A 144,179-nucleotide genomic window follows, 5' to 3' on the forward strand; every position below is an offset into this window, starting at 1 on the left:
GCCCCGGGGGACCCTGGGTGAACCCCACCCAGACCCCACCTAGCGACACCTACCCAAACCGTGAGGCTTTTGTATGTCCACCCACCACTCACTAGCTCTTTCGTTCATTGCTGCCGCGACAAGTCCTGAGAGAGGACACCCATGGAGCACCCACAGCTCTCATTACTGCTGAGTGATGCTGAGGGTCTGCACTTAGCAGCCATTCGTGATTATACCAATGCCCCAGACTGAAACGAGCCCCACTCAGGGAGGGAGGCTGCTGTGCAGAAACTCACCATCCTCGCCTGGCGAGGGTGGAGCCGCCCACTGCAGGGGGTCTGCGCCTCCCAGCAGTGAAAAATCCTCTTCCTTCTGGGGGTCCACAGCCACTCCTATACCATAACGCAGATTTTTCTCTGGGAAAAAGAAAAAGCCCAGTTGTTGGTGCTGGTGTGTGAAATGGAGACGTTGAGGAGGGTTAAGAAATTGATAGTCCAGAAACAAGTCCTAAGTGGTTTTATGAATCACTTTCATCTTGAATGCATTCATTATGGATCTGATGGCGCCACTCAAATGCTTGCCTGAGCCGTATTTTGTGGGATGGAATGAACTGTACGCTGTATGATTACGCATATAATTAAATGCAAATTTGGGGCTTTGGAAAAGTACCAGGACGCAAGCTCTTTGAACGCCGAGGGTCTAATGCGCTTAACTTCTTATGTATGTGAATCTTCTCTCTGCCAGGACTGACTGTGGGTCCCTTGACCTGAGGGATTACTGTCTGCATCTCTTCATGCCCACATGCTGCCTGACTTGGTGCTGAGTATTTAGTAGGCGTTTAATAAATGTTTGTGATTAATTCAGAAGCTACATAAGCCTTGATGCTTGCTCTGCCCTCGGTGGTCCAATGGTGTGTCAGGAGAGACAAAATGTACCCCCCAAAGATGATCTAGGAGCACCTGGAAAACACCATGATAATCACTTGAAAGACACCATGTTTCCCCAAAGGATGACCTGTCCCCAGTCATCAGATTTTCTTCCCACCCACTGGCCCTAGTTCCTCCCAACCCTTCTCCCCTGGAGCCCCTAGTTCCCCCAAGGCTGGTGCACATGTTGGGACGTGTGGGATGGAGACAGAGCCAAGTTTTGGTGTCCCTGGTCCCTTTGGTCTGTCCTCCCAGGCCCTGTCTCTGGGTGGGTATTGAGGTCTCCACTAGACACAGTCCCTTCTTCCGCTGGTGCAGCCCTGTCCTGTGGACACTGGTCAATTTGACCATACTACCACCTCTGGCTGGAGACCTGGAGGAGTCAGAATGGTTCTACCATCTCTGGAGTCCCCAAGGTGCCCCAGCCAAGCTGCTTTTCTAGGAGAAGTGGGGTGATGCCTCTTCTTCGACTGTGGTACCTATGCTTCATCAATCAATGGCTGACTGGTGACCCACGGGGTGTGGTGAACAGGCCAGAGGCAGGAGGTAAGGCTTGAGGTGCGGGCGGCACAGAGGCAGGCGGGAGGAGAGCGAGGGGACCTGCGTGGAGAGAACGTGTCCTGGAACTGCAGAGGGAGCCAGGCTGAACAACTGTTTTAGGAGTTTCCTGGGAGTTCTGACTGCTCTGTTTTGAGCAATTCGGAGAGACACAGCAGTGAACGTTTCCGCTGCTTCCAGTGATGTCTGGACAGCTGAGGCATTTCTTTGGAGGCGACTGTGTGTGGAACGGGGCGCACGAGTCTCCTGATCTCGTTTCAGAGCCAGAAGGGAGACGACTGACTGCTCAGGGTGAAGCCAAGAGCAGGGTCAAGAGGAGGGAGGGAGGAAGCAACGAGAAGAGAGAAAAATTTGTAAGCGTCACCTCCGCAGCTTTAGAAATATAAATAATATGACTTGTTTATTTCCAGACCAAGATTTGAGATGACTTCTGATAACCGTGCTTGAAGCATGCTAGTTCAAGGCTTCCAGCTCCAGATGGTGGAAACCATGCGTCCTTGTCCCCTCTCCAGCCTGCAGCCCCATTGAAAGACAGTAAAGGGATTGCTAAAAGTTACAGCTCACAAAAATAAAGGAATAGGAGGGGACCCTTCAGAGGATGAGAGATTTCAACAAATTTGGAGGGTTGTGGAGGAGCCTTGTGTGGACCTTGCAGAGGGGCAGCACCGAGGTAGAGTGTCAGCCGTGTGGAGCCTAGAGCCATCAGGGTGCCCAGTGTGGAGAAGGCTGTGGACCTGAAATGGGGTGGGTAAGTGGAAGTGCACCAGCCAAGTCTCCCCTCCCTGGAATACCTGGCGTTTAAACATTGCTCCTCTTCCCAGACCATCCTACCTCCTCCTGCGAATTCAACCAACCAACCAACCAAAGGTTCTGCTCTAAAGAAATTCAGTGAGTTGTTTTGGGAGGGCTGAAGCTGCCATGGCCTTGGCTGGATACCCCAGAACCAAGCCCTGGCAGTTTGACATTTATTGACCACTCCCCTGAACCTTGTTCCTGGGGTCCCGACTTACTGTTTGCTCCAGCCTGATCACGTAAGGTGAGGTCCACCAGCGTTCAGCCCCTTCCCCAAGCAGATTCTATTGCCCTGCTCCAATGAATGAGCACACAACAAGGAACTGCCAGACATTTGAGAAAAGCTGGCAATGTGAAGGAGAAGAGCAAAGAAAGACGCCCAAAAATAAAATGCAGAAAAAGAGAGCATTCAGAGATGAATGTGGCAGCCATGGAGGCCATCCCCTCGGATCTCCCTCCCAGAAATTCTGCAGCTTGCTGTCAGCTCTGCTTGGGGAGCCCTCAGGCTCTACCCTGCCTTCAAGCTGAGGCCATGTGCTTCACTGGCATCCCCCAGCCAAGGACTGAGAATGGCTGTGGTACAAGGCTTACAGTTTCTGGCCAGTGTGGGACTCCTCTAAAGGTGTTCTCTGCAGCAGAGCCTCCTGATGGCCTGTGAGACACATGGCAGTCTTGGGCTTCTCCTGCCCAGTCCTCCTTCCTTCCTCATGTCTTTTCACAGGAGCCAGAGCTGCATCACTGTATGAATGCTCTTCCCGCCTCCTTCTGTCCCTTTTCCCCTTTATTTTTCACAGGTGTGATGCCCAATAAATCTCTTGCATGTCTGTCTTTGCTTTTGCTTAGCAGAGGACCCAAGAAGTGAGTTTAGGGACTGGATTGCCCACAGCCTGGCTGGCAAGGAGGACCCCATCCCAAGTGGTATGTGGGCTGTGGGTAGTCCCTGGCACAAGATGGTGGCCCAGATGCCAACAATATTAATGGTGGTGACTTGGAACAATGTCCCAGTGAAGGGGATGCCTGACTAATGTGATTATACAGTCTATTGAAAATATGGAGGCAACAGTGCACTAGGAGGACCACAGAAATGACTGGTTGTTACTGCACTGCATTCGGTACTGCATGCAGTTCCTGAATATACCATTGGGATCGATGTATTTGGCAGTGGTGTAACCCCCGTGGTGGATCTTTGGAGTAAGAGCTATTGTAATGGGAAGACTGAGTGGAGACTTCAGAAACTCCTCCTCCCTTCTCCAGCCAAGACAGTGAATCAAAAACATCACGTTCTGGAAGGGTGGTGGCTTGGCACCATCAGTACCACCCTTGAAGATTTTAAGAATGCAAGGTTGGTGGTCCCTCGTGTATCTCTGTTTAGGACTCACCAAGTCATATAGCTGGGTGTGCCCAGGGCTGTCCATTCTAACATGGGATGGATCCTGAGCAGAACCAGGGGACACGAGTAAGATGCATTAGCAAATGGTCCAGACCCCCATGTCACTCACCACAGTAGGACCAGTGCCTCCCCCAGCTGGCATCTCATCTGCTATGAACTGCTGAAGCACGAGGAAGAAGCCAAGCTTTACAGATGAGTGAGCTTGGCATTAGAGGCAAGCTGGAAACGCTCCTGCTCCCTTTGGTTTCAATCGTCATAGGCTTTATTGCTGGCAACTCTCATTCACTTCTAACTCCGTCTTCACGCCTGCTTTGCAGATGACCCAACTGACACAATAAAAGAAGAAGATGAACAAAACAAAACAGCACGAACAAGAAAACGTAAAAAGAAATAAAATAAAAACCCAAACCCAAACCCAGATTCATCAGCGTCTCCAATGAATTTTTTTAAAAAAGATAATTCATTCATGAAACTTGAACAGAAGCTATGAGAACAGAATAGTCTCAGCAAGAAGGTCCTGTGAGGTTAAAATTACAGGAAAAAATTCAATACAAGTGTTACAAGTAGAAGAAATCTGTGAGAAAATAGTATAAAATATGAAGAAACAGAGATTACGAGAGAAAAGCCGCAGAGGATCAGCCCAAGAGCTCCGATGGCTGACCAGTAGTAGTTTCAGGAACTACTGTTGGGGACAGTGCCTTCTGCCCCCAATGGACTCCGCTGGTGTGACCTCCTGCTTCTCACTGCCTCTCTCCTCACTCTATTCCTGGGATGTGCAGTGACTTTCCTGATTGGTATATCTGGGAAGGTTTCTGGGCTGGACAGCTCCATCTTTCTTCTTCTGGGAGGGTGAATTGCCCACAGGGCACACATTTTCTGCTCTGTCTCAATGTCAGGAGGTCTGTGGTGGTCCCACATCACTGTGACTGGGTGGGCAAGTTGGCCAAGTTCTGTAGCTGTCACATTCGGTTTCTGCCATGAGACACATCTTTCAGCTTGGCCTCCACCAGCAACACAGGAGACGTTGTTGACCTTCCTTCTGGCACTCCTGCATCTCATTTCCCAGTTTATTCCTAGTTCATCCTCCTCTGGTTCAAGAAGCCAACAGGTAAGAACAGGTGCAATGGCGAAAAGACATTCTCAAAGAGAAAAAGGGGGAAAAAAGATGTGCCACAAAGAAAGGACTATCAGACTGGCAGCAGACTTCTCAGCAGCAGTATAGGATGCTGGAAGACAATGGAGCAAAGTCTTCAAAGTTCCACAGGAAAATGATTTTCATCCCAGGATTCTACACCCAGTTCAGTTACTGCTGAAGCATGAGGGAATCACAAAGGCATCGTCACACATCGAAGACCTCAGGACGTTTACCTCCCACTCACCTTTCCCAGGGAAGTTATTGGAGGACAAACTCCCAAAGGAGGAGAGACTAAAGAAGGAGGCAGACCCGGATTCTAGGAGACAGTGCATTCAATTGCAAGGGAGTGTCGTCTTTGCGAAGGATGATGCCGGTGGAGAAGCAGCAGCTCTGGGCTCAGGCTGGAGGAAGAGGCTCTGAGAGGTCTATGAGAAAGGAGGAGATGGTAGGGGAGGGAACGATCGAGATTCTGGAGAGTCTCAAAGAGATAGTAAAGCAATTGGTAGAGCGTGGAAAGGACCCACGTGCAGAATTTCTTTTCAGTGGGATCGTTGGCCTTCTAGAGGGAGCAAAGTAATCCTGGCACATTACTCAGCTGTGTAGTGAAAAATATTTACATTTATGTGTGGGTTTAACTTGTTAGCTCAGGGCCGATCTTCCTCACCAAAAAACAAGCATACTTTAAATCTCACAATGCTGGTGGGAGTTCCCTGTGTGGGGTGACTGTGGGCCCCACTACAGAGTGACCTGGAGGTAAGTAGCTTGTGCCTGCGGGACCCCTACCGTCAGTCTCTGCGGCTGACCTTCTATCCCCTCGTGAGCTCATGTCCTCACTGGGTAAGGGGCCTGTGAGACCCCTTCTAATGGCAGCTCCCTCTATTAGTTTCCCGTGGCTGCTCTAATAAATCGCCACAAACCTGGGGGCTTAAAACAACAGGAATTTATTTCCACACAGTTCTGGAGGCCGGAAGTCTGAAATCAAGGAGTCAGCAGGCTCTGCTCCTTCCAGAGGCCCCAGGGCAGGGTTCTTCCTTGCCTCTTCCAGCTTCTGGTGGCTCCAGCTCTTCCTTGGTTTGTGGCTGCATCCCTCCGCTCTCTGCCTCCGTTTTTCTCTCCTTCTCCCCGTGTCTTCTCTCTTGGATCTCTTATAAGGGCACTGTTCACTGCCTTTAGGGCCCACCCAGGTCATCCAGGATGTTCTCATCTCAAAATCCTTAACTTAATTACATCTTAAATTACATTTAGAAAAGATCCTCTTCTAAATAAGGTCATATTTTGAGGTTCCAGGCGTAAGAACATGAACGAAGTTTTAGGGAGGCGCCATTCCACCCACTACATTTCCTAAAATCCTGACAGGTCCTCTTTTCCAACCCAAATCCCTATCGAATGAGTTCTCTGCAGAGTCTTGCAGAAGGAGACCAGGAACGCAGCCACCTGCTTGGATCTCCAGGGGGCCACTCGCTGTGCAACACTGAAAGGAGGGGTAATAAACTGTGCGAAGGGCAGGCGTCTCGTAATTATGATTCATTTAGCAGATGTTCATATTCCGCATGGCGCAGAGAGTACAGAGGCAGACCGGCTTCTCCTGGGGGTACATCTATGGCTTCCTTTAGATGATGCTGGTGCCTGCATCCTTCTCTAGGCTCAAAGACCCTGGGCTGGACCTTGACATTGGCCTTGCTCCCTCCAGGGCTGGCCTTCCTCGGGGGTTGACCAGTTGTCTGGCCATCAAGCAATGCTTTGATATCCCCGTGAACTACTCCTTAAACACCCAGATCCTGGAGATGAAGCGTGAATTCATTGCCCTTCCAAGGTGGGCATTCCAACAGAGCAGAGCCTTGCTCTGGAGAAGGGGCCGGCATGATAATTTTAGGCAGCGTGGCAAGTCAGAAAAGGTCATTTTAGGGAAGTAAGGACTCCTTAAATTATAGTAATAAAAATACACATGAACGCTTAAAAAGGATGATAAAAATAAAAGAGCAGAAACAGGATAAAGAAAGGCGGGGGGAAGTGTACCAGAAACACGGCATTATTCCTCAGAAGTGCTGACATTTTCTGTTTGGGGCCTGTTGCCTAGTGAAATTCCACAACTGGAGCGTCATTCCTGCTGCATCTAGGATTTCCAGAAACCTCATGAGAGCAAAGGCTTCTACTATTTTAATATATGGGTCAATGGAAAACAGTTGGAAATCTGGTAGTTGGTTCAAACTTTACTGGCCAGGCCCCTGTTTGAATAGACACATTTATAATTTAGTTAATGCTTTATTAAATTATCCCGAGAGGCGGTTAGAAAATTTGTCAGGATTTTTTTGGGCGTGGGAGGAGTGGAGGAATCAGAAATGGGGAGCTGGGAGGGAGCTGGGAGACCGCTGGCCCACGCCCTCCACTGCTGGTGAGGAGCCGAGGCCAGGGGCTCAGTGGCAGAACTGAGATCTGTCCTCAGGTCTTCCGACTCCAGCCATCCCCTATCTGACACAGAGGTCCCGACTGGAGGCCTGGGGGACGTGTTTTCTTTCAAGGAAATTTGATCTAACATTTGAAAATTCAGATTTCACACAAAAAGTGTGAAAGCTTCTCTTGAAACACCAGAAGCTCTGGCTGCTCCGGGCTGGCATCCCTGCTGGACAGGAAGATGTTCTCTTTAGGCCCCACGGTTTCCACCTCACCTTAGCCACTAGGAACTGTAGAAGCGGGGTGGGAGAAGGTTCTGGAGAGGGGCGGGGCCAGAGAGAGGGAGGCCAGCATCTAGGAGCCCCAAACCTGTCTCTGGAAGGTATGTTCATGCTTATATACATACACACACACACACATATACCTATATATAACTATATATGTGTGTGTGTATGAATGTGTGTGTTAATCTCTCTCTCTCTATCATCTCTCTTGCTGTCTAGCCATCTATCTATTATCTATCTAGCCATCTTTCTAGTTGTCTATATATCAACTCTCTCTTTCTATCACCTATCTAGCTGTTTGTCATCTATCTAGCTAGCTATCTAGCTGTCTAGCCATCCATCTATCATCTATCTAGCTATCTTTCTAGTTGTCTGTCTATCTATCTATCTATCTATCTATCTATCTATCTATCTATCTGTCATCTATCTATCAGGCAGGTATAACTGGTATAACTGGAGCTGTCCTGGGAGGCTGGGCTCTGACATATGGACCCCCTTAGGGGTGACAAAAGCAGAAGCTGATCTCTTTAACCCGCCTCCAACGTGTCACATAGAACCCACGAGGAAGGAAGGACATGGCCAGCCCCGTGCAGCTAGGCCTCAGCCTGAATCCTTCAGGCTTCCTGAAAGCTATAGATACTTCAGTCAGCATTCCTAGAGAGGAAACGTGCCGGTAAAGACTGTTTAGAACTGGTTTCTGAGACACTATAGACTATATTTAATTAAATGATAAATTAATATAGTAACATAGAATAGTGTATATAATTATATAATAGAATATCACAATTGATCATTTATATCCTGAATTTTTTTCCTAAGGCAATCGAGATTCCTTACTATACACACACACATCCCTTTATAGAAGGTAATTAAAATAAAAGAAAAGGAGAGATCAGCTAGAAAAAGCGTTACAAGATCAAGCTCGAGAGAGATAAATATATTTTTGAAAATTAGTTATAGAAGGAACAAATCACGTGGCTGCTTCTGAGACAAAATTCTTGTCTTGAAGAGCCAGTCTGTAGGAAATGGTCTCAGTGGTACCTTTTTGCAGGTTGGCCCCGAGGATGCTGAGAACGTGGTAAAGAAGGCATTTCACTGGCCAGGCTAATGGAGTTGAAGGAGGCGGCTTTCTGCCCGTTCAATTCGAGGTGAAGACGGGCTTAGAGACTGGAGAGCCAGAGCCATCCCTCACCCCAGAAGGTGCCTCCGGGATCACGTGACCGCAGAAGGCTTGAAGAGTCAGAAGAGCGTATAGCTTCTCATGTAGATTCCTCTTATCAGTCTGGGATAGTGAAAGAGATTTTTAAAAACTGTACGTTTCATCACGTCACGCCACGATCACGGCAGCGTTCATGGAATAACAGATGTTAACGTTTCGCCGTCGACCTCGTTTGGTTTTGGTTCCATCCCTCTTTCTGATGCGTTTTGGCAAAATGACTTATAAAAAAACATTCCTTCTCCTATAATAGGATTGTCAGGAGGATGGATTGTTCCTTAAAGGAAGAGGTGTGAGCTTCCCTGGAGGAAAGCACTCTACATCGCGGAGACTGTGATCAGACGGAAATCTGAAATCACCAGAACTGCCCACGTGGAAAGGGATTTGTGAAGTCGGGAAGTTCTTTCTCTTCTGCTGATCTCTCTGACCACGGGCAGGGGCAGCCCTGGTCTGAGGGCGCAGAAGAGCTCTCCCCGAATAAGAAGAGCTCCCCGTCCCTTCCTCTCTTCTCTCTCCTTTCCTCCCTCTCTCCCCTAAGTCTGCTGTAGTATTTTTATTTAAATAACATCACGACAAGCCCATAGCATACTGTTCCAATCATTGTAGACATTACTAACTTAAAAAAGATGTATGACAAGAATAATCCAAGTTATAGACTCACTTTTTACAAAATCTTTTCCTGTTTTACTGTAAGTTCTGCTGGGGCTGGAGCCATGTTTGCTCTGTCGTGTCATCAGCTTCCAGCCTATGCTGGCAGATAGCAAATGCCCCGTATACACTTAAGGATTAGTGATGTATCATTCTGATGCACCCCCGTGAAGCCTCCTCTCTAGGATCCCTTTTGGGAATGATCTCATCAGCTGTGTTCCCCGAGGACGCCAGCTCTCATCACTCCTTCCGGGGGCCTACGAAAGGAGGGAGTGCAGCATGCCAGCGGGACACCACCCTCCTTGGGATGTCAGTCCTGGGATCTTGGGGGGGAAAGCAGTTCCTGCCTTTGTCCAGCTCCTTCTCACCCAGCAAAGACAGCCTCGGAGGGTCCTAACAGGATGAGGGAGGGCACAGAGGGAAGCTTCTAGAAGACACTCTGAAGTCTTTGGAATCATTGTTAGGTTCTAATGGCCTGATAGAGACAACTTTTGAGGCCTGGTCCCATGTGTAGGGCATCATTTATTATCTTCTTGAGTGATGTGTGAAGGCAGAAGGCATGAGGATGGAGAGCCAGCAGGCCCGGGAGCATCCACAGGGGCTGTGAGAAGCTCCAAGTGTGGCCGGTGCAGCAGCATTGACCATTATGGGCATCATGAGCCACTTTGGCCAGTTCCAGCTCGTCACCCACTGCGACTGTCACCTCCCTTCATGTTCTAGCCACACAGAAACGCTTGCACATCTCTGCACCCGCTGTGCAGTTCCAGGGCCCACCCCTCTGTTCTCACTGTCCCCTCTGCTTGCGATGCCCTTCTCCCCCACTGCCTCCCCATTTGGAAAACTCCTATACACCCTTCCACACCCAGTTCGGGCCTCTTCTCCTGGAAGGCTTTCATGACCCCACCATCCTGGGTGCTTGTCAAGGATGCACGTCCCCAGAAGTGACTGAATTAGACACCCAAGGGTGGGGGGTGGTGTTGCAGGCCAGTCAGCATTTTTAATAAGCTCCCAGGTGATTTTTGCCATGCAGCCAGGTTTAGAATTTCTGCTCTGCTAAAAGGCCACGCCCATTGATATATTTATTTTTGGGGTAAGCTTCATCAGTTCTTCAAACTTTTTCCCTGGAAATGAACTTTCTAAATCAACCTCAGATGCTGGATAAGACACCCCAAATGAATATGCCCAACATGAAAACCAGGTCCTTGGCTGGTTTGACTACGATGGTCTGTAGGAGGATGAATGGATGGGCCTCGGGCATCTGACATGTGGCTCAGAGAAGGCCACCTGCACACTGCAGAGTGAAAAACAACTGACATCTCAAACCTGGCTTTCTGTAGGCCAGGGCTTGTCCCAACCCCTCATGTGTGTTAAGGCACATACATGATCCACACAGCACCCGTATGGGCAAGTATTCCCATTATCTCTACTTGACAGAGGAGGAAACGGAGACTGGCACAGGTTAAGGACCTGGTCTCAGGTGACTTGGGGCAGTGGGATTTGATGCAGACATTCTGGCTCACACCTGTTTTAGGTCTGGCTCCCTGGGAGAAGAGCCGAGATGATTCTCCTGCAAATGACTGATCAGGGGGTGCCCCAGGAGACACGTGATGGGAGGGAGGGCGGGAGGGAAGCGGGAGAGGACAGGGGACGAAGAGAAGCCGCAGTGGGTTCAGTGACATGCAGCTCTGCCAGCTCTCACGGTCGCTCCAGAGCATGCGTTGAACCTGTAGCACTTTGCACCTCTGCCTTCATCAGTCGTGGGCTTTGGGCCTCCCCTCGGGAGGGGGGCACAACTTTCCGGCACTTCTGGGAAGGTGGCTCCCATTGATCAAAGACAATCTTGCAGAGAAAGCTGCAGGTGAGAGCTTTTATCAGCTGCACCAGCAGCCACTGGGCGAAGGGATCCCCTGACTGGAAAAAGGGGTCCCAGGGGCTGGGTGGGGAGCCCACCAGTGTGGCTGTAACAGCCTGTATCCCTAAGCACTACACAGAAGTGTAAACCATCCTGACAGGTCTAAGGCTGGCCAGGGCAGTTCTTGAAAGGGCAGTGCTTCTGGAGTTTCTCCTGGGTTCCAGCATCTTGACGATGGCAGCCACCCATAGGTCTGATCACCAGGCATCTTCCTACAGCTATCTGGAGGGGATCCTTTCCTTGGGAATTAGGTGACAGAAGGATGTCCGGAGAATATGCAAGTCCTTCCTGTGTGCTGAGAGCCACATACATCTGTCTGGGTTTTGTATCTCTAGCCCCTGGCGGGTCCTGGCAGGTGAAAGCGCTGAGGGACGGCTTGGTTGTATGAATGAACGAAGGAGGGAAGGACGCAATGATGCCACCCGCTTTGTTGCCACCAGGTTCCTGGCCATCCACTACAGGGAAGACCAAGGCTTCGATTCCGCTCCTTCACAGGCTTGCAGCCCACCCACCACCTCTCCCAGAATTTGGCTGGCAGATTGGCTGTACGTGCTGTGTGTCGCTTCGAGTGTTCAGTGTGTTTCCTCAGGACGCAGCTGCTGCTGTGTGGAGGAGAAGCGACAGGGCAGTTCTGGCCTCCCCAGCCACTGCTCAGGGCTGGAGAGGTGAGCCGAGGAGAGGGTGCGGTGGGGGCCCACTGGCATCGTCACGGTTACTGTTTACAGCATCTTGGCCGTTGCAGCCAGTGGAAAAAGGACTTCATCGTTGCTTATAAACCATGAATCAGTGGCCGCCCTTGCTAACGGCTTCCTCGGTGAATATCCCATTCACTTTGACCCTGGAGGGAGGGCTGAGGTGGCAGCTGAAACGGGTGTGCCTGTGCCAGTCCCTATGAATGGCTGCCTGGCAGTCGTCTGCTCCTCTCTGGATGCCTCATCGACCCCAACTCAGCGTTCAGCCCCTCCCGGTCTGGGGCTGCGGTGGGCGGGCAGGAGGTGAGCTGGCTCTCCTTTGCTTGCTTCCATCCTTACTCACTGCCAAGTCATCTTCCGGGGGTGCGTCCCCACCCACCTGCCAACGTCTCCCAGTCCTGGGCGGCCCACCTTCCTCCCTGCCTCTCCCAGCTCTATCCACCCTCCTTCCCTGGGCTGTTTGTTCATCTTCCCCTGCAGGCCCGTTTGTCAGCAGGGTGCTGGCTGTGGCGAGGGGAAAGCCAACATCAGATGCACAGAAATGACAACACGGGAGTTGAGCACAAACCCACTGGCAGCCCCTTGGCAGGTGGGGTTCACCGTGTTGAATGTGAAGGATGGCTGTACAGAGGAAGTGATTGTCAAAGGTGTTCTGGGCAGAGAAGAAGGGAGAGGGCGTTCCAAGCAGAGAGAACGGTACCAGTGGCTGTGAAATGCCAAGGCCCTTCCCCTGTTCGACCTGCCAGAACGTCCTGTGTCCTTCAGAACTCTCCCACTTTTACACCTTTCACCAACCCCGGTGACAACCCCGTGAGACCAGAAAGATGGGAGAATGATTTGATTCCCATTTTACCAGAGAGATAACTGGAGCTCGGATGGGGTCACTGGCTCAGAGTCCCATAGCTGGGCAGTGGGGAGCCGTGTCTACACTCCGAGCCCTCTCGTTCAAGCCAGAGGTGGTGCTATCACCCTGTGCACCCCCGCTCACCTATTAACTGCTTGGTCGACACACAGGATCTGTGCTCTGTTCTGTTCCATTCTCCTCCTCCATTGCCCTCGGCTCTAAGTAACCCCTTCTAAGTTCTTTTTGTTTCTATAGATTTGTGTATTCAGACATTGCATATCAATGGAATCATACAATATGTGGTCTTTTCTGATTGGCTTCTTTCACTTAGCATAGTATTTTTAAGGTTCATAAATGCTGTAGCATTTCGTTCATTTCTAACGCTGAATAAATATTCCATTGTATCTCCATGCCACATTTTATTTATTCACTCATCAGTTGGTAGACAATTGAGTTGTTTCCACTTTTGGGGTATTATGAATAATGCCACTATGAACATTTTGTGCAAGTTTTTGTGTGGATGTATGTTTTTATTTCTCTTTGGAGTAGACCCAGGAGTGGAATCGCTGGCTCATATGATAACTCTATGCATAACCTTTTGAGGAACTGCCAGACAGTTTTCCAAAGTATTCACCAAAATGGAGATTTTCCGTTCTCACTAGTAGTATATGAGGGTTCCACTTTCTCCACATTCTCACCAGTATCTCTTATCATCTAAGGTATCCTAGTGCATGTGAAGCGGTATCTCATTGTGGTTTTCATTTGCATTTCCCTGCTGGCTGACGCTGTTGAGCATCATTTCAGACACTTATTGGCCATTTGTTTATCTTCTTTGGAGAAATACTTGTTCAGATACGTGGCCCACTTTGAAAATATTGGATTGTCTTTTTTATTATTGAATTGTGAGAGTTCATTTTGTGTTCTAGACACAAATCCACTATCAGATATGTGATTTGAAAATATTTCCTGCCATTCTGTGGGTTGTTTTTTTCACCTTCTTAAAGGTGCCTTTTGAAGCACAATAATTTTAAAATTTGATGAAGTCTTATTTATCTATTTTTTCTTTTGTTGCTGGTTTTGTTGGAGTCATATCTAAGAAACCATTACCTAATCCAAGATTGTGAAGATTTACACCTAGTTTTTTTCCAAGACTTTTTTTTTTAGCTCTTATATTTAGGTCTTTGATTCATTTTGAGTTAATTTTTGTATATGATAGATATGATGTGAGATAGGGGTCAATTTAATTCTTTTGGATGTGGATATCCAGTCGTCCCAACACCAATGATAGAAAAGACTGTCCTTTTCCCTTGGAATTGTTATGGCATCTTTGTTGAAAATCAGCTGAATATAAATGTAGGAGTGTATTTCTGGACCCTGTTCTATTCCACCAATCTATATTTCCATCCTTATGCAAGTTCCATACCATCTTGATTTCTGGTGCTTTGTAGTAAGTTTTGAGATCAGGAAGAGTGAGTCCTCCAGCTTTGCACTACTTTTTCAAGATTATTTCGGCTCTTCTTGGTCCGTTGCAAATCTGTATGCATTTTGGAATCAGCTGCAGAAGTCAGCCAAGATTCTGATAGCGATTGCACTGAATCTGTAGGTCAGTTTGGGGGGTAGTGCCACCTTAACAATATTGTCTTCCAATCCATGAACATGGGATGTCTACCCATTTACTTAATTCTTTTTTCTTTCAATAATGTTTTGTAGTTTTCAGAGTATAAATTTTGCACTGCTTTTGTTAAATTTATTTCTAAGCATTTTATTCTTTTGATGCTATTGTTGATTGGGATTTTCTACTTAGATAATGTCATCTGTGAACAAAGTTTTATTTCTTCCATCTCAATCTATCTTTCATTTCCCTTTCTTGTCTTATTAGACTAGCTATGACTTCCAGTGTGATGTTGAATAAGAATGGTGAGAGAGGACATCCTTACATTGTTCTGATCTCAGTGGCAGTGTCCAGTTTCTCACCACTAATTGTGATGTTAGCAGTAGATTTTTTTGTAGTTTCCCTCTATTCTTAGTTTGCTGAGACTTTTTATCATAAGTGGATGTTGGATTCTGTTGCATATTTTCTCTGCATCAATTTATATGATCATATGATTTTTCTTCTTTGGTCTATCAATTTTCAAATGTTGAACAAGCTTGCATTTCTGAAATAAATTGCACTTGATTATAGTGTATAATTCTTTTTATGTGTCATTGGATTCAATCCACTAATATTTTGCTGGGGATTTTTGCATCTGTGTTCATGAGAGATATTGGTCTCTAGTTTACCTTTCTTGTAATGTCTAGTTTTGGTATTAGGGTCAAGCTGGCCTAATAGAATGAGTTCCAAAGTATTCCCTCTGCTTCTATATTCTGGAAAAGATTATGGAGAATTGGCATCATTTCTTCCTCAAATGTTTGGTAGCATTCACCAGTAAAACTATCTGGGATTGGTTCTTTCTTTTTTGGAGAGATGTTCACTATTGAATCCATTTCCTTAATAGATGCAGGCCTATCAGGTGACTTGTTCTTCCTTTTATCAGTTTCGGTAGTTTGTGTTTTTCAAGGAATTGGTCCATTTCATCTAAGGTATCAAATTGTGGACATGGAGTTGTTCACAGCATTCCTTCATTATTCTTTTAACATCCATAGGATCAGTACTGATGACACCTCTTTCACTTCTGATAGTGATAATTTGTGTATTCTCTCTCTCTCTTTCCTGGTTAGCTCAGCTATAAGTTTATCAATTTTATTGATCTTTTCAAAGATTCAGCTTTTGGTTTGATTTCCTGTATTGCTTTCTTTTTTCAATTTCATCAATTTCTGCTCTAATTTTTATTATTTGTTTTCTTCTGTACATAAGGAGAAAATTAAGTTGCTCTTTCTCTAGTTTTCCAAAGTAGAAACAGATTATTAATTTTAGATTTTTCTTCTTTTCTAATACATGCATTTAGTGCTATAAATTTCCCTCTAAGTGCTGTTTTTCGTTGCATCACACAAGTTTTTATAAATTTTATTTTCATTTAACTCAAAATATTTTAAATTTCTCTTGATACTTCTTTCATTCATCTGTTATTTAGAAGTGTGTTTAATCTCTAAATATTTGGAGATTTTGTAGCTATTTTTCTGTTATGTATTTACAGTTAAATTCTGCAGTTTGGATGATTTCTATTCTTTTAAATTCACTAAGGTGTGTTTTATGGCCCAATGTGTGGTCTATCTTTGTGAATATTCCATGTGAGTTTGAGAAAAATATTTATTCTGCTGTTGTTTGATGGAGCATTTTATAAATGTCAATTAGATCAAGTTTATTGATAATGATGTTCAGGTTACCTATATCTTTACTGATTATCTGTTTGACTGATTTATCAATTACTGAAAGAGGGAGGTTGAAGTCTCTAACTACAGTAGAGGATTTGTCTATTTCTTCTTAGAGTTCTATCCGTTTTTGCTTAATGTATTTTGATGTACTTGTTGTTAAGTGCATATATGTTAAGGATTGTTATCTCTTCTTGGAGAACTGACTCCTTCATCCTTATGTAATGCTCTCTGTATTTCTGATAATTTTACTTCTTCAAAAGTCTTCTTTGTCTGAAATCAATGTAGCTACTCCAACTTTCTTTTGATAAATATTAGCACGGTATATCTTTCTCTATCCTATTATCATCAATCTATCTGAGTCTTTATATTTAAATGGGGGATCCTATAGAAAATCTATAGTTGGGTCTTTTTTTTAATCCACTCTGACAATCTTTATCTTTACTTGGTACACTTAGACTATTCCCATTTTAAGTGATATTCATATAGTTGGATTAATACCTACCATGTTTGTAGCTGTTTTCTATTTATTTCACTTGTTCTTTGTTTCTTTCTCCCTCTCTTTTTATGCCTTCTCTGATTTTAATTGAGCATTTATATGATTGTATTTTCTTTCTTCCCTCAAGATGTCAATTATGCATCTTTTAAAAAAACTGAGTGGTTGTTCTAGAGTTTGCCACACACATTTACAAATCATCTGAGTCCACTTTCAAATAACACTATACTGTTTCACAGACAGTGCAGGTATCTTAGAACAGAGTATTCCCAATTCTTCCCACCTGTCTCTTATAATACTGCTGCCATTTATTTCACCTCCATATGCTATAACCAATGAACATATCGTTGCTATTATTACTTTGAGCAGCTATCTATTATATCCATTAAGAATAAGAAAAATAAGAGTTTTGTTTTATCTTCATTTATTTCTTCTCTGATGCTCTTCCTTTCTTTATGTGGATCCAAATTTCTGAAATCTTGGCCTTCTTAAGCCCAAGGGATGAGCTCAGGCTGGCTCTGGGAGAGTGCTAAGAAAGTCAGGTGCTATGGAGACAGAGGAATGGGGAGCAAGGTGAAAAGTGAAGGAGTGGAGCAGTCCAAAGTGATGGACTCCAACGGGACCCTGGGGCCAATCTTGCTTTCGTTGGGTGCCATCCTCTGGGGACACTGACAACCCCAAGAATCCAATGGACCTGTTTGGTAGCTTTTGCTAAAGTTCTCACCAAGTTTGGGACAAACTCATGCTTCTTTTGGGACTAATGGGAGAAGATAATTTTGACCCCAACGCCGAGCTTATTCTGCCTTTAATTTTTTGTACATCAAACTTGGGTTACATACATGTTCATTATCTTGGAGTCTTGTGACCCCAAACAATTTTCTTAAAAGCTGTATTGAAACTTCAAATGTTCTAATCTTAGATGTGAACCCAGGGCTGGAAAGCCAGAAAGGAAGGGCAAAGGAAACTTGTTTCTTCCCCATGAGGGTTGCAGGAATGTGACTCAGAGCCACTTAGGTGGTGTGGATGACACGAGGGAAAAAACATTTATGTGGAAGAAAAATCTCACTACAGTGTATCTTCCAATGAAGATTGAAATAGTGAAAAGTTTTCTACATTTTGAGGTTGGAAATAGGCAGAATAGAGAAAAACTCAATGTTCTTTTCAGGAAGTTTGTGGTTAAGGGCGAGAGAGTGTAGCAGCCCACAGGGAGAACTGCAGGAAAATGAGAAGGTCATCAAGAGGGACCCTGTGACTCACAGGGCTGGGGAACTGGGAGGCTGAGTTCTGGTGCTGAATCTGATGCTCAATCTTCTTGTGGCCTGGCAAGTTATGATCTTTTCCTGTCTTGGTTTCCTCATCTGCAAAATGAAGAATCTGTACTAGATGTCCTCTCAGGAGGCCTTCAATTCTCAAATCCTCGAATTCGATGGATTGACACATTTTGACACAATGTGAGGTTCTCCTTTTTCTGTGACATCAGTGATCTGAACAGACTCATGGGATTAGACTGAAGAGCAAGTTGAGAGCTAGCATTTGTCTCCTTTGCCAATCAACAGCATCCAATTAAATTATGAGAAGTGGTTTATGTTGGCGACACATTTGTTCGCATGCTAGGAATTGAGGAAGCTTGATTTGCTTCCAGCTCTCATACTGAATTAATCTCGGCAGACATCATGATATTTTAAGAGCAAGGAGAAGCAAGGAGTGCTGAGAAAGAGTTATGAATGGAGGAAGAATGCAAGATGAGGGGCTGGGTTGTGGGACTCTGTCCGAGCCCATCTGACTCCCAGCATCCTTAAGGCTGAACTCTGGGTCCAGTTGATGTCTGTCTTCATCTTCCCACTTTGAGAAGACACTCAGGGTTCAAGCGTCTGGGTTCAAATCTCAGCTCTACCACTTATGAGATGGATGAACTTGGGCAAATGTCTTCACTGCTCCAAGCCTTAGTTTCTGCATCTGTAGATGCCAATGATGACAGTGGTATCTCATGGGGTTGTCCTGAAGTTAGATGAGGCAAAGCATATGATGTGTTTGGCATTGGGACTGCACTCCATCCTTGTCATTGTCACTTGATGGGGACGGCAAAAGTCCTTACAGAGTGCTCAGAGGCCATGGCAGATGAAGTTTCCTGACCTGAACCCCACCCTCCAGAGACCTGCCCTCCCCACAGACACTCAGAGAGCTGAGAACGTGCCGATGACCCAGGGAGACACCTGATGGCCAAGAAGTAGTTGGCATTATTGGGTGGTGAAAAAGACCAAAGTTAAAATCAAACGTCAACCAGAAACGAGAGCTGAAGCTCAGCCTACCTTGTGTCCCGCCCTTAACAGAGCAGAACCAGTAGGACTGTGTCTTTGCAGGAGCCCCCTAGCCATGCTGAGGGCCCAGTAGAAGCTTCTGGAACTGGGAGGGCCAGCCACTTTGGGAGGAGGTGAGGGAGGGGCTTCAAGTCAAAGGGAAGGCCAGGAAGGACCACCGTGACTAAGTGCTGCAGAACCTTTAACAGCCGAAGTGCACGTGTCTCTAGAACCAAGCAGGAGGGCAGGTGAGAGGGTCTGGTCAGCACAACCTCACTGACATCTGGAAGTGCAGGTGTGGGCACCGGCATTGGAAAGTGTTGAGCTGTGAGCTGGTGGTTTTCAACCGCTATGTCCTAACTCCCTGGGAGATGAGCGATGTCCACGTCTGTGGAGTGGCCGTGCCTGACAGAATGATTCCTTGACCTACCTGCTCTTCAGGACTCTTAAAAGCCATCCCAAATGTCCATCCTCAGGAGAAGTGTCAGCCAGTGAGATGCAACCCTGGCCTCACATCTCTGAAGGGTAATTCTGGGGCTCTGCTCTTCTCCTTTTCCACAGGGATGGTTGTGATATTTATATACTTTATTCTATTTCTGTACCGAACTTGTTTAAATTAATCAACAACTATAGAAGATTTGTTCATTATAACTTTTCTTGGTCACCATATATTTTTTTTAAATGACAAATTAAATTAAAAGAGGGCCTGAGCTATATTGTGATATGTCGATTCTCTGGAAAGATGCTATGAAATAGTGATGGGGATATCATGTGAGATACCAGGAAGAATCATTTCTTTTAGTAAATAAGTGATTTTAATAGACATTTTCAAAGAGCTCATGCAGAACCTGGGGTACAGATAAAAGTGAAGGGTTTGACCCCAAGGAACACAAAGCTGGACATATTTAAGAAACAGAGGGCACAGACAGATAAGACACTTATATCTTAGGGAACCATCTTCCATCCTGTTTGCAGTATGTAACCATTGCAGTTACTACGAACCTAGTCTCTTAGTCAGCTCTGTTGCAATAACAACTAATCCCCAGATCTCAGTGGCTTTCAACATTGAATGTTTATGTCTTTGTCACGGACATCAAAGTGGCAATGGGCTGGCTGTGGGAGCTCTGCTCCATGCATCCTGCAGTCTGGAGAAGCCTAACCTGGAGAAACAGCCTCTGCTTTGGACACACTGATTTGTAGCAGTCGAAGAAGTTAGAATGTTGCAGAAATCTGTGTTGCATTTCTTATATAGCATGTCTTTTCACATTCCATTTGCTCAAGCAATGGTGAAGCCTGCCGGTGGGGTGGGAATTATAACCTGTGTGAAGGTAGGCGCTGTAAATCAATGGGAAATGGGGGTGGGGGTGGGGTGGGGAATGTGTGCCCTTCTGCTGGGGAAGAGAAACGAATTAGGAGGACAATAATATACTCTACCACATCTGACATGTTTTCCTCTCTTCCTTATAAACAAGGGAAAAGCAGAGAATGCTGGAACTTTCACAATGACTTGGCATGATGAGATGAGCGGATCTTTAGGTGGAATTCCTATATTTAATGAGTGCCTACTGCTTAATAAGTGTTTGTCAAGAGACTGACAAATGTAGACATATTGAAATAATCATGTGTCACGTTTTTTAGTAGCTGTTTCACGTGTGTTTTCTCAGCTATCTTGAAACACAAAAGCTGCAGTGAATTTCATTGACAAAACAAGGTGTATTTGGGGAGCAGCTCTCAAAATTATCTTTTGACCTTCTTTTCTAAGTAGGAAAAATTCCTTGGAACACAGAAATGGCAGTTCATTTAGAATTAATGAAAACCAGATATTTACAGAGATGTTTAGAAGTGTTTGGAACCCTTCCCTAAATAAGCCCTCTGTCTTAGAATGATTAAAAACACTTTTTGAAGGCATAGCGGCATGGCATGGCTCAAACTTCGCAGTCCATGTAAATATCAGGCACAGTTTGTAAACATCGTCGCACTCTCTGGCGAGCACCGTGCTGGACATGCAGAATCTCAGGCCACCCCTCAAACATCCGCTTCAGATAAACCAAGGGTGAAACTTACTTATCAGTTTGTGATAAGGTTGGAATTCATTTCAAGGCTGTTTTGCAAAGGCTATTTAGAAGGATATTGTAGATTTCAAGAAAGCGCATCGACATTTCTCTTTTTTAATGACGGAAATGTGTATATAAATTTATGCTTGGAATTTTTCAACTTTAAGCCAAAAAAATCCATTTCTCCAAATTGAAAGCTAGTGCTTTGAGACCTATAAACTTGATGTGGTTGTTAGGGACCCCTCTTTTAATATTCTACCCTTTAATCATCTTCAGAAATTTTGGAAACTAAATATTAAACCCAGAGCTAAGTCATGTGATTTTCTTCCTCATTTTGTTTTGCTTTCTCTTTAAAAAAGGGATGTATTTTTTTCATAAACAAAATCCCAGCACCCTCTGTCCCATCCTCCTTGAAACCATTTTAACTCTTTTCATTCTTTCTTCTGTTATTTGCCTCCATCTGTCTATGTGAAATGCTTCTGTTCTAAGCTTTCTCAGTTGCAAATATCTTCTGACTTCCTTCTCTGGAAAAGATTGAGCAGCTTTCTTATGTCCATCATTCTCCTCTTCCTATCCATAGTTGTGTTACATGTTGAGGTTAAATGATTCTTCTGTGTTTACATTATTATGAGAGTCACTAGTGACCTCTTCTTTGGTTTGCTTGTCTGTGCATATTTCTTTCCCAAACTCCTTTCACTAATCATCAAACACAGTGCTCATCTCTCTGTTGTCTAAGTTCCTGGGGACCTCCCTTTTGGAACCCCCTTCCTCCTGTTCTGGTCCCAGCTGCACAAGTTGTGGTCCTCTATCATGTCCCTGGAAATGCTGTTTTCCTGCATCTTCTGTTCGATTCCTGTCTGCCAAAGCCCTTGCTTCTCTCTTTCTTAATTTTCTTTCCCAGTTTGGTGGAGCACATCCTTTAGTGGACTCCTAAGGAAAAGTACTAGGAAATTATTTTTTGATGTTGTATCTAATGATGTCTTTATTCTACCCTTAAATTTGATTAGTAGGTGGTTGGTTGTAGCACCCTAGGATCGTAGGATCCTAGCACCCTAGGAAGGAAATATATTTTTTTTCCCAGACTTTGGAAGGCATTGCTCCATTGTTTCCTGGTTTCTAGTATTGCTTTTGAGAATGTGCGATGGGTCTTCTGATTTCTAATCCTTTGTATAAACCCCCCAATCTTTTTTCTTTTTAACGTCTGGTAGGGTTTTAAGATCTTCTCTTTACTGTCAGTGTTTTGTGAAATGTCACAGCCGTGTGCCTTGGCACGGATCCTTCTTCAGGCATTGTTTCACTGTTCAATCTGAAATTCATACCCTTCAGTTCTGGGATTTTTTTCATGTTATTTATCTGATAATTTCCTTCCTATTGCTTTCCATTCTTTCATTCCAATACTTCTATTTCTCAGATGATGGACTTCCTGGATTGGCCTATCATTTTCTTGTCTTTCCTGTTGTATTTTCTCTCTCTTTGACTTTTTGTTATGCTTTCTGAGGGATTTCCTCTAGTTAATCTTCTATTGAAATTTTTAGTTTTGCTATGGTATTTTTTTCCAGATTTATTGGAGTATAACTGACAAATAAAAATTGTCTGTATTGAAGGTGTAATAGTTTGATATACATGTACATTGTGAAATGATTACCACAATCAAGCTAATTAACTCTCCCATCACCTCATATAGTTATCTTTTGTGTGTGTATGGGGTGAGGTCACTTAAGATCTACTCTCTCAGCAAAATTTCAGTATACAATACTATTTTATTGACTTTTGTCACCACGTTGTACATTAGATGCCAAGAACTTATTCAACTTTTAACTGAGTTTGTGCCAGCATCTCCCCAACATCTTTGACCAACGTCTCCCCATTTCCCCCAACCCCCAACCCCTGGCAACCACCATTCTATTCTCTGCTCTTGTAAGTTCGACTTTTTTAGAATTCACATATAAGTGAGATTTGCTGTGACATTTTTAACATCTAAAAGACTTCTTATTTTTACAGTAAGTATTTACATTTTGCTTATTTACAGTATTTACTTATTTAATAAGTATTTACTTATTTACAGTAAGTATTCTCATTTTAAAAATGGCATCCTTTTCTTGCTTCATGGATACAATATTTTTTCTTTGTTTTCTATGATATTCATTATTACTCCATAGAAAACTTTTCTCTGCTTCCTGCATTGTCTCTGTTTTCTCTAAGTTCCTTAATTAATTAACTAATAAATTAATTGCTGTTTGTTGCTTAAGTCTATTTCTTATTTGGGAGTTTTTCTAGAAGGCTTGACTAATTGTTCATATTTAAAGATGAGACATGAAAATCTAGTTGGAAGTTCTATGTTCTTGTTGAATAACGAGTTTCACAGTAGGGTGAAGACCTCCTCATTTTTCTGTGGGACCTCCTACAGATCAGCATCCGAAGATGTTTTCTTTTGGTCCCAGGAGTTTCTCCATTGAGAAACTTTCCAGCTTTCTGCTGGGAGAGTGTCGTGGGTTGAATTGTGTCTCCCAAAAGGGGAATATCCAAGCCCTAGTCCCCTGTACCTCTGAGTGGGACCTTATTTGGAAAGAAGATTGTTGCAGATGTAAATAGTTAAGATGAGGTCACATAGGAGTAAGGAGGACCCCTAACCCTGTAAGACTGGCATCCTCATAAAAAGAAGAGAGAATGCCATGTGATGACAGAGACAGGGATTGGACCAAGGAATGCCTGGGTCCACCAGAAGCTGGAAGAAGGAAGGAAGGATCATCTCCTAGAAGGTTTGGAGGGTGTGTGGCCCTGCTGACACCTCGATGATGGACTTCCAGCCTCTAGAACTGGGAGAGAATACATTTCTGTTGCTTCAAACCTCCTGTTTGTGACACTTGTTACAGCAGTTCTAGGAAGCTACTCCAGAGGGTTTGTGCCCGCTGCTGCCTGCTATGGAGGCTGAGGGGGCAAGGGGCTCTGAGGGGATGCGTCCTCTTCAGTACAGAGACTACCTAATCCCCCCAGGTTGACTTCCATTGATGGTTTAGGGTCTCACCTTTGCCCTATTCTGCGCCCCATGTCCCCCAGCCTGGAGCATCTTTGGTTTCATTGCTCTTGAAACGAACCTCCCAATTGATCCCTCTTGGGGTGAGGAAGGATCAGCACGGGGCAAGGCTCTGGGGACCTGCATCCTCCTTATTCAGACTCACAGCTAATTCTTATGCTTTCATCCTAAGCTCACTCTTGAAAAATAACTGGAACCTCTATCATCGCAAAAGATCTGTGTGCATGTCAGATTCCTAGTTTTCAGGTCCCTCAGCCAAAGGCCACAGCTTCTGGGAATCCCTGAATTCTCCCAGATGGAAGTGAGGGCGCCCTCTTCTGGCTTCCCTAAGCATTACTCAGTGCTTCCCCCAGGCCTCTTCCTTCAGCCTGGAATATAGGATCCTGGAGGGAAGTCTCCCTGTCTGATTCATCTGGGCATCACCTCCGCTTCCTAGCACAGCCCTTTTCTGCACAATAGCCCCTCAGTACACATTTGCTGAATAAATGAAGGAATTGAGATGAAACTGAAGCTAAAATTAGTAGACATTGGACTTTATGCCTAAGAGAAAAATCAATTCTAAGGATAAAATTCTTAAAGAAAGAACCAATCCACCCATTCTTCACAAATGGAAATTCACATTTCAAAATTAAAAAACAAAAATGAGTCAAAATTGGAACTTTGGTGTCGTCCGATGATTATAAAACCAAACATCTCTTTGCTAAAATTTTTGAATTCGCATCAACTACGAAAAGTTTTTTGGCTCCTCTCACATTTGGGTTTGACATCCTCAAAATTAATCGACTGAGCATGGTTTCTAGCTCACAAAATTCTAGGAAGATGCTATATTTTTAACTGGGCAACTTTACACAAATTTTCCTAGAGCCAGTTCAGGGCTGGTGTATTACTTCTGCTCAATGTGAGCTTCTCATTCCCCCAGAGGGAGGGGGGAACGTATTCCCACCAAGCTACTTATTCAAGATAGATAGAAAAGTCCCCTGGTTAGGCATTTCTTTGCAAGAATGTATATTGTTACAAGTTGTTTCTCAGGCACTTAAAGTCAAAGACCAGGACTCAAATTCTTCCCCCATGTCTTGCTGGGTCGACGCGTCGAATGTCTGATTGCCACTGCAGACTTTTGAGCTCACGTGCCGCTCGGTGACAAAGGCTTCACTTCCTGTCTGTTTGATTAGAAAAATCAAGGAAAAGTCAAGGAAAACCAAGATGGGGCACATTTGTACTACAGCAGAAGTAGTCATGGAATTGCAGTGATTATAGCAAAGGCCTGACTGACCTGCTAGCCCAGGACTCACGTTAGAAAGTTGCCCTGTGAACAATTTTTATTAGTCCATTGGGCAGACTGCTTTGGTTGCCAGTGTCAGAAACCTAACTCTAATTAGTGCAAAAAAGGAATAATTTTTGGCTCCCATAAACAAAGGGAGAGTTGAGATGGGTAGGGTGGGACCACACTATGGGACAGGCTTGGTCTTAGGATGTCTGGAACCAGGGAGCTGTTGGTACACCCTCTCCTTGTTTCCTCTGCTTCCATCTCTCTGGCCATCTTTCTCCCAGTGGCAGCAAATATGGCAGCTCCTGGGATCAAGTCACAGAGAGCCCAAAGCGGCTGGTTCTAGGCACAAGCTAGCAACCCTGGGAAGGGCTGTTTGGACCGCTTGTGTCACATGCCCATCCCTGGATCAAGCAGTAGAGGGGCTGCTGGAAGGTTCTGCAGGAAGATGGCAGCTCCCTGTTGAAGGACATGATGAAAGTAGAGGAAAGGTATTTCCCAAGAGAATGAAAGTGCTGGACTAGACAAATGACCCAGTGGATGCCCGTCTGCTTCCGGCACTGTGCTTTCCTTCATTGCCTGCTATGCTTTAGTAATTGGAGGTGAAATATCATTTATCTTTAGACTCTCAGAAAATGCTGCAACAGCATTATTCGAACAATGGGCTGGAGCAGAGGGAGGATTGCCTCAATGTGCATGCACCAAGTCCATAGGAGGCTGGGGGAAGGGGCAGCTAGCCCACCACACGTTTTCTGTTCTTGTTCCTGAGACTGGGTTGGGTGGGGCTGGGGCTAGAGGTCGAGAGTCAGAGCTTGCAGCCTGGGGCAGGGAAAGCAGTAGAGGCTAGAAATCAGGCACAGCCAAACATCACGGATACAGTCCTGGCTCCCGGGAGGTCAATGCTGGACCTGTCTCAACGTTATGGTGCACAGCTACCGCTCATTCTGAGGGTGAGGAAGCTGAGCTGCAGAAAGCTTAGCTGACCTGCCCGAGACCAGCAGTTCGTTAGTGGCAGAGAAGGGCCTCACTCCCAGACAGGCAGCTCACTTTCCACTAAGCCACTTGAGGAAGCTTAAAACAGGCGCAGGGACGGAATGAGGAATCCCAGCTGCCCTCCAGCTGTGGGGTCAGTGGAAACCTCAAATCCTCCTCGTTGGTTGGGCTCACGCTCCTTCTTTTCTTGAAATGCTCTTGAGAGCATTTCACTTTAAGCTGACTTTGGGATCTCACAAACTGTCTCTCCAATAAGATGAAACTCCGGCCTCACAATCACAAGCAAATCTATGAACATCATCGTAGACACAGAGGCTTGCTATGAGCGCGGAACGCAGCGAACCCTGCAGGCAAGCAGAAAAAGCTTGAAACTCTCCCCTCCACTCTTTTTAGAAATTTGATTTTTATCTTAAAGGTGGAAATGCCCACTGACTTTGTTTTCTTCCTTGCTCAGCGTTTCCTAAGCATCAGCAAGTGCAGGATTTGATGCACAGCGTTGTCTGTGGGAACTCAGGAATATTACACTTTGTTGGCACTTGCAGGGGCACTCAGGATAATTTTGATGGAACGTGCTCTTCGACTGTGTGCCCTGACCTTAGAACCAGCCCTCCTCACTCTCACCCAAGGAAGATGCCACTATTTGCCCTGTTAGTTAATTCACGGGCAGCTGATGTCGGTGAGCTTTTCCTGTTATCTTAGGTGTATCACCATCTTTCAAGATGCGGGCATAATTATGTGGAGCTGGATTTCTTCTTTACCCATAATGCTGTAGTCTTCACGTCTGCTTGTTAGTTGCTGAATCTGTTGATGCCTGTTTTGGTGTTGAGCGGTATCCTTGGGGCTGAGAAGTTGGGGGTGCTGCCTGTGATCCAGAAAAGGCCTTCAAAGTGTGAAAGTCAGTAGGGCACCTCCTGACTCATCAAGGAATTGTGAGCTCAGAGGGCTGAGACCCCAGGTCACACATCTTTGAACTGGGAACAAAAGTCTCAATAGTGGGCTTCTGGTTTCCATCAACTCTGTTGGTGCTACCAATGCTTATTATGGGATGCTGGTTGTTATGGCAATGGGGATGGGGGTGGTGGTAGGGAACTGATCTGGGGGAGGATTATTAAAGATGTAAAATGGAAAAAGACTGAGCTCATGTGGACTTCCAGAAGCTTACCCCTGTGAGCTGGTCGTGAATCATCCAATTGCCTATTCCCAAGGCGTCTGCCAGTAACATTTCTTAAGATTCCCACAAACTCAATGGGTCTCCATCTCAGCTGAGATGCTGCTTACAGTGGAAACGTGAGTCACTGAAATGGGTCACTGAGTTGTTCTGTCTACATTCTCTCCTCCAACGGTATGGACTTACTATGGTGAATTAAAAGGAAGAGATGGCATTTGAGGAGAAATCATTTCACGTTTCTTCTAAAAAGGAATTCAAATTCCATTGAAGTGTCTTCTCCCACATGATATTATAACATAGACGAGATGGTGCAATCCCTTGGAATGGTCCGTCTCTGTGTAGGTTGACTCTCCGTGTGAGCTGGTTTAATGAAGATTGCAAATGGCAGACGGAATTTATCGGAGGAAACGCCAGGAGAGATGTACAAGGAGAGCAACAATAGAGGCTGTCTTTTCAAGAGAAGGGACTCAAAGGCAGAGAGGCAGCCAGGTACAGAAAATCTGAGTATGATCCAGCTAGAGACTAATTAAATGTAGTATTGAGCCTGCAATCCCATGTAGGCCTAGTATTATTTCTCTCTTTTTTTTTCTTTTTAAAATTAAGCGGAAAGTACAGAGTTCCCACATAACTCCTTCTCCCCACACAGTTTCCCCTATTATTTTTTTATACGCTTTTTTTTTTTTTTTTTTTTTTGGTGAGGAGGACTGGCTCTGAGCTAACGTCTGTTGCCAATCTTCTTTTTTTTTTTCTCCCCAAAGCCCCAGTACACAGTTGTATATCCTAGTTGCAAGTCATTCTAGTTCTTCTGTGAGGGATGCTGCCACAGCATGCCTAGATAAGCAGTGTGTAGGTGTGTGCCCAGGATCTGAACCGACGAACCCCAGGCTGCTGAAGCGGAGCGCGTGAACTTAACCACTCAGCCACAGGGCTGGCCTCTATTTCTTTCTCTGTCTGTCATATGAAACATATAAGCACCGGCTGTTAGAGCTGAAGGAAACCTTAGAGCTGATGTAATACGCCTGTATCAGTCGGGGTTCCATGCCGGAAAGAGAAACCGCTCTAGGTTTCACAATAGTGAGCAGAAAGGGCTTCCTCATCGGGAACTGTTAGGGAGGGCGGGAGGAGTGGGCTGGAGGCTGGGCCTCCAGGAAGGCCTCCCAGGACATCTTGCATGACCCTCCAGCCCTTTCTGGAAGGTGGGGAAACAGGGGGCTGCACTGGAGAGCCCAAATTTAGGAATATACGGCACAGCTGCGATCCAGGGCTCCTCAGCACTGCCTGGATGCTAGAATGTGGGGTCTGGCTGGTGCTACCTGCTTCCCGACTTCGCTCCAACTCCCCGGAGCCAGCGATGGGGCTCTGGGCTGCCGAGCCAGCTACTCCATCCCGTACTGCCCCTCGGCACCTGGGGAGCTGGAGTCGCTCTTAGGATTCCGCCTACCACGCACTCCCCAACATCTCCAGAAGAGGCGGCTCCCGGCAGCCAAGGGCAATCCTCCAGAAAGGGTGCAGACGTGAACCAATAGTGGCCGATGCCCACAGTGGCTGGGGGTGGGTGCCCCCAGCCCACGAATGGGTCTGGGAGAGGCTCCCCAGCACCTCCACACTGTGCTTGCCAGCAGAGAAAAGATGAGCCAAAGTAGCCGGAAAATGAATCAGTGCCTCATGTCCACCTTCTGTGTGTCCCAGCGGGGCCTCTAAGGGAAACCTAATCCCCACCCACGGCCCTAACCACAACGGAGCCTGGGAAATGGGGTCTGGAACTTTCTAACTTGTGCAGAAGGAAATGAAAAGAGGTGCCAGGTGGCCAGCTACTCAACATTTAGGGGGGAACTGAATTGAAAGATCCTGTGGCCTCTCAGGTTCCTCAGGTAGGCCAGGTCCAGACCCAAGACACTCAAGGTTTAGGCCAGCACCGACGTTTGAGACGGTTTCCTCCTGGAACCACGTGGCAGAGAGGAACTGGACGTTTCGGTGAGAATCCCAAATCCCAGTGATTAAGTGAGAAAATCATGGGAGCCAAAATGCTCTCTCTAGTGAGCAGAAGGGAGGATGTGGGAGGTTTGCCACCAACTGCCACCAGCTTCTAGAGGTTTCTGGAGACCCAGGCAGTGTCGGAGAAGGTCTAGCTCATCAATGCTTAGTTACGGTTAAATATTATAGGGTATAGTTCCTGATTCAACAGGGTTTCTTGTTCCTTTAAATCTTGTTCTAAATGACATATCAACTTTGTCGTCTAAATAATAGTAATCCCTAATACCAAGGAAGGTATATTCTCAGCTATTTCGTAAGGAAATAGATATATTTGTTCTGTGAAAGGGAACACACAGTTCAGATGCCCTCTGACAGCAGAGCTGCTTGGAACAGGAAGTTGTAATCAAAGGTTGCCTTCTTGGCAGTGGGTGACGTGCCTCCGAGAAATGGGTTTCCCCAGTGCTGCACTTGCAGACGCCAACCAATGAGATGGCAGCAAATGTCCCAGCTCCGAGGGACCCAAGTCCCGGCCTGCCCTGTGGAGTGGGGACGCAGGCGGGAGAACAGGACCCCCCTGCATGGGAATGAATGTCTTCTTCCCGCGCATACCACATGGGCAATGTGGTTCCTACTCAGAGCTTCTGCTCATCTCTTCTTCGTCTACAGGTGATGGGCAGGGAAGAGCCGCAACCTGGGGCCCCATCCCTGTTCCCTAACCAGACATCCTGAAGGGGCAGAGAAGGGGTGGGTCCTCTTACGTACGAGGAAGGAGACCTTGGAGCTGCTGGAGGGGAGCCGGCATCGTCACTCGTGTACTGTCTCCCCTTCTTCCCTAAACTGGAAGGAAATAATCCACGGAAGGGGATGAATGATGTCTTTACTCTCCAAACTTGCCTTTGGAAGGATCTCCAAGTCAAAACTACCCTTCAGATGTCTCAATATTTTGCGTTAACCTACTTTTCATAGCAGCTATGTGACGGGAGAGCAGAGAGAAATTTGGGGGGGTTCCAAGGCCAGGGTTCCAATCTGAGCCCTGCCATTGACCCAAGTTTTCCTCATCTGTAAACTGGGAGCATAATCTCACCTAACAAAAAAGCGAATATATTTATTTAAAAGGCCTTGGGCTGGAGATGTTCGCGGTCAAAGAGATAATGTATATCACAGTGCCGTGAAACGTGCAAAGCCGTGGAGAAACACAGCTTCCTTCTCAAGAATTTTCTTGAAACTCTGAGCCAGATAACCATACTCATTCCCCTTGTATGTGTCCTAGAATGGGACCATTAGCCTCACAATCAGAATCATTATATGCAGAACCTAAAAAAAAAAGAAATATAATCTCTTTTTCTTGTCTTTACACCAGCAAACGGATCTTTGGCTAGCGGAAATTTGAGGCGATTTTAATGGCTGGTTTTTCTATTTGAAAGGGGAGGTTATTAGGAGAAGTTTCAATTCAGAAACCTCCAGAAGAAATGGAAGGGTGTGGAGAGGGTGGAGAGGGGGAGATCGCATTTCCTGTTTTCCTTTCAGATGGTGTTGGAAAACACTGCAGAAAACCATGGATACCCATGACAAAATTCCAAAATTCATTCTCTTTGCTGCCGGGGGCCCAGCCCTAAAGGTGGCCAGTAGAAGCGGTGGATTTTCTTTTTCCAAGAGTTGGGGTTTGCAGGAGTCCAGCTAAATGCTTGTAGGGTAAAGACAGCATGCAGAGGGTGACATCAGCCTGCAGCGGGGGCCAGAAGCAACAGAGCACAGAGAGTCTGGTTTTCATTTACAGTTTGGGTCAGTCCCGCGGTGGGGAGGGGGAGAGGAGGGGTCTGGAGGAGGGGAGGAGGAGGAGGAGGAGCTGGAGGAAGCCCTGACTGTATCCCTGGACCCATTCCAGATTGGAGCTCAATCCTCCAGCAAAGACGGCTCAGTTCTCCTGGGCTCCAGCCTTCCGCGAGCACCACAAGGGGAGCTTTCGTCCCCCACGCACCGGGTCCCCTCTCCTGCAGAAAGAAAAAGAGACACAGCGAGTGGGAAAAACATGCATCAGGTTCCAACATAATTGGACATAGAAGCCCAGGGACATACACTTCTTCAGGCTTGCTCAGGGTAAGTGCGGTTTCCCCTCTGTTTTCTCCAGTCTGTGGTCAAGAAGGAAATGCTTTCAACCCGGGGATCATTTCTAGGTGGCTCTCACGTTCGCTCCTTTAGAATCAGCTTTCTGTACATGTTTCAGGACTCCGGGAAGATTCAGTTCATTTTCCTTTCTCCGTTTGGGCAACTGGGTTACTTAACTCGGTTAAAGCCACGGACAGGACGGCCCAAGGATGACAGGGGTGCCGTGGTGGGGCGTCACGGGCTTTCTCTGCTCACCCTACGCTGTCCTGACTGCAGCGTTTCTGGGCTCGTGACTTATTGGACGTTGCCTCCTCCTTCTCAAACGCGGTTGGAATCTGCTTTGTTAGCAGAAGTGTCTCTTCGGAGGATTCTGAGAGCTACCTGTTGAGCGGCTGCTTGGGGTGAGTCTCCGCGCTCTCCCAGGTCAGCCTGGGCCTCACGTGGGCAGGGGCTGGTGGAGCACATCTGTTGCCTTCTGGGGATTGGGTGACTTTGGTCCCCAGGCTCAGGGCCAAGTCAAGAGTTGCTCAGCCATGACCATCAGGGTTTCATCTTTTCAAGACCCTGAAGTCCCTGCTGAAGTCTTTGTCCTCTGGGGTTGCTTAGAGGAGCTGAGGAGTCAGAGGTGGCAAAGAAAGTTGGTGTCTGGGCAGCAGGCCCAGTGGATAAGGCAGGGCTCCTGGGGCCACGGGCTGGCCTGTATTGCCCAGATGTGGCGGGGGTGCCAAGCTGGGAGGCCCAAGGCCTGTTCCCTGGCCAGGAGGGTGGGGCTTGGGTCCTCTCTCGCCCAGGATGGAAAGTACTCCCTGACAGTTGCCAGCCTGCTTTGGGGACCTGTTTCAAGGGACTACTGTGTTAGAAAATGGACTGGGGTTGAAGCAGGATGGGGTCATCGGGAGGGCCCTGTGGGGCATTGGGGAGTATGAAAGAAAAATAAGCATTTCACAGCAAGCCCAGGGAACTTACTGGCCTGGACCCCAAGAACAAACTGCTCTTAGCCTATGGGAGTGTCCTGTGCCCAGTGGGAACATGGGGGTGTTGACCCACGCCAGCCAGCTTTTCTCCCTACGCACGGTTCTCTCCACATGAGCACTGTAGGATCTTAGAGCCGCGAGGGTGCTCAGAGCTCCTGTGGATAGATCATTCTTAGCCTGGGGTCCCACAGCTTCCCAGGGGACCCATTCTTAGCCCTCAAAACACTGAGCAGAAATGGCTTTGAAATCAAGTGTTCTTTGTCCTAACCAAAATCATATTGAAGACTAGCTGGCTGTTGGACATGACTGGAACTTCTGAGTTCCTTGCTGGGCTAAAGATAAGGGAAATGATGTTTGGTTGGAAGCCGCTCAGGCACAGTTCCTGGGTTTTCAAGATGAAGCATCCAGGGCTCTGAGATGCGAAATTACTTGCCAAGGCCACAGAACTAGTAGGTGGCTGAGATGGCAGGTAAATCTTTACCACCGCAGGAAAGCGGACGACGGAGCAGTGGAAGACCCCAAACTAACTGACATCTAGATTTGGAATGTGCTATTTGATTCATTCTTCCAAAGGATATTGTCGTCCTGTCACATTCTATTAAAAGTAATGGGAAAATTGGTTTATGCTCCCTAAGAGTCTATCCACTAAATGGGGAAAGAAGTGCGGGACAGGTGAGCCGGTCCTCAGGGACAGACCCTGGCTCTGCGACGAGAGCACCTGAGCAGCCTTCCCTCCTCGGGGCACCTCTGGGGATGGGGGCTCAGGGGATGGAGGCCTGCATCTTGCTTCACTCTTGTGCGGGCTCGTTACGAGGGTGAAGGCATGGGGGTGGGGAGGTGAGGGGCTTTGCAGAAATTCAAGATATAGGAATGGTCACGTGGTCTTGATACCTTCTTTGATGAGTCAAGTATTTTTGGTTCCCACAAGATTTATTTTTCTCTTACCTCGCTCACGGCAGTGAGAAAACCATGAAGACCTTTGTTGGAGATGAGGACTTGGGAAAGTGTTCCACAGCAGGGTGGTGGAGTGCGGCCTCCTGCCTCTCTCCTGTGGCAGAGGGGAGGGCGTGGCCACTGCACTGTCCTGGGAAGTGGCCGGGGAAGCCTCTAGAACATTAGTCCTTGGCCCTGGCTCTTTTCCTACTTGGGAGAGTACGTGCTCCACCTCAACATGCTTGTGGTCCTCAGGTGATGGGGTATGTGATGCATGTCCAAACCTGGGCTTTTAAGATACAAGATAAGCATCTTTCTGAACAGGAATTGTCTTCATTTCTGCACCTCCCTTTGTTACGGTAGGATTCACTACATCTCGTTCTGACATCGAAAGTGCTTTCGTGGTCTCAGAGCTTAGGATTTAATACATCACTGATAATAAGTAAGCTGATGAGCCATGATGGATTTGTTTCTTAGGTGAGGCTCCTCCCCGCCCCCACCTTAGTTTTGGGTTGGCAGGGTCCAGAGGCTTCAAGCCAGCTTGAGATTAGCCCTCCCACCCCTTTGAAAGTTGGTAGAGTTTATGCCCTGAGGCTCCCTTTGTCTGCTTGCTGGGAGCATTTAGACCACAGGATCAGGCACAGTCTTTCTCACCACCCGCCTTTAGGTGAAGTTCCACATTTAAGATTTAAAATTCACCGGCAGGTCCCGAATCCTGCCGCATGAAGCTTTCTTGCAGGCATGCTAACAGCTTTAGCCAAAACTTTTGCTTGAGACTTAGTTTTGTCGCTGTTTTTGTTGGGGATTTGCTGTCTCTTTGGGGGTGAATCCCAGGCAGTTCTCCCCCAGCGACCTCCAGGAGCAAAGCTTTCAAGGGGCCTGAGCAAAGAACACACCACGGCTGCATAGACAGTTGAGGATCCGAGGAGCGACCTGACATTTAAAAAAGTCCTATTAGTAGCTCTAGCTAAGGAAATGAAAGCTCAAAGGATTCAAATTTTAAAGCAGGGGAGCTTCAAAAATCTCCTGCTAATTCAGAGGCTCGTGAACTAGACAAGGATTGTTGCCTTCATCCCCGCGTTTCTAGAGATGGTTTTTCTCTTTTCGTTGTAAAATTCTGGGAGGTGATCCTACCCTTTAAAGAAACGCTGCTCGTCCCCTCCCAACCATGGATAATGACTGTCTCAAGTTCAGGGGGCGCACATGGCGTCCTGGTTTACAGAGAGGGGTTCTCTTCAGGAATTCATTATGTTAACTTTTGAAAACATAATTTGAATTCCCTCTGGTCTCCTAGGTCTATTTTGGGAAGGAGATGAAATTTTGGGTTAACATGTTCATCCTGATAGTATAGCCTTTTCTGAAAAGGCAGCCCGTTTTCCTTCCTCTAGAGGGCAGTGTCTCCCTCTGAGCTCCGGAAAAATCTCAAAGTGGTTTCTGGGGTGTTTCTCAGGGTGTGGTTTAGGGTTCATAGGCGGTTGGTTGATGGACATCCCAGCGGAGCTCCTGGGGAACTTTAGGACTGACCTGGAGACTGTTTCAATACATCAAAAAACTATGACTGCTTCTAATACTTGAAGTAGATGTAAATTTAGAGTTTTATTTTTTTTTCCATGCTCAGGTATGAATGTACTGAGGCGAAATTATGCCTTGAAATGAGGTGAAATTATGCCTTGAAGTGAAGCATTCTGTGCTCTAAAATAATCGCATTACAAGGGCATTAAGCAAATTAGAACTTTTAAAGGAAAGATTATGCCCATCTCTAATAAGAAAAGTTTAAATTAACATGTAATTAATCTGGGGTTTCGAACCAAAGCAAGTTTGCACGTCCATACCACACTGTATCTGTGTAGAATTTTGGAATTTCAGAACTGGAATGGACGTGACAACGAACTGATCCAGAACTCCCAGACTTTTCATTACCTGCCCTTGGCTGTTTTCTCCTAATAGGCAACTTGTTTGAACATATTTTTAAAAATCCACACAAACTATAACTATGAATGTCCCATTTTAGATATGTGTTAGTAAAAAATTAAAAAAAAATCCCACTGTTAGGATCCTGAGTTACAGAATTCCAGCTGAGAGCAAAGAAACCTGACCATCTGCTTCATCTGGGAGTTGTCCTATTTATTTAAGCTTAATAAGCCCCATTGCGCTCCATGGCATGGCGCTTTGGGGCCTTGGGAGGGGACAAAAATGACTAAGACATAGCCTCTGCCCCCTGGTTGGCAAATATGTGACTTCCATTTGGCTATTTGAAATACCAAAAAATTACTGCCTTAGTGGATGCCTTCTCCACACCCTTTACACTTCGGATGGAGGAGGAGGGCCCAGAGAGGGGAATTACTGGTCTGAGGTCGCAGTGCTAGTGGGAGAAGAAAAACCAAGATTTCCTGGGCTCTTCCCCACATGTCAAGACGTTCCCACAGGCAGATATGCGGGACCTGGTATATGGAGAGCGCACAGTCTTTAAGAGTGCATTGTAGAGGGTCAGGTGAAGAAAGCACTTCTTTTCATTGACGGGTCTTCTATGGAGTAGCGTAGTTTAAGTTTATTTAGCAGATAGGTAATTGTTGTTAAAAAAAAATCTGCAAAAAACAAGGAGAGAAGCAAAATAAGGCAAATACAAGAACTTCTGCCAAACCCTCTCCCGAAGGCAGACTGTTCATCCTTTGTAGGGGGCTGGCCACGTTCAGCATAGCGTAATCCTGCTGTTCTCCTGAATTTTAGGAGGAACTACAGAGAAACATTTGTGGGTTTGGAGTGGCCAGGGGAAAGCACACTGGGAAATATTTCTGTAAAATCTCCCTGATTTGTGCTATACATTCAGCTTTCATGGACCCGGGGCATGGAGAATTGGCCACTGGAAGAAAGAACTCGTGGTTGGCTTAATTTCAAAATCAAAAATTGAACAGCAGCTGGAGATGACTCAGGTCTCGGGGGAAGCCATTCCAGGAAACTGGGTTTTCTCTTCTGGAATGTTCATTAGTTGTTTCAGCAGCCCAGTGTCGGTACCTGGAGCTGGAACCAGCTCAGCTAAGCCTACAGATTGCCCTGACCCCACCGGGCGACTCTGTTTCTCATGGGGGCAGCAGGAAACCCACCACTGGTCAGATCCTTGGATAACACATGGAAGAAAGTCACAGGCCCACTGCCTGTTAAATTATCAGGCAATTAGTCTTATTTTACGCATAAAATAAGTCAGGCTGGGAGAGATTAACTGACCATTACTGGTAGAGACAGTAACGAAGTAGAATTGTTCCAGGCTGTTACACTAAATTCAATGTTGATGATATTTTATCAGATGTCTCAACTTAATTTTTTAAAAAGTCTCTATTTAAAAAAATTTTCTCTTCTAGACTTGATCAGGAATCAAACTAGAAAACAAACAAATGTTTAATTTTTCCTTGCAATATGAGAACATTTTAGCTGCTTTGTCTGAGTAAGTCAGCAATGGAACACCGTGGTTCGGGAGAGGTGGTAGCCCCAAAGACCGTGGCCAGGAAAGAAAGCAAAGAGGACAGAGTATGCCAAGGACCAACCTGGGGCCAACAGCGCGATGTGTCATGGGGCTGGAATGGAATGGGTGTTTGTGCAATTTCTTTTGAAGCATTTTCTAAGGCACTCTCTTCCTTCACGTTAAATCTGAACTAGTCCCTGCCTGATGTTCGCAATTAGCAGTATAAATGGAGAAAAAGCCTTGTCTGCCTGCTTTATACTTAAGAGGGTCAAATGTTTTTTACATTTGTATGGTGGTGTCTAGTTTTCCAACTAGAGCAGTTATGGAACTTTCTGCTTCATGATTATTGTTTTGGACCCTAAGAATATGCCTTTAAATAAATTTCCAAGTATCTGGGCAGTGAATTTGGAGGTTCCTCAAGTTGCCTTTATGGAGGAAGGAGGCCAGCTCCCAACAGTGCTCAGCACGTCTTCGCACGTGACCTGATTCAAGGAGGAGGCTGCATGCGAGGGGACACCCCAACCGTCCCTTTCTGTATTGATCTTTTCGAATCATGAGCTACTGAAAGGGAATTTGTTTTACTTGATTTTAGTAGGAAGAGAGAAGACCTTGGGTCAGCTACTCAGTGTCAAACAAGGATGCCAGCAGAGAGTGAGGCCAAGTCAACACAGACCATCAGAGGAGTTAAAATTTTGCTATCACAGGAAACATGTTCAGGGCGGAGGTCAAACAGATAATTGTTTACAGATACGTATGCATGGATGATGTTTTCTTCCCTAGTGCGTTTTCATAGAGTGGAAATGCGAGATTTAATTTGTCAAGTAAAAGTAAAACACCAGCTTCCCGTGTATTTCTTTGGAGGGATTTTCTTAGGGTTGTTCCAAATCATTTGCTTGTGAGGGTTCCCCTGAAGCTCTTTCAGACAGCCGTATGTGTAAAATTCCATTCTCCTCTTTCCTTGACCAGAGGACTTCATAAACCCTCTCTGAGCTTCCTCTCTGGACACAAGAACGGGGACTCCTTTCCCAGGATTCAAGCAACAAAGGGGAGAAGAGAAAGAAACAGAGAAGGAACTAGGGCAGCAGCGAGCTCGAGACCCCTGAGGTTTACTGAAATGGGACTTTTCATTCCACAGAGTCCCAGCTCTCCCCACGTGGTCCTCCGCCGTTCTTGCAGCTCCCATTTCGAACGGGACAGTGAAGAGTTAACTGAAAACCTCGAACTTGATAGGAGAACCAGCCTGATTTTAAAAGGCACTGCTAGGAGAAGACCAAATAAATAGCTTCAAAATGGGAGCTCTGGATGCATTTAAGCCTTTGTTTTAAAATGATTTCCTTGTGTGCATGTGTGTGTCTCTTTCTTAAAAAAGATTTCCAGACGTGGAAAATGAAAAAGCTTTTGAGTAGACTTATTGAAAACTAATTTCACAGAATTGCAGAATCTCTTGGGAAAGTCTTCGGACTACGACTGAATACAATTTGAAGTCCAAGGGCCATGTAAAGCCACCTTTATGCAAAGAGGTATCTTTTTAAGTTTCAAGTGGACAGCTACTAAAAGGAAAAAGGCACCTTTTTAGAATGAGGCAGAATAAAAAACAGAAATTCCTAATACCAAATAGAAAGATAGGAATGAAAGTTTCGTGAGGGTCTGTTACTGAGTCTGTTGCCTTCAGGGCACAGAGGCTGCGACACAAAGCAGCAGCCCACCCCACCCCACCCAAGATTCTCAAGAAGGCAGTGCTGACATTTTTTTCATATTTGAAAGGACAGCAGCAGACAAATGGATTCTGTTGACACAGAGTCTGTGGTTTGTCACCACCAAATAAGTCTATTTTTTTCCCCAAAAAACATGGGGAGTTTCCTTGAGATCTGGGCCAAATCCGGTTCAGAATCCTGGGGTTCTTCCTCTGGGCTTTGGAAATACAGACTTTTGTTAGTGCCCTGGTTAGTATTCTGGTTCAGTCTTGTTTTATCTAAGTGGCCTTGGGCAAATCACTTGGCCTCACCTGGTTTCAGTTTCCCAGTCATAAAATGGAGGGAAAAGCAGCCATTGGGTTGTTGGGTGGAGGGTATGAAATCTACCTCCGAGATAGGAGCCCAGTAAATATCATTTGTGCTCTCTCATTTCTCTTTCCTTAGGGAGGGAGGAAGAGAGGGTTGGTTGGAGGGTGATGACGGGTGTTGTCGCCTCCTTCCCCCTTATTAAAATGGGTGAGCAGGGTGACCATTTGGGGCGACGATGTTTGACATCTTTTGATAATCGAAATGAAAAAATTCTCCAAGATTCGCTGCCAGGAACTTCAGTTTTAAAAATTGGGATTCCAAGGCAGGATAAACAATAGAACAGATTTAATCACAAACAAAAACATTAACAAATATTCAACAGCTGGGCTAGGGATCTTTGGGCCACATGACTGGCTCCTAAGCCTGATGGCAGGAAAAGTGTGTGGAGCTGAAGACGTTTTTCCCGCCTGGGAATTCAGCTCCACTAAACCACGTGTGTTCATTAGTCATCAGTGGAGCCTGGAGAACTCATTATTCCACAGGCATCATCTCCTGTCCTTCCTTTACAGAGCTGGAAGACCTCCTCTCCTCTCCCCCGCCCCCATCCCTTCTCCTCTCCTCCCCTTCCTCCTCCTCTCCACACTTTCTTGATAGATTTTGGAAAAGATAACTCCTGTTCACTTTATATTTGTTTGATCACTTTATGTCCCAATGGGAAGCACTTCGTTTAGCGAGTTACTTTTTAAAAGATGAATATCTTTAAATGTCATCTTTTTCAAAGATGATTATCTTGGAAATAAAAATCTTGACGTGATTTTCAACCAACTTAAAATTCATTTTCTCTCTAGAGAATAGTTGAAGCAAGTCATGGCTCAGAAAAACATTACAGATTTCATCCTATTATGATTTAGATTTTATTGAGCTCTATCAAAGACTAGAAAATTACTTTGGAATTTCTCCGTACAGAGTCCATTCCATGTTTAATATATGACAGAAGTGGTGGATCCGATGCTGTGTGAGATATAGGGATGGTTAAAAACCCTTAGCAAAAACTGCTCAATGTACAATTCACCCACATTCTCTGTCAAGGTTCTCTGCGGAGGCATCTCCAGCTCTTCCCATCCCACCCTCAGCAGTGGTCAGACAGGTCTCACATCATGTCCCATGTTTTTCCACATGGATTACATAGTCCAATGCTTTGCGGTGAGCTTCTGTAATATTCTGTTCTAATTCTCAAACAGAAATACCGCTTAAAATCCTGCATAGATCAAATATTTAAAACAATTGAACTGGATCCCCCAGAAGATTTGCATTAAAACTTTTTGATTGAAGCAGTGGTTCTTAAACTTTTTTGGGCCATTTACATGTACACAGATGCCTTTTAGAATCACATATGGGAACATGGATCCTATCCCCAGAAAAATCCACATACACAGATACAAGTTTGGACACATTTTTGTGAGGTTCACAGATCCTTTGAAATCTTTGGATCCCATATTAAAAGATTATTCTCAACCAATTATAACATTTCAGATTTGGAAAGGACAGCCTAGAATTCTGGAAAAAATCCAGCAAATTTAAATAACGTGGACAATTTTCCCATCAAGTAGTTTTCTAGTAGGATGCTTATTGCTGATAAAAAACGTTCTATGTTTAATTTCATTTTCTTATTTTTAAAATTTTATTTATTTATTTATTTATTTTGGTAAGGAAGATTGGTACTAAGCTAACATCTGTGCCAATCTTCCTCTATTTCATATGTGGGACACTGCCACAGCATGGCTTGATGAGCAGTGTGTAGGTCTGCACCTGGGATCCGAACCCATGAACCTTGGCCTGTGGAAGCAGAGAGCATGAACTTAATCGCTATGCCACCAGGCCGGCATTCGATGTTTAATTTTAATAGTAAGAATCGAGAATAGCACATGTACAATGTACTTTTGCATTGTTCTAAGGTGTATATCACCAGTTAACGGAGAATACACACACAAAAATCACAGACATTGCAATTGATTTTGTTTGTTTTAAAGAAAAACTCAGGAATAGATCTAGCCAAGTGTGAGGGAGGAAGGTATGGCTGGATGGAAAGATCTGGAAGATTACCAGGGTAGACCATGGGCTTGAGGGATTTCTAGAGAGCAAATGGGAGAATGCTGGGGTTATGGGTGTGGGAGGTCATCCTCAGTGGAGAAAGTAGACCAACCAGCCAACCAGTGGGTTTCTACCCTGCCTGTGGAGTGCCCCAGACACTGACCAGGACTTGACTAGGATTGAGGACAATGTGGAGCCAAAGTCGTGAGTGTTGGAGGCTGCTTTTCTGTATTATGTAGATCTGTGTCTAACACGCATTGACCATTTCAAGCCAAGAAGATTGGACTGTGCTTTTGGAATGTTGCCATTATCATCACTAGCAACTACTCCATTGCAGCAAGAAATACGTCCTCTTGATGACTTGGCTCCTGATCACCATCAGGACAGCATTTCCTTCTCACTGTTGATGCATTTCCAAGAGAAAGTTGTATTGACAGGTGGTTCTGTTTTAGCTGCTGAGATTGTGTCTTCTAGCTCTCAGAATTTGAATCATGGGGTAAATTTTTTCATCATAGGTGATACTTTTTGTTGACTTTCCTTGGAAATCTGAAGCCACAGTGGGTCTTGGAATCTTTTCTCTAGTTTATGGTTTTATTTTTCTCTAGCCCACTAATTTATGGCAGGCCAACCTAGGGCCCACCTCTGCCCTGCTCTTCCTCACAGCTGGGCTGCAGGATTTGGACTCCAGCTCCTCCTTCTGCACCTGAGCTTAAGCAGGAAGTGTTTAACAGTAGAGCCATGGGACTGAGCTGCAGGTTTTCTTTGTGTCCATTTTACCCATGTCCTTGTGTGGTGGCCTCAATAATGAGCTGCTCCTTTGTTCTCCTTGGCCCTCCACGCCATCTTGCTAAGTAGTCTATCTGGATACTAGTCCCCTGCCTCATTCATGACAAATCCACATCTCTGATTAGCCAGACAGACTTTCTTCTGCTATCAATCTCTAGATGGAAGGTTGAGAATATTAGACCACTAGAACATTGGCTTTATTAGCAATATGGGGAAAACGGAATTCCTACATTGTACAATGGGCAACCATGAATAAAATCCCCAGGCCCTTGGGGCATCTATGGGAAGCAAGATCAAGTGAGTACAAAAGCTTAGTCTTTAGGTGGAGTCGATTTCACGGCTCAGATGATCCTAGTTAGGGCAGAGGTAACTTTTGACCAGATCTTAATGTTTACCTCAGATTCTTTTTCACTTTCATGAAACTCAAGTCTTCTTCCCCAAACCTTGACATTTTGCTGCCATATACTTCCTTTCTCTTTCCTTTCCAAATATTACTTAGGAGAAAGGACAAATGTTGTGCTATTTAATTTTAGGGGCACATACACATGCTTTAAGAAGATGGTTAGTTGTGTTGTTTTCCCATTTTAGCTCTTAAATGCTATTAAACCCCAAAAAAGAGATGCCACATTTATATCATTCCTGTTAAATCAATGGCTGCATTTTAGGGGTACATAGTTACCCATACTTTAAAAACCACAGGTGACTTTTCCTCTCTCTCTCTTTTTTTTTTTACTGTGGTAAAACACATATAACATACAATTTACCATCTTAGCCATTTTTAAGTGAACAGCACTGTAGTGTTAATTATATACAACTTGAGCGCAACACATCTCTAGAACTTTTTCATCTTGGAAAACTGAAGCTCTCTACCCATTGAGCAACAGTCCCCCGTTTCTTCCTCTCCCTGCCCCCTGGCAACCACCATCCCATTTCTAATAGTTTGGCTATTTCAGATCCCTCATAGAAGTGGAATCATGCAGCATGTGTCTTTTGCAACTGGCTTATTTCACTGATCATAATGTCCTCAAAGTTCATCCATGTTGTAGCCTATGAGAGAATTTCCTTCCTTTTTAAGGCTGAATAATATTCCATTGTATGGATACACCACATTTTCTTTATTCATTCATCTACTGATGGACATTTAGGTTGTTTCCACCTCTTAGCTATTGTGAATAATGTTGCGGTAAACTTGGGTGTGTATATATTTCTTTGAAATCTTATTTTCAATTATTTTGGATACATATCCAGAAGTGGGATTGCTGGGTTATATGGTAATTCTATTTTTAACTTTTTGAGGAATATCTATAATGTTTTACTGTTTTCTATAGTGGCTGTACCGTTTTACATTCCCACCAACAGTACACAAGGGTTCTGATTTCTCTGCATCCTCATCAACACTTTTTTTTTTCCCCCGCAGATAGTGGCCATCCTAATGGGTATGGGTTGATATCTCATTGTGGTTTTGATTTGCATTTCTCTGATGATTAGTGATGTTGAGCATCTTTTCATATGCTTATTTCCATTTGCATATCTTCTTTGGAAAAGTGTCTATTCAAATCCTTTACCCATTTATAATCAGATCACTTGTTTCTTTGTTGTTGAGTTGTGGGGGTTGTTTATATATTCTGGTTATTAACCCCTTATCAGATATATAGTTTGTAAATATTTTCTCCCATTTTGTAGGTTGCCTTTTCACTCTGTTGATTGTTTCTTTTGCTGCACAGAAGTTTTTGAGTTTGGTGTAGTCTCATTTCCCTATTCTGGCTTTTGTTGCCTGTGCTTTTGGTGTCATATCCAAGAAATCATTGCCAAGGACAATATCATGAAGTTTTGCCCCTATATTTTCTTTCAGGGGTTTGATAGTTTCAGATCTTATGTTTAGAACTTTAATCCATTTTTAGCGTTTGAGTTAGTTTTTGTAAATACGTCAGGTAAGGGTGCAGCTTCATTCTTTTGCATGTGGATAGAGAGTTTTCCCAGCACCACTTGTTGAAGAGAATATCCTTTCTCCATTATATAGCCTTGGCACTTTTCTCAAAGAACATTTGACCACATATGAGGGTTTATTTCTGAGATCAGTATTTTATTCCATTGTCTACATATCTGTTTGTATTTCAGCACCATACAGTTTTGATTACTATAGCTTTGTAATATGTTTTGAAATCAGGAAATATATGGTCTCCAGCTTTGTTTTTCTTTCTCAAGATTGCTTTGGCTTTTCTGGGTCCTTTGCAATTCCATAAGAATTTAGAATTTTCTCTCTATTTCTGCAAAAAATGCCATTGGAATTTGAATAGGGATTGCATTGAACCTTTAGATTGCTTGTATAGTATGCATATTTTAATAATAGTCTTCCAATCCATGAATATGGGATGTCTTTCCATTTATTTGTGTCTTCTTTAATATCTTTCAGCAGCGTTTTGTAGTTTTCAATGTACAAGTCTTTCACCTCCTTGGTATTTATTCCTAAGTATTTTGCTATTTTTGATGCTATTATAAATACAATTTGTTTTCTTAATTTCCTTTTCAGATTGCCCATTGTTAGTGTAAAGAAATGCAACTGGTTTTTGTGTGTTGATTTTGTATCCTACAACCTTGTCGAAGTTGTTTATTAGTCCTAACATTTTTTTAGTGGAATCTTTAGAGTTTTCTACGTATAGGATTGTGTCATCTCCAAACAGAGATAATCTAACTTCTTTCTTTCTAATTTGTATGCCTTTTATTTTTCTTGCCTAATTGCTCTGTATAGGACTTCCAATGCTATATTGAATAGATATGGCGAGAGAGGACATCCTTGCCTTGTTCCTGATCTTAAAATGAAAGCCTTCAATTTTTTCCCCATTGAGTATGATGTTAGCTGTGAGCTTTTCATATATGGCCTTTATTATGTTGAGGTAATTTCTTTCTATTCCTACTTCTTTAAGTGTTTTTTATCATGAAAGTATATTGAATTTTGTAAAATGCTTTTTTTCTGCATCAATTGACCTGATCATGTGGGTTTTGTCTTTCATTCTGTTAGTGTGGTGTATGACATTGATTGATTTTGTGTGTTGAACTGTCCTTGATTTCCAGGAATAAATCCCACTTGATCATTTACTACCTTTTGAATGTGATGTTAAATTTGGTTTGCTAGTATTTAGTTGAGAATTTTTGCATCAATATTTTTCAGATATATTGGTCTGTAGTTTTCTTTTCTTGTAGTATCTTTGTCTAATTTTGGTATCAGGGTAATGCTGGCCTTATAAAATGAAAGTTTGAAAGTGTTCCCTTTACTTCAATTTTTTGTAAGTGTTTGAGAAGGATTAGTGTTAATTCTTCTTTAAACGTTTACTGAAATTCTCCAGTGAAGCCATCTGGTCTTGGGCATTTTTGGGGGGTTTTTGACTACTGATTCAATCTCCTCACTCATTATAGGTCTATTCAGATTTTTAATTCCTTCATGATTCAGTCTTGGTAAGTTGTATGTTTCTAGAAATTTATCCATTTCTTCTAGGTTATCCAATTTGTTGACGGATTCCTGTTCTCACTTTTTCCAAGTTTCAGGGAGTGTTATTGATGTTCTCAATCTCTCAACAGTGATATATTTTGCAAGTCATTTCACATGCCCAACTTGCTCTCATTTCCCCTTGCCTCTCTCAGGGAAGAGTCAAACCTTTCCTGAGGTGGAGATTATAAAACCAATTCAGAACCATTTGGACTTTTAGGATTATAAGACAGAAAAAAAATCTCATTTGAAAATGTGCCATTTACTTGAAAACCAGAGATAGCTGTTTTTGATTTTCATTCACACTGATGATGGATGTCTTTTCATGTCATAATTCACTACAAGTTCTTATTTTTAACCTCCAACCCCTAACCAGGAGATATAAATGAGGATATAAATAAGGTAACCTAATCTCTGTAGATTAAACATATTTAGGTTTCTTAAACCAAACGGGATTTCCCACATAACTATAGTCTATACTATATCACTTCCAATATAAAATAGTACTTCCTGAAACTGAGTACAAGAAAAAATAACCAATGATATTAATTAGCACCCTGAACGTTTATGTTAATGTCGGGATTGGCTCTGGGCCCTCCCTAGACCCTCTTTGGAGAAAGTTTGATCATCTACATGTTCCAATCGTCTCACTTGGTCACAGGGAGGTGCTGAACCCATCCATCAAAGGCTTTCCACTTGCAGTTAAAGGAGTCCAAGGAAACAGACATCCACAAACCCTCTGGCCTGAGTCAGGTAGAGACCTGGGCAGGTGGCGATGCCTTTAGCTAGTGCTTTAGAGGAACAAGGACTTAACAAAATCAGACATGGGAATGAATAGCTCACTGCTCCTGAAGTGTGCATGTGAATAGCTGTCATTGAAGAAAGACTTCATGAAACATATATTTGGGGAGTTCTGGGTTAAATAAGGTGCGACAGGTTTCTTTGCTTTGTACTCTACTTCTCAAAGCTATTATATGTTAATGTATATTGTAACTCTTCCAGAAGGGACTTGTTATTCAATGCTCCTTAAACTCTGTTGCTCATGGAACCTCCTTGTCTTTCCCTAGAACTTTTCATGGAATGAATGTTCCATGAAATACACTTTGGGACTTGCTACAAAAACCTACCTTGGAAGAGAATGTAAGGAATGGTGGTTAGAATTCACTTAGTATCCATTCTGTGTCTGACCTTTAACAAGCAGACTGCTCCACAGTCCTCACAATTATTATTATTGCTCTGAAGTTATAGATGAAGAAACTGAGGCTGCAAGCAATTAAATGACCTGCCTAAGGTAGGGCTTGGTGGATCCAGGATCCAGGTTTATCTGCCTCCAAGCACCTTGTCTTTCCCCAACATAACTAGCTCCTCATTTGATTTCTAAAAAGCCCCAAATTCAGGCTATTGAGCTTGATTGATAAGTCATCACGGAGTATAAAAAATGTTTTTCTTCATATCCTTTCCTCTTATTAGCCTTCAGAGTGGCCAGTGCCTTTTGAATGCCAAGGTATCCCTTAATATCTATGTGACTTGGGCCAATTACTGTTTGAGCCGTAATTTCTTTATTGAAAGCATGAAGGTTAGCATCTACCTAGAGGGATGATGCAAAGATAAATGAGATAATTATGAAAAATGGCTCTTGACACATAGCAGGTGCTGAATAACTTTTGATGACATGACGGCAAAACCAGTGCTTTGATGACATTCTAGCTGACTCCTGCTGCCAACGTTCCTCTCCTCTAGCACTGTCACCCAAGCCCCTGGCCAGGAAGCCCCTGACCAGTCTGGGTGAGGGTAAGAGAAGTCACTGGTACATAAGCACAGCTGCAGCCAGGACCAGTTCCATGATTTGTGGACCCAGTGCAAAAGGCCATAATCTGAAAGTTATTGGAAATTTTGATAGCTCCAGGAATGCATTAAACCAACCAACTGCACAGATCACGTACCCATGACCTAAGAAAAATTCTGGGGAACCAGAGCCTTGGGTCAAGGGGAGGAGAAAAGAAGGGCTGTTCTGGGAAAGGGACTTCAGCCCAGACCGAGAAGACCTAGGCCAGCTCTCTGAGGAGTTTTAAGGAGGCCCCAGGCCCCAGCTTATCCCATTGGATTGAGGATTGAAGGGTGAAGAGACTGACATGAAGGTTTCATGGGGGTGGGTCTGTTTTCTGGTTTGGGGTGGGGAGAGGGTGCTTTTCAGGGAAAAGATCTCGTGACACAGACTTCTGAGCCCGTCTGAACATGATCTTGGCTGGTGGAAGTCCTGTTTGCAGCCACCAGCTGGTGTGTGGATACAGGAGACCATGCTGCAAGGTGGTCAGCCCTCAAGTCCAGTGTCACAGCCTTGTTAATTCAACATCCCTGGGCTTTTTCCATTCTTAGACTGGAGATTGGCACACGGCAAGTTTTTGTTGGAGGAAAAGAGCTAAATATTAATACAGAAGAAGAGCAAGATGTGCAATGGTCCAGATGCTGTGGTTGTATTTACACATGCTGTGATTTGGGCAAAGCCCCTTCTGTCCCTGAGCTGAAGCTTTCCTGTGGGATTCCTCCAAACGTGACACATAAAAGGAAGCTGGGCGTCACAAACCTGCCACTTTTTGTGCTTCTGGGCACCTTTACTCCTGACCCCCTCCTGTTCTGCCATTGGTTTAGTGACATGCTATCATTACCTGCCTCCATTTGAGAGGAAAAAGGTTCACTTGCATGGTTTTTAGCAATGGCTAAAGAAATACAGACACCAGATTCAAAGATTCTCGTTTCGTCAAAACAATTTTTCATAGGAGAGAGAAATTCCTGATTCACCGATTAGGAATCTGAGGGTCAAAACTCGATCATCCTCTTCGGCCCTGTTTTCTCTTGCAGGTGCTCTCTTGGTGCTTAGACAAATCCAAAATGAGGAAACATCGACATTTGCCCTTAGTGGCCATCTTTTACCTCTTTCTCTCAAGCTTTTCCTTCACTCGAGCCCAACAACAAGCAGGTAAGACCCAGCAACGTCTCTTAAAGTTATTAAAAGGAATAGCGTTCTCTGATTTTAGATCTTAGACATCGTGAGTTTGACAGGGAGCTTAGATATGCTTTTAAGAGTCAGCCGAGCCATTTATTACAGGATGTTCACGTTGTTTGCAGATCTTTTCAGATTCTTTTTACCCAGTGAGAGGTGGTTTATTTTTTACTAAAACTTGGGTTTGATGTCTTGGACTTGGTTTGCGAGTGGTTTGTTTTCACATTGGGTGGGAACAGAAAGTTCGTATCACAAATATGTTACCATCTGAAGAGCTCTTCCACATTTCTGGCACTGGTTGGTCTCTGAACTCACAAAATCAGGAGAAGGCAACTATTGAGAGTAAAAGTTATTTTCTCTGAAAAAGAAAACAAACAAAGATCACCCTCTTTCTCTCTAACTCTGGACACAGAAAGATATTTTTCATCTAGAATCGTCAAAACATCGGTTTCCCAAAACTATTTAAAAAAATCGATCCTAATTAACCCTATTAAGAATCTGCCTCCAGAGTTTTAGAAAAGTGAGAGACGCTGCATGCATTATGAGCTCAGAAGGGTCCCTCTCCTTCCCTGGGGAGCTGGGCCTCTGATAGATTCTCCCACCATGCTTGGTAGTTCTCAGATGGCGGGGAGCTGAGTGCCACCTCAATGGAAGGGGGTGTTGGTTGGGGTATTGGGTGAACCTGAGGTAAGTAGAGTCTGGGAGCCTGCTGTGTAGAGCCAGCCTGGCCCACAGCTGCAGAAGGGCCTTCCCCAGCCACCGACAGCCTGGCACCTGAGTCACCTGCTTCTCCTTTTGAGGGAGAACTAGATTCCTCTTTGAAAGAGAGAAATAATGTTTCACGTCTATGAAGGCTTTCCTGGCTCTGAAAAATATGTAGTAACGACTCAGGGTCCCTTTCTTCATGCTTAAATGTCAGAAAAATGAGACTTTGTCCTTCTTTACGTTTACACAAGTCTTCCTCACTTAAAGAAGACGTATTTATTACATTTATTTTTTTCTTGCAAATTACCTGAAACATTGGAGGTTAGTTAAAGTAAAACAGTAGTAGTTTCACTATTCCTTCTTGTCAAGGCCCAGTTTCAGACATAAAACTGAAGAACGAATTCATAAGATGATGGTTGGTTATCTGGGATAGGATGTCCTTCCGGTCTGATCAGGTGGGTCTTGGGGCTCAAACTGCCACAAAGAATCAGGCTTGAATTAAAGGACACCCCAGGGGATGCTTTTTCCCATCTGGAGCCTGCTTCTGGCTCATGTATGCTGGTCATTGCATACAGAACTGGGGTCAATGATGGGCGCCCACAGCTCTTGAGTCCTCGTGTCCAGGTCCCTTCTTGTGAGGTAAGTCAGCTACGTGCCTGTGTGGCTAGTGAGGTATGCGTTATTTAGGAACAGCAGAGTGTAAACTGAATTAGCCTAGGCAGGCTTTACACTGATAGGAAGAAATTGCTTGAACAGGAGAAAAATCTAAACCAATGTCTTTTTTTAAAGATGTCAAAAATGGTGCCGCTGCCGATATAATATTTCTAGTGGATTCCTCTTGGAGCATTGGAAAGGAACATTTCCAACTTGTTCGAGAGTTTCTGTATGATGTTATAAAATCTTTAGCTGTGGGAGAAAATGATTTCCATTTTGCTCTGGTCCAGTTCAACGGCAACCCACATACTGAGTTCCTGTTAAATACGTATCGTACTAAGCAAGAAGTCCTCTCTCATATTTCCAACATGTCTTATATTGGGGGAAGCAATCAGACTGGAAAAGGATTAGAATACGTAATGCAAACTCACCTCACTCAGGCTGCTGGAAGCCGGGCCAGTGATGGAGTCCCTCAGGTTATCGTAGTATTAACCGATGGACACTCGGAGGACGGCCTTGCTCTGCCCACAGCGGAACTTAAGTCTGCTGATGTTAACGTGTTTGCAATTGGAGTTGAGGATGCAGATGAAGGAGCGTTAAAAGAAATAGCAAGTGAACCGCTCAATATGCATGTGTTCAACCTAGAGAATTTTACCTCACTTCATGACATAGTAGGAAACTTAGTGTCCTGTGTGCATTCATCCGTGACTCCAGGAAGGGCTGGAGACACAGGGACCCTTAAAGACATCACAGGTAATGGCGACCTCGCCAAGCTGCTGCCTGCCTTGCTATTCTTTGGAGATGAGCTTGGCAACTGCTGGCATTAAAGCTACATTATGGCTGAAAGAGGGTGGGTGGATTAGGGAAGAGATGACCATTCACAGGTTTAAAAACAAAGGTTTGAATAATCTCTGTAGTCCCCTTCTAAAACAGAGCATTCACCTACAGCTGAGAGGAGTTCTTTGTTTTTGAAGCAATTCATAATCTAACTCTAAAAAACCAAACTCGATATTATGATCCCACAAGAGGTATTTCTACCTTCCTTGGAAAGGAAAGCCCTGGCGTGGCTAAGTAGGCATCTGACAAAAATCCCTCCATTTGTTATTGGGACAAAGGGCCCGAGTCCTTTACAGAAAACTTCATGTCTGAGGGAGCATGAGCTGAGGCAGAGAGCGTGTCCACTTTTGTGTCCAATGGGATAACATACAGAGCTCCTCTTTTCCACTCTATAGAATTTATTTCAGAGAATTGATGGAATTAGAATGGTAAGAAACCTTTGATATGATCCAGTCCAAATCTATTTTGAAGAAATTGAGTCCTGGAGGGTAAGTGACACACAGAAGGTGGAAGAACCAGAACTGGGGGCCCTTATGTTTCAGCTTTAGGTCTGTTCTTACTTCTCCTCCATGCTATGACCATGGCTGTGCCTGTAGAGACTCTTATGATTCCAATGACCATCATCATTGCACCCTGGAAGCCATTGATAACGCATAGATGTTATATTGACGTGTCATTGCACAGTGACATGTGTGGAACTAATTGGCTGGCAAGTTATTTAACCAGTCAAACCCATTAGCTCTCTTTCTAGTGCTAGGTGCCTAAAAGACTGAGAGGGAAGGAATTTGATATGGAAAACATCAAATGTATTGTACCGCAGCATTTTGACAAATGCCCAGGGTTAGGCTTACTCATTAGCGATGGGCAGGGCAGAGACACCTCCTTTTGTCGAGAAATGAGTCCATGTAGCCATTTGAAAGTTGATAGCAGAGAATTCTAGGAGAATGGGCAGGGAGTTATGGTGGAACCAAGAACCTCAGGGCAAAGATGAGCTCCTGAAGGAGAGAATCATGTCCTCTGGAATGGAGTGAAGGGAAGAGAAAGGGGCTGTGTTTCTAAGATTTTGAGGTGGATAGGAGGGAAGCTGAGAAAGTTCAGGTAGGGTTAGCATCAATCATCTCAAAAAGAGAAGATGCCAGAGGGAGAGAGGCCGTGGTGTTTGGGAGCTTGGAGACATTGGAGTTATTTTGAACAGCTGCTGCAGGGCTGTGAGGAAGGGACCACAAATTGCGCAGGAAGCAACTGCTGCCTTGTAGTGATGATCAGTTATGGGCAGAGATTATGAGACTGTGGTCTTCTCCATTAGCATGGCACCTGACCTTCTGCAGGTATCTCAGGCACTCTTGGAATAAAAGGAGTTACCAGGTTTGGAGCTTGCAAAGAGAGAATAATAGAGAGGCAAATCCAGTATGAGAAGGAAATCCAGTATGGTGGCATGTAAATTCCTGAAATAGCCCGCCCTGGCTGGGCAGGGAAGCAGATGAGAGCTGCATGCGTTGGGAGACTTCTGAAGAGCCAGAGGATGAGAAGCTAGGATGAGGGGGAAGAGTCCTAGAGGCAGCTGAGTGTGTAAATAGGAGGACACTGCCATGTGTATGGAGGGAGACTTGGAAGGCAGATCATGGGAGTGGAGGAGTTTCAAGTGATGCTTGCAGAGTGGGTGTCATGTGCTTAGGATGCAACAGGCAGAGGACCATTGGGGATAGGGCAGTTGGGGTCTTGAGAGTCTGGTGCTCAGGAGAGCTGTCCATATAGACGTTAAAGTCTCTGGAGATGACCAGAAGGTATGTGGCGTGGACGCAAGCTGAGCATAATGTAACTGAAATCATTTAGGAAGACTGGAGAATCCCTTCAGTGTATGACAAAGAAGTGGATAATTTTCTGAATGAACGTAGAGTGAATGGACAATCAGGGCCCAATAGACAGGCATAGCACAGAGGAAGTGATCATAGGGAGCAAGGTTTACGGTCCACTTTTCTCCTAAGCTTTTGCAAGTGGTTCCCACCAAGAGGGTTTCAGAGACAGGAGGCAGGAGGTGAGGTGAGTGGCAGAAAGTCAGTCCCTTTTTAGTTCAAGATGGTAGATGAAACGAGAAGGAGAAAGAGTTGAGATTTTGAGGCATAAATCAGCTATCTAAAGGGCCACATGGGAGAGACATCTAGAAGGACAGAAGGGACAGGAGGAGTCTACAGGAAGGTAGAACTTTCTGTATTGTGATCAGAACAATTGGGAAATTGTAGGTAAACAGTACTAGACTTCAGTTTTTCATGACAGAGGTTCAGAAAGCAAGGGATGGGGAACGAGATGACTAGATGTTGGGAGAAAGGAACCAGCAGTCTTAGGCACACAGAGCTTGGTTCAGAGAAGGGTTTCAGAACCAACCAATCCCAAGGTGTTTCAGGATATTGTTTATAAAATGGTTTCCCCAATGGTTACTCATGGTTTCAGCTTTGATAAGGGTGGGAGTGCTAATGCCCCTACCAGAGGGTCTACTTCTAATAGAGAGGAGCAAGTGACAGTCCGTATTACTTATATTTCACACCAAAAAGTGCTCCCTACTTCAAATGACATACTTCACCTCTGTATTATGACACAAGTGTTGATCCTGCCTGTGGGACCCTTGAGGGCATCCCAAACCAAACACTCCAGGTTACAAGGAAATGCCAAGAGGGTATCTATAATGACCTACTCTGTTCGCTACAATATTCTTGGTGTCAATAATTCACTAAACATCACATTTCTGAATACGGGGATAATAACGAATCCATGTCAAAAACAGTGAAGGGGATCAGTGAAGAAATGGGACATCTTTTCTTTATTGATGTTTCGGCCAACTCAGGAAAAGGAGTGGATGAGTTGGCCTTTATATTTAACCACTATATGAATGACAATCAGATTGCCGTATGAATGCTAAATGAGCCTATCGATATAGCGTGTTTCCACACAGATGATAAAACCTTTGTTTTTATGCCAAGAAAGCATCTCTGTCTTCTAGTGTCCAAGCCACTAGCAGCACCGGTGTGGAATATTAATCCGTTTATGTTGTCTTTTCTAATTAACTTCACTGTGCAATTCCTCTAGTATCATGTCCCCCTGCATGTTCCACAGGGAGAAAAGAATAATTCTCTGCTTATAGTCTTTGGCAAAGGGAGTTAGGAGGGCGTTACAGAGATTGCTAGTAAGTTAGGGCCATTTCTTCCCATTGCCTGTCCACTAGGTAACTTTTCTCCATGAATATACACAGTCATGCACTGCATAATGGCGTTTCGGTCAATGACAGACTGTATATATGACAGTGGTCCCACAAGATTAGTACCACACAGCTGAGGTGTGTAGCAGGCTATACCGTCTAGGTGTGTGGAAGTGTAAGTGTGGAAGTGCACTCTATGATGTTTGCACAACAATGAAATCACCGAACGATATACTTCTTATAACATATCCCCATCGTTAAGCGATGCATGACTGCACATGTATACAATGTGAAGGATTGCCGCTGTCCTAAATGAACTCCACTCAAATAATCAACTGCTAAAAGTTGTGTTTTTAAAACTATCTTTTATAAATGGATATAAGATACAAAATCTTTATACCGAAGCGAAAGCTAAGGGTGATCTACGAGTAGGGCAGATTTCAACATGAGCTCTCTTTTCTCTGCAAAATATAAAGATTTCAAAAACTCATAAAACCTGTCTACAATTTTGTGTTTGTATAGGAAATACAGAAAAAGGAATCATCCCGTGAGCTAAGGAAGGCAGTGTGCCCACACTAATGTGCTCAGGAAAATAGCATTTCCAACGGTGTTAAGGGAGCCTATGATTTTTCCAAGGACACTGCGAAATTTTTCCATAGAAAATGCCACAGAAGGTGTGATAATAAGCCATAAAAGCAGAAAACCAGACAACTTCACGTTTTTAATTTTAGACAGATCTGATTACTCTTAGAGATAATATTGATCATTGGTGTGCCTTGCTGTACGCAAGAACCTGGGGTTCTTGTATCTATTTGAGGCTTCGGCTCTCCTGGGTAACACAGCATGCCCTTGTGTGTCCCATCATTGTGTGCGTAAGAAGACAATGTTGTTTTTTCAGTGATGACAAATTATCCAACATTTTTCTATGACTCGCTGCTGTTCAGCTTTTTAGAAGAGAAATAATCAAGGGTTTTCCCTCAAGGTTCATTTATCTTATTTATACGATTGTAAATTACAATCAGAAAGTAAGTAATAAATGAATAAGGAATGTGTCATTCTGAGATTTAGGTATCATTTTTCTATTATTGACCCTGGGATCATTGTTAATCCTCCTTTTAAATGTCTCGCTATGTTGAGTAAGTGACAGATCTTCCTTTGTCCCTTGGGGTTACTGGTTTAGGTTTGGGAAATGTTGCAGGACTTTGTGGTATGGACTGCAGGGCCTCTAGCTTGTGTGATGACCTGAGCATTTCTACGGCCTGTTATGTGGTTCACACTGCTAGTATGGCAACTTCCAAAATCCTTCAGGAATCAGGTTTTAGCTAAAGAGAGGCAAATACTTTGGAATTCTTAGCAAAGGCCCAGTCTGATGTAACACTTGTGTGTGACAATTTTTAAAAACACAAGATCTTAATTACTGTAGTAAAAATTACCCTTCTCATAAGACCTTATAAGATATTTCCAAGTTAACATTACAAGATATTTCCAAGTTAATATTACAAGATATATTCCAGTTAATGTCTCTCTGTATGCAAGGAATTCATCAGCAAAAGTGTTGTCAGGGATTTTGTGTCTGTAAAGGAAGGAAGAGCAGTTCTGATGCTAACAATCCCTGGGTCAGCTCTCACAATGAGAGAGCTTGGGTTAGAACGTGATTTCACTACAGCAAAATTCTTCAATTTTGCGAGACAAGATTTGTATTCTGTTTCCATAGTAAAAATGAAAGCAATTTTGTTGGAACAAGGAAAAATTAGTTTTAAGTACAAAATTTTCAGCCTCATGAAAAAGATCAGCATGAATGATCTTACCTGTAATATTGCAATTACACCCCAAATATAGCTTCTTGAAATCCTAGGATATAAATATTACATATGCTCACGTGAAATCTCTTCCTGTTCCTCACACACACTTAAGTTATTAAAAACATTTACTAGAATAATTTTGCTTTCCCTGTAGTTTAAATCAGTCTGATTTAAACGTTCTAGCTAGGCCTTTGAAATATTCTACTCAGGTTTGTAGATTTACTGATGGCTATTTCTCGCTCAGTGCTTCTGTGAAGCCCCCATTCTCAGTAATGGAATGGAAATTTCATGTTTGACATTGTGGGGAGAAAAGAGATCTTGGTCATCCATTTTTATGTCCATTTGTATAAGCCCAGAGCTAATTCTGATTAAGGGTTTGTTAGACGCTCCCAGTCTTGCTAGGCTATCAGTTTAGGACGTCATAAAAATAAGGTTGGATAATTATGTCATGACTGGTTTCATATCATCCTGCTTAACATCGTTCTGCATTGTGTGACTGAGTATAGAGGCAATGGCAGGAAGAAATATATAAAACACCTAGCCGACTCCCAGACCTGCAACTGAGTTTCATGCAACGAAATGCCATACGTGACAAGACCATCAAACCAAAAATTGATCAGGGTATTTTTAAAATTAATTAATTTACTATGAATTCAATTAATTTTAGTTAATTAATTACTTTAAGTGTAGCTTGAGTTGTTCCTTTCAGATTCACAAAGTTGCATGTGTGCCCCCATTTTGGCTTTTAAAGAAAAAAAGGAGAAACAGCAGTTGCTCAAGGAATCGAGTGGTTAACATACTGAGATGATGAGTCTCCAAACCCTGAATCTGAGATTCTGCCTTGTAGCGGCGCACTTGGACAAAGAACGTTCTCAAAATCACTTGAGGATTATAAAGGAAATGTCCCCAAATTAGAAATCGTGTTTGGACCTTTGTTAATGTACTCGTTAATCTTCTCCTGTGGGTATGGTAATGCAACTACATTTCCCTCCAAATTTAGTAGAAACTTCTAGAATATGTATCCAGGATTTCTCCCTCATGAAAGTGAATATGATGTTTTAAAATTTAACTACAAAGATGGCACAAGTGAAAATTTGATCAACATGTTCCTATTTCACACCATCATTTCTAAGAAGTTGCCTCTTATCCTTTCCGAATGCAGAACTAAAAGAGAATTTCACGTTCCTTAATCAACATGTGTTTTGTTTGTCCATATTTCGTGTTTCTCATTGGTTTCCAAAGAAACATGTCAGAACACTGAACGGTGCATGTGGTCACTTGTTCTAACGCTTTCACATTTTTTGCATTTCTTTCTTTTAAAGCACAAGACTCTGCTGACATTATTTTCCTTATTGATGGATCAAACAACACCGGAAGTGTCAATTTCGCAGTCATTCGCGACTTCCTTGTAAATCTCCTTGAGAGACTCTCAATCGGAACCCAGCAGATCCGAGTGGGGGTGGTCCAGTATAGTGATGAGCCCAGAACCATGTTCTCCTTGGACTCCTACTCCACCAAGGCTCAGGTTCTGGATGCAGTGAAAGCCCTTGGGTTCACTGGTGGGGAGTTGGCCAATGTCGGCCTTGCCCTTGATTTCGTGGTGGAGAATCATTTCACCCGGGCAGGAGGCAGCCGAGTGGAGGAAGGGGTTCCCCAGGTGCTGGTCCTTATAAGTGCCGGGCCTTCTAGTGACGAGATCCGCGACGGGGTGGTAGCGCTGAAGCAGGCTAGCGTATTCTCATTTGGCCTCGGCGCCCAGGCCGTCTCCAAGGCAGAGCTTCAGCACATAGCTACCAATGACAACATGGTGTTTACTGTCCCGGAATTCCGTAGCTTTGGGGACCTCCAAGAGCAATTACTGCTGTACATTGTTGGCGTGGCCCAAAGGCGCATTGTCTTGCAACCGCCAACCATTGTCACACAAGGTACGTATGCTCTTCTTGCCATCCATGTGGGAGTGGGGTGTTTTGTGTGTTGGGTTTTTAGAAGTAAGGCGGGCACCTTACAGAATGATTGGCCTCAGGAGAACCTGTAAGTACCCACAGCCGAGTCCTTCCGAGGCGAGCTGGCTCTTGGATGCGATGATGGTGACTGTTGTAGTGTTCAAAGAAATGAAAGACCCATGCGTGAGTGGGAAGCTCGTGTTAGAGAATGAGTTGTTGAGAAAGGATGCTTTTAATACTTGTAATTCAACAAAGCTTTTGCTTTGAGATTATTAAATACCACTGTATTTTCAAGTTATGATGCAGTCATCCTAAAAATGGATCTCAGGGCTCATTACTGTTATGGGAAAGTAACTCCAGGATAATGGCATTGGCCTCTAAAAGTCAGTATGTTAGAAATGCGCGCATAGATACGTGAGGGCTCTCTCCCCAAGTCCTGTTTGTGTGGATTATTGAGAGTTGCACTTCTGAAGGTAAGAAATAACAAAGCTCCCGCTTGGTAGAATATTAATAAAAAACTCTTTTCCTGTGTTCATCAAATTCAGGAGTAGTTCTTTTGACCGGAGAGATTATGATATATACTCAGATGGAGGGCCTTTCGCAGAAAAGCCCAGCTGGAGTCATTGAAGAAATGTAAAACTAACCAAGTCACATAACAAGTATACATTTAACAAATGTAGGCAGTGGGAAGCGAATTTCAAAATTTAAACAAGACTGCAGTGTACTTGGTGGTGTGGCAGTTAAAAATCAGGCAGATCCGGTTGTACCAAGTTCCTTTAACTAGTGATTTTATTAACAATGGTATTTAGCTTACTACTGGGTGGGGTAAATTAGAATTGAAGTGAAATTACATGCAGAAAGTTCTCTCGATAATTTTAGATGTCCCTCTCATTGGAATACAAACTAGTAAGGTTCCTCTGGGCTTGCATAGATTTGGAAACAAGCAAATAATTTCCACAGATTTTGTACGCACTGAGAAAGCCCCATGGCTGCATCGGAAGACCTGGCCTTTGGTGCTGGGTCTTATGTTAGCCAGCTGTGTGATCCTGGGCAGGCCACACAACCTCTCTGGGCTCCAGTTGCTTGAATTTATGATAATGGAGTTATACCAGATGAAGATATTTCTCTTCTAGGAGAAGTCTCAAATTCTTTCTTATTTATGGGCAGCACATTGCCCCCATTTCAATTTTCCCTAGCTAACTGGAGTATTAACTCCTCGTTTACAAACATCATCTTTAATATTTGTGATTAACTGGTAAATATTCAACAAACATTCTTAGCTATCCAGTATGTGCCCGACACTATGCTAAACATTGGAGACATAGTGCTGGTGGATGAGACCAACGTGGCTGCTGGCTTGTTACAGTATAATGGGGAGATAGATAATAAAAATATAAACCAACAACCCAACAAAATGCCCCCAGAGTGTGATAAGTTAGATGAGGACGCTGAAGGGGACCGTCATGGAAAGAATGCGGGAGGAGAGGTTTGGAGAAGGGGACCAGGGAAGGCTGGTCTGAGAAGCTGCAGGATGGGAAGATGAAGACGAAGAGTAGAGGGAGGGATGTTCCAGGTGTGGTGGTCCTGTAACATGAAGGAGGCTGGACCCCTCCCAGAGCTGCTGGAAGGCTGCAGGGCAGGAGCTTGCTTGAGGCGTGGATGCTGGAGAAGCCACTAGTTTAGGGCACAAGCATCCACGGCTTTATCGTGGGCACATCAAGTTTGAGGTGAGCCTGGGAGTTGGGTACTGACATTTGCAGGTGGGTTGAGAGGGGTGGTCTGGGAGTGTGGATAGGGAAGAGAGGAGGCCTCAGGGACCAGGCTGCAGGAACTGTACTGGTATGGCTGGGTGTGGAAAGGAATGCTCTGGAGAGGAACTGGGGAGGAGCAGTCAATGATGTGGGGAGACAAGAGAGCATGGGGGGGTCAGAAGCCAGGTGAGGATGTGTCTCAAGGGCAGAGAGTTTGCTTGGGCCCCAAACTGCTGAGAAGCTGAGTACAATGCAGACCAGGAGCACCCACTGCATGTCCACATGGAGGTCACTGATGGCCCCGGCAGCTAGTCTCAGGGGAGCGATGGTGGTGGTGTGGGGAGAAGAGATGGAAGACGCACAGTGAGGCGAGAAGACAAGTCTGACACTGGAGGTTGTGGTATATGTGGTGAGAGCTCGCCTCCAGTGGCTTCTATTTTCTCGGTGACCTGAGGTAAGATGGTTGTGTGGGAGGGGTAGTGGGACAGGTTTGAGCAGAGAGCGGAGAATGAAATAGTCCTTCTGGAGGATGGGAAAGGCAAGCTTCCTGGAGAACAACTGACCACAGGCTGGTGTTGGTGGTCACCCGTGTGTGGTCTGGGGGTTCCACACACCGAGGTTGTGTGATTTTCTCAGGAATGTCTAGCTGCCTAGGGGACACGTGGAGAGGAGAGAGGAGCAGGATGAAGGCTTTGCCAGGAGTGTCTGATGGAGGGAAGGGACAAAGGAACCTAGGGCAAAGCCATGAAGATGGACCCAATAGTGAGGGACTTGAAGTCAGAAAGGGGCTGATTGAGAGTGAGAGAGAACAGATTTGGGGCCTCCTTGTGGCTGAAGAAAGGGTGGAGCACGCGTGAGCTGGAGGGAAGACGCCAGACAAAGGGTCGGGTGAGTGAGATTTCAGAGGTGGGGCAATGTCTGGAGACAATAAGGCCAGGTGTGGCCCTAGAAGCAGGTGCTGGGGGCACAGGAGGACATGCTTTATTGGAGGTCAGGGTCCCTGAGTCACTGAGAAGAGCAGCCTAAGAGTAGCCTCCAGTCACTGTAAGAGTAGGGTGGAGAGGAAAGCAGCACTGAGGACGAGTGCTGGGGGTCTGGACGTTTGAGGAGTTTGCTTGAAAATAGTAGCATGAGAGAGCAAGGACAGTCACCCTGGTCCTGGGCTTGTGAGGGCTGCAGGGGAAGCTGCGTCATGGGGGATGTGCTGGTGTCGGTCAACATGGAGGTGAGGGCTGAAGCCGACAGATTAGCGGGACCTTCAGTTTCACCTCCCCACAAGGGTGTTTCAAACCTAGTCACAGCAGAACCGTGCGAAAGAGAGAAGACGGCTCTGTTTGGGTTGGCATCTCATGTCAGGAAGAAGGATGTCTCCTACTGGAAGGGGACGGGAGGGCTGCCTCTCGGCCAGGTGAGGTGAGTCAGCCTGGGGATGGGGGGGAGGTGAAGGGTGATCTGTGTTTCTATTCATCCATCATACACGTTATATACGTCTTGTGGAATGTAGGAATCTCTGCATTTATGATAGCAACATCAACTTCTACGTCTATGGTATGGAAGGGGGTGTGTGTGTGAAAGAGTGTGGATCCAGGTGTGCTCACCTTGTATGTGCATAAAAGGCACACGTGTAGTTGTCTGTGTAGCTGTGTAGATGCCTTTTATGACCAGTGGCGCAAAGGAGAGGGAGACCGAGAAGGCAGGGCGTGTGGCTCTTGGTGTTTTTCAGCCCGCACGTATAGTGACAGTTCCACCTGTCTGCAGGTCTCTATGGAGAGCATGAGGACTTGGAACTCATTGTTTATACCACAGCTTGATGCCAAAGCAATGTCCCCATGTGCCTGTCCCTGGATGTGTTGTATCTATGTGTGCATTTGCATGTGTTCTCTTAAAGAGGGACCAATGATGTCAATAGAGTCAAGTGTCGAGTGAATTTGTGTTACATAGAATCTATCTGACTGTATGGAGTGATGGAGGCCTCCTCACGTCCCGATAATTATTTAATAGCTTGCAAACACTCTTGCCTCAGCTTTAACCATTTATGTTCTCCTGAGTCTGGGAAGCCCTATTGGGTTTCTGGACTGGGTGTTGTGGTCTGATACAACTCCTTGTTCCCGAGACCCAGGCGGGCTGCCTATGCTTCGATGCAACAGGTGGAGAGAAGTTCTCAGTCACTTCCTGGCAGTGATCTTGTTGATAACTGTCGCGTTTTGGCTTTGTGGTTTGTCTTTACGTTATCACAGTCTGAACATTTACCTTAGGACCCTCACAACGCAGGTCTCTGAGATGAAAATACTCCTGTGTCACCTGTTGGTTTTGACATCAATTTCCTTCTTATATTTTATGAAGCCGAGTAATTGGCTTCTTTTTTCTTTGCCTGAGAAATCAAGTCATGGAAACAGACCTGAAGGGAGTGGGGATGTTCATGCTCTTTTAGCTTCTGCACTTGGGGATAGGTGTTTGTGAAATCAAGATTGTGAAACCAAGGACCCTCTGCGCAGACACTGATCTTCTTTTATTTGAGTCACGGGCTTCATTCTGACCTCTAAAATCCAAGCGATAGATTTATGGCAGAAAAGAACTTTCCGACTTTTACAGTGACAATGTGCTAAATAGGGGGCTACTAAAACTAAATTTGTTTTTGTGCAACTATTTTGTAAAAGGTACTAAGAGTGCGTGGTGAGGGTGGGCCCCCCTGCCATCCCATGAGGAAGGATGTAGCTGTAACTAATGTGTGTGTTGTGAGGAAGTCCTCAGGGGCTCCCACTGACGTCACATTGGCCAGAGTGAATGGGAGCGCCCTTTGACTGGAGTTAGCTGGGTAGAGAGTCCTAGTTGAATGTGATTGGTAAGGCTTTTCTACTCACCTTATAACGTTGTACCTACAGTCATTGAAGTCAACAAGAGGGACATAGTTTTCCTCGTGGATGGCTCATCGGCTCTGGGACAGAACAACTTCAATGCAATCCGTGACTTCATTGCCAGGGTCATCCAGAGGCTGGAAATCGGACAGGACCTTATCCAAGTGGCAGTGGCTCAGTATGCAGACACTGTGAGGCCAGAGTTTTATTTCAATAGCTACCCCAGCAAAAGGGAAGTCGTGAATGCCGTGCGGAAAATGAAGTCCCTGGAAGGCCCGGCCCTGTACACGGGCTCTGCTCTGGACTTTGTTCGAAACAACCTGTTCACTAGTGCGGCTGGCTACCGGGCTGCTGAGGGGGTCCCTAAGATTTTGGTGTTGATCACAGGTGGTAAGTCCCTAGATGGAATCAGCCAGCCCGCCCAGGAGCTGAAGAGAAATGGCATCATGGCTTTTGCCATTGGGAACAAGGCGGCCGACAAGGCCGAGCTAGAAGAGATTGCTTTCGATCCCACCCTGGTGTTCATCCCTGCTGAGTTCCGAATCGCCCCTTTGCAAGGCATGCTGCCCAGCTTGCTGGCACCTCTGAGAACACTCTCTGGAACCACTGAAGGTATGGTGGGGAGGGTGTCAGACACACAGTAGGGTGGTCTCCAGGTAGAGCCTTTGAGAGAAAAAGGCACAAAGTTTTATTTGTGTTCAGCTAAGAGACAACTCTTAAATGAGGGAAATGACAGCAACAAACAAGGTTTATTTCAGGTTTTCATTTACCCTGAGTTGGGAATTGTATGACTTAAAATGCCATAGGATACAACTGTGTGTCTTAAAATGTCATACGATAGGAATTGTGCGACTTCGAATTTCATAAAACAAGGATGGTCTGACTTAGACTGTAGGACCAGGGGCCACCAAGCTTCTGGCCCCGGAGGTCACTTCTCAGTTCTTATCTCTCATCAGGTCCCAGAGTTCTGTCGCCTCTTGTGACTCCTGTCCAGCCTTCCTCCCACCACCAAGATGTGGCCTGGTTCTTCCTTTCCTGAGTCCACTTCTCAATGACCCAAACCTGGCCAGCATAGAACATTAACCCTCTCTCCTCTCTCTTTAAGTGATTTCCTTCCATGAGAAAGCATAGTCAATGAATGGGTATGAAGACAGAAACCCAGTGGTTCTTCAAATCCCTCATTTGATATGATTATCAGTGAAAAATGAGTTTTAAAGACATTATAATGGTCTATGAGGTTACAAATCGAATAAGTACAATTTGCCGTCCTTATGAAGATGAATCTCACGGAAACAAGCTTTTCTGCCTCACACACTTTACCACGAGAAGCCTGTGCAATGCATGGTCCATGTTGCATGGACACACGCTTTCTTCTAAGGGTCTCTGGTCTTCTAAACACGCCCCCTCTCTCTTTTTCTTTTCTTTCCTTAAAACTTCTAATCCACATTTTCATAACCAAAGTTCAGTTTGAGAGAACGTGGGATAAAATTAGCTGTTAGGTTTAAACTTTAATGAGACACTAGGGAAGAAATGGTAAATAATTTATTTTAAGAACACATAATAAATGTGTTGGGAAAAACACTCTAATTTGAGAATTATACTTTTGATTCTTCTCGTGTATAACCTAAGCCAAGCATAGTACATAGTCTCTTGGTTTTTAAGGTGTTTTTGTGATCCCTGTCGTCTCACCCTGGAGGGACTCCCATGGGTTGGATTATTGCATGGCAATGCTATGACTCCTGAGAGGAGAAGACCAGTAGAGAGTGACAAATGGGCAGTCCTAGGACTATTTTGAGATGAGAACAGCCTAATTTTATTAATTTTTTTTTAGCCCTAAGGAACTCATGTTCTCAGGTTTACTTGGGCTAACACTTCTAGTCTATCCATAAGTGGGAATCTCTCTGGAGAGGTGAACCCCAGAGGACACGGTGTCTCACATGTAAACCTGGCTGTGACCGCAGTCATTACCATGAGCAGTCCAGAAAGGCACAGTACTCGTGCAGAATTCATTTTCAGGAAAGAAATGTTTATTTCAAGGATTCCCATCCTTTTTGTTGGTTGTAAACATTCTAGCTTTGCACTGCGTCTCTCTGTGAGTCAACTTGGTTTCGTAAACTTGGCTATGAATATGCCTCACAGACACCAGCTGCCACTAGAGGAAAATATGCAGCCTTCTGCCATATTTTACAAGATGGATGTGCTTTGCCTCACTGATTTTCTCTGTGTTCTGAATGTTGGCATGTGTGCACAGGTTGCGGGCACACATGAGAAACCCTCCGGGGTTGTGTATGTCTCACCTTGTTTTCTGTGCTCCACTGCAGTTCACGTAAACAAAAGGGATATCATCTTTCTTTTGGATGGATCGTCCAACGTTGGAGAGACCAATTTCCCTTATGTGCGGGACTTTGTAATGAACATAGTTAACAGCCTTGATGTCGGAAGTGACAATATTCGTGTCGGTTTAGTGCAATTTAGTGACACTCCGGTGACGGAGTTCTCCCTAAACACATACCAGACAAAGGCAGAATTGCTTGCTCACCTGAGGCAGCTGCAGCTCCAGGGGGGGTCGGGCCTGAACACGGGCTCAGCCCTAAGCTATGTCCATGCCAACCACTTCACCGAAGCTGGAGGCAGCAGAATCCGTGAACGTGTCCCGCAGCTCCTGCTCCTGCTCACAGCCGGGCAGTCTGAGGACTCCTATTTGCAAGCTGCCAATGCCCTCGCACGCGCAGGCATCCTGACCTTTTGTGTGGGAGCTCGCCAGGCGAATAAGGCAGAGCTCGAGCAGATTGCTTTTAACCCCAGCCTGGTGTATCTCATGGACGATTTCAGCTCCCTGCCAGCTTTGCCTCAGCAGCTGATTCAGCCCCTAACCACATATGTTAGTGGAGATGTGGAGGAAGTTCCCATCGCCCAGACAGGTAAAGCTCCCCGACTGACCGCACAGGGCTCCCTCTCTCCCCCGCCACCTCCCTGCGGGCAGGCGGCCCCATCTGAACTCAAGACCCTGGTGCACTGTAGAAAGACGATGGCTCACTTTGGTTGAAGTATTTTGAATGGAGGCTTGAGACACTGTACCAGCAAGCTTAGATTCACTGCCTAAAGGGTGTTCATTAATGAAAGAAACACTAGAAAATCCAGCTACGTTCTGCCTTATTAGCCCACCTTATATTCAGAAGCCTTATTTATTGATTTTTTTTTTTGCCCCAGTGCCCTGTGAAGATTCTGGAGCACAAATCCATATGGAAATGAGAGAGAGAGAGAGAGAGAGAGAGAGAGAGAGAGAGATTGATTGTCTTTCATACATGAGTATGCATTGAAGGCATTTAAAGATTGAAATTATTTTCTTTATATGATTTTTTTATACTGAAAATCTGCCATATCTCAAAATTTATTTGTTATAAACCCAACAAAGGCTGCATCTTCATGTGAAGGTAAAATGACTTGCAAAGGAAGTCTGGATGATGATGATGATTGCATATTAATATGGTGGTAAGATATGGATGCATTAGATCCACTGGCTGGCTCACATCACTGATGGGTGGCAAGACTGAGCCAATTGAAAACTAATCAAAACAGTTCCAATGGGCCAGCCCCGGTGGCCTAGTGTTTAAGTCTGGCGTGCTTTGCTTTGGCTGGCCCAGGTTTGGTTCCCGGGCACGGACCTACACCACCCACCTGTCAGTGGCCATGCTGTAGAGGTGGCTCACATACAAAAAGAGGAAGATTGACAGCAGATGTTAGCTCAAGGCAAATATTCCTCAGCTTAAAAAAAAAGTTCTAATAATTGTTTGAACCAAAAATAATGTTCACATTACATCTCATAGCCCTCTATGGGCTCTTGTCCATGTTTTTTTTGGTCTAATCACAGCAGGTTGGAAAGCAGTGACAGAGAGCCTGACACACAGAACAATCATGGGCACTATCTTGGGTCCCAACCCATAACCTCAAATTTAATGAAAAGATAATCCAGTTAGAGAAGACATGTGTCAACTCAGTTACCCATGGGTGGTTAATCCACATCAGCCTTTGTCACTAGAGATAGGTCAACTTTTAGCAAAAGGACAATCAGGACGACATTTTCAATAGTTTTATTCATAACAACTTGAAAACTCTGTCTGTTCTCCTACAGTGATTGTCACCTGATGCAAGAATGGAACCCTCTCGGGCTTTCCATTGGCTTGCTTTGCTGACTAGGCACGATGCTAGATTGGGTGGACCAATCTAATTGTTCGAGTCCTTTGCAAATATGCACTGATCAAAATGGGGCATTTTAATGACAGCTGGTGCAGGCTTTCTCTTCTCTTGCTGGTACAGTGATCATCATGAATTTCATGAACTCCTTACCAAATGCTAGTGATGCTGGGCTGGTCAGTTTGGTGCCTGTCATGTTCCGGCCCCTCATTGTGTCCTAACCTACTTTCGTTGTAGAGAGCAAGCGAGACATTCTGTTCCTCTTTGACGGCTCAGCCAACCTGGTGGGCCAGTTCCCTGTCATCCGTGACTTTCTCTACAAGATTATCGATGAGCTAAATGTGAAACCCGACGGGACCCGGGTTGCGGTGGCTCAGTACAGCGATGATGTCAGGGTGGAGTCCCGCTTTGATGAGCACCAGAACAAGCCCGAAATCCTGAATCTTGTGAAGAGAATGAAGATCAAGACGGGCAAAGCCCTCAACCTGGGCTATGCCCTGGACTATGCACAGAGGTACATTTTTGTGGAGTCCGCTGGCAGCCGGATTGAGGACGGAGTCCTTCAGTTTCTGGTGCTGCTGGTTGCAGGAAGGTCATCTGATCGTGTGGACACTCCAGCACTCAACTTGAAACAGAGTGGGGTGGTGCCTTTCATATTCCAGGCCAAGAATGCAGACCCCGCTGAGTTAGAGCTGATAGTGCCATCCCCTGCCTTTATCCTGACCGCGGAGTCACTTCCCAAGATTGGCGACCTTCAACCACAGATTGTGAACCTCTTAAAATCGGTGCAAAATGGGGCACCAACACCAGGTATGGCTTAGAACTTCCGGTTGCCTCTGCATCCCAGTTCTCCTATGCATGAGTTGACAGCAGGCTGTGGCTCAGGTCCTGAGATGGAAACCCTCTTCTGGTTTCCAAGGAAGATGGAAAATGAGGAGATGGTTTCTGCAGGAACACTGGAATATGACTTTTCTTTTTCCATACTGACTCTCTAACTCCTCTAGGACAAAAAAAGAGAATCAGGGTGATTATTTTTAGGGACATTAGAATATTTCATAATAAGATACGTTATAAAGATTTAGACATATCAGTGGTTAAAAATCCTTTTAAAAAACATTATTTTTACTATATGCATAATGAAAGGCACATAACATGGTTACATTATAGCTAAAACAGTCCTTATTTTCATTTTCCCCCAGTCTTATTTCAAGTGGGTATCACTGTATTATAATTCACTCACTACATTCATTAAGAATACAAGGTGTGATGAGAAGCAGATAAATTCCCACCTTAAACGCTGTATTAGAATTTCCAACTGCTAATTTATGTTAGTGTGACTTTGCGTTTAACTACTTAATATTTGCTGATAAAAATGCAGTGAAAAGAGTAATTAATTTCATGTAAAATCCTTTTGATTGAAAACTGAGAACCCAAAACTTCTACATTGACTTTTGGGCCCATTCATTGTTAGTCTGGGACTGTAAATCAGACATCTGGGTTACCTTCTTTCCTGTCGATCCTCTGTGACTCACAGTGAATCATGTGAAATCTCCCGTCTGCAAAATGCTAATGCAGACTCAGCCATCTGATGTCTCTGTTTCCTCAACGTTTTTTCTTGAGTGCACCTTTGCGAGTCAAAAATACTGTTGGAGCATTGAAAAATTCCAAAATAAAAGGGCTACCTATTGGTGTATTAGTTTCCTATTGCCATTGTATCAAATTACCACAAGTTTAGTGGCTTAAAACAAAATGAATTCATTATCTTACAGTGTTAGAGGTCAGAAATCCAAAACCAGTCATACTGGGCTGAAATCGGGGTGTCAACAGATTTGCTTTCCTTCTGCGGGGTCTAGCGGATCACCCATTTCCTTGCATTTTCCAGCTTCTAGAGCCTGTCCACGTTCCTTGGCTCCTTGCCCCTTCCTCCATCTTCAAAGCCAGCAGCACAGCGTCTTCTCTCTTCTCTGACCTCTGCTTCCATCCTCATATCTTCTCTCTCCTTCAGAATCCTCTTGTCTCCCTCTTACAATGACACAGATTGATTATACTGGATCCACCTGGATAATTGAGGATACCCTCCCCATCCCCTAAGGCCTTAAATTAATCACAGCTGCAGAGTCCTTTTCATAAGTTCTGGGGATTCAGAATTGGATATCTTTGGGGCCCATTATCAAGCCCAGCGCAATCGGTATGAAATTGTTCCTCTTATGTCCGTGTGAGTCACCGAGGCTGTCTTCCTTCCAGTTTCAGGTGAAAAGGATGTGGTCTTTCTAATTGATGGCTCTGAGGGTGTCAGGAGTGGCTTCCCTCTGTTGAAAGAGTTTGTCCAGAGGGTAGTGGAGAGCCTGGACGTGGGCCCGGACCGAGTACGTGTGGCCGTGGTGCAGTACAGTGACCGGACCAGGCCCGAGTTTTACCTGAATTCATACATGGACCAGCAGAGTGTGGTCGGTGCCATACGCAGGCTGACTCTGCTGGGTGGGCCAACCCCTAACACTGGGGCCGCCCTGAACTTTGTCCTGAGAAATATCCTGATTCGCTCTGCTGGAAGCAGGATAGAAGAAGGTGTCCCCCAGCTTCTGATTGTCCTCACGGCCGAAAGGTCTGGGGATGACGTGAGGGGCCCCTCGGTGGTCCTGAAGAGGGAAGGGGCAGTGCCCATTGGCATTGGCATCGGGAACGCCGACATCACGGAGATGCAGACCATCTCTTTCATCCCAGACTTTGCTGTGGCCATTCCTACCTTCCGACAGCTGGGGACTGTTCAACAGGTCATCTCCGAGAGAGTGACCCAGCTCAGCCGCGAAGAGCTGAGCAGGTTGAAGCCAGATTTGCTGCCTCCCACCAGCCCAGGTAAGGAGTTGCTAAGATTCATGTTTTTGGCTAAATGAAAGTCTCAAAGAGGGGCATATGCTTGGCTTGTAGTGTGGAGCCCCAAATTCTGTATAAAGGCTTCTGTGCAGATATCTGGAGGGAGAGGTCATCTAATTGACAACACAGTTCAATATCAGTTTTAAGCTGCCCCTGGAGGTCCAGCTGTCAGCCTTCCATGGTCACGGAGAGTGTGGGCACAGGTGCTCTGAAAAGCTGTGGCACAGCTCTGAAATCTTGGTATTTACAGAGCCAAAGTGTGAAGATTGCTTTTGAGTTGGCTTGGTGCTGAAAAGTAAGTGTCTTACCTGGGAGGAAGGCCACCTGGCTCTTACAACTGTAGTTTATTCTATTTCCTCCTTTCTCTTCTCCTTTTCTAGGCCTGGTACAATGAACTGAAAAACGGTGGGAGCCCTGGCTGCTGGGAAGGAAGGGGGCTCAGATATAGCCACTCCTTCAGAAATACCCACCAGGGGCCTCCCTTCTCTGGCTCTCGGGTGGGGAGGTTCGCTGTGGTGAAGAGGCTGCTTTGTCCTTGCCTTTGCTCCCTGTGGCTCCTATTCTGCAGAATACCATCTGCAGCCTCAGGACATGGGGTGGGGACTGGAAAAGACAGGGAATAAAGGAAGGGAAGAGTGAGCAGGGAAGGGAAGAGTCAGACTCAGGACACAGTGCCCTTTGGGTGAGTGAAAGACCTGAGGGTGCTGGCATGGGGCCATGGAGAGGGGCCTTCATGCTGGGGTCCAGGACACAGCGCAGCATGCCCCACAGACTTCCATGGAATGTTCTGAAGCGTTCCAGATCAAACAAATTTAGGAAATAGTAGGATAAACAAAGTGAGGGTTGCTTCCCGCCCCCCACCCCCGCAATTGTTGTGTTTTGTGTATCTCCAATACAATAAGAGAATGCACCATTTCCCAAATGTATTTGAGTGCAGGAGTCCTTTTTTATGACACATCTTGAGGTCCCAGTGTTCCTGAGAAGGCACTTTGGAAAGATTGTCATAGTGTATGTGCGGCTTCTCTACTTTAAATACAAGTGGCTGTTTCTACAACAATGTGACTCCCAGTCCATTCGCTCTCCAACCCTTCAAAGGGACTATTTTTTACCTTCTTTCTCCCTATCCTGCTTCTTCTACACTCTCTTCCCTCAGCTTACTCTGAGCTGATCGTCTTGATTTCCATTTCACTGAGAAAATACGAGGAAATTGGAAAAGATCTTCCGGAAGCTCCTCTCGCTCTCTCCCAGCATCAGTGTTCATGTGTCAGCTTCTCTCCTGTTTGTAGGGTGAACTGTCTCTGCTTCCTCGGGTAGCCTTCCTCTCACCTACTCAGGAGCATCATCTGCAGGTTTTCTCTCTCCTGCATCATCAGCTCTCCACTGAGCATGGGAAGGATGAGTCCTTTCAAGATACAAACATGTTGCTTTTTTTCCTCTTGTAAAAACTCTCTCTTGATGCCCTGCTTGCCCCTCCACTAGCACCTCAGTCTCCTTTTAAAAGTGTTGTCTATACTTGCTACAATTCCTCCCTGAACCCACTCCAATCTGTCATTCACTCTCACTATTCCATAGAAAGTGCTCTTGTTAAGGTCCCTCCATCTGGCAAAACCCAATGGTCGATGCTCAGGCACCATCTTACTTGATCTATGAGCACATCTGTCACAGTTGACATGCCCTCCTTATTAAACACCATCCCCCCTTGGTCTAGACATGGTTTTTGTGTGCCAATCTCTGCCTCCCTCAGAGTTACTCTTCCTTATCGTTTGCTGATTCCTCCTCTTCTCCCTGATTGTAATCACTGAAATGCCAGGACTCAGTTCTGGGACTGTATATTAACTATAATAGTCAGAATTAGGATACTTTGCCTGTCAGGTGGCGATTCTGTGACAAACCGGGAGGTGATTTGTTGATGCTAAGAATTTGGTGCCAACAAAGTTGAGGTCCACGATGATGCTTGATTCACAGGTGTCGGCAGCAAGAAGGACGTGGTCTTTCTCATCGATGGGTCCCAAAGTGCTGCCCCTGAGTTTCAGTACATCCGCACCCTCATTGAGAGGCTGGTTGACTACCTGGATGTGGGCTTTGACACCACCCGGGTGGCAGTGATCCAGTTCAGCGAGGACCCCAGGGTGGAATTCCTGCTGAATGCCCATTCCAGCAAGGATGAAGTGCAGAACGCGGTGAGGCGGCTGCGGCCCAAAGGTGGGAGGCAGATCAACATTGGGGGTGCCCTGGAGTACGTGTCAAAGAATATCTTCAAGAGGCCACTGGGGAGCCGGATTGAAGAGGGTGTCCCTCAGTTCCTGGTCCTCATTTCATCTGGGAAGTCTAATGACGAGGTAGATGACTCGGCGGCAGAGCTCAAGCAGTTTGGTGTGGCACCATTTACTATCGCAAGGAACGCAGACCCAGAGGAGCTGGTCAAGATCTCCTTGAGCCCTGAGTATGTGTTCTCAGTGAGCACCTTTCGGGAGCTGCCCAGCCTGGAGCAGAAACTGCTGACCCCCATCACGACCCTAACCTCAGAGCAGATACAGCGGATCCTGGCCAGTACTCCCTATCCTCCTCCAGGTAAGATTGACTGTTTGTTGTTGTTGTTCTCTGAGTGTTTTCGGCATAAAAAAATAACAGTCTTAAAGATCCATAGTTCTCATGATAAATTAAATTAAAATAAAGGGACACCTGTGATTGAACCTGTTGAGTCCATCACTTATTGCAGGGAAGAAGGATGCACATGATGGTAAACCATGGGACATCTCAGTAATATGTTAAGACAGTATTAAGGAAGGACTTATGATAGGATCTGAGCTTGTGGTAGGTGATTTTGAGGAAGGCTTACGGAAATGGAACTTTGCCCTGGATTGGATGTTGTCAAGAGGTGGAAGTAATTCTATGATTGGGTATTTTACTAAATCTTATAACTAAATCTTTAATTGATAAAGAACCAGACATCATTCCTATTAGCCAGGATGGGTGGGGGAGTGTTTGGTTATTTTTGCTTTTGTTTTTGTCAATGTACACATAATTACAACATGACCTCAATTTTGTCTTGATCCACCATGGTCACAGTGTGGCTTTCTCTGGTGTTGATATTCTGTGAAATCTTTTGTATTCTACAAGAGAACCCAAGGCCTGTGTGTGCATCCTGGGCCAGCTTTTCTATTTCTCAGTGTAAATCGTTCAATGTCATGACTGGCTCAGCTTTTGCTGTGCTGTGTTTCCGTTATAAGTAGCTCAATGATTTATGAGGCAAAGACGGGTTGAATTTGTTGAGTGGCAACATGTGAGTAGTTTAATAAAATGGCACCTAAGAAGTATCTAGAATTCTAACTAAGAGGAAAACATGTCTCATCTTTCCCAGAACTTTTTGATTAATTTTATATCTAAAAATGGACTCATATAAAGAAAATAGGGGAAATAGTGAAAGTAAAAGCTTTGGATAAATGCTAGAGGTAGGTGAGCAGAAAGAAATACTGTGAGTCAAACACCTTGGGAGATGTGCTGGTCTGTTGGGAGAGTTGGGATTCTCCAGGCTGTCACCAGCTGAGTGGTGACCTTGGATGAGAGGACCTTGACCTCAGCTGTCTCTTTCCTCTTGTACAACAAATATGTTGGTCTGGGTGATTTCAACCCCTCCTGGTAGTTCATGATTCTGTAGTTTATAGAAATCCAGGATTAATTTCTAAATGCTGCTTACATTTTTAAAATTCATTTTAACCTAGACTGCAAAGCCAAAATTAAGATAGAGTAAACTCAGAAAGTTTTGGAGAACTTAAGATATTTTAAGAAGCAAAAATTGTTTTGTTGAAAAAGGTCAAATTTTTAATAATTAATTTAAAAAATCCCAAGAGATAAACTCATGCACATTGGCTTATAATTTTAGTGTTAGTTAATATTATGGTGCAATATAATGCAAAGTTCAGAATACAGTCACGCATTGCTTAACGGCTGGGATCCATTCTGAGAAATGTGTCATTAGGTGATTTTGTCATTGTACAAACATCATAGAGTGTGCTTATACAAACCTGAATAGTATAGGTTACTACACACCGAGGCTACACGGTACTAATCTTATGGGATCGCCATCATATGTGCGGTCCATTGTTGACTGAAACATCATTGTGTGGTGCATGACTGTATAATGTGAAATTCAGAAAAAAAAACCAAATGAGCACCAGTCGTGTACTGAGTTTTTCCCCTTTTTTTCTTTTATCTGCAGCTGTTGAGAGTGATGCTGCTGACATTGTCTTCCTAATTGATAGCTCTGACAGCGTGAGGCCTGACGGCATCGCACATATTCGAGATTTCATTAGCAAGATTGTTCAAAGACTCAACATTGGCCCCAATAAAGTGAGAATTGGGGTTGTGCAGTTTAGCAATGAGGTCTTCCCTGAATTCTACCTGAAGACCTATAAATCCCGGACCGCCGTGCTTGATGCCATACGTCGCCTGAGGTTCAAAGGGGGGTCTCCGTTGAACACTGGCAAAGCTCTGGAACATGTGGCAAGAAATCTCTTTGTCAAGTCTGCTGGGAGCCGGATAGAAGATGGGGTGCCCCAACACCTGGTTCTGTTTCTGGGTGGAAAATCCCAGGATGACATTTCCAGGTATTCGCAGGTGATAAGCTCCTCAGGGATTGTGAGTTTAGGGGTAGGAGACCGAAACATCGACAGAACAGAGCTGCAGACCATCACCAATGACCCGAGACTGGTCTTCACGGTGCGAGAGTTCCGAGAGCTCCCCAACATAGAAGAAAAGATCATAACCTCCTTTGGACCCTCGGGGGTCACTCCCGCACCTCCAGGAGTGGACACACCTTCTCCCTCACGGCCAGGTATGAGCTGTGGGACTCATGACTACAGAGCGTAACATCAATATTTTTTAATTGAAAAAATGTAATTAGCATTCATTTGAGCAATTTTCTTCTCTCGGGGTTGTTGCTGCAGATAATATTAGAAATTAAATATTGGAAAAATAATTCAGTTGAAATTGTAGAAGGAAAAATATCCTAGAAAGCATGTGATCATTGATTCTTTCATGAGGCTTCCATGAGCTTCCATGAGGGTCACTGTAGCCCCATTGGAAGGTTCTTTAAAGGTGCATTGACGGTTAACCACAGACTCATTGGCTCTCAGAATAGGATGGCGTCTTTGAAGTTGGCCAATCCCTACCCCTCACTACTCCAGTATTGATCACATTTAGGAAATTACCCCCAAATGCCATTGATTTTCAGCAGACTCCCACAGAGCTCTCAGCCTGCTGGCAGACAATCTTTCAAAGGTGTAGGGGACCACATCCTGTTTTCCAACGTTTCTTCCAGCCCTTCCTTTCTCTGCCTCCAGCATGTCTCCTGCCTCTCCTGCCAGACATCAACACTTATTTCTGACCAGAAGGAAAGTGTTAGTGGCATTTCCTAAGACACCCGAGATCATGGATGCTTGAATCCATGGCTTTTCACCTTTTGCATGGGATAATCAGGACTCAGTTTCACTGAAGTCTCATGTCGCCTTTCCTTTTTGTTTAAGTGATTTATCATTTATCTTCTTGTTTTTAGCACAATGTTTTGAGGGGTGTGATTTCAGGAACTACAGAGGCGCGGAATAGAGCAAAGGTGTTCACTCTGAATAAGTCATAGGAATGGCGTATTTCAATTCTTTTAATTGACATTTTGTATACTTATGTTCTGAATGTGGAAACCAAATTTCCTCTCACTTTCATTTTAATCATTTTTAGAAAAAAAGAAAGCAGACATTGTGTTCCTCTTGGATGGTTCCATCAATTTCCGGAGGGACAGTTTCCAGGAAGTGCTCCGTTTTGTGTCCGAAATTGTGGACACGCTTTATGAAGGGGGAGACTCCATCCAAGTGGGGCTGGTCCAGTACAACTCTGACCCCACGGACGAATTCTTCCTGAAGGACTTCTCCACCAAGCAGGAGATTATCGACGCCATCAACAAAGTGGTCTACAAAGGTGGGAGACATGCAAACACCAAGGTGGGCATCGAGCACCTGCGGCTGAATCACTTTGTGCCAGAGGCGGGCAGCCGCCTGGATCAGAGGGTCCCTCAGATCGCATTTGTGATCACGGGAGGAAAGTCGGTGGAGGATGCTCAGGAGGCGAGCCTGGCACTCACCCAGAGAGGTGTCAAAGTGTTCGCGGTGGGCGTGAGGAATATCGACTCAGAGGAGGTTGGGAAGATAGCGTCCAACAGTGCCACAGCGTTCCGAGTGGGGAATGTCCAGGAACTGTCAGAATTGAGCGAGCAAGTTTTGGAAACTCTGCATGACGCAATGCATGAAACCTTATGTCCGGGTGTGAGCGATGTTTCTAGAGGTAATTCCCTTTAGGTGCATATTTTCAATCCTGTCCTGTTGATGTTCGAGAGTTATTTAATGACCTAGGTCCTTAGCGCTGGCCTAGGGACTCCTTATGGGTTGGGGCCTGGCTGTCACCAGTCACTGTTATGGGATGTTTTTCCAGGATAAGAGTGGAAGTCTGTCTTTTCTTTCTCTTATAAGATTTACTCTTTCCCCTTATTCTTTAATCCTCCAAATAATTCAGACTTATTGATCCCTGTTTCTGTTTATAGGTTTATTAGATCAGTTAAATGAGATCAGAGTATTTGAGTCCTCAAGTGCATTTCATTTAAAGCACAAACTTGGGATGCATCTAAACACCAACTGTGTATCGCGCCCAAATTGATGAACATCACCACAAAAGCAAGCATGTTAAAATGGCCTGCAATTTTGGGTCCTAACAGTCAGCATCAGTTTTCCCTATGAGAGAGGCAGATCCAATTCCTTCTCAAGGCTCAGACATAGAAGATCTTATTTTGCCCTTGAGCAGGATGTGCTGGTCCATGTCCCAGGGCTGTGGCTGTATGTTGAACTCATCTCAACTGCCTCGACTTAGAGCTCGTTGACTGCTTTTTCCCTTTACAGCCTGTAATCTGGATGTGATTCTGGGATTTGATGGTTCAAGCGATCAGAATGTCTTTGTGACTCAGAAGGGCCTCGAGGCCCAGGTAGACACCATCTTGAATAGAATCAGCCAGATGCAAAGAATCAGCTGCAGCGGTACCCAGATGCCCACCGTGCGGGTGTCGGTGGTGGCCAACACACCCTCGGGGCCGGTGGAGGCCTTCGACTTTGCTGAGTACCAGCCGGAGCTGTTTGAGAAGTTCCGGAACATGCGCAACCAGCACCCCTATGTGCTCACTGCGGACACGCTCAAGGTCTATCAAAACAAGTTCCGCCAGTCCTCGCCCGACAGTGTGAAGGTGAGCAGGGGCTCGCCCTGGTTTCAGCTTCCCGGGGGGGTTTCTGGATTTTTACGGGTCGGGAGGAACACTTTGACGTCTGGAAGCCCCCATCCCAAACTGTTCTTCTATGAACGCTTTCACGCTTGGCGGGGTTGGTAGTATCTATACGTAAAAGTCCTTTCTTATCAACTGATCATAATAATCTGAAATGTAATATCTCCTTTGTACTACTAGGTTTACTTAGGCTCCCCAAAAAACGAAATCCTAGAAGCTAGTAATTAAGCTTGAATGAGTTGAATTGTGATTAAAGTTTAATTATAGTCCTACCCATTAAATACGTTGTGTTCTCTATGTATATGTTTTTCTCTCTCTTTCTCTATACGTGTATGTGTGCATACATACACACTATCAGTTCACCAGGACTGCCGCGACAAATTGTCACAAACTAGGGACTTAACCAACAGACATTTATTTCCTCACAGTCCTGGAGGCCGGAAGGCCAAGATCAAGGTGTCGGCAGTGTTGGTTGCCCCTGAGGCCTCTCTCCATGGCTTGTAGATGGCGCCTTCTCCCTGTGTCCTCACGTGCTCTTCCCTCTGTGTGTGCCTGTGTCCTGACCTCCTCTTCTTGGAAGGAGACCTGTCCTATTGGATCAGGGCCCACTCTAATGACCTCATTTAACTTAATTGCCTCTTTGAAGGTCCTGTCTCCAAGCACGGTCATGTTCTGAGGTAGTGGGGTTTGGGACTTCAATAGAGGAATTTTGAAAGGGAACTATTCAGCCCAGAACACACACACACACACACACATGATTTCCAGAAACTCTACCACATATATAGAAGAATGAGACAAAATGTTTTTATTTCCATTGTTATTTGTGTTTTTTTAAATAAGCACTACAATATACTCATTTACTTTATTCCTCATTTTTTGCACAATATCAAAGAACCATGAACATGGGACGCTTGTTTCTCAAACTTGGCCCTCAGTTCCCTCACCTGTCAGATGAGGGGTCTGAACTGGCTGATCTCCCTTACAAGAGTCTGCGACGTTTCTTTTCAGTTTCGGCTGGGGTTTGACTCATCTTTTATTTTCAGGTGGTGATTCATTTTACTGATGGGGTGGATGGCGATCTGGCTGACTTACAAAGAGCCTCTGAAGAACTCCGACAGGAAGGTGGGTTCCGGGGCTTTCTCAACGTGAGTAGCAAACCTGAGTGAGTCAAGTGCGTGGCTCTGCTGGAGGGGAATGACTGCTACAGAGTCCTCTGGGGGAGCAGATTCCTCCTCCCAGCATCTTGGCCGTCTGTGCCTGCCTGGGGCTGGGGGATGGGGCTAACAAGGATTCCCTGTGTCCCCTAGACAGCTGCATTACCAAGGCACAGGCCCCACAGGTTCTCAGACTCATTCTGGTGGTAGAACATCTGGAAAGCGTGATGCTTTTGCAAAAGAACATGAAGTTTTGATTCATTCAGCTGCATCATATAAACTAAGAATTAATTTTCCAGCCAAAAATATTGCTGTAGTTTGGTTTGCGGTCATCACGGCTCAAAAAATACTGCAACATTAAGTAAAAATACACTTATATTAATAAAATAAATAACAAAAGAGTACTTTCCAAATTTAAAGTGACTGGATAAGCAATGATGCCTATTATCAGATGCAATATTTGTTCATTTGCTGTGGAATTCGTTGGCATTGACTATCAAAAAGTGGATGCCGACACCAGAGCTTTAAGAAGAATTTATGGGAGCATAAATTATCATAAGAACATTCTGTTAGTTTGCTTTTTCTGAGCAATCGCAACGAGATTGCTGTTATCTGACTTGGAGGTGCGATATCTCAGTTCTTCTTACAGCATATCTGTGTTATGTAGGACCAGACTTCGAGAATTTATGTGTGAATGGATGTTGTGCTGTCACTTCCTATATATAAATTGTTGAGTTTAGTTATCGACATATCTGAAATAATTGCTCAGAAGAGTCCAAAGTTCCAGTGTTTTAGTTCTTCAGAGCAGCTAACTAGTTTGATTAAACACGTTTCAGTTAAAGTACAAATTTTATACTGAAGTTTTTTCTTTTAAAAGAAAGTCAGGAGGGAAAAAGATGTCCTGGCTCTTGAATGCCTCGGTGAGCCTTGTTAAACGTGCCTCTCCTCGCAGGTGTCCGAGCTCTAATCTTGGTGGGCCTTGAACGCGTAGCCAACCTGGAGCGTCTGATGCAGCTGGAGTTCGGACGAGGGTTCACGTACAACAGGCCCCTGAGGCTTAACCTGCTGGATCTGGATTATGAACTAGCCGAGCAGCTTGTGAGTTTTCATGTCTCTGCACACAAACCGCTCTAGATCCCACACGTTTTGGCCTCTCAAGATAATGAAGTCAGTTATCACCAAGCGAACGGAAGAGGGTCCTCTGGGTGGGTAACTTAATTCATTTAATTCACTTGGGACCCGCGTTGCTGCCACAACATGTGTGAGCCCTGGAAGTGGAGATATCTAAGAGCTGGACAGACGGTGAGCTGGAAAATGGGTGTCTAGACATGCTGATGTCGTCCCCTTAGAATTTCGTCTGCTCCCTTTAATGAACGTCTTTTCATTCATAAGATTGCTCAGAAGGCAAAACATTGAGATTGACCCCCCGCCCTCCAATCAGGAAACAGTGTCCACAGCATCTGAAAGCTTACATAGTGAAAACAAGAATATGCAGGAAAAGAAAGACGATTTCTGGGTGGAGAAGTGCTTCTATTGCCTTCTCTTATAGTTTCCATTGAAGGCACCCCTCTGGGGCGTGTGCCCTAATCCTTGTGAGTTCAGCCTCTCTCAGCTGGAGGCGTTAATTCCGGGTTTGGGAGTGGAGGGTGGGGCTTTTGGGAGATGTGGGGCTGAGTGGTCAACTCAGAGATTCTTTTGGCCACAGCGGACTGTGAGACGAGCTGTCTCTGCCCTTTCCTTCCCTCCCACCTTCTTCCAAGGGCTGGAATTAGAATTTTTTTTGTTGGGTGGAAGGAGGTTGAGTTCATTGACACATCTGGGATATGGAGAAAGCAAAAACTCCAGGAAATTCACTGCAAGAAAATGCACATGACCCCCATGAGTTTAGCAGGTGGGAATGTATTTTGGGAGTGTGCTTTCCCACATAAGGTCAGAGGCTGGGATGGGAAGGGGATGTTGAGGGTGTCTGATGGGTGTCAGAGGACCTGGAGTTGTGCTGTGGCTAAGAGGCAGGGACCACTCGTGTCTGCCCCACACCACGGCTACTCGTGGGGCCTCCTCCAGGCTGGCGTCACATTCTGTGACTGTGATCAAGGTTCTGAGAAAGGGCATATGGAGCTCCCTTTTAAAACCACCTTCCATCCTGGCCATCTGCCATTGTTTGTTAGGTTTTGTTCTTTGGAGCTTAAAGATACGTAAGTTATGCTTAGCATTTGAAACTTAAATATCTATATTGGAAACTTCTAGAAACAAGGCCCAGCCTGAGGTGACATTGTGAATTCCTCTTGTTTTCCTTTGGTGGCTCTTCACTCTCCCATTTGTGACTTCTCACCCCAACCCTGACTGCTAAGCCAGTCTTTGGGGGAGCACCATGTGGGAGTGACTTCCTCTCTCACTGTGAAATCCGCATACATCAGATTTTGACCTTTATGACATATTTATGTTTTTTTCCCTCAGGCATTTATTGAGATTTGAACTTCTTTTTTTCATTTCGGTAGGACAACATTGCCGAGAAAGCTTGCTGTGGAGTCCCCTGCAAATGCTCTGGACAAAGGGGAGACCGAGGGCCCATCGGCAGCATCGGGCCAAAGGTGCAGTGGCTTTGCCCTTTTTTATCCCTGGGACTAGATTTCAGAAGTCAGGCTTTACTTTGGCTGGGTGATTTCTCTAAATCATCCCATGGAGATGGAGGAGGGAGAAGAAGTATTTCCACGTTGTAGGACAGAGATCTGACAGCAGACCCGTGTCCGAATGTCTGCGACAGCCCCCCTTCCCATGGGGCGAGGGAATCTGTACTTAGTGCATTGCTTCTTCATTTTATAAAATAATGTCAAAACCAGTGGGCGCCAGTGACTGGCGGCCTCACTGTGGGTGGTCAAAAGGGATTCTTAGCGTTTGCCTCTCAGTTATGGGAAACCGACAGGATTTCTTGGTAGATCAAGAGCCTTAAAGATCCTGATAGAACAATTACACGGAGGTCATGAGGGCAAAAACTGTTAGGTTCAAGGGAGCACCTATCGCTCGGCTAAATTTTAGCACCACTCTGCCACATGAAGCGGGATCAGACAGATACTTAAATATCGAACAAAGGAAACCGTGGGTTTGACCAAGAAACCGATTCTCTTTGTTTTAGGGTGTTCCCGGAGAAGACGGCTACCGAGGGTACCCCGGTGATGAGGGTGGGCCCGTAAGTAGAAGTGCTCTCCTCCTTCAAGCCTTCTTTCTTCCTTGCGCCTCACGTGTTGCGGTTGAATCATGGAGTTCATTATCTGTTCAGTTTCCAAAGACTTTTGCACTGGGAAAAAAAATTAGTTTCTAATTCCCTGAACAACTTTAGTCCTATTTCTACGCTATGGACAATCGTATGATGATCTGAACATGACAAATGTGGATCTGAAGTGCTGAGGTTTTACTTATTCTAGTTCGGAGGGAGGGGGTCAATGGTTTTGGAGACGGGGGGCCACCGATTATGGCCTGCCCTGTGTCTGTGACATTCAGATGTCCCAGCAGAGATGGGAGTGTGCCCGAGCTGGGGTGCAGGCAAACCCAATCAGGGCTGTGGGTGTTGAGCCCTTTAAGGGAAGTCTGTCAAGGGGGTGTGCTGACTTGGGTCATCAGTGGCCAGGGGTCCAGTTGGGGGGGTGACAGAACCTGCAGCAGGGCCTTCGGGAAGCAGAACCTGGGACAGAAGTGGCCTGAGAGGCTTTGAGACACTAGAACAAGGCCCAGCCCTGGGATGGGGATAAAAGAGCCCCTTGGGGAGGAAGTGAGGCCACCGGGTCCCAGCTGGCAGTGTTGGGCATCAGGGCTGGGCCCAGTGCCCCACTGGAGAGCTGGGAACCAGGGACTATGCACGGAGCACTCAGGCTGAGGATTCTCCATGGGGGCCCAGTGCTCACTCACACCCAGTACCCAGAGACCCGCTCATCCTCGGCCCTCCAAGAGGTCCCCTCTGTGCTTCAGACCCTCCCAGACCTCACTCCCTCCAGGGGAGGGAACTGGAGGTTCGGGGCCAGGCCTTGCGCAGCATGTGGGCCAGAGGTGGCCAGGGAAGCTGGCAGCTCCGCTGGCCTCAATCAGCAGCCCAGCCCTTGGAATCTGCTTTCTGGAGCATGCCTTTCACAGTGACACAAACTTGCTGGAGACGCGATGACTAGGAGCTCCAACCTGCAAAACGCCTTTGTGTCTCCTGACAGGGTGATCGGGGTCCACCGGGTGTGAACGGCACTCAGGGTTTCCAGGGCTGCCCCGGGCAGAGAGGAATAAAGGTACAGTGTGGGGGACCCTGAAGTGTGGGGAAGAGACCACAGCATCCGGCGCGCTGCAGAGAGGGGGCTTGGGGGCACCTGCAGAAGCGAGACCCAGTCTCTCCCAACGCCTCCCGGGTGTGGAGGGCCGTGGGGGCTGCGGCGGCTCTGCTCTCAGCCTTCAGCAGCCAGTGGCCTCTCACGGGAAGGCAGCCCAGAGTCTGGCTCCTTCGGGAGCACCGGCTTCGCTGGGAAGGGAGCCTGAGAGTGGAGAAATACTTTCCTATGGAAACTTGAAGCAGCCAGGGAACATTCAGGAGTACAGACGGAATGGGGGCCAGGGCAGGGCCGGGAGAAGGTCAGTGCCTGGCGGCTTCAGCCCCTGGACCCTGGAAGGAGCCAGAGAGGTCGGGGGGAGAGAGAGACTGCATGCACTGGAAGGTTCTTTGTGTGAAATACTTGTATTCAAGGGCCGACGAACCTTCTCCTCCATTTGCTGACGTTTGAGAGCAGGTGCTCAAGGGAGGGGTCAGCACATGGCAAAGTTGTAAAGAGGCCTTGGAGACCCCGTCCTTGGCTGTCGGGACCCACCCCTCCTGCCCAGGGAGCCAAGATCACCCAGTGCTCAGGTCCAGGCAAATTAGCTTTAGGATCCCCCATGTGATGGACAGAGGTATCCAAACAGATGAATCTCTAGTATTAAATTTTCAGACACTGTGGGGTTCAAGTTGGGGACGGGGAGGGGACAGCCCTGCGCCTGTCCTGTGGCGGAGGGACCAGCCTCCAGGAAGGCACTGAGGTGTCCCCTCTCTCTTACCTTCCAGGGCTCTCGTGGATTCCCAGGAGAGAAGGTACTCAAGCTTGTTTTGTTTTTTAAGTGTAAAACTTTCCCGTGTTTCTCATTCTTCCTTTGCCAGATGGCTTTCTACACTCACCTGTGTGTCTTGTTCCCTCCCAGGGTGAATTAGGAGAAATCGGACTTGATGGTCTTGACGGTGAAGATGTAAGAGATTTCACACTTCGGGTTCAAATTGCTTGTGGTCCTGAAGATTTTGGTGACTAATGCCTCAGGCTACGGTAGAAATGGTGCCAGGAATGACCTTTTATTGTCTTTGGCAGGGAGACAAAGGATTGCCTGGGTCTTCTGGAGAGAAAGGGAATCCTGGAAGGAGGGTAAATATATTTCCATAGTATTGATATTATAGATAAACATTTCATTTAGGGAATATTTCTTTTACTCGTGTATGTGAAGACTGCTTCCTCCAGGCAGCCTTCCCTGACTTCTTCCGGGCGTGCATCCTTGGCATCTCTCACGCATCAACTGTGACACGTTATGTTATCTTTTCTTGTTTGGAGAGTGTGTCCCATAGGGCAGGCACTGAGAGTGTTTTGTTTAAATAAATCCCCAGTGCCTGGCTCAGAGTGAGTCCCCAATAAATATTTGTGGATTGCCTGAACAAATCAGAAATATCTGGAAGTAATTTTACCTTCACGGCAAATGAGTACATGGTAAACGCTGTTCTATCTAAGATTTAGGAGTCGAAGAATGCAATTTTAAGGGCAAGATAAAAATTTGAAATCTTACCTAATTTTTTGTCTCTGCTTGTACTTTTTTATTTAGGGTGACAAAGGACCTAAAGGAGACCAAGGGGAAAGAGGAGATGTTGGAATTAGGGGCGACCCGGTAAGGACAGCTCTGTGGAGAATCTGTGATCTGAGTCTGGGGGAGGGTTGTGGGCAGAGGTGGGTAAAAAGGAAGAATTTTCCTTTTGAAATTGCTTTAATACGTGCTGATAAAATATGTGGTTCGTCCTCTCCTTAGAATTCTGGGGTGGCTGGAGGTGTGTTTGCTCTCTAGCTGCAAAGATAAACGTTTGCAAGACCTGTCATACGAAGACCTGAGAAGTTTCCCTAAAATGTGGTCTCAGGGTACTTTAAGTTTGTTTTAAGAAAAGAGAAGAGTTCGTAGCTTTTCTTATTTCAGGCTCTATAAAACCTGTAAGTTTTTGTAGGTGACCATTGCGGGGACCGGCCTCTTCTTGTCCATGAGGCCAGAGTAGCCTGGGGCATCGTGCTTCCTGGGGAGGAAGAAGCATTGCCCCCCTGTTGGGGCAGAGAGTGGGTGCTGACCGCACGGTCAGGGTCTGTCAGAGGCAGGTGGACGTTCTGTGGATGGGATGTGACTGAAGGGACCCGTCTCTTGAGCCTCACATTCATATCATCACGAATATTTTTCTGAGCACCTGATCCTGCGGCGGTGGCTTTCCTCGCACATTTGGCTCATTTCCCTGACGTGTGTTGTTTTCAGGGTGACTCAGGGCGGGACAGCCAGCAGAGAGGACCCAAAGGAGAAACCGGAGACCTCGGGCCCATGGTACGATGCTCCTTGTTCCCAGACTCTCCTGTGCTGGAGGCCAGAGAAACAAAGCTCACACTGGCTCGCCAGGGGCTGAGGGACCATGGAAGTGGTCTTTGAGGCTGGGGAGCATATGCGGTCAGGAACAGAGGGCCCCGTGAAGCCCACCCTGTGTGCCCATGAAGGACGTTTCCATTGTGGAACAGAAGCAAGCCCTACCGAGAGGAGCTTCTTCTGGGCAGAAGTTGTGCTCTTTAGATATTTACGAAAGCGCTTGTCAAGCCAAAGGCTGTGGGGACGGGCGCGTACCTAAGTCTAATGCCCCTCACGGCAGAGTACCGACCTTCCTCTGCCTATCCATCCCTTTTCCTGTAGTGTCTCGTGCAATATTCCAGAGTTCCTGCTCTTCTTTGCAGATGAAAATCTTACACCAATTTTCTTCCCCACGCCAGGGTCTGCCTGGGAGTGACGGTGTCTCGGGAAGTCCTGGAGAACCAGGGAGGGACGTGAGTGTCTCTTACAGCTTTGGGGGGAGGTGGTGGGGCCTCTGTGCTGGTATTTAGCAGGTGCCGTCCAGATCTGCCAGACACTGCCTGGGGCGTTGTTACCCAGCAACTCTTTGTTTAAAGAATTTAAAGAGATTTCTGAAACCTTTGTCACCCAAATCTTGATGCTTATGGAAAACATTCGTCCTTATTGTTTGATCTGTGCCCCATCTGTGCCCGTCTCTTCTCCCACCCCCAGTCCCTCTTACTCCCCTCCCCCAAACTCACCGAACAGACACTTTTTAAAGTATTGTCTTCCCAGCTTTCAAGTATCTGGCCAGGTTTTATCCCACTAAATATTTAAAAAAATCCCAACAGAAACACGAAAATGGGGGCGGGGGGGGATGAGGGAATATGGGGCAGGGAGGCTGCTGGGGTTGTATATTTGTGGTTGCTTTTAGAATTGTTTTTCGTGTGCTGCTGTAGCTCAAGCAAGGAAACGAGACTCAGTTTTCTAGTGAATCGCTTTTTGAAATCGCTTTCCCAAGGCATTTCAGAAATGCCCTTTGTAGATTAGCTGATTGCATGCCTAGTCTTTGAGTCTTTCTGGAAGAGCTGCTAAAGCCAAAGGGATAAAGATCGTCTTTAGGAAGCCAGTGGAATGCTTCCAGGGCCCAGGGGCAAGATGGTCTGGAAGCTCATACATCCTCTGGGGTGCGTCAGGATGCTGGGGGCGGGCGCCCAGGGCAGGTCTCTGCTCAGAAGCTGCCTGGGACTATGCAGCCTTGAACGGGGCCCCCTCAGCTGTCTCCCCAGTGGCAGCGACACATTTAGGGATCAGCAGCTGGACAATCGGGGGGTGTATGCTGAGGTGAGCGCTCTGAAAAGAAGTAACTCTCACCTGTAATCAGATGATATATCATGGGCCAAAGTTTGCTTTTAAAATTCAGAAGAAGACTTAAAATTTGAAAATGCTATCTTAAAAGGTTTATTTATTTATTTTTTTGAACAATGCTGTTGAGCTATATAATGAAAAAGAAATGAGGAAATATTCGATTGTTACAATGTGCTGTACAACTCAGCTCGCGAGAAGGGCCAAAACTTGTTTTGAGGAAATGGCTTAAACTATAGCAGCGCATACAATTAGTTTTAATTCTGCACGCGAGGTAGAAACTCAGGTTTGAATTCAGTACAGGCGAGCTTTGGTTGTCTTCCAATGGGACCTCGCTATGCCAGGTTCACGCCAGGATAAATTGTGTCCATCCCACTGGCTACCTCATTCCCCACATCACCATTCAGGGCCTCCACAGGATGCCTCTGGCCCGAGCAATGAATCATTGAACACTGGGGGCCTCTGGTCATGGTATAGGATGTCCCCTTCAGGAGGGGACAGCCTGATGGTTACTCTGTGGAGAGTGGTCTGGCCCCTTCCCTCCCCCATGTGTCCATGTGTTGTCTACAGAAGGAGGCCAAGGTCTTCAAATAAAGAAGCTGCTGCTACAGTGAATAATAGCAAAATGGTCCCCCCAGGAGATCACTGGGCTGGTCCATTGGGAATGGAGAATGTGGCTCCTGGGTTGATGCAAAAGATGGGCCAAGCTACCTTGACGGGTTTATTACAGTCTCCAGAATACCAACCCCTAACCTTGTGAAGATAGATCCAGGACGTTCACATATTCCCGTTCCAAACCTTTCCACTGAAGCAATCACAAAGTGGGAATTAATGGATTGCTTATGTAGCGGGCCCACATTTATTTGAACTAAGGGTCACTTCTGGAGCACCGAGGAAGACGTTGCCAAGTCATGAGCCCAAACGAAGGACACCTCTTAGGTTCACATATGTGCACTTTGAATGCTTTACTTGACTATGTGTTATATTTGGCCAGGAGAATCTGGAGAGTTTGGGACTCCCTTCCATTATAATTAACATATTTCGCTCCTTCTCCCTACAGTTAGGAAAATGGTCGAAAAATAGACAGGTTGACATTCCCATTTCGCATTCCTTCTTTGAAATTGGCTGGGACTGTGCAGCCAGAAGGAGTCATTATTTTGCTTGGCAGGTCTGAAGTGAATCTCAAAACTTCCATTTGGATGATTAACGGGGCAGCACAGAAGCAAAGCTGTCCCGAGGTGAGGGCCGGAGAAAGGGTGTCTTTTCAAGTGAGCTTCCTTAGGGCTGACTAGGCACAGAGTCTGGCACACAGCGGTGCCAGATGACTGAGTGGGTTGAGTCACAGAGAGTCCTGGGCTACGTCCCCAGCATCCCGGCCTCCCCTTCACAGATTATGTGATTTCTTCCACAGGGTGGCTTTGGCCGAAGGGGACCACCAGGAGCTAAGGTAAGCCTTGGGTTGGAATAATTGTAAGAGTGCAAAGTGACAACTGGCCCCAGGTGTCAAATGTCTCACCCTTGAGTTAGCATGTCAATCTCTCCTAGAGCCCCAGGACAACCGTGATTGTTTGCCCATCCCCTTGTCCAGACATGATTGTAGAACAGATTGATGATGTTGGCATAAACCATCCTGACCCCATCCTGCATCTTTTCTTGTTTCAAAGGGCAACAAGGGCGGTCCTGGCCAGCAGGGCACCGTGGGAGAGCAGGGGACCAGAGGTGCACAGGTCAGTACCCCCTGGTGTGATTGCATCCCTTGGGATATTTTCCCGGATGTCATAGTATTTCTTTTTGTAATTGAGGTGACAGTCAATTTTACCAAGTTGAACACTAAATTAATCTTTTTTTAAAGTGAACCATTCAGCAGCATTTAGTACATTCACAATGTTGTGCAAACATCATCTCTATCTAGTTTCTGAACATTTTCATCATCCCCAAAGGAGACCCTGTTCCCGTGAAGCAGTCATGCCCCCTCCCCACAGCTCCTGGCAACCACTAATTTCCTTTCTGTCTTTATGGATTTGCATATTCTGGACATTTCCTATAAATGGAATATTAATAGGTGGCCTTTTATGTCTGGCTTCTTTCACTTAGCATAATGTTTTTGAGGTTTATCCATTTTGTAGCATGTATCAGTGCTTTGTTCCTTTTTACGGCTGAATAATATTCCATTGTACGGATATTATGATGCTCATGGAGCATCACCTCAACACAACACTTACACTGGCGTTTTACCTCTTCAGGGTCCACCTGGTTCCACCGGTCCTCCAGGGCTGATCGGTGAACAAGGCATTCCTGGACCTCGGGTGAGCCCATCTACACCCCGCCCCTCTCTTTAGTTAAACAGATAGCACGATGGTCGAGCGGGCTTAGAGCTTTGTAGCTGGTGTTGCTGTGGACAGACTTTCCTCTTAGCCTGACTCTTTGGGAATACAGATCCTGGGTCTGACCTCAGTCCTTGCAGCAACTGGCTAGTTCACCCTGAGGAAGTAAGAGACCTTTTTTCTTGGTGTTCCAGGGGCTTCTAAGTCCCAATGTTACTCCTTCCGAACGTAGTTCAGCTGGATGGTAAGCAGAGAAAGGATGTGCCTTATCTCAGAGGCCTTAGGATGGAGCCGCATAAAGTCTAACTAAATCTGCCAGCGTTCTCAGAGTTTGCTGCATTGTCTCGTATTCAGCTGCTGGAGATTGCTCTCGCAGTTCAGGGTTTTGTGTAAGGAGTTCCCCATCCTCAGGTCTGACACAGAAGATGTTCCCTAAACTTGCTGTGACTATAAACATCAAGATCCATCTTGGCTGTTAGCTATGAGCAGAAACATGTCCTAGCTGAGCTGCGACCAGATGCCGTGTCCCTTGTATCTGACATGATATTGAGGGAGCTGTCCTATCACTTATTACAGAAAATAATAAGGGTGAAAAAACTGTCAGTGAACTGGCCTGTTGCTACATAAATATGCAAAAATGTTTGACAGTGCTTAGAAAGTCCTTCCCTGGTTTGAAATCTGATAAATACTATTTTTAAAGATTTTGTATGTGTGTGTGTTTTTTTTAACATTTACTTAAGCCCTGATTAGTCAAGAATTTAAGATGGTTCAGGGCTGAGGTGAAGCTTTTCAAATACCTTAAAATGACAAGTAGCGGCCACTATCTGGTTTTTGCCGTGAGTGTTAGGGTCACTTCTGGGCCCTGGAGGTTGCGCCGCATTTTAAGAGCTATGTTCCCTCAGTGAATAAGTGTGTACAGGTCCCATACCTGTAAAACCGGGTGCTCATGGTGGAGGCGTGGAAAGGGCGAGGAGGTAAAGCCACATAAAATCTTGGTGTTTGTCCTCTAGTCTGGAACTTAGGAGATGTCCATTAGTTATTGCAATGTGCATGTGTTTGTGAAAACTTGCTGAGCAGTCACACTAATATTTTAGATTTGCACAGCTGTCTGCATGCATGTGTGCATTTGGGTGTCCAGCATCATGCGTGGCACTGAGTGTGGCGGGCTCTGACCTGCACACCAGGGAGAGGCGGGGTGCAGACGCTACGGCTTGGAGGGTCAATATTTCACTGACACCCTTCTCTCCTCACGCTCCAGGGAAGCGGAGGTGCTGCGGGCGTCCCTGGAGAACGCGGCCGAACCGGTCCCTTGGGAAGAAAGGTTAGTCTTAACAAAGGTAGAGCTTGTTTCCAGAAGCCAGGGCCCCACCGGACCCTACATCGTCAGTCTGTCCGGCTGCTTAGTTTGTACACCTCTTCTCCTCGCTTCTGGTGTTTCCCATCTCAGCCTCTCCTGTTGATAACTGGCTTGGCCAGTGGGATCACCAGCCCTGCCTGCAGGGAACACACGGCTGTGCTTAGTGGGTTGGCTTTCTTGCAGCCAGAACTGCCAGCAGCTGGTGGATTATCTGATCTGTTCATGCCTCGGTGGGTGATGATAGAGCCACTAGCGGCCTCAGAGCCATTTGAGTGGATCAGGGCATTGAGCACAGCTTCAGCATGCACTGAGCACACATTCTCTCAGCAGCGGCAGTGAGCACAGCAGCTCTGCCAGCTAGTCTACGGGCCCAGACCCCGACTATTCGGGATAACAGCAGCTTGTTACGTGAAGGCTGCCTGAGAACCTGCTTTCTGTCAGCCTTGAGAAAAACTGCTATTCATCATAACCAGTCTGAAAGGGCAGCATTTTCTCAGGAAAAGAAAGGCATTCATGTGAATCCAGAACTGTCTCGATGCCTCTGGTTGGATTTCCCTGCTGAGTTCAATGCCCACCGACTTTCACGGCTTCTTCCCCATCTCTCTCTCTCTCTTCTCCATCAGCATATCCCCACGCCGTGCTGATGAAAGTAACAAACGCAAGCCTTCTTGGATTCTTTTCCAGGCCACCACACGTGAATGTTGCAATTTAAAAAATCACTTTTAGTAAAATCTAAAAGGTGAAGGGAGTGGCTTGCAGCAAGCATACCAGTGACACCACCTGCAACAAAGGCAGATCTTGGAATCACGTTTCAAATCAGCCCCAGACCCACAGGTGTCTCACTCTTGTTTCTCCTGTCTAGGGCGAGCCTGGAGAGCCGGGAGCGAAGGGAGGACTCGGGCCCCGGGGCCCCCGTGGGGAAACGGTAAGATCAAGATGCGCTCGGGGCCCAGGCTGCCACAACTCTTGGCTGAAATGTTTAAGAAGCGGGAGATGGGACCTCAACCTGCACCAGCTTTGTCACTGCAACTTGAGTTGGTTCCAGATACGGACAACTTGGTAGTTGCTTCTTATATTATTGGGGATATGATTGAAAATCGTGAACCTGCCCCTTATAAACAGTAAATAAGTTTCAAAATAAAAAGTTTCCTTTGAATGAGACATCCTAGCAATAGAAATTATCACTTCGATAATTCATTTTAAAAAATGTTATTTAAAAACACTCTAACTGCTCTAACAGTAATTTTTTAAAATACATTTCTATACAGGAAAAAGAAATCTACAGTACGTTGGGAATTTTTCTAAAATGAGTCATTATACCTAAAAACAATATAAATGGACCAGGTTGATCTGAATGTTATAATCCCAAAGCTTGAAAATATTTTTCTTGTGTTTGTAATTTCTCTGGAGCTAGTTTAAAAATCCATTTTTATGGTCCTTGGTCTCCCAAGCAGAGGGGGAAAAATCAGACTTTAAAATCTACTCAAACCATCGAACGACAGCTCTTCCTGATTCTGTTTCCGTAAATTTGGGGGTAACAGCTCTTTAGCTGTTGATGTATGTTTAAAACTGTAAATTAACTAAGGAGCATGTTCTGTGCATGTTTTAGAGATATTAATGTATATGTCATATAAGGCCTTCTGATGCTTTTGAAATAATTAATAGGGTCCAGTTGTAAGAGGCCCCATGAGAGAGCGATAGGGGTGGTTCTGAGAGTAGAGGGAGGTGGGTGTTTGGAAGGAACCTAGAGGCATGACCTGGAAGGAAAGGAAGCGGCATGGGGGAGAGGGGGGTAAGTTCTGAGCACAGGAGGCTCAGGAGGGTATCAGAGGTTGAGACCTGTGTTCTTGCTTTGAAGTAGAATCTAAGACTCATAGACGCATAGAGTCAAGGTGGCCTTTAAGAGTCCTCTCAACTCTAGGATCCCATGGTTCCGTGAGTCTTTGATGCTACATTCAAACAGCACCTTTACCAATAGCTATTAGTTCTTTACGTTGGTTATCCACAGCACCATCTTTCTGAAGTAGTCCTTTATGCCCACCCACCTACAGACATGGAGGATGGGGCAGGAGTAGGAACCCTTCCTTGATCTGTACCTTCATCTGGGAACATTTCAAGGACTCAAGGATGCCCTGCTCAGGGTTTAGACAGAGACGATTTTGATGTGCCTGACACGGGAACCTACAGTAACACGATGTTTCCACTCTTAGGGAGATGACGGGCGAGACGGAGTTGGCAGTGAAGGACAAAAAGGCAAAAAAGTGCGTATCCGCAAAGATTCTTGAACTTCTGACACATTATATTTTTAAAGGATTGTCTCTCAAAATTTAATTTTAGTAGAGGAAAGTTTTTTCTTTTGACGACTTTATGGATATATTTTTTTCTGCTCAAGAATAACTTATTTTAAATGAATTTAAATTGGGACCAAATATTGAGTCATTTATTTACTTTTTATAGGGAGAGAGAGGATTCCCTGGATACCCAGGTCCAAAGGTAAGTATTCCCCTAGTGGTAAAGCATCACCATTGTTTTAGGATGAGTCTGATATGTCCATGGACCGAAAATCACAATATCTCAGTTCTAGTCTTGGATCAGACACTTACTAAGTGAGTGATCCTGGAAAAGGCCCTGCCATCTCCCAGACACTCCCTCATCTATCAAATGGAGATGATATGCACTTGTCGTGGTGTTTGCCAGGATTAAATGAAACAGCACTGCAATAAAATACTCCTTAAACCTAACAATGCTGTAATTGATAGGATATTATCATTGCGGGTTCGGTAAGCTAAGGCTGCAGATGCCACAGCTGCAGTAGGAATCCAGCGGAAGAGTCACTCAAAGTCAGCCATTTGGCTGTCCTGGGAAGTGGGGTCCACAACCCAGAGACCCTCAGGCAGGCCTTCCGCTCCAGAGCTTAATGTGCTGCTTCCTGGCTCTCTTCCCAGGGTACCCGTGGTGAGCCAGGGACAGACGGAACACTAGGACCCAAAGGTGTCAGAGGCCGAAGGGTGAGTTCCCTGCACCTTGGCTGCAGGTGAAGAGTGAGCGCGTGTGCAGCAGCGTGGTTAACGTGGAGGCCTCCATTGCTTCTTTGAAAGTTATCCTTTCTCACCTGCAACCTGGCTGGTGAAAGAAGGGGGTGGAAGAAAAGGGATCCTAAGCCCTAGGGTTGACGTCCTCAGGACTCCCTGTGGTTGTGTCTGTGCTGTTCTCCTTTGGCCATGGTCCCCTTATAGGGAAGCCCTCAGATCCCTTTCTCTAACACATCTCAAGTGTCACTAGCCCACGGTCCACTCCCAGTATAGCACCAGGGGAACTCAAGTCTCGGAATGAGTGATGTGGCAAGGCTGTGCAGTCACATTCGGTCATGCCCACCGGACAGTGAGGCTACAGGATTTCAGGAGGTACGGGAAGTGCTTACAAAGCTTCCAGGCTCAGAGGTGAGCCAGGCCGAGAACACGTGCATCCCCACCTCCCCACCATGATAAGACTCCTCTTCCTTAAGCTCCTTTTGGTTTTGGATTACTCTCTTCAGTGGATGTCTACTCATCCTCTTAAGATTGTACTGAGTCGTGAATTAGCAAATTGAGGTCTAGACACAGGTAAAAGTTCCTAAGTTATTTTTAGCTTAAAATGTAGTTAAAATCATTATAATTATCCTGTTAATTTGCTCAGTGAGGGCCCGTCAAACTAGATTGTTTACTGCTCAAGGTAGAGTTTTAAAATATTGGATTGGTTATCTACACAATTGGATCGTGTAGTGATCTAATTAATTGTCAGTTACTGATTTCCTGTGCATCCATGGAGAGTCTCATCAATGGTTCTTGGGTAAACATCTGTCTTACCTTTACCTGCCAGAGAACACAATTGTGGTGAGATGCACATCAATTTTGTTAAGGCCACTTGTCCCTACACTTGAATTTTGGAGACCCTTAAGCTCTTTTAAAGTGAGAGATTTCTCATGGTGATGGGGGATGCTGAATGACGTCACTGTCACCACCCCTTCCAACTGCAGGTGTTGAGAATTTTCCATCTTCTGCCACAGTTGAGCAATGTTTGTTCTGGCCCTTCTAGGGAGACTCAGGACCTCCAGGGGCAGCTGGACAGAAGGGAGACCCTGGTTACCCGGGACCATCAGTAAGTACCTACCTAGTTCCAATTGAGCCACGCAGGGGCTGGATGCCTTACATGTGGTCCTTGAAAACTTTCTACCGTCTCCTTTTTTCTCGAAGGTGGTGTGCTGCAATTTTGTTGTTATTGTTTTCTGTTTTCATTTTTTTAAACCACTTTCCTCTGATACCACAATGGAGAAAAGAGCTTTTAAGTTTTAGAGTTGTAAGAAATTTTAAAAAGAAGGTTCACGTGGAACTCTATGTAGTCTATGGTGTGTTGTAATTTGCCCTTTCAATTTCTTCATGTGAGTTTGAGGTTTATGTAGAAGACAAAAAAGAGAAAACTTTTAACACCTCTTGATTGCATCTTGTAGAATAGTGTAATTATGTCAAACCTCAATCTGGGGAATGCTTCTGTTGGTCTATAAAATCCCCAGGGAGCCCTCGATTTCATGGTTTACGACCCGCTAGCCAGGAGGGCATCCTTCTGCAGCCCTCCCATAAAATCTCTTCGTTCCTAACATCCTTGTTTCCTTATTTGAATTTCTCCCTGTAATGTCTCTTCACATTGAATTTGATGAGGTTCAAAGGAGAATGGAAAAGATAATTAAGGAAACGGAAAATCACTCCCAGAAGGAGAGGTGAGGGATTAGCCTGGTGGGACTCGGGAGAAGAAGGCTGAGTCACGTGATTGTTGCCTTTAAAGAATGAAGCACTTAATGGGAGAAAGTTAAGCCAGTTACTGCAGATGATGAGCAGACAGAAACAGTTTTAGGGAAACACACCTGACTGGCCCACGGGGCGACTGCTTGACCATCAGGCGGCCACATATTGGGATGAGAGGCTGAGGGCCACCGTGGGTCTATCTCTGGGGCTCCTCAGGAATTGAATCCAGCCAGGATGCTTCAGACCTGGAGCTGACGGGGTTAGCTGAGTGACTCCTCACTGTCCCTTCTGTGAACAGGTTATATCAAGCTGGCCGTTGAAAGGAAGCTCTTCTCTAGGGAGACATGGCGTTTAGCTTCAAGCTGAAATGTGTGACTTATGTGGATTTGTAATAAGCTTTCTGGGGCAGAGTTATTTACCTTGCAGGGGAAAGACACACTGTTATCCTCCAAGTCTTTTCTCTTTTGCTCTTTGAGCCTAAAATACTTGATAGGGAGAGCCTGAAAATGATCAAGGTCCCCTTTTGCTTCCTCTGTCATGTTTCTAGGGGCCAAGGACTGTCCCTTTATGTTCCACATCCCGCCTGTCTGTGGTGCTTCTCACGCCCCCGTCCTTGTTTTACAGGGTCTCAAAGGCAACAGAGGCGACTCGATCGATGTAAGTTGCATGTGTGCAGCACGAACCCTTGCCCTGTAAGCCTTCTGTCTGCTCCCCTTACATCCCCCTTCCTTTCCTTTTACAGCAATGTGCCCTTGTCCAAAGCATCAAAGATAAATGTCGTAAGTACACGGTTTTCCGCCGTCTATGACATTCGCATTTTTACGTCTGAAATTCTCATGCGGCGGACAGGTCTTTCACGCTTCTCTTTGTTTCTTTTATAGCTTGCTGCTACGGTAAGTTGATTTCAGCGGTTTCGCTTTCTTCTGAAGAAAGAAGACTCCTTTGCCAGTAAGTAAAGTTTGTCTTTGAAAACCCACCACTTCCCACAGGACCCCTGGAATGCCCCATCTTCCCGACGGAACTGGCCTTTGCCTTAGACACCTCTGAGGGGGTCACCCAAGACACGTTCAGCCTGATGAGGGATGTGCTCTTGAGTGTCGTGGGCGACTTGACCATTGCTGAGAGTAACTGTCCTCGGGGGGCCCGCGTGGCTGTGGTCACCTATAACAATGAGGTGACCACGGAGATCCGGTTTGCTGACTCCAAGAAGAAGTCCGTCCTCCTGGAGAGGATTAAGAACCTGCAGCTGTCTCTGACGTCCAAGCAACCGAGTCTGGAAACTGCCATGTCATTCGTGGCCAGAAACACGTTTAAGCGAGTGCGGAACGGATTCCTGATGAGGAAGGTGGCCATTTTCTTCAGCGATAAACCCACGAGGGCGTCCCCACAGCTCAGAGAGGCTGTGCTGAAGCTTTCAGACGCGGGCATCACGCCGTTGTTCCTCACGAGACAGGCGGACCCGCAACTGGTCAACGCTTTGCAGGTCTGTGCTTTACGGGGTTTGTTGACATCTCCTCCTCTTCTTCTTGGGCTCTGAGAAGGTTCCCAGGCACATCTGTGCCCTCCCTGATGGATTCATGCCCCATCGTTTCTAAAAGGTCCTAGATGAGGCTGGTGGGACTGAGAACTTCTCTAGTGAGATTTCCAGAACAGCCTTATGGCTCTGGCATTAGATCGACTTATTCCCACTGCGTCCCTCCCCACATGTAGGAGGAGAATCTCCCAGGGCTGACCTAGGGGGCCTACAGTCTCCTAGTGAGGTCCTGCAAACATCGGTGACCCCACTTCTAGTCTGCACCGCTCTTCAAACCTTTCTTCAGCCAGGCTGGCCTCCAAGGGTCAGCCTATGCAGTGGCCAAGTGCTCCCTTGTCATCTGCTAACTAACTTGTTTAATTGTTATAATAATATATATAATAATTGATTAATTAATCAATTAATATTTACTCAGTGCCAATTTGGGTGGCACTTTTCAAGACGGGCGGATGATGGGCACGAAGGGAAAGAGCGAGACCGAGACCAACGGTGAAGCAGCCTTGGCTCTGGTTCTAACCCGCTCGCTTTCCAGTTTTAAGTCACTGAAAGTAACATGGTCATGTCCCCAAACCTCTCTGTGTCTTAGGTTTCTCACCTGTAAAAGATGAGGCAGGACTGAGATGGTCTTTAATGTCTTTCCTTCCAAACTGGATGTTCTATGGTTTTCTTACTGCTTATGTCAGCAAGCGATGGCTGGGTCATTGCTGCCATCTCTCACGGTTTATTCTGCCAAACCACAGGACAGCTTGAGTATGGGGTACTGGGCTTGGGAATCCAGCATGGGCTACCAGCTGTACGCTCTTCGGAGGAGCTCACTGACATCCCTCTTCCCTCGTGTGGGCTGAGTGACCCAGAACCATGCATGTTTCTGAGCGGCATAGTTTCAGGACGTTCAAAAAGTCAACTATTCATTCACTAATTAAATTTAATATTCATTAAATGAATAATTAGTGATGGGGTGCCAGGTGCTATGATGGGAAGGACGTTTTGAATCTTCTAGAAGTGATTTCATTACTTGTTTTGTCATTAAGTCCATTTCTAGTCCTGGGGGAGTGGAAAAGGGATGGAGCTAACTTTTGTTCATTGCTATTATTATGGCTGAAAATAAGGATAATATTTAGGTCCTGCTATTTGCTAAAGGTTATACCTTTTCACACATTACCTCATTTAATCCTCCAGATAACCCCTTTGGGAATTTACTATTATACCCATTTTGCGGCTGGGGAAACGGAACCCTGGAGAGGTTAAATAACTTTCCTTCAGGTCCAGCAGAAAGTGCAGGAGTGGGGTTCAAACTCCAGCTCATCTCATCGGAAGAAAAATTATGCTTTCCTATTAATGACTCCCCCTTCCAAAAAAACGAGACAATACTGCCTACTGGGAAATAGATTTTATTGATGTGACTCTAATTTGTTCCTCAATTCCATTTTCAAGTAGTTCCTTATCACGGACACTCCTACCAAGCGTTTCCTTTTGTTTAAACCAGATCAATAACACAGCGGTGGGACATGCGCTCGTCCTGCCCGCTAGGAGTGACCTTGAGGACTTCCTGAAGAACGTCCTGACGTGTCACGTTTGCTTGGGTAAGGTGCTTCTATAACAGGAAAATCCGTCCAGCAGCAATTGCAAGGCATGCTCCCCATTGAGGGACATTTGAGTGAATAATCACCGTTTGTATCAAGAGCTGGAGTTAATGAAGATTCATAAAGCCTTGTATGGACCAGTGTAAATATTACATAAGTAGTTTCTATATTCAAAGTGGACTCCCCCAAACAGAGCTTCTCTTTGATACGGATATGGTTTGTTTTATAGGTAGTAAAGGAGAAAGTGGGCTCTGCTTATGTTTTAACCTTGGAGTCTGGAATTTAATTATCTGGCCTTGTGACTTTCTAGAAGATACTTCTTCCAAGAATGGTCCTTTTGCTTTTCTTTTGTCTTTAAATGCAATGCCAGTGTATACTAACAAGGATGTTAGCGTACTTATGTGTTTCATCTAGAAACTGCTAAGTGGTGAGAACGGAAATCTGGCCACAATGATTCAGCATGATAGAAATGGGTTTCTATCTATGTGGCAATTTTAATTACCCCAGGCGCTCAGCAGATTGATGCGCACTGTCTCGCTAGGGGAGTCACAGAATGAGTGGGTACCATGCTTCTTTCTAGACATCTGCAACATCGACCCATCCTGTGGATTTGGCAGCTGGAGACCTTCCTTCAGGGACAGGAGAGCAGCGGGCAGCAATGCGGACCTCGACGTGGCTTTCATCTTGGATAGCTCCGAGTCCACCACTCCCTTTCAGTTCAATGAGATGAGAAAGTACGTAGGGTACCTGGTCAGACAGCTGGATGTGAGCCCGGACCCCAAGGCCTCCCAGCACTTTGCCAGAGTGGCACTTGTGCAGCACGCGCCCTATGAGTCGGTGGGGAACTCCAGTGTGCCGCCTGTGAAGGTGGAATTCTCCCTGACTGACTACGGCTCCAAGGAGAAGCTGGTGAACTTCCTCAGCAGCAGAATGACGCAGCTGCAGGGGACCAGGGCCCTGGGCAGCGCCATTGACTACACCATAGAGAACATCTTTGAAAGCGCACCCAACCCACGGGACCTGAAAATCGTGGTTCTGATGCTGACCGGGGAGGTGCAGAAGGAGCAGCTGGAGGAGGCCCAGAGAGTCATCTTGCAGGCCAAATGCAAGGGGTACTTCTTCGTGATTCTGGGTATTGGCAGGAAGGTGAATGTCAAGGAGGTGTACAGCTTTGCCAGCGAGCCAAACGATGTCTTCTTCAAACTAGTGGATAAGTCGACTGAGCTCAATGAGGAGCCTCTGATGCGCTTCGGGAGGCTGTTGCCATCCTTCGTCAGCAGTAAGTCCTGCATTGGATGGCATGGGCCCTGGCTGTGGCTTTCTGCCAGCCCACACCCTTGAGCTATCAGGGATGGGGGGCCATAGCATGGAAAAGACATCGTGTCCTGACATTGACTTGCTCATTCATTCGACAAATTTATGTCAACACCTACCATTTCCCAGACACACTTTTAGGAGCCAGGTTGACAGTGAACACACAGACAGAAATCCCTGTCCTATTCACTCATCTATTCAACCAAATTTGACTGGGCACCTCCCAGCCATAGACACTACATCTCTGAGAGTTTACAATCTAGGTGGACGAATGAGTCAAGTGCACATTTATTTATGCATGACATAATATGCTCGCATATCATAGAAAAGTGTATCCTGATGGGGCATTGGGGAAGCTTCTAGAAGTATTGATCTGGGGTTAGCCACAGCCTCATGTTTGGATAGCTCTGGGCCTTTGCTGCTGTAGCTCCTCCTCCCCAGAATGCTCTCCAACTCTCCTTTTGGCAGCAAATCCACATTCATCTTCAAAGCTTATCTCCAGCTGCCCCTGCTCACTGTGGATGCTCCCTGCTCCCTAGGCTTGCTCATTGTTAACCTGGATGCTATACTTACTGCATCTATTACACGGCCCCTTGGTCATTCATTTATGTGTCTGTGGTCCCAGTATGGTCCTTGAGGAGGTGTGTCGTTCACCACTGTGTTCCCAAGAGCCTGGCACAGTGCATGGCCAGAGTTGGCACAGGAAAGTATCTAACAAGTGGGGGAGATTATAAAGTTTGAATAAACATGTATATACGAGGAGTTTAAGAGTTTGTTCAAGGCAAAGGTGAGGTCCAAGAAAACAGTATTCACATCTGTGAAGGCCTGTCCCCCAAAAATTTTAGGGAAAAAATGTGAAGCAAAGGTAAGCCATCAAGTTCACCCAGGGGCCATTGTCACTGCCTTCAGAAGATTAAAAACAAAAGTTCCTTAAACACAGCATCAAAAAAATATTAAAACTAATTTGATGTTCAAGAGCTTAGATACTTGTTAAAACTCTGCTCTTGATTTTTCTCCTACTCTTGTCTTCCCGCTAATGTTGACTAATTACTATCTTTAAACTAATCATCCAAACATTGCCAAATAGAAGATATTGGCTTAAGATGTTTTATGGCTCAAGTACAATTATACTTAATGTTTAAAATCACTGGATTTATCTTGTCTGGAAGAATTAACTAATTCAATGAATGCTTATAGTTACCTACTGTGTTATCCATTTAACTCCTTAGCAGATTAATTTTAATTTTCATGTGATTCGCATGTGCTTAAAATGTTTTTCCTCCATTTCTCTCTAGGTGAAAATGCTTTTTACTTGTCCCCAGATATCAGGAAACAGTGCGATTGGTTCCAAGGGGACCAACCATCAAAGAATCTTGTCAAATTTGCTCACAAACAAGTGTAAGTGATTATAATAATTGTCTCAAAAATTACAGTGCTCGGGGGGATTCAGAAGTCCTCTGACCAGTGCCTAACTTACGGGGTGAGGACATTGAAACCCAGAAAATGTGACTTCCCAAAGGTCATGTGGGGCATTCTTTTTGAAGAATCTGCTGTATCTGTTAGCTATTGCTGCATAACAAATTACTTGAAACTTAGTGGCTTAAAACAACAACTATTTATTTAATTTGCAATTCTGTGGGTTAGCGATTTTTGCTTGGGCTCAGCTGGGCAGTACTTCTGGCCTCTTCTGGGCTCTTATGTGTTTGTGGTCAGCTGCTTGGCAGCTATGGACTGGTAGTCTAGGATGGTCTCACCGGATGGTTCATCTCTGCTCCCTGTGGTCTGTCATTCTCCAGTAGGCAATTTTGGGTTTGCCTACAAGGTGACTGGGCAGGGTTCCATGAGAGAAGGCAGAAGCGTGCGAGGCCTCTTGAGGCCTAAGGTAGAACTGGCACACTGTTACTTCTGCCACATTTTATTGGCTGAAGCATGTCCAAAGACCAGTCTGTCTAGATTCAAAGGTGGGGAGCTAGACTTGGTGGAGACCTGTCACATCACATTATATAAAAGACGAGGGTACAGAGATGATGGGTAATTGGCTCCATAGGTCCAAATGGTCTACCATATCTGGTGTGAAATGATTTTATATAGAAGGATTGCATACGTTAAGCAAAAAGTGGACTCCAGATCTTAAAATAATTAAGGCTGCAATAACATAGGTGATGGAGGTACCAATCGGAGGCAACATGCATGTTCTACTAGGAAGACCAAGGAGAGAGCTGGGAGTTGGGTGGGATGCAGTACCCATGGTGATGCTGGCCGCCTGGCACATGCTCAGTGGCCTAATGCCCAGCTCCGTCTTTGGTGCCAACTCCAGGGCCAGAAAGAAGGGTGGTGTGACTGTGTGGCAGAGGGCTAGGCAAGAGGGACATGGTGGCAGAAACTGAGCTCAGGCCATGTGCCAGCAGTCTGTGCCCCTGAAAATAATGCCACAATGTGTCATGCTTTGGGGGAAGTGAGGGTTCTGACCGTTTCACCCCGAGAGATGGGAGTTCGAATTATCCTTGAGCAATGAGTATCTGGCTTACTCCTGGCTGACCTTCAAGGTGGGAAAGAGAGATTGTCTCTTCCTACTGCTCACCCTGAAGTCCTTCGGCTCTCTCTCTCACCCTGAAGTCCTTCGGCTCTTGCCTTTGTCTTCGGAGAGAATGTTCCAAATCTCCTCCTGATAGGTTGAGAATCATTGCACATTTTCAGCACCATGATGCTCATCCTGCTTCACCTGTGTTCACAGATTCTCTTTTTATAGCCTTTAATTATCTTCGTTGTTTCTCTGGAATGTTCCCTAAAGTTGGCTCACCCTTATCTTTAGGAAAACAGAATGAACAAGGTAACCTAATATTTGCAGTTTTATGAAATCAACCTGAAAATATGCTGCATATGCCATGTAGCGTGATATATCTACCAAATAATGGATGTTCACCTCAGGGCGAGAAATGGACAAAGGCTGAGTCTGTGCTGTTGTATCTATTTGACTACATTGCTATTCTCTTTTGAGATTTGTAATGGATCAAGAAATTATAAAAAACAACTGCATACGCAAAAATTAATACAAACGGAAATACACAATAAGCCTTGGAAGTGAAACAGTATACACTGACTTTATAATTTTCCAGCTCAACATGGCTAGAAGGGATACTTATTTTTTGGTGAGGAAGATTGGCCCTGAGCTAACACCTGTTGCCAATCTTCCTCTGTTTTGTATATGAGACACCTCCTTGATGAGCGGTGTGTAGGTCCACACCCGGTACCCGAACCCATGAACCCCAGGCTGCCAAAGCGGAGCTCACGAACTTAACCACTACACCACTGGGCCAGTCCCAGGGGATAGTTTCTTATAATGAGAGTAGCTATTAGCTGATTTTATTTAATTTTCAGTGTACATGTTTCAGTTGGTTAATTTTTATAATTAGAAAATTGTTCAAATATTATTATTATTATGAACAACAATAATTATTATTATTACAATATTTATTATAGTCTCTACTCTCTTGCCTGTTTTTGTTTTATGAATTGAAAAAACAGTCAGGTGTATCTATAGTACAAACTAGGCTTCCTTTTTAATGATTCTGTTATTTTATTTGCTGTTCAATATCTTTTTTGTGGCACAGGTGCTAAAAAGAAGGAATTTAACATACGCAGCATGCAATACAATACAGAAGATATAAAAGCTAGAGTGTGCATTTTGCTAAAACAGCCAGTTCTGCACAGTTCGTGGGGTCATGTCTTTCTATTTTAGAGAGCAGTAAAAATACGTATGGTTGAAACAATCTTTAACTTATTTTAACAGAAATGTTCCAAATAACGTTACTTCAAGTCCTACATCCAAACCAGTGACCACAACGAAGCCAGTGACCACTGCCCAACCAGTGACCACCACCACAAAGCCAGTACCTGTGGTAAACCTGCCGGCCTCCAAGCCCGCCCCTGCAAAGCAGGCCCCCGCAAGACCAGCGGTTGCCAGACCGGTGGCTGCCAAGCCCGAGGCCGCGAAGACGGCCACAGTCAAACCTGCAGTGGCTGTGAAGTCTGCAGCAGCGAAGCCAGCAGCTGCAAGGCCCCCCACTGTTGCCAAGCCAGTGGCCACAAAGCCCGAGGTCCCCAGGCCCCAGGGAGCCAGATCAGCTGCCACCAAGCCAGCCACTGCGAATCTCATGGGTAAGAAAGTCGCCGTGAGGGCTGCTGACTTGTGACGTCCTCATTTACTGTGTCTAGGGCACGTCCCTCGAAGCGTGTTTACAAAGCAATCGAAATACAGTCATTGATCTGGGATTTTCTATATCTAGAGGATGCACTTGAAAAGGCGCTGCTCACAGCATGGAACTGTCAAAACATTGCTTTTTTTCTATATTAGAAAGCACTTTGCCTTATGGCCCTCTGTGAGGCTGGCGAGTTCCATCTCAAGAGCTTGTGAAATGAGTTTCACGCTCCCTCCCACCTCTGTTTTCTCACTCCCCACGCTGCCTTGGAGTCGGGGGTGGGCAGGAGGAGCTCCCCATTCTCTCTTGGATGTTGGTGGGGGGCATGGCCCACCTCTTCTAGAAATCCAGTCGTCTCAAGCTAAAGGGATTCACTTTAAGAAGTAGAGTTTTAGATCCCATTTCAGGAGTGAGAGAGAGTGAAAAAGCCTGTCTGTAGCTCTTGGCAACGAAGCAGATGTTTCTATGCTTGGGCTCTGGAGCCAGACCTGTCTCCTTAGAATCTGACTCCAGAAGATCTAGATGGAGCTTTGTCCCTGCTCTGAAGCATAAATGCATAGAAAAGCGGCCCAAGTTGTGCCCTGTGGCAGTATCAGGGTGTCTAGTTTAGCAAAATAGTGGAAAAGTGTGAGCCTGGAGAACCAGCCTTTCCCTCTGGACGGAACCACATGCTAGTATCATCCATGAGAAGAATCCTTCCAGGCTGAATTAGATACAAGGGGCAGGTGGACTTAATGAGACCCAGAGTGTGTCATTGTAGCTTTTCCTCAAAGATGCTAGAAGGTACCACAGAGGGTCACGAACCTTTATAAAGGTGAAGGCAGAATGTATGTGCTCGTGAAACAATGGAAACTGTCTTCATTTTATGAATGGAGAGAAAGCAGAGATTCCTTTAAAAGAATTTCATGTGATGCCCTGAAGTTTCACGACTTCATATATTTTAAATTACGGGACGCATTTTGTGTTGAACGCTCCTCTTCAGATTAGCACACTGGACCGTGAATTTTCAAAGTATCTCCTTAATAGGAGAGATCTTCAATCGGAAGAAATAAGATAGTTGTGTACCTTGCTGATGAATAATTAGATTTTTAATTACAATGAATTTCACATTTCATGTATATTGGTGGGTTATATGACCAATATTTCTCAGGAGCTTTCTGAGAAACTAGAGCTGCTCGCCTAAATTTCACATCAACTGTCTACGGATACAGCTCTTTCAGATTGCATCTCTCGCCTGTATGTTACAATTATTCAGGGTTTTATTATTGTTTTTATCTCCGCTCTCTCCACACTCTGCTTTGATCTATCTTCCAGTTAAAGCATCTCGAGAGGTCCAGGTGTCTGAGATTACAGAAAATAGCGCCAAACTCCACTGGGAGAGGCCGGAGCCCCCGAGTCCTTATTTTTATGACCTCACCGTCACTTCAGCACTCGATCAATCTCTGGTTCTGAAGCAGAATCTCTCGGTCACGGACCGTGTCATCGGGGGCCTGCTTGCCGGGCAGACGTACCACGTCACGGTGGTCTGCTACCTGAGGTCTCAGGTCAGAGCCACCTACCAGGGAAGTTTCAGTACAAGTAAGTACATGGTCGGTTAAAGAAAAGTTGGTACCTGATTTCTACATGGCGTCTCAAAAGGAACATAGGGGGAGCAATTCTTATTCATTGAATCTGTCCTGAAATCATAACAAGGTTAAAACAAAATCCTGGGTGTTTGGGTTGCGCCCAACTTTATAGATTAACAAAGGAAAATGGGATGTCTTGAGACCTGTTGTCCTGCTCCTGGGGTCCTGGGCTCCTCTGTGTGGGAGACCAGATCCGTTTGGCCTGAGTGCAGCCTCTTCCCTGGGAGAAAGAACTATACCCTGCCAGTCTGGCTGGGGGTCTTGACCGCCCACAAAGACCATGTTTCAGAAGCATGTTTCCATGTTTGGTGAACAGAACCACCGAGTCGCTGGCTTCTCAGGGAGTAACCGAGGAGTCCACGAAGTCTCATCACCCCAAAGGCCAAGGGATGTCCACAGCCACTGCAGAAAGGCATCAGCATGTCCCTCCCCTGGTCCCGCCACCCTCGGGCTCTGTTCTCTGCCATCTGTTGTCTCCCCAGCTCCTTCGCCTCACTGAGGCCTGCCCTTGCCTGTTTTTCCAGTCTCTGTTAATTACTCATGCCATCCCCCTTTCCTTTCTAAGTTCTTCTGGATTCCCTTTTCCATTCTTCTTGACCTCCACTGCTCCTGGGTTATGGAAGAGAGGCTCACATCCTTTTCTCCTTGGGCCAACGTTGTTCAGATCAAGGAACTATGCTTGAGGGGAGGGAATTATCAACAGTCACCATGGACGAGGGTCATGAAGTTTTGAGTCCGAAGACCCATCCACCCCCAGGGCTCTATTTTCTTGGATGGCAGTAGAAGTTATATGGGAGATGAGAGGATTTGTTCAAAATTTCAGGCATATCCTCCATTTGATTGTTAAGAGATGAATCCAACTTGCAGACAACAGACATGGCGTAGGCAGAGACTTCTTGGGTCTCTATGTTTCAGTGATTCACTCTTGTGTAAGACGTTAATCCAGAAAGACAAGCTTGCCTCAGTCCCTAAGGATTGCTAAGCCCTTCAGTTTCTGAGTTACCTACCAGCTGCATATGTTTTTCTTTTATAGAGAAAACTCCGCCTCCACCTCCACAACCAGCAAGGTCAGCTTCTAGTTCAACCATCAATCTAATGGTGAGCACAGAACCGTTGGCTGGAACTGACACTGGTGAGTTGTGAAAATATTAGATCCACTAATGGCACTAAGAGAGTATTCCTCCAAACATTTAAAACTCACTGAAGTCTTGATTCTAGGTCATCTGCTGGGGTTCTAATTCTCAGGCCACCCACGACTTCTATGGGGACAGTTCAAATCTTCTGCGTGGCCCAACATGGTATTATTCTGCATATTCCTAGTTGTAAATGGTGACTTACCTTGCCTGTCACTGGGCCATTAGGGAAAATTGGATGGGAGTTACTTCTGGGGCTGTGGCCAGGCATCACATATCTGTTAGTCATTTCCCCTGTGCCTCATACTGGGGCCTGAGTTGGTTTGTGGTCTGTGATGCTGCAAACAGTAGGATTTCATCCACGCAGTGGTTTAATCTAATAAAAAGCTGCTTAGAAGAACCCAAGACAACCTAGATTAGAACCCATGAAAGACGTGAGTATGGAAGTGACCCCTGGGAAGTCCTGGTCCTAATTCCCTAAGCACACACCCTGGCTCAGTCTATCATCCCACTCTCTGTGCCTGAACCATAGTGTGTGTGCATTTTCTGTTAAATCAGTCACTAGTGTTACTCACTTTTGTTCCAAGGCAGTGGAACTCTGTGAGACCCGTAACCCTCATCCAGCAGAACGTGAGCTTAGATTGTTTCTCATCCGTGAGAAACTGATTACTGAAATAGTCGACACGCTTTGCTTGAGACGATTTGGCAAATGATGTTGGTACTAATACCTAAAATCAAAATTCTGTGGGCACTTAGATATATTATTGTCTTACAGACCCCAAAGCAGAAAGTTTCCACTAACAATGGGGACAATTCATTATTTTTTTGGTGCATTGGCCACAGTCAGGAAGAGGAAAGCGTAACTCTTAACGATGTTTATTTCCAGAATGGATTATGGTAAAAGGCATATGTTGAGCGCCTAGCTGCATCTGTATTGTGCTAGATTTAACAACAGCTATGCTGTTTCAGTATGTATTGCATTGTCGCAGCAGCAGCACGTTATCTGGTGAGCTGTGGTGTACGTATTCCTCATTTTACTCTTTCCACTGTAAGCTTTTAAAATGATGCTTGTTTCTCATCTTCCCCTTTCTGTAGAATCTATACCCTATCTCATCTGTGTTTGAATAAAATTAGATGGTTTAAGTATTTTCTGGTGCCACAAACCCATCTCTTTGGGGCCACTTGGGAGTAGAAGCCTCTTGTTTGTTTTAGTTGTTTCTAGAGGGGATCTTCTCTATTGCTAGAATGCTTTATACCATCAATGCACTTTCCCTATGTCTCTATATATATATGTATATATCTATCTCTATCTCTATATCTGTATCTACATTTACCTATCTGTTAACTATCAGCTATTCATCTATCTATCATTATCTATGTATGTATCTATCTATCTCTCATCCTTTTATAGGGCCCTTTTATAGGACCACAGCCCATACTGACATGTGGCATCAAGAGTTACTAGAAAGAAGGTAACTAAGTCAATGCAGGAACTGTGAAACTCTTATACACATAGATATGTCATAAGGTTAATTAAACTGTGTACAGAACTGAAAAATGCTTAAAATAGTTTGCTTTTGGAATCAAGTGGAGGAATTGGTCTATGTTAGAGAGCCACGTGTTTTTCAACCTCTGTAGCCTTTCCAACGGAAAGATTGACAGAGCGACAGATTACTTCCTCTTGATATAAGTTTATGAGAACAATTCAGGAAATCATGGTAGATGGGGACATTAAGCTAGACTGCTTAGGAATTGTCTAAAAAGATCTTACAAAACTCCTAATGTTACTGTTTTCAAATCAAACGAAAAGAAATGGAAGAAGGGATGTGGAGTGAGAGTTTCGGATGGACAAGAGAACTTAAATCTCAACCTCTTTGATTTTTGCTCCTAAGCAGTTTTCTGAGTCCTGCCTTGAGGGGCTGTGGATAAGCCTTTGTCCCCTGCACGGGAGTGGGGTGGGTGCTCTGCAGCTCCTCCCCACTACAGCTCCCTTCCTGAGTCACCTTCATTAGGCTTCCTAACATGGTGCTTGAGCTCAGAGAGAAGACACCAAGAATTTCCTAGGATTTCCCTGGAGATATGGGTCAGGACAGATTCGACTCTAAATTCAAAGTCACTGAAATCTGAGCGTGTTGTTCCCCACTCAGTCGTAATTTTACTCCTCATGGAGTATGGGAAATGTAAAATCTCTAGCTTCATTGGAAGAAAATGACTAAGAGTCCACTCTCCAGTGAGATTTAGGGGTTTTGTTAGTTCTCTCCCTGTGGTTCAGAAGAGACAAGAATATCCAAACAGTTTTGAGTTAATATAAACAACACAATCTTTAAACAAGAATCTGGCTGGGCTGCTTTATTTTTTAAGACTGAGTCACGGGTTCAGACGTAGGCCGGCATTTTCAATCTAGACCTTTCACACTTAGCTCTCCTCGCTCCGTGTGACAGAGAGGAAACAGTTTTTGAAGTTGGGGCTTGGGTTTCTTTCAAGATGACAAGTAGTTTGATGGAGATGACTCCAACGCTTCCTCCTTCCTTCTGATCAAGCCTACATTCTGATCATGTAGCCCTCAAGCCCAGGCCCTGAATGTTCTTTCACCATTTCACATGGGTGTGAAAGACACATGGGTGCGTCTTTCCCACCTAGTGATTCAAGTCAGTGTGAAAATATAAATTACACTCTTTTTGTTAAGGACAAGGCCCTGCATAATTGATCTCTAGCCTCACAGTATCAAAACCACACTTTGCCTGGAGAAGGCCCTTAATACTCATTTGCTCACTGAACATACGTAAGTGTGCACACAATACACACACACAAACACACGCCCTTTTTGAATGCTCTTTCTTCAGTTAAATTAACTGCATATTTACTTTAAAATGTTAACATTCAAAATGGGTAAACAGAATGAAGAGATGAAAGCTTGACTTCCTCCCAACCTCCTCCCTCCCCCCTGTAATCAAGTCATTTTAGAAATTTTCCCCAGGGAGATAAAACCTTTTAGTTATATTCATATTTTTTGCAGATGAAAAAAGGAGTGACAACTCCTCACTTTATTAGATAACTTTTTGAAAATATGGTAACTGCGTTCTTACTCAGTAGTTGCATGTATACTTTGCGTCCAAATGTCAATTACCACAATATGCATTATTTCTCCAAAGATGTATTTTCTAGAAAATTCAGGCAAAATTAAAATTTAAAACTAGTTTTTACATATGGGCGTGAAGGCAGTTTAATTCCTCTCATTTTCTGAAGCACCAATTAATTAGAAATACGGTTTGTGTTTAGAGAGACACATCCCTTTCTTAGTCTTAAATGTCAGATCCTTGTCCTGGCTTCATTCTTCTTTATCCTTCCTCCATGAATAAAAGATTCACTGGTTTGGGATTCTATCTTAAGGACCTGTGTTTTGTCATAGTTTACCACTTTGGACTTAGGGAATATGGTGACCAGTGTTTGAATCTATGCAACAGTTTGTGGGCAAAACCCTATGAAATGGAAAAGTCTCCAGTCCATGTCAGCTAATGAAGAGGAGGAAGAGTGAGCAGTTTTAACACCTGGGTTTTCATTGGCGTATGTTAACGTTCGCCCATTTGGAAATTCGTGTGTAATAGATACTTCTTTATCAGGAATTTGATGCAGGCACATAATGGGAGGACAGTCTCCTGAAGGGGTTCTTTGTCCCCCAAATGAGGACTGGCCCTGTGTGGTATGGAGTGCAAGGTGTGACAGCAAGGCCCAGGCCTTGAGATGAAGGTTGATGACATTAGCAGACCTAAGGCATCATTACTAACCACTCAGCGTTCCAGATTTTGCAATATTGCGTGATTCCATTTTACATGGTTAATACTCTCTACAAAACAAAACAAATCCCCCCCAACACAAAAAAATCCCAGCCCACTTTTTGCTTTCCTCAGAGTCTGAAAGAATCACACCCACTTTTCTGTGATAGATTTGTTGCCTATAAATGGCAGTTAGCAACAATTAAAGGAATTTTTCAGTGATCGTCACAGCCTTAAAAAAGCATTGAATGTGCTAGGCATTTTTACTACATGCTTTGTTACTGCTAGTTTTGAGAGTGCTGTCTAGTTGCTGATTATGGTTTTAGGTTTTTATCACCAGCTCTCTCTTCTTCCTTCTCATTTTTGGCTGAAGAAGCCTCGGATAGATATTTTCTATGCATATTATTAGTAAAGCTAAGACTCTCTGAAATTTCTAAACAACAACAAAAAATCTAACTCAGAAAATTTATTTTTTGCAATATCACAGAATGACTCCTAAATTATAAGGATTCCAAAATAATCCTTATATGTTGAATAAAAGTTTCAATGCAGAAGAGAGCAAAAATAGCCAACAAAGTGTGTAACATTCTTTTTTACTTATTCTAGAAATGAGCGATCTGTAGAAATGATCACATTTTTGTCTGACCAGGCATTGAGGGGTCAATTACACAGCTCTGAAAGAAATAAGTTCACCAATCTTTTACTTATTTTGTTCACTCTAAGGTGCACGATCTTCCCCATTGTAGCACTTCTGAAGTTGAAATGTGACCTACAATTGATGACATGTCATGGTGTTTGGCAGTGTTTTGTCTTACTTAGTGGAATATAAAATAATCGTGCATCATAAAATTAAGGCATCTTAAATTTGATGAATTACAATATTTGGTTGGCCATGTTCCACCGTGAACATGTAGCATTGGCTGGCACAAAATGATACAATGGGGAAAACAGATGACTTTATGTTAATAATTTAAAGACCCACAAGTTTAGATAAATTAAAGAGCTACAGATATTTTCTCTATTTGGTTGAAAAGAAATAGCCATCTTCAAGGCTGTGTGTTTATTGCTGCGTGAGAATGTATCCAGGTCAGTTGCAATGTTTGGGTTATAACGAGCCTCAAAGGGTATTTGACATTCTTTTATTGTGAAGTATAAAAGGCTGATAAAACAAAAGTCTATTGGTCAAGATCTGAAAGAGCAAAGGGTCCAAAACTTAACCACAGCTACATTTAAAATAAAGAAAATAACACAAAAAGTTTCTTTGGTACCTTGTGAGCCAATCAATACTCAAAACATAGATGCAGAAAGGTTTTTGAAATTAAGGCAAGTCATACCTGCTTCTGAGGTTTGGAAGCATTTTATACCATGTCAGCAGTGTAGGGTCTGAAGGATTAAACCATCTTGTTGTTTTTGAACCCATTAAACTGATGAGGAACATATTTACACATATTTACAATTGCGGCATTAACACTTTCCATTCCCCCAAGTTTGCTCAAGGAAGCACTTCAATAGTGACAACTTACTGGTCTGGAAAATGTCAAAGCTCACGCTTTAACAAATTCTTTTAGACATTATAGATCTCAAACCACAAAAAAGGCCAAATCTTCCAGTTCAACACGTTTTCTGTTTCAAAGAGTAATATTTTTTTCTAATTATAAAATGATATATAGTCATTGTGAAAAATTCAGAACATACAGAAAAATATAAGAAAATGTGATTCTCATAGTTGCAGCATTGATGGCCATTGATGACCACCATTAATGACCCAGTGCAGGTCCTTCCTGATTTTTTTCTATGAATATTACGTGTGGACACACTCATGCATCACATGGGTACACACACACACATCTCTATTACAAAAATGGACTGTGTTTCCTAGGGTGACTTCCACCCCACGGTGGTTTTTCTAGGACATCCCAGTTTGGCTCCTGTGGCTTCTGTGAACAGAAGAGATCCTGTGAACAGGGTTTTTCCAGACACTGTGCTGCCATCTTCTTGTGTTTCCTCTTGTATTTGGATGCTCACTGAGGCCTAGTAAACAACCACTCGTTCACCAGGAATTTTTGCCAGACGGTGGTCTTTCTTTTAAAATGAAACTTATTTGCATCGTTATTCTAGGCTAAAGCGAACCAGGAGAGGTTATAGATAATTTTCACTTCCCACTGTCTTTTAGGCTCCCATTGGGTTCTTAATATAAGGAGGAAAAAATTAGTGAATGTGCAGCCAGACACTCCTCTCAGACAAAACAGAGGCCTCCGGGGGCCCTGCAGGGTCACATCCAAAGGGGCAAACTGAATCTGGAGGGAAAATATGAACAACTGTTGTGTCTGAAGACTTGTCTGGAGCAAAGATCAATGAGGTCTAACCATTGCTCTTTGGACTACGAGAGATTTTAATTTTTTGGCTTTCATATGGTTGTTTCAGCATATGTAGACATAGCTTAGGGAAATCCAGCCTGAATGACGTGTCTCAGAAATCAAGACAATGGGAGTTTAAAACGATGAGGCTTCTTAGGAACGTAAAACCTCCCATTTTCGTGCTTTAAAAATGGAGAATCCCAGTTTTTGTCTTTGAATAATGTGGGGCCCTCATTAATATATTTCTCTTGGTTTTCCAAATATCTGTTTGTCCGTGGTAATTGTGTCCTTATCTTCCATTTGTAAACACTGCAGGATCTTAGCAGTGACTCTCCCTGGAATAAAGGGTGTAAAATGCAAGAGCGATAGTTGGATTTTGGAGAGTCAAGGTGGAAATTGAAGGAAGCCGGAAAAGCCAATCAGTCAGGGAGCAGAACGTCCTGCTGCAGGGCTGCGTCCAGGCTGGGTGTCCTTGGGTCTGGGTAGACTTCTCGTGTCTGCTTCAGATGAGCCCAGAGGAGTGAGAATGGAAGGGCTAAACACAGATGGCCAGGACTGAGTGCACTAGGAGCAAATAAAACGGAACAAACATCGGCCATTTAGGGGATGCTCTGGGGAAGAAAGGAGAGGGGATGAGGCAACCACTTGGTCCGGGCCTCACGCTAACAGGGGAACCTATCAGTAAACAAGGGATAAATTTTGGTAGTTGAACAATCTTGCCTTGCTCAGTCTCCTCTATGTCATTCCTTGGAAGCCGGACATCAGTTATGGGCACATCTGAGAAAGAGAAAGTTGTTGTCGTAAATCGCCATTTTCTTCTGGCTTCATTGGGTCTTCCAAGGCTCTCGGTAGTGCCACTGGCTTTCTGGGTCTGCAACTAGGAGACGCTGTGTGGTGGAGCCACTAGTTTTCACGTTTGGGTGACAACTTCCCCGCAGTCACCAAGAAGTGTTTTAGACCAATTGTGAGCCTCAATCCTGTGTTCCTTGGAGTCTGGCCTGTTATGCTGGACCCAAGCTTTGGTTCTCTATCTAAAGTCTGAAGTTTTCCTATAACTTCTTGGTATCCATCAGAACTGCAGATGCCCATCAGCTCTGCAGCTCTGAGCAACACACGTATCTGGGGCTAAAGGCCCACGGAGAGTCAGCCCTGCGAGGGCAGCCCGGGTGATTCAGGCCTGTCAGCTACTCACGTAAACATACCGTTATCTGCTCCCGGGAGTTTTGTCGAAAGAAGGTTTACGTTTACCAAACTTTCCAGAAACGGTTGACATTAATGCTTCTTTTTCCCAGGACAATCTGGAGTTTGCCAGAAAGCCCTGTAAACAGAAGTTTTACTGTGTGAGAACTGTAAACGTTTCTTTCCAGGCATTGAAGGAACCGTAGCTTTGACTTTGCAGCTGGACTGCATTAGAAGTAGGCATTTAAAACATAAACTTCCTTAACTGGGAAAAGAATGCTTCTCTGTCGTCGAAATAGCTTTGCTCTGTAACGTTTCTGCCGTTGTGCATTTTACATCAGTGTTAGCGCTTCTTTTTACTCCCTTGTTTAACTTGGCGGGTCACGGAGGCGCTCAGCTACACACATCTACACACGCTCATAAAGGATTTTTCCTCACTTTAACTCTTATTTTTTATCTACTTGGCTGGTAGTGAAATGTACAGCCTGCATTTTGAACTGTACTCTGGCGAAACTTAATTGCTATCTTGCCAAGAAGCGGAAAACTCCAAGCTTTTAAAACTCGGTTTCTTCTCTGGGGATTTAGAATTGAAGGAATTGGAGAGTAAGTGGCCCAGTGATTGGAAATGGAAAAACACAGTTCATTTCATCTTAAATTACCCAATAATGGTAGCTAACGTTTGGGATTCTGAATGTGGTTTATAAAGTGCTTTCGTGGACGTGATTGCATTTATTGCCCACGAAGCTACAAGTGGTTCTCATGTCCCTTCGGCAGTGGGGAAACTGAGGCTTGGGGACGGTAATGGATTTTCCCCCTCGAAACTCTTCTCTTTCGTGTCTCTGACGGGCTTGTGACTAGATCTTCAGCCCCTCGCGCTGGGAGCAGAAGAACTTGCACGCTCGAATTAATGCTCTTTTCTCATCTTGTTCTTAAAGATATATGTAAGTTGCCAAAAGAAGAGGGAACTTGCAGGAAATTTATGTTAAAATGGTACTATGATTCGGAGACCAAAAGCTGTGCAAGATTCTGGTATGGAGGCTGCGGTGGAAACGAAAACAGATTTAATTCACAGAAAGAATGTGAAAAGGTTTGCGCTTCTGGTAAGTGATTATTCTTTTATGTTTGTGACTTTTGCAAGTAAGACAAGAGACCCAGCCCAATAATTCACGTTTTCAAGATACTTGAATTACAATCCTTATGATAGATGCTAAAAAGAAGATAAAGTGCATCTTCAGATAAGAAAGATATGTAAATCAAACACGTGAAATTAATTTTCTGAATTATTATTATTTCCTAAAAACTTACTTGTATACTTGTATTTTTGCCAATGCAGAAACACATGGCTGACTACTCCTCGCTCTTTGGAAATGTTACTAAGTCCCTGTTATTCATAAAATATTGTAAAAAACATGATTATTAGAAAAATAATAAAATGAACAATTACAGATAACTCCAAAGATAAATAACCCCTATGCATTCATCTTTACATAATTTGCTTCCTCTAAATAATAATAATGTTGACACTCGGGCCATCCAATACCTCCATTACGTTGGGCAACTCAATTGGTAATAAAATCAGAACCGCTTCACAGAGGACCTGGGGCCAGTGCCAGAACAGGAGGTCACTTTGCATAAAGTCCTGGCAGATGATGCCAGGCTGGAGAATGGGCTCAGATTGCACAGACAGCCCCAAGCCGCAGGCCAAGAAGCTTCCTGGGAACCACTGAAGGTATTGAGCAGAGAAGTGCGATTGGTGATGAAAACCAAAGGCCACAGAATCATTTTCATGAGAAATACAGTTATTTTCAGTCAATAATGTGGCTTTTCCCTTTCTTCTTCTCTCCCATCCTCACCCCACCTGTCCTCTCCATCAACGCTCAGTGCTTGTCAACCCTGGAGTCATTGCTGCAATTGGGACCTAAGCATGGCCGACCAGTGACACATACCTCTTGAAGAAGAAGGAGTAGCCATTTGCAAGTCGTCTTTGTAGAAGCTCTGGGTATAGATTCCCTTGCACTGTACCATTTCATGCTTTGATTTACACTCGAACTTGGATGGAAACGTTCTGCGCATGACCTATCAATATGGTGCTAAATGTGTCTGTGGACCCAACGCTCTCTGTCTCCAGGCAGTTATATTGTATACTTTGAACGTCGTGTAATAGTTACCCACTGCTGGTGTTTATGTGAACATTTCTATAAATTCAAATTCCCTCTGGAGTTTCACGTTATGCCTGTTTCAGGCATATGCAAGTTCTAGAAAGTAACCCCAAATGTCACAGCTACTCTATATAACTTCTGCTTGGTTCATTTCTTTCCCTCTTAATTAAAGCACGACTTTAGATGGAAAGCCTGTGTGTGGTGAATAGACAAGAGTCCAAGTTTTTCATTTTCCCCCCAATTTCCTGGATTAGATTTCCAGCTAATTTCCTTTTTCTGAAGCCTCGAACAAATAATCTAGTTAGAAGGAAGCAAAATCCCTTAATCTTTGTGCACTGTTGTGGGACCAATGCCTTGATTAAAGAAGGAGAAGAAAGTCATAATAGAGAATATTTTTGGCGTTCCTCTAATGTTGTGTGGGTTTTTTTTTTTTTTGTGCGGGGGGGGGTTTAATTTTAATTTTAAAATTTTTAGGAAATTTATACAAAGAAACTTTTTAATAAAGTATATTGAAAGTGTGATGAGTTTGGTGTCGTTGGCTGTCTTGTTTCTATAGTACCTATTGTCTGAATCACGACTAGGCCAGGGGAATTGGGTCTCGTCCAGGCCAACGGTCCTGGGCACCACCTTTTTTTTTTTTTTGAGGAAGATTAGCCCTGAGCTAACATCTACCACCGATCCTCTTCTTTTTTGCTGAGGAAGACTGGCCCTGAACTAACATCTGTGCCCACCTTCCTCTACTTTATATGTGGGATGCCTGCCACAGCACGGCTTGACAAGCAGTGCGTAGGTCTGCACCCGAGATCTGAACTGGTGAACTCCAGATGCCAAAGTGGAGCAGGCAGACTTAACCACTATGCCACCAGGCTGGCCCCAGCACCTTTTGTTTCCAATGGAGGGAGCAAAGTGCTCTCTCAGGCAGCGGGCCAGGAGACCAGGTAGATTCAGCTCGCTTGCACAGCAGCACCCCGTGGCCGGGTGAATCGTGTTCCTGGCTTAGGACCCCAAGAACCTTTCTGGTTTTAAAAGCCAAGCTGGCTTTCATCCTGTCCTCTAACTTCTGGTTGGGCCCCAGAGCCTTGGCCTCCTTCCCTGCCTCTTTAGAATGATTGTTTCCTCGGGGGTTCAGTTTTCTCCCACCCCACAGTGGCTGAGAGATGAGTTGCAGCTGGCCCAGGACTTCCCATCCCTTTTCTGGAGTCTCAAAGGCAAAGCATAAAGTCTTTTTTTTTGTTTCTTTCTTTAAAGACCTTTTCTTCTTGTCTTCAGAAATAACGTAAGAAACAAACAAATACGCATTTGGGTCATACCTGAATTCCATGTAGAAAGGAAACTTAATTTGTTTGTCAAAACCCATCTGCTCTGACAAGTGCTTCTGGCAGAGCTACGGGGACCTTGGGTGCGAGCAGAAAGTTCATATAAGATTGGGGATGAATCTGTCAGTTAATCTATTGAGAGCTGAGAGAGGAAGAGAGAAGGTGTGTAGAGCCAGGGAGATGGGGGGAGATGGGGTGATCACAAAGACCACTCCCTGTGATTTCTACCCAGATCTTTGCAATTTCTAAAGTCTCCAAATGCACTCAAAGGGAGAGAATCTGCATAGAAACTGGTGGAAGAACTAAGCTTTGCACCCGAGTCAATGTGGGAGAGAGTCAAGACAACAGGGAGAAGTGGAAGGATGGTGGGCCAGAGCGGACCTTCGCTGGGAATTCACAGGAATCTGGGGAAAGATTTGGGACTACACAATCCACAACATTGGGGATTGGAGTTTACTGCACCTCTTTGGGACTCAGAGAGCCAGGCTGAACATCAGGGCAGCTTCAGGGAAAAGCGCAAAGCTTTGGGGACCCCTGAGAAGCCCTCACAGACAGGGGCTCCTGGACCACGTCTGCCCTCCAGGTCACGCCAACACCCTCCCCAACTTTGAAGGGCCCCATTTTTAGCAGAAGGCCAAGCCGGTGGACCTACAAAGAGCCCAGTGATAGTCATGAATGCCTTTCAAATGGATATTAATCTGAGTGGGAAATGTACTTTCTGTGCCTTTCTCAGTGACAGTCATCCCAAAGTTCTCCGGCCCACGGGAGCAGCCCCCTTCTGCATACATAGGCCTGCATTCCTCCCAGTTCATCCCATTGGAGCAAAGACACGTTTGTAGTGGGGCTGGAGAAAGGGAGCCGCACTGGTATAGTGGGTGGAATATAAACCATGAACCAGTCTGTATTTCTTTCTTGGGGCTGCCATAATCAAGTCCCACCTCTCAGACTGCTTAAAATAGAAATTTATCCTCTCACGGCTCTGGAGGCTGGAAGTCTAAAGTCAAGGTGTTGGCAGGGCCGTGCTGCCTCTGAAACCTATAGGAGAATCTTCCGTGATGCTTCTGACTTTCTCCTTGGCTTGCAGCTGCATCGCTCCAGTCTCTGCGTCTGTCACCACACGGCTCCTCCCTGTGTGTCTCTGCCTTCATGTGGCCGTCTTCTTAGAAGGTCCCCAGTCACATTGGATTAGGGCCCACCCTACTCCAGTATGACCTCATCTTAACTAATTACATCTGCAAGGGCCCTATTTCCAGATAAGGTCGCATCCTAAGGATCGGGGTTTAGGACTTGAGCATATCTTTTTTGAGGGAAGGAGACAATTCAACCCATAACACACTTTTAGCATTTCCAACATCTGCTCCCAATTCTGCTCTGTCGATCCACTGCTTACAGCTAGGTAGTAGCTCTAGTAAAGAGATTTCAACTGAATTCTATAACTTCCTAGTCACTTTTGGTTATTAAAACCATCACTACTGGATCTTAGGGCCGGGTCCTGTTCATTTTCAAGCTTAAATCTCAGAGCCTATTCAAGGCCTTTTCACTGTGAAGCCCAGCGCAGGCTGGCCTCAGGGCACTGGCTGGAGTGGGAGTGGAGAAGTCCACGGCTTGTTCTCCTGCCCCTTCCTCCTTATCCTCCAGGCCTGTAGATTTCAGCCTTGGAGCTCCTCACTGGACTCCGGGGGCAAGGTTGCATTTGGTTTTCTGCTGCTGCTGCTGTCTCTGACCCTGCCCTGCCCTTGGTTCCTTCTGCAGCAGAGTCTCCACGCTGACTCTCTATTGGGGCATATGGTTTCTCTGGTGGAATCTGTGGGGGCCTAGCTTGGGCAATCTGGTGTCTATGAACCTCTTCCTCCCCTCTCACAGAATGCTATTGGGGGAAGTCCTCCTCCTGGGCTCTTGGTGCCACAGTGTCTTTATCCAGTAGACCCCCCTCTTGGGGTACAGGGTAAGCAAGTCAGCTCAAGTCTAGCCACCTTCTTGGGTCATTTAACCCACAGAAAACTCACATGAACTTGCCACATCAACTGGCCTCCCTCTTTCCACTCAACCACTGAGCTCCTCCTGCAAGTCCAGTGGTCAAGCACATGGTCAGTTGACTGCTGGTCTCCAGCCCCGACTCAGAGGGAGTGGGAAGGAATGATTCAGACCCCTGCATGCTCCCGCCCCAACTTTGAGTGTTTCTGTTAGGGCTTTGTCTTCAGGGAAGAGGACAGTTGAGTGCCCCTTCCCGCCGCCATAGGAAGTGAATCTCTTCCTTCCCCACGGGAGGTGTGAGGAGAGTGTGGCCTCTTCACAAGTACTGCATTGCCCTTGAAAGGTCACCATGACCTTCTCTCCTGGTCCTCTTCTGCCTCAGCAGTGACTGTGGTGTACTCAGAGCTGGGGCCCTTGGTGATCAACTCTGGGAAAATGGGATCCACCAGGCACCCAACATGAGACTCTTGTAGGAACTTAACCAGCAGAGACTCTGGTCCCCAGCCCCCTTAGCCATGGGTGGAACACTGAATTTCCCCTCCTTGTCCCTTGTCCCCATAGAAGGAAGATTTGGCACCCCAAGACACCCCAATAGTGTGTGTGATGGGCATCTTACTGAAGACTCCTTGAGGGGATGGGAGAGAAGTTTCATCACACATTCTATGCTTTGAATTCACACAAATGCCGTTTAACAAGCTGTCTCAGCCCCAAAGTCCCCCAACAGCTGCCTCAAATCTTCCCCTCCTCTGCCCTCACTCACCTGCTTAAAATCCCCTCCACCCTCGCAGCAGATCAGGCCTTCCCCTTGGCCTGGGCACTTCGACTGGGAAAACCAGAGCCCAAGAGATGGTGGAAGGGTGGGCGTCTTGCTTCCTGCACTGTTCACGTGAGGTCTGTTCACCCCATCATGTTAAAAAAAATCAGCTTTACATATAATAAAATGCATTCATTTATGTGTATTGTTTGATGAGTTTTGACAAGTGAATATACCCATATGACCCTCAGCACACTCCCGAGGTGCAACATGTCCGTCATCCCATCAGGGAGTGTGTGTAAGAAACACTGAACGTTTTTATAACTTTTCTCCCAGTAAATTTATGCGTAGAAATTTATCCTAAGGAAATAATTGGAGATGCACAGAGATTTGTGTTCAAGGGTATTCAGTATGGTCCTATTTGCAATGACAAAATGAGTTAGAGACCATCAAAACGGCCAATAAGAGGAGGATACTTAAATAAATCATGCTTCACCAACAGAAGAAACAGACGAATGGCCATTAAATAGTTTGTAATGTTGGTAAATGGTCCATGCAATTAATCAGTTGATGTTTATCATAGAATATTAAAAAAGGAGACAAATCTGTATAATTAAGATGACAATTTCATATATATATGTGTACATTCACACACACACCAATGTATGTTTCCCTTCGCAAAGAAAAAATACCAAAAGTAAATACAATGAAATTTAAGCAGTGGCTATTTCTGATGTGGTGATTTAAATGTTCTTTAAATGTCTCTACACTTAATTTTTTTTCTAAAATTAACATGCTGCCTCTAGCAAACAGTTATTTTAGACTTAAACACATTTTCATATATGAATTGCACTATTTGTAGATTTAAATTGTTTTATAATTTGTGTTTATGGAAGCGCTTAACCATTCATTCATTCATTCCTTTGTTCCACTAGTGTTTATTGATTATTGACCACATGCCTGATCCAGATCTAGGTGCTGGAAATGCAGTTCTCCTGGAACTGACATAGTTGGGGGACCGGACAGCATACACACATCTATAAAATGTTAGGAGGTGGGAAGTGCTAAGGAGAAGAATAATCGTGGCTGTATTTCCTGGTCCCTTGTTTTCCTAGCCTGCCCTTATGCAATTAGCACGTGGTGGTCCCCAGGAAGAGAAACCCTGGACTTCAGGCGAGCCTGAAGACCCGCCCCCAGGGCTGCTCAAATGTGCAGGGCCAAGAAGAGCTGGAGGGAGAGCTGGAGTCCTGAGAAGCCCTCTCAGCCACAAGAATGCTCCTGAGGGTGCTTCCCTTCCCACGTGTCTAGGCCCTGATCCTGAAGTTGCTTTATCCCCCACTGTTAGTTATAAAATGGAGTGGTAGGGTGATGAATGGGCTGGGCCACCCCAGAGTTTCAATTTTACACGAAGATCCCATTTCCATGTAATTCTGTTTTGCTCCACAGAGACAGATGGTTACATTAATTCATTTGACAGACACTGAGCACATAGCGTGTGCCACTCTGGGCTTTGGGGGTACATTAGCGAACAAACCAGACTGGACCTCTGCCCGAGGGGCTTCAATTCTCATGGCAGGAGAGAGACAAAATACAAGAGACGTGATGAAGGAGCAAGTGACGTGCTTTTATGGGAGATGACAATGGCTGTGGGACAGAGAAGGCAGAGTAAGTGGGGCTGGCAGTGCCATGGTTTCAGTAGGGTGACCACCACGGGCCTCATTGAGAAGAATGATTTTGAAAAAATACCTGAAAATGGTGAGGAAGGCCACCACGTGGATAGCTGAGGACTGAGTTCTGCATAGAGGGGATCCTAAGAGCAAGGAGAGGGCCTCAGATGTAGGAGGAAAGCTGAGGAAAGCTGTGGGCTGGGCTGTGGCCGGAGACGGGAAGGGGCCGGAAGGGCTGTTGGTGGCTTGGGTAAGTCTCCTGGCTTTTACTCAGGGGCACCGGAGCCATTGTTCAGCGGTTCGCTCAAGAGGACTGACATGATCTTCCATGAATTTTAAGAGATGCCCCGGCTGTTGTATGTGGATCAGATGCCAGAGCAGGGAGGTGACACCAGTGCTGAGGCTGTGGCAGAAATCAGGTGATAGGTAGTGGTGGACAGGAACAGAGTGATAGTAGAGGAAATGAAGTGTGGGCTTTGGGTATCATCTAAAAGATGCAAGAACTGATATAGTTTTGGGGTTCAATTTTTCACATTCATTCCCACAAAGGAACTAAAACAAAACCCTGGGATGGATCATCTGTCCTGATTTTGCGTTCAGCAAACTGTGGGCTGAGCTGTGGACTCCTGACCTCTTACAGCTAGGGGCCTCTTTCCAAGACCTGTCCTTTGCCAGACCACACCATGGACTCTGTGCCCTTCCTTGAACCCTGGCATCCCCATGACCCAAAAGTCACCCAGTTCTTTCTGGGGCAGCCTCAAAGAACTTCCAGCCTGGCTGCGTGGAGGTGGCTTGCCAGTAAAGAACACTGTTTTGGATTTTGTGAGCAAGAACTGAACTTCTGGCACTGAGGTTTTGGGCTATTCTGGCGTGACCTTAATCCCACAACTCACCCCCATCCAGTAGCAGCTGTGTGTCAGGCACTGTACTAGGTGCTTCACACACATTATCTCAGGCAGCGATGCCTGGTAGTGGTCTTTATCTTAGTTTTACAGATGATGAAACAGAGGGTCAGAGTGGTCCAGTTCACCCAGCCATGAGCTAATGGAGGCTGTATCTGAGCAAGTCGTCGTGACCCAGAAGCTCTCTCAGAGCTCCCAAGGATGTATTAGTTCCTGTGGGAGCCTCCCTGTCATTCTCTAGGGACTTCAGACTAGATCTGAGCTAAGCTGGATCTGAGTTATGGCTCCATGTCTTCTCCCAGCACAAAACATACCCTCCTCAGCACGCTACCCAAATCCTTCTGTTACTCTCGGTGGACAGAGTCTCTCTATCCTTCCCTCTTCCTTTTATTCCAGTTTTATCCCATCTCTGTTTCATTATCCACAGCTGCTTTGCTCAGGAAGGGACTCAGAGAAGCTGGACGTTCTGGCTTATGTTTAGGGCCTGTGCAGAGGGTGGCCTGTTTGGGCCTTTGAGGCCAAGTCACTGGGACATCTGTTTGGACTCCACTATTAGTACATTTTGCTCCTTTAATCATCATCTTTGCTGGATTTGTGGACATAAGTGCCTTCTACTCCTCACCCTCCTGGCCCTTTACAGCTTTCTACATAACTAAAAAAAAAAAAATCACAACAAATATGAGTGGGTGCCGATCTTTCTGTAGGAAGTGCGTATCATGAACTCTCAAGACCAATTTTAAATTTCTTCCCTCAAGCTGATTCATTTTTAGGGAATGGTTGAGATTTCCCCGCCAGATTTCCTTGTTGTCAGATTTGAGCTGAATCTAGTTGTTCTTCAGGAGCCAGTTTCTCCAGGTCCACCCCTCTGGCCACAGCTTCTGGAGAAGTCAGGGGCTGCTGATGGTGCCGAGCCACTGGGCCATGGTCCAGGGGCTGCCCAACGGCCTGCTCCTCCTCCGACTTCTTTAGTTTGCTGGTGTAGGCTTTGATGCTAACCATGCCTCCTGCCTTCCCTCAGAGCTGAAGTGCTGATGATGAGCTGTTCTTAGCACCACTGATTTCCCAGTAGATCTTCCTGTTTCTTTGGAACCATGACTCCAGAGTTGGACAGTCCTTCAGAGGTCCTGAGACCCAGTGTGGAACCGGTTCAAGGATTCCTTTCCACATTATTCCTCATTGCCAAAGAAGTGGTATTTTAAAATCCAGTCGTGATAGCCCAAAGGCATTTGATAGTGAGTGGATAATGGAAAACAATCAAAGAAGAAAGAAACTCTGTGCATAATGGGGACACTTTCCAAGGAAAATTCACCCTGGAAAATAGATATGGATTTCCTGACTTAAGTCAGAGGTGTCTGTGCAAACTTTCAGGCCATTGTTGCAAAAAGTCATCTGGTAGAAGGGGTATCTACAGATGGAACTAGTGAAGCATGCTTGAGTTCAAGAAGAATACTGGAGTTCTAGTACCTGCATGAATTTTCCGGAAGATGTTAGAAACAGAAATAGTGGGAGAGATCTTGTCAAGATGGTGGTGCAGACAGACTCTGAACTCACCTCCTCCTACAAACACAACCGTGTTACGACTATTTTTGGAAAAATTACCCTGGAGAGAAAACTGAAAACTGGATAAAAAAAACCCCACAACAAGGGACAGTCCTGACAGGTGGAAGGGGCAGAAATTCCTTCTGGAGACAAAAAAGCCACCTTCTTGAGCAGCAGAGCTTCACAGCCAGGCAGGCAGGAGCCAACCTAAGGTACGAAGCCCTTCCTAGAGGGGTGGGGACCTTAGCAGGTGCACGTTACCACTATAGGTATCCTTCAGACTCAGCACAACTGAGACAAGGGTCCTACTCTTTGGCTTCATGGGCTTTTACACCCCCAGAAAAGCTATCAGATGAAAAGCTGATAAAACCCACCTCTTAAAGGGCCTACACGCAAATTCCCCCGTCTCAGAGAGCAACCTAAAATCACCAGAAAGAAAGCTACGCAGTCCTTTGGTGAAAAGAGACTCACCTGGTAGGCTCTGCATGCATCTTGGTGAGAGGTAAGACCTCTCCAGAGACTGAGACATTGGTGGCAGCCATTGTTGTGACCTAGTACAGGTGTGCTGACACAGATGCTGGCAGACACCATTTAAATTCTTCCCCTGGCCTGATAGCCCATGGATTTGCCACACCCACTAGAGCACAGATTTAATCCAGTTCAGCCAGGGAAGACAGCCTGCCATAGGGATGAGCCCCACCCAACAGCAAGCCAAGCCCTCAGGCTACTTGTTGACCTGCATAGGCTGGGTGCCTTGATTCTACATAGGCAGGCAAGTGTGTCCACCTCTGTGGGGCAGGGCCTGTGTGAGGACCAGGTGAACTGTGGGGGGTGTTGATGGAGAGGTGAGGGCCTCTGCAGTGGGGCCACTGAGTACACTCCGGGGGTCAGAAAGTGTGCATGGACCAGGGCTGTGTTGACAGTGTGTGTGGACCTGTGGGGAGTGGAGCTCATCAGTGGCAGAAGACCTGTGCTTCACAAACAGCCACAAAGAGGATCGGCCCCACCTTCCGAAACCTGAAACAATTGGGTGCTCCTATGCCTAGGGCCAGCCCCACTCAGCTGCAACCTTAAGACAGCTGACAACAGCCTTGCAGTCCTGAGGACTACAGCAACTGTAAGCCCCTGAGCCTAGCTACCAGCTACACTGGGTACCTACCCAATTATCAGGAAAATTGTAAAAGGAGTGTGCTATTAGATCTTGAAGACAATGGTGCTGAGGGTCCCCAAACCAGATTTACAAACAGTTGGCCAGGAGGGAAAGACTAGATACTCCCTGGGTACCTTCAGTAAGAGCAACACTGCCACAGCAGAAGGACACAAGTAGCCCACACAGGGTCACTCCTGGATCCTTTGGTGACAAGAGGGAAGCACACTGCTAGACCTCAAAAGGCATCTCTTACATAAAGCTGCTTCTCCAAGCTCAGGAGACATAGCTGATTCGCCTAACACATACATACAAGCACAGAGAAAGAGGCATAATGAGGAGGCAAAGGAATACATTCCAAGCAAGAGAACAGGACAAAACCATAGAAAATGAACTAAATGAAACAGAAATGAGCAATCTACCTGACAAAGAGTTCAGTCAAAAACTCATAAGGATGCTCACTGATATTGGGAGAAGACTGGATGAACACAGTGAGAATGTCAACAAAGAATTGGAAAATATAAAGAAGAACCAATGAGAAATGAAGAATACAATACTGGAAATGAAAAGTTCACTAGAGGGACTCAATAGCAGAGTAGATGATACAGAAGAATGGATCAGTGAGCTGGAAGAAAGACTAGAGGGAATCACCCAAGCTGAGCAGATAAACGAAAAAAGAATTAGACAGAATAAGAACAGTCTAAGGGAATTCTGGGACAATATCAAGTGCACTAACATTCGTATTATAGGTGTCCAAGAAGGAGAAGAGAGAGAATTAAAATGTCCAAAATTAAAAACAAAGAGAGAATCCTAAAAGCAGCAAGAGAAAGGCCACAAGCAACATACAAAGGAAAACCCATAAGGCTATTGGCGGACTTCTCAGCCTAAACCCTACAGGCTAGAAGAGAGTGGCATGACATATTTAAAGTTCTGAAAGGAAAAAACCTACAGCCAAGAATACTCTATCCAGCAAGGTTATCATTCAATATGGAAGGAGAGATAAAGAGCTTCCCAAAAAAGCAAAAATTAAAGGAGTTTATTACCAAGAAACCGATTCTATAGGAAATGCTGAAGGGACTTATTTAAGTGGGAAAGAGAAGGTCACAAATAGGGATAAGAAAATTATCAACAAAACAAAACAAAACCAAAAACCAGGCAATAAAATCACTGGTAAAGGCAAAATACAGTAAAGGTAGAAGATTAACCACCTACAAAGATAATATGTAAGTTAAAAGACAAAAGTACTAAAATTATCTATTTCAATGATAAGAGGGTAGTGGATAGACACAGACAAAATGAGAGATTAGATATGATTTCAAAAACATAACGTGTGGGAGGAGGGAAGTAAAAGAGTAGAGCTTTCAGAAAGAGGTCAAGCTAAAGAGACTATCAATTAAATATAGATTTCTATATACGTAGAAGATTATATAGAACCTCATGGTAATCACAAACCAGAAATCTACAATAAGTAAACAAATAAGTAAGAGGAAAAAAAATCAAACACATTACTAAAGAAAGCCATCAAACCACAAGGGAAGAGAGCAAGAGAAGAAGAAAGGAACAAAGCAGAATTACTAAAACAGAAAGAAAAAAGTAACAAAATGGCAATAAATACATTTTTATCAATAGCTACTTTAAATTTTACTGGACTAAATGCTCCAATCAAAAGACATAGGGTGGCTGATTGGATAAAAAATAAGACCCATATATATGCTGCATACAAGAGACACACTTCAGATCTAAAGAAACTCACAAACTGAAAGTGAAAGGATGGAAAAAGATATTCCATGCAAATGACAAAGAAAAGAAAGCGGGGGTAGCAATACTTCTTTCAGACAAAATAGACTTTAAAAAAAAGCTGTAACAAGAGACAAAGAAGGACACTACATAATGATAAAGGGAACAGTCCAACAAGAGTCTATAATGCTTGTAAATATCTATGCACCCAACATAGGAGCACCTAAATATATAAAGCAATTATTAACAGACATAAAAGGAGATATAGACAGTAACACAATAATAGTAGGGGACTTTAACACTTCACTTACACCAATGGATAGATCATCCAAACAGAAGATCACTAAGGAAACATTGGCCTTAAATGACACATTAGATCAGACGGACTTACTAGATATACATAGAACATTCCACCCAAAAAACCACAGAATACACATTCTTTTCAAACGCACATGGAATGTTCTCCAGGACTGATCAATAAATTTAAGAATATCGAAATAATACCAAGCATCTTTTCTGACCACAAAGGTATGAAACTAGAAATCAACTACAGGAAGAAATCAGAAAAGCCAGGAAAATGTGGAGATTAAACAAAATGCTACTGAACAACAATTGGGTCAATGAAGAAATCAAAAGAGAAATCAGAAAATACCTGGAGACAGATGAAAATGAAAATACAACATGCCAAAATCTGTGGAAAACAGCAAAAGCAATTCTAAGAGAGATGTTTATAGCAATTCAGGCCTACTTCAACAAACAAGAAAAATCCCAAATAAACAATCTAACAGTGCACCTAAAGGAATTGGAAAAAGAAGAACAAACACAGCCCCAAATCAGCAGAAGGAAGGACATAATAAAAATCAGAGCAGAAATAAGTGAAAAAGAGACTAAAAAATTAATGAAACTAAGAGATGGTTCTTTGAAAAGGTAAACAAAATTGAAAAACCCTTAGCTAGATTCACCAAGAAAAAAGAGAGAAGGCTCAAATAAATAAAATCAGAAATGAAAGAGGAGAGATTACAATGGACACCTCAGAAATACAAAAGATTATAACAGAATACTATGAAAAGCTATATGCCAACAAATTGGATAATCTAGAAGAAATGTATAAGTTCTTAGAATCATACAACCTTCCAAAACTGGATCAAGAAGAAGTAGAGAATTTGAATAGACCAATCACCAGTAAGGAGATTGAAACAGTAATCACAAACCTTTCAAAAAATAAAAGTCCTGGACCAGATGGCTTCCCTGGTGAATTCTACCAAACATTCAAAGAAGACTTAAATATCTATCCTTCTCAAACTCTTCCAAAAAATTGCAGAAGAGGGGAGGCTTCCTAACTCATTCTACGAAGCCAACATTGTCCTGATACCAAAACCAGACAAGGACAACACAAGAAAAGAAAATTTCAGGCCAATATCACTGATGAACATCAAAGCAAAAATCTTCAACAAAATACTAGCAAATCGAATACAACGATACCTTAAAAAGATCATACATCATGATCAAGTGGGTTTTATTCCAGGGAAGCAGAGATGGTTCAACATCCACCAATCAATCAATGTGATGCACTGCATTAACAAAATGAAGAATAAAAATCACATGGTCATCTCAATAGATGTAGAGAAAGCATTTGGCAAGATACAGCATCCATTTATGATAAAAATTCTAAATAAAATGGGTGTAGAAGGAAAATACCTCAACATAATAAAGGTCATCTATGACAAACCCACAGCAATTATCATTCTCAATGGAGAAAAACTGAAAGCTATCCCTCTAAGAACAGGAGACAGACAAGCATGCCCACTTTCACCACTCTAACTTAACATAGCATTCAAAGTCCTAGCCAGAGCAATCAGGCAAGAAAAAGAAATAAAATAGATGCAAATTGGAAAAGAAGAAGTGAAACTGTCACTATTTGCAGATGACATGATTTTATATCAAGAAACCCCTAAAGAATCCAGTAAAAAACTTTTAGAAAGGGGCTGGCCCCGTGGCCGAGTGGTTAAGTTCGAGCATTCCGCTGCAGGCGGCCCAGTGTTTCGTTAGTTCGAATCCTGGGTGCGGACATGGCACTGCTCATCAAACCATGCTGAGGCAGCGTCCCACAGGCCACAACTAGAGGGACCCACAATGAAGAATATACAACTATGTACTGGGGATCTTTGGGGAGAAAAGGGAAAAAAATAAAATCTTAAAAAAAAAAACTTTTAGAAATAATAAATGAATACAGTCAAGTCACAGGGTACAAAATCAACATACAAAAATCAGTTGCTTTCTATACACTAACAATGAAGTAGCAGAAAGAGAAATTAAGAATACAATCCCATTTACAAGTGGAACAAAAAGAATAAAATACTATGAACAAACTTAACCAAAGAGGTGAATGATCTGTACACTGAAAACTATAAAACATGGTAAAAAGAAGTTGAAGGAGACACAAAGAAATGGAAAGATAGTCCATGCTCTTGGATTGGAAGAATTAACATAGTTAAAATATCCATACTTCTTAAAACAATCTACAGATTCAATGCAATCCCTATCAAAGTTCCAACATTTTTCACAGAAATAGAACAAAGAATCCTAAAATTTATACGGAACAACAAAAGATGTTGAATAACCAAAGCAATCCTGAGGAAAAAGAACAAAGTTGGAGGTATCACACTCCCTGATTTCAAGATATACTAAAAGCCATAGTAACCAAAATAGCATGGTACTGGCACAAAAACAGACACACTGATCAATGGATCAGAATAGGGAGCTCAGAAATAAACCTATACATATATGGAAAGCTAATTTTTGACAAAGGAGCAAAGAGCATACAATGGAGAAGGGAGAGTCTCTTCAATAAATGGTGTTGGGAAAACTGGACAGCCATACACAAAAGAATGAAAGTAGACCATTACCTTACACCATGCACAAACATCAACTCAAAATGGGTTAAAGACTTGAATGTAAGACCTGAAACCATGAAACTTCTAGAAGAACACATAGGCCACATGCTCTTTGACATTGGTCTGAGCAGCATATTTTCAAGTCCCATGTCTGACCGGGCAAGGGAAACAAAAGAAAAAATAAACAAATGGAACTACATGAAACTAAAATGCTTCTGCACAGCAAAGGAAACCATCAACAAAACGAAAAGACAACCTAACAATTGAGAGAAGATATTTGCAAACCATATATCAGATAAGGGGTTAATATCCAAGATATACAAAGAACTCATATGTCTCAACAACAGCAAAACTAACAACCCAATTAAAAAATGGGGAAAAGATCTGAACAGAGATTTCTCCAAAGAAGATATATGTGTGGCCAACAGGCACATGAAAACATGTTCAACATAATTAATTATCAGGGAAATGCAAATCAAAACTACAGTGAGATATCACCTCACTCCGGTCAGAATGGTTATAATTAACAAGACAGCAAACAACAAGTGTTGGAGAGGATGTGGAGAGAAGGGAACCCTCGTACACTGCTGGTGGGAATGTAAACTGGTGCAGCCACTATGGAAAACAGTATGGAGTTTCCTCAGAAAATTAAGAGTAGATCTACCATCTGATCCAGCTATTCCACTGCTGGTTATTTATCCAAAGAACTTGAAAACACTAATGCATAAAGATACATGCACCCCTATGTTCATCGAGGCGTTATTCATAATAGCCAAGACTTGGAAGCAGCCTAGGTGCCCATCAAGGGACGAATGGGTAAAGAAGATGTGGTGTATGTACACAATGGAAGACTACTCAGCCGTAAGAAAGGATGAAATCTGGCCATTTGTGACAACATGGATGGACCTTGAGGGTATTATGCTGAGTGAAATAAGTCAGAGGGAGAAAGTCAAATACCATATGATCTCACTCATAAGTAGAAGATAAAAACAACGACAAACAAACACATAGCAACAGAGATTGGATTGGTGGTTAGCAGAGGGGAAGGGGGAGGGGGGAGGGCAAAGGGGGCGATTAGGAACACATGTGCGGTAATGGATTATAATTAGTCTTTGGGTGGTGAACATGATGTAATCTATACAAAATCCAAAATATATTACCATGTACATCTGAAAAAAAAAAAGAAACAGAAATAGTGAGCACAATACAAAAAAAAAAAAATGGTGAAGCCTACATACTCAAGAAAGAATATTTCTGTTTTTAAAGACTCAAATTAGAGCAATTGTGCTTGATAGGCGTTCTGGTTCAAGGGATTGCCAGGTCGTTTGTGAACCAGTCTTGGTTTGGTTTCCTCTAAAAGCAGCCCCTGACTAAGTTTTGGTTGCAGGTAGTTTGGGAAGGTATGTGGAGAGGGAGTTGAGAAACAAGACAGATAAAAGTCAAGAAAAGGTGCGTTAATTTTGAGCAGGTTTTCACTCTAGCTGCAGTGACAGTGAACAACTGGGGCTCCATCCTATTGGAGACCCACCGGGAAGTGGGGAGAATGTGATAAGGAAGGGGAAGCTGGAGAAGATGGAGGTTTGATCCAGATATTGACCATGGAGATGGAGAAGCGAGGATGGGTTTGGACTTATTTTGGGAGTAGAGTCAATAGGACTTGCTTATGAATTAGACATGTGGGTAAGAAAAAGAAGTGAAATGGTTGATGAAGTCTTTTACTGAGATGAGGAAAAATGGGGAAGGAATGGCACTTTAGGGGTGCCATTTGCTTCCTTTTGGAGGTGGGGTGGTATAACCAAGAATTTTCTCATGTGCATTTTAATTTGGAACGCCTATTGAACTTTCAAGTGGCCATATCAGTCAAGAAGGCAGCTGATGTTTAGGGGAGGGGCTGGGGCTAGGGGTATAAATTTGGCCGTTTGCGAATATGTAGTATTTTAAGCCATGAGTTTAGACTAGATGACCTAGTTTGCGAATGTAGATAAGGAAGAGAAAGGGAGTTGGGAGAAGGCTCTGGGGACACTGACAAAGGCTCAGCAGAGGAGACAGACCCAGCCCAAGAGGTTGAGAAGAAGCATCCAGAACAATAAGAAGAGAACCAGGAGAGAAGGTGTCATGGAAAGCCTGAAAAGAAACTTTCCAGAAAATGGAGAGCTCAGCTGTGTAGAATGCTGCTGAGACAAGGGCAGAGCAGTCTGGAGAAGACTCGTGTGGATGTTGATGTGTATTAGATGCCCTCAGTGGCCAGGAATTGAATCTCCTCTGGAGTTGGCTTGCCCCTAAGGACATTTTTTTATCTCCACTTCCTAAGAAATCCAGGGTGTGGGCTTTGGGATTGGTCAATTAGATGTCTGGATAGTGTCATCAAGGATCCAGGTTCTTTCCCGCTCTCTCTGCTATTTTCAGTGTGGGCTCCACCCTCAGTCTGGTAACAAGATGTGACAGTATCTAAAGGAAAAGGAAGACCATCGCTCTCAAGGGTGGGAAAGCATGTCCAATAGCTCCCCAGCAGACAGCCTTGGGGTCCCATTGGTTAGAATTGGCTCAGTGGCCTTCCCTAAGCCAGTCATTGGCATGATGACTGACAGTACCCTTAGACAAACAAGCCCACCTCCCTGGAGGCCCGGGGACCTGAAGATCAGTGGGCTGTGGTCAGGAGCATGTGGGTTGACTGAATCCAATATTGCGTGTGCCTGGGTTTATGTGTGTATCCACAATACATGACATGTGCCATGTAACAAACCGTGTGCAGGTTCATCCAGTGGTATAACCTTTATTCTTCTAAATTAGCTCTGGATATTTTCCAAAGAAAAAACAGAACAACAGAAGCAAAGCTTTATAGCTTTTGTTAAAGGGAAGCACTTGAATGAGTGGGACTAACTGAGGTTTAGAGTCTACTGTGTTTGCCTCCTTGTGATCAAAGAAACTTGTGACTGTCATCTCAACTGCCTCAACGAGGCGCCTGCTTTGCTGGATCTCTTGAGTTGCACGTCGGTGGTCTGTGCCCGACACTCAAGCCTGCACCAAAATCCCCATCTTCCCGACTTTCTGACGGCCTTCACTAACCCCTGGGCCAGATCTAACGATTGTGATGGATGACAGTGTTTTGGAAAATAGTACAATGGTTGAGTATGAGTTTAGGGCTGTGCAAAAAGACTTCAAAAATTTCTCCATCTTGGTTTTTCTGTACTTTAGTGGAGCAAAAGAGGGCTTTGGCGCTACAGTGCTTGGCCCTTATTTAGACACAATAAATAGTTGGTTGAATTTCCCACTTCATCAAGGAAATTAATGCTACTCATGATAAGACACAACTTCAGGATAAGGAAAATAAATATTAACCATCTCCAGAAACAAAAACTTACGCGTGTTTTATACTGTTCAGCATAAAGGTCCCAAATTAGAATAAGTTCTAATATATGCTGATGTATTCTGATTCTGTTCTATTTCACTCTATTCTAGTCTATGTCTTAGAATATATTCAGAAAACTGTTTCCTTCTATGAGATCACCCTAGGAGAGGCTTGAGCTGAGGATCGGGTCTGTTTAGCATCAAGCTGTAACCAACTGGCCAAACAGCTTTGATTTGTAAAGTAAATGTCTGAAGGGAGTTTATGAGTGGCTAAAGTCTCTACCACAATGAATCACACAGGGATTGTCTTTTCTCAGACGACCAGAATGCAACCATCCATCAGCTCAAATCCTCATCCTTATTTGAGTTTCAAAAAAAAAACTTCATTTTCACTTAAAGGATGCTCATATGCAGGTTCCGGTTAGCTCACTTGTCCCCGAAGAGCTCTCTAGGATGGAAATTTGTCCTCCGCTTGGGGTCCATGCTCTTGTCCCTGTAGCCATCCCACTTGACTTTCACATGCCTTTTAAGGAGACACACTCAGCCCCTGGAAGCGGTTCAGCCGCTGCATTCCAGTTTACGCACATGAAACCCGTTGCCTGCCATTTAGCAGGAGAGCATTGGCCAGCGTGGCAGAGAGGAGGGCTAAAAATAGCCGGGTGTAGTTCAATAGGCTTCGCTGGGGCAGCCCGTTTTCATCTACTGAGAAAATATAGGAACTCTCTCCCGGGTCTCATTGGGACTCTCTAATTCCCTTGTTTGGCAGAAGTTGTTACTCAAACTCTACCCCAAACTAATTTTTGGTTTTCAGAGAGGAGATCCACCAGCATGCCACTCCCTCTTGTCATCACCCTGCCAGTGAGGCTGATGCCTTCTTAGGCTCCTGGGCCCTGGGGTCCTCACCTTTCTCACTACATCTTTCAAAGTGGACAGAATGGGACAGTGCCAAGGAAATGTGTTAGCAGCCCGAGCAGCCCCTGTGACTGTGTCTCAGAGATCATCCCCAATCTCAGTCCTTTGTGTCTGTTTGGAGCTCATTTAGTCACTGGAATTAGATGGGACCACAGATGCAAATGTCTTCAAAGGCTGGGCAGGCTTCATAGATGAGTCAGTCCAGAGGAGGGACTGCCAGGTTTAAGGCATATAGGGGGACATGCCCATCTTACAGGTTTGAAGATTTTAATACACTGCTGCCAAATAAATGCCCCTAAGCAAATTTGGCCATTGGGCCATGAGTTTGCAATCTCTTGTTTAGAGACGCTGAGTTAAAATTTATTGTTGCTATGTTTGGTCTGCTGTGTACAACTGGGCAAAACTTTGCAGCTTTGGCCTGGAAATGAACCCCTACTTGACCTCAGGATCACTGAATGCGACCCCAACAGAAGCATGAAACAGATGATGAGGTCTGGAGGTCTTATCGTAAACACGCGCCTGACAATGAGAGTTGCAGAGTCATTTGAAGATTCATTATGTTCAGCAATGCTGGTTTCATCAATAATAAACAGAGAGCCTGATGCAATGCAGTGTGTCCTGGATATGCTGAACATTCAGGGCCACAAGGAAAGAGGAGAGTAACCTGCAACATGAGCCAAGTGCTGAAGACATTTTCATAAACCAAGTGTCTGGAGAAAGAAGCTTCTGGAAGTGAAATTACAGACCAGGTCCTCCTTCTCAAACTGGCCTTGGGGATTTGGCCTCTTCTGGTCATCATCATGTCTGGTAATTATAAAATCCAAGAAGATCTAAGAACCCTCATGCTAAAGTGGATGGGAATATGCATGCCTTTTAATGTCTAACAACCATCCTGGTGTGTATTAGCACTCAGTGCTGCGTGGTACGTGTGTGTCTCTCTGCCCGACTCTGCATTGACAACGATGGATATGATAGAGTCTTTGTCTTTCTGGTCTAGTAGGTGAAACAGACATGGACACAATAATTGCAGAGCAATATGGTAAGAGCTTTGATAAAGGCATGTGCACAATCGAGAGGTCCTCTGAGAGAGGTCCCTGTGAAAGGCCATAGGGACAAGAAAATGAAAAATGTTGGCTCTTGTTCATAAATAGCACTTAGAGATACAAGTATAGGCAAGGAAATGCAAGATAACATTTGTTCCAGCGGAGGTGAGAATAAAAAAGAGAGGAAGTCGAGGAAAACATTTGAATCTCCTGGGAGCACCAGGGGAGACCTAAAGGTGGGGCTGGCATGTTATCAGGGTCTAGAAAGATGAGGCACCTCTGCTCAGTGTGTACCCGAGCACGTGCAAATGCTCGAAGGCTTTGGAGAGAGGAAGGTGTTCAGGGGACATAAACTTTGTTATTGCTGGATATTCCTGAGATGGTAGGGATGAGGCTGGAGCGAGAGCCAAAGAGAAAGTCATAAAGGGCCCTGCTTGCCATGGAAAAGAGTTTACGTTCAATGCAGTGAAGGTGGAGGGACTTTGACTAAAAACTTGTGCAGGCAAATGACGTGATTATATTTCAGTATAGCAGGGCAATTTACTCCCTGCTTTCTGTTGTCAAGAACTGTTAGGTTTATGTCAACAGGAGCAGGGTGGTAGGGAACAAGGCTGTTAACAGTCTAGCCAGAGATGAGAAAGGCCCTAATCTGGGCTGTGCCACTGGTGCGGGAAGGAGTGGAGGGGTCGAAGAGATGCAGAGACAGAATGAGAGGACTCGGTGGCTGGCTCGATGTGGCTGGCAGGGAGAGAGGAGGACTGATGATGGCTCTAGCTGTCTGGATTATGGAACTGGATGTGTGGTGGAACCATTCCTCGAGACGGGGGACACATGATGAGTTACAGAATGGTCAAGAAAACTATGAATCCTGGTTTTGAGTTTCTTTGGGTGCATAAGCTAAGAAGCAAGCACTAAGAGCCACCCATTTGAAGCAGAGGAGGGAAGTCAGTTGGATGACAGATTCGGGAGGAATCCCTGTACAGTTGAAGCCTTGGGTGCAAGTGTTATTGCCCAGAGAGACTTAGAGAGCAAAGAGAAAGAAGGCAGCCACTGCAGAACATCAACATGTAAGGCTAGACCCAGGGGTGGGACCTTTAGCGGGATTCCCAGGGAATGGGAGAGAAAGACTGGAGACCGGGAGGGGTTGATTCTGGAAACCAAGGGCAGGGGAAGGAGAGAATTTCAAGAAGGAGAAGGTGATCAGTAGTGTCCGATGTCTAGCTGTCACTTACTAAATGCATCACGATGGTGGTTCTTGTTACTGATCATTATTCTGTAGCATCATTTTGATGCATCCATGATCTTTCACAGGTGTGCAGGAACCACTGGTGTACCATCTCGTTTTTTTGGACACCTACATTATTTCCACTTTTTTACTATATAAACCACACAGTGATAGGTAACCTTGTGCATAGATATTTACACGGTTATCTTTTTGTTACTTCTGAATGCATGATAAGAAATGAAATACATGGATCAAAGACCACACCCTTTCTTGCCTTTTGGTAGGCATCACCAAATTGCCCACCAGAAAAGCTACACCAATTTAAACTCCTACTAATGGTCTTTGAAATGTCTCATCTGTCTGATAAGGATATGCTCATTTTATTAAATCTTTGCTAATTTAATATATGAGAATTTATGTTGCATTATTCTCATTTTAAAAATTATCAGTGAAATTAAAATTTTAAACATACTGAATTTATTTCACGTAGTTGTAAAAAAACTAACAGAAACATACGGTGGCTTTCCAAGGCCAGGGACTGGACTCCATGCTTGACACACATCACGTTTAATCCTCGCAGCGCTGATGCAAGCCCTTTATTTGTAGACGGGACAGTGAAGACTCAGAGAAGCTTCATAATTGCCCCAAGTCACACAGCTGCTAAGTGGACAAATAGGCTTCTGAGTGTAATGCAGTCTGAAAGTCTGTCTTGCCAGTTGTGCTCTTTGTCTATTTTTCTTTTGGCCTGTTGTTCTATTTTAAAGATTTCTATACTTAATGGATGACTTTCACAAATATTGCACATTTTTAGAGTACTTACTGTTTTCCTTTTATGTGCTTTTAATTTTTTCTGAACTCTAATCTATTGATTTTTTTTTCTTTTTCTCTTACAAACTTCATCTCTGCTGCCATGCTTATAAATGCCATCTCTATTTCCAGGTTAAGAAACTGTGTAGTAGATGCTGTTTGGGCATCTGCCCAGGCCCTGGGCCCCTTCTTTGAGGACTGCCCTAGTGTCATGAAGTGCCATGTCTTACTCAAGGAACCACAGCAAGGGAAAATCCCTGGGTCAGCCGTTAACCTCTAGAAGCAAAGTAAGTTTTGATTGTCACCTTGGCAGCCAGGGGCTTAAGACAGGCTGGCTCAGAGACCTCAGGCTGTGGTGCAGGCATCATGGGTACCACAAACTGAAATTGAGAGGCGACTCACCAAGGTTCTGTTGCCAGGGAAACCCCGGGTGTTGTGAACGGAGGCCTCAGATTTCTCAGCCTCTCAGGTCATCCTTGGGCCCAAGAGCCAAAGGGCTGATCCCAGCTCTCAGTGGCCTGCAAGGAGACTAAGAGAGGCCTCTAAAGATAAGGGCACAGCAGCAGTAGCACCATGACATAACATTGCATGTGTCCCCAGCCTCGTCTCTCTCATGGCAGGATGCCCAGACCAGGAACATGCCTCCTCTTTCTTGGGTGTGGGGCATGAGAGAAGGGGTCATTGGTGCCACTTCTATCTTCCGTTTCTTGATTGTGATGCCCCAGTGTTTAGGTTTCTTCTCCTTTTGCTAGGGTCTGGAAGAGTGCCTTATTTGGTTGAAACACGCGGGGGTTCCGCGTACAGAATGAGGCTGCTTGTGAATTCTACAGGCAGCCAGAAGCCCTGCTGCGGAAGCTCTGGACTGGCCAGTGTGAGGCTGATCTGGCAGTTTGCTCCATCACTCATCAGTGCCCAGAGCCTCCTCCCACACGCTCTCTACATCCCCCAATTAGGCTATCTCCCCCTTCTTCCCTCCTTTCCAAACTTTGCCCTGGGCCTTCTGAATCGCCTCTATCATCTGCAATCTCCTCTAGTATCTTCAATAAATTTTTCAGAATGATCTTTTTCCCCTATTCACCTTACTTGAAAACTGGCTTTCTGCTAAGGAGTCTGCTCTCAGCCTCAGTCCCCTGAAAGGCTTTTCTTAGAATCCCAGCTCTGCCAGCACCGGAAGCATCGGTTTACCATCTCTGCTCCCATCTGCACTCTCCAGAGCTGTTCCTGCCCCTCCCCTGCCTTACTCTCATGAAATCCACTCCCTTCCATTTGATTTGTCATCTGCCCACTTTATGTCGCTCTGCTCACTGCACTCTCTTCCACCCCAATGACTCTGACTGTGCCTGGAGTTGGCAACGTTGATCCCCAAAGCCTGTCCCGGTAACCTTTCTGCATGCAAATCTCCGTCTCAGATATTGGTTCGGTGACCCTGACCTGTAGCAGGAAGGAAGCACCCAGTGGCTGGGTACCAGGAAAGTGATCTGGTGCGTAGGTGTCTGATGGGACTTTTCCAGTGAAGTGCTCTATGTGGAATGCATTGCCTCCTACGAGCCCATACATTTCGAGTAAAACTATTAAAAGGGGACACTCTATGAAATTGATTAGTTCAAAGTCGGCATGAGACCGAAGTCAAGTCTCACCATGCAGATGGGAGAAGATGGTTGGAGGCCAGTGGGGTGAAAACAGACATTTGGGTTTCAGTGATTTCCATATCTAGCTGTTATTCCTTATTATTCACAAGTCTTTGGGAGCAAGGGTTCGGATTAAGTCATGTGTATGTCCCTCGCAGACCCATAGAGCCTCTTATTCAATGCACCTGCACAGAATGGTGAGTGAACAAGTGCATGTTGGCTGCTAGGTGGTGAAGGACATCTCTGGGGACCCTGGGGCTGTGAGCCAAACTCCTGCTACGAGCTGACTTCCCACTACAAAGGCTGTCAGCTTCCAAATCCTTGCTTGAGTAAGGCGGGGAGCCGAGCAGCTGATTGGATGCCAACTTGAGGACTTGCCTCCTCTCCCCACAAAACTGGAGGCTGGAGGGCTTGTGCAGACCACTCGAAGTCTCTTTTTTGTCTTTTTCAAGTAAAACATTGGAATTAGAATTGCTGTCTTATTTCGTTACGCTCTCTCCCTTCTTCTCAGCTGTATTCCACAATCATTAGTCTCTAAATTATTTTTGTTTTATTCCTCTTGAATCATTCCAAAACTTTATTTTTGTAATCGTTTCATCCTTTCTAACGGCATCTTGGTTGTTCCTAAGCTCAATTTAGGCTGCTTCATTTTGCCTTTCTAGGTTGTTTACTTAGTCCTCTCATTTCTTTGAAAATTAACTTTGTAAACTTCAGGCCTTGTATCTTTTAAATTTATTTTCACTGCTATTTGCTTATTTTCTTTAAAGACTTTTTAGTTTATCGTAAGACAGCATGTGGAACTAGCATATGGGGACCAGTTGTGAGGCTGTTACGTGTCCTTTTGCTCCAGTACAGCCAGGCCTTCCGAAACCTTCTGGGGGTGTGAGGAGCTGTGAGGAGCCAGTGACGAGCCTTGACTGGATGGAGTCAGAGCAGAGTTCCTGCAGGTTCTGGAGCCCGTGTACATCCCTTTGAGCACATAAGGACTCTCCTTTGGAAATAGTCCTGCCATGCTAGTGAATACAAGGTGGTCATGCCACTTAGGTTACCACTCACCAATCAGTTGTTACCCAGCTCACCTAGACATGACGGCAGGTGTGCCCAGCTCTGCTCCATCATTCAGTGGGAGATCTGAGTTGGTGCAAGCAGGGTCCACAGACACAGGAACCTGGCACGAGCAAGTAGCTCACCTTCCTACTTCTGTCACAATCCCACACTTCTTCAACCCACACCTACGACAGTTTACAAAGGAGAAGAAAAATGGAGCATGACATACAGATGTCTCTGCAAAATGTATCAATGCCATGTGACAGTAGACTGATGTCCTGTTAAGTCTTCATTGGGGGTACCCTGAGGGACAGAAGAGAAGGGAAAACTTCCTAAAGGCAGGACTGGGAGCAATGGTCTGTTCACTCAGCATGAAGGAACTCTAACAGGGAGGAATGACGACTAGCATTGCGTCTAGGCACCATGTCCTTCCCTCAATTGCTTTTGTGGGAACCAGGGATGAAGAAACGGCAAGAGATGAGGATCTATACTGATTCGGGGACCATGACATGAGAGTCAGGGACTCGAAATGAGCAGGACTGGAGGATTAGAGACAAAGAGATTTGGGGTACAAGACTAGTCCTTTAGAAATGAGCCCAGAAGCTGAGGATATCCACATCTTGTCTGAAAGCCCACCCAAAGATCTCCACTGCAGGGGATTCTCTTAGTCACCAGGCAAATGCGATGACTCACCCTGGGATCTTTGTTAGCTTCTTGCCTCTGATGATCAGTGCCTAAAAAAGCCAAGTGGCTCTGGAGCTTATGATAAAGCCCATGTCTGGGATGCATGATATGGACTCTTCATCAAGCTTGGCCAGCTATTGCCACCACTGGGTGGTCTACTTGCCAGCGAATTATGACTGACCTTGAGCTCCTGATGTGGTGTTTTAAGGAACCCATCAACAACTCCATGGTGGTCTGATGACATCGCCTCATTCCACCATGAGGGAACAATAATTTGTCCTGCTTGGAACAGACATTCTGAGTTTGGGTCTGCTTTTCCTGGTTATCATGTGCTGCCAGCATCACCATCCAGGGACCTATCGAATGGCTTCTTTACTGTCACAGGATCAGGATGCCACACAGCATTGCTTCTTTACAGCAAATGAAGTTTCACAGGTTTTATCATGTCCGCATGGCCCAGAAGCTGCTGACCTTATAGAAGAAATGGTGAATCAGTTAGGATGAGTTAGGTTACGCTGAAGTACTAAATAAGTCCAAACACAACAAAGGTCTATTTCTCACTCACATTTCAGTCCAACCCAGCCTGGACTGAGGCTGACAGAGGCTTCATCTTGACAAATGCTTCCACAGTTACCGAGGTAGAAAAAAAAAAAAAGCTAAGTCAGCTCACACCCTGGCATGTCATCGCTTCCACGTATATGTCAGTGGTCAAATCAAGGCACAAGGTCAGACTTAACTTCCAGGGGGTGAGGAAGTACCTTCCTACTAGGCTGCTGGAAGGAGAGGAGAACCAGAATATATATGGTCATCCTAATGACTAATATAAATGTCTTACTGAGAACTCAGATTTGTGCCAGTTGGGGAACAACACCTTGTGAAAAAAGCTTTGTCCTGTAGGCTGTGCTATATACTTATAGCCAGAGACCAACATATAGTGCTGTTTCTTCCAGAACTGGTATGTAAGTCTAGGAACAATGAGGTGGAAGGGGATGGGTAACTTTCCACAAGTATCCCTGATAACCTGGTTGTATTTTTTTCCTTTGTGTTGCCATGATGCTGGGATCTCCTGGGTTAGAGATTTTAGCATACTAGGGAGGACTGCTTTTTCTAGTCTTACAACAATGGTTCGATCCGCTGAGTAGGAAATAGTGCTGCTATGTGCCCATTTGGCGTTCGTCATGCTACTGAGATAACCAACAAAGACGTGAGTTATAGTGCTTGCAAGATTGACCCTGACTCTCAAGGGGAAATAAGCTATTTGCTAGTAGTCGGTGGAGAGGAGCATGGATGCAGCCCACAGGATTCCCTCCTGTGCCTCCCTGGATCACAAAGCATAGTGATTAAGGTTAACTGAAAAGTACTGCAATTCCATAGAGGTAGAACCACCAAGGACTCAGATTCCTTAGCTGTGAAGGTCAAGGCTCCTTCTAGGCTAAGAACCTCAACCAACTGAGTTCACCCATTACAGCAAATGTACCCCACTAATGCAACATGTTAATAATAGGAGAAACTGTGTGCTTGTGGGGGATTATGTGGGAACTCTTCAGTACTTTCTGCCCAATTTTTCCATAAATCTGAAACTGCTCTAAAAAATAAAGCCTACTAATTAAAAAAAAAACCCAAAACAAAACCCAAATGAGTTTCTAACAGGAAAACATTAACTGGGGGTGTATTCTTCAGAGAATGCATGCTCTGCTCTTCTAAACAGCATGTCTCTTTCTTTGTTGTTGGAACAGCAAATCTGGTGCCCACCTTCATCCACAGTGGCCAAAGGGCAAGACCTTCTCCTTGTCCTGGTTTAGCCAGAGGGTGGCTGTCAGAGTTAATAAGGCTGACCACAAACCCATGGTAGAGTTACCCTTCTGCAGCCCCTGAGGTTAGGTGTGGCCACGTGACTTGATTTGGCCAATGATAATTCGAGTGAAACTGGCACGCCACACTTTGAGGTAGAAGTTTGAAGATGACATGATGGCCCACACTCCCTTTTCCTGCTTCTGCAATTGAGGAAGTAAATAATAATGTGGACTTCCATCAGCCTAGATCCTGAGGACTAGGGTGAGCAGAGCTCCCTGGCTGGACATACAGCATAAGCAAGAAGTACAGAGGTTGTTTTAAGCTTGCAGTGTTGGAAGCATCAACTGCTACTTAACCCAACTGGTAAAATATGAGCCTGAGAACACCTTTGAGTGATAAAGCCTGACTGAAATGCAACCTGGAACAATTAAATTAAGGGTAGAGCCATCCCTCTTATTACACATTCAGATATATGCAAATATATGCATTAAAAAGCAAGAAAGAAGGACTCCACAGTAGCACCCCCGGTTGTGGGAAAGTAGGTGATTTGGGCTCCTTCTCTGTATGTTTCTGTTGCCAAATTCTCTTTTATTTTGATATTTTCATATTTTGCTCATCATGGATTTTGTTGTATTTATTTTAATTTTTAAAAATATTTCGTTACCATACTTGTCTTGATTGCTGAGATTTTCGGTGCCTCCTTAAAGTTTGTGACCAAAGTGAGTGACTCACCTGCCTTGCCCTAGTCCCGCCTTCCCTCTGCCCATCACCAGCGTCCTCCTGCAGCCTGTACATCTCTGTGGTGTCAGAGCCCAGGGCTGCTTTATCATTGTATAAACACCAGCTGGCACAGCCCCTGCGTATTGTAGGAACTCAGTGGATAAATGGACCTATAATTCTTCAATAATATTAATAATAATATTAATATAATATTATAATATTGTCATATATAATCATAATAGCAATAATAAAGCACAGTGCTCACAAGGCAGAAGTGATGTGGGTGATGGGACAGGATGAGCACTGAGCCCCCCCTTTCTCGACTCTTCCTAACTGTGCTCACCTTCACCCCCTCCCTTGGGTGGATCAGTTCTCATCCTTCCTGGGCCAGTTCTGACCAGGGCAGGAGATACGTCAGCATCCTTGGCTCATCATCTGTCAGGGTCCTGAATTATTCTTCTGCCTGATATCCAATTCTTGCTTCCCCAGCCTCTAGTGAGACTTACTTGGTGTGACTGAGCCCCTCCCTATTTCCCTGCCTGTTGCTGCCACTCATCCTGAGTCTGGAGCTCAGCCCCAACCCATCTCCTTGCTGAGGTCTTGATTCCTGCCTGACTCCTGCTCCCTCCAGGAGCCCTGGGTCGTGGTTCCTCTGCTCCAGTGTCTGTCTGCAGATGACCTGAGCCTGGTGGACGAGGAGCACCAGCTCTTCCTGTTCGGAATGTGAGCTGACCCACTTGCAAACCAACTTGATGACTCTTCCTTGGGTAGCCTCGTCTGCTTGGACGTGACTGAGCGTGCTTCTCCCATTTGGCCACAAGCCCTGGGTCTTCCTGGCTTCCTCCAGCCATGTCTGATTCCTCCTTAATTCCATAGCCTGAGTGGCTAATATCCTAATCTTCAGCATGCCTTGCACCCAAGTCCTCTTGATAGTAACCAGAAAGGGAAATGACAGTGGTGCAGGCTTGAGTAGGCATTTTCAGTCCTAGGGAAGGTGGCAGGAGGTTAGAGGTTGGAGGAAGCTTATTGCACTGGAAAGAGTCCGGAGTTAGAGGAAAACGCATGGGCCTTGGAGAAGGGCAGAGTGGGTTTGAATCTCACCTTGGGGACTGAATATCTGGGAGCACCAAGGAAGCTTGTAAACCTCGTAAGCTTCAGTTTCCTCACCTGCAAAAGGGGTTCATTGAGCTAATGTATGTGGAATGTTCCTTGTCAAGTGCGCAGCTCAATATAAAATTTTATTTTAAATCTTTAGTGATTATTTCCTTTTGCTCTTACAGAACACTTTTTCCCTCATTACCAAAAGGCAATACAAATATTATGATTAAAGCTGGAAGCTACTTTGCCTTCCTTATTTCTCATCTTAGTTAAGAGTGAATGGTCTCACTGCACTCTACTTTTAAATGACTTCTTATCTAAAGTTTGGGAATTTTGTTATTGCAAATATGGACAAGTTCTGTTTATTCTGAAGTGCTTATACATCCTATAAGGGTTTACTTTAACTAAAAGTAGATGTTGGAGATTTTGATATAATGACTGAAAGCTGAACACCATGATGAATGTTAAACTGGAGATCAAAGGCGATGTTCAGTCATCTGTGGAAGCTGGTCTTGTATGAATTAGCCATGATTCATCTTAAGGAAAACATTTGTTGCTGTGTTAGTCATGGAAAATCCTGTGGTCTAGCCTGGCTTTGGATTTGGCAATTTCATATACATTATTTCACTTAACCCTGACAACAGTTCTATAAAGAAGGTACAATGATGCAGAAGTGACAGTGGTGGAGAAGGTACTATGTTGAAGCAGGTACTAGAGTTGGAGAAGGTACAATGATGAAAAGGTACAATAGTGAAGGTACTGTGTGGAGAATGTACAACGGTGAAGAAGGTGCTATGGTGAAGAAGGGACAATGGTGGAGAAGGGACAATGGTGGAGAAGGGACAATGGTGGAGAAGGGACAATGGTGGAGAAGGGACAATGGTGGAGAAGGGACAATGGTGAAGAAGGGACAATGGTGGAGAAGGGACAATGGTGGAGAAGGGACAATGGTGAAGAAGGGACAATGGTGGAGAAGGGACAATGGTGGAGAAGGGACAATGGTGAAGAAGGGACAATGGTGGAGAACGGACAATGGTGGAGAAGGGACAATGGTGAAGAAGGGACAATGGTGGAGAAGGGACAATGGTGGAGAAGGGACAATGGTGGAGAAGGGACGATGGTGGAGAAGGGACAATGGTGGAGAAGGTACTATGGTGAAGTACGTATAATGAGCCCATTTTAC

The 144,179-nt window shown here is 44.9% G+C and overlaps 1 protein-coding gene across 11 annotated transcripts; it reads left to right on the forward strand.

The window, feature by feature from the left end:
* Positions 1-31,013: 31,013 nt before the first annotated feature.
* Positions 31,014-115,281, forward strand: COL6A3 (collagen type VI alpha 3 chain). Of its 11 annotated transcripts, XM_014842778.3 has the most exons (45): positions 31,014-31,141; positions 31,245-31,456; positions 48,053-48,170; positions 49,689-50,306; positions 56,705-57,307; positions 61,959-62,543; positions 64,253-64,852; positions 66,363-66,935; positions 68,370-68,978; positions 70,962-71,567; positions 73,216-73,830; positions 74,730-75,329; positions 75,938-76,275; positions 77,355-77,433; positions 78,418-78,563; positions 79,964-80,056; positions 80,599-80,652; positions 81,662-81,733; positions 82,537-82,563; positions 82,671-82,715; positions 82,832-82,885; positions 83,334-83,396; positions 84,021-84,086; positions 84,521-84,574; positions 86,857-86,892; positions 87,110-87,172; positions 87,689-87,751; positions 89,028-89,090; positions 89,989-90,051; positions 91,337-91,387; positions 91,584-91,619; positions 92,072-92,134; positions 93,201-93,263; positions 94,529-94,561; positions 94,647-94,683; positions 94,786-94,797; positions 94,894-95,387; positions 96,925-97,021; positions 97,602-98,300; positions 99,631-99,733; positions 102,126-102,493; positions 103,849-104,112; positions 105,193-105,291; positions 113,537-113,701; positions 114,483-115,281. In XM_014842778.3, exons 1-45 carry the CDS (start codon positions 31,063-31,065, stop codon positions 114,521-114,523), a joined length of 9,822 nt encoding a protein of 3,273 aa, XP_014698264.3. In that variant the 5' UTR covers positions 31,014-31,062; the 3' UTR covers positions 114,524-115,281. The 11 variants fall into 11 exon arrangements, with proteins under 11 accessions (XP_014698264.3, XP_014698265.3, XP_014698266.3 ...); XM_014842779.3 differs by lacking the exon at positions 64,253-64,852 and having other exon boundaries at positions 31,016-31,141; XM_014842780.3 differs by lacking the exon at positions 49,689-50,306 and having other exon boundaries at positions 31,016-31,141.
* The last annotated feature ends 28,898 nt before the right edge of the window (positions 115,282-144,179 follow it).

This window comes from Equus asinus, chromosome 19 (genome assembly GCF_041296235.1).
Source record: "Equus asinus isolate D_3611 breed Donkey chromosome 19, EquAss-T2T_v2, whole genome shotgun sequence".
NCBI lineage: Eukaryota > Metazoa > Chordata > Mammalia > Perissodactyla > Equidae > Equus > Equus asinus.

Coding starts and splice junctions, on each gene's coding strand:
- COL6A3 (XM_014842778.3), top strand. CDS start 31,063: ATGCAGAGGGTGACATCAGCCTGCAGCGGGGGCCAGAAGCAACAGAGC. Junction 82,886..83,333: donor AAGGGAATCCTGGAAGGAGG/GTAAATATATTT, acceptor TTTTTTATTTAG/GGTGACAAAGGACCTAAAGG. Junction 99,734..102,125: donor AAATTTGCTCACAAACAAGT/GTAAGTGATTAT, acceptor TTATTTTAACAG/AAATGTTCCAAATAACGTTA.